Source organism: Artibeus jamaicensis, unplaced genomic scaffold (assembly GCF_021234435.1).
Source record: "Artibeus jamaicensis isolate MK-2021 breed Jamaican fruit bat unplaced genomic scaffold, CSHL_Jam_final contig_1715, whole genome shotgun sequence".
In the NCBI taxonomy this organism is placed as follows: Eukaryota; Metazoa; Chordata; class Mammalia; order Chiroptera; family Phyllostomidae; genus Artibeus; species Artibeus jamaicensis.
This window is the reverse complement of record NW_026521335.1, coordinates 288,534-424,149: the sequence shown is the minus strand read 5'-3', so window position 1 is coordinate 424,149 and position 135,616 is coordinate 288,534. Positions and strand designations below refer to the sequence as shown.

Here is a 135,616-nt window from a genome sequence, read left to right as displayed (position 1 = left end):
ATCAGAGCTGCTCTCATCGCTCTGCTTGAAGGTTTGAGGAGGTGGAGGGGTATCCAGATGCCTATTTGGATCTTACCTCCTGAACTTTAACGTTTCTATGTAATACAATTTGAAAACCACTGGCCAAGATAATAAAATTTATAATTTTAGAGTTATGGGGAACGAAAAAATTTCATCTGGACTCCCAAAGCAGGTTTACACAACTTTTTAAAACAAACACCTCCCCCCAACATTCTTCTAATGATTCACAATGACAACAGCTAAGTAGACTCTGATTAAGTAAAATTCAATGATTATTACACTTTGTTTTAGCTCAAGATCTCATTCTATTTTTCTGAAGTTACTGACAAGCAAATTTACTGAGATATTCTCTTCTGTTCATCCCAAACCTGATGAAAGCATTGAAGTCTTTTAGGATCCACAGAACTCTTGAAGACAGCACATCAGTTAATATTACCTGCACATAAGAAAATTCTGTGTTCTAAGTGATTTACCCAAGGGACTCACCTAGTTAAAATCATAGCTTATTTCTTTTGACTGAGGTAATAAGACTTTTTTTTTGTTGGGGAGAAATTATTTTATTTTTTCATATACATATTTGAAGATTTTATTTATTTTTAGAGACAGAGGAATGGAGGCAGAAAGGGAGAGAAACATCGATGTGAGACAGAAACATCGATCAGCTACCTCTTGTCATGTACCCCAACCGGCACCCAACTGGCAACCTTTCACTTTGCAGAATGATACCCAACATACTGAGCCACAAGGGTCAGAGCTGAGCAAATAGACTGTTGCTATAAAAACGATAAAAAGAAAGACTGAAGACAAAGAAGATAGAAGAGCAGGAATTTAGAAGTGAAATACAAGACTGGAATTGGGAGTCAACAACATGGCAAAAGCCCAAATTGTCACAGACATCAATGAGGTCCTCTTGAGATTAGGGCTCAGTGCTATAGAGCTGCACTGTCCAATACTGTGGCCATTAGCCACATGTACCACTTACATGTAAATTAATTAAAACTGAAAATTAGCCATGACTGATGTAACTCAATGGGCTGGTCATTGTCGGGAAAACAGAAAGGTTTCCGGTTTGATTCCTAGTCAAGGCACATGCCTAGGGTTGTGGCACCAGGGGGTTGTGGGTGTGTGAGAGGCAACCAATCAGTGTTTCTCTCCCTCTCTTTCTACCTTCCCCTCTTTCTAAAAATAAACAAAATCTTTTTTTAAAAGAATTTTATTTATTTATTTATTTATTTTTGACAAAAGGGAAGGGAAGGAGAAAAAGAGGGAGAGAAACATCAATGTGTCGTTGCCTCTTGCACGGCCCCTGCTGGGGACCTGGCCCATAACCCAGGCATGTGCCCTGACTGGGAATCAAACGAGCAACCCTTTGATCAGCAGTCAACCCACTGAGCCACACTAGCAATGGTTAAAAATAAAATCTTTTTAAAAAAATTGATTAAAATTTAAAATTCAGTCCCTTGGTGGTATTAGTACAAGTCAGTTTTCAAGTGCTTAACATTCACAAGTGGACAGTGGCTCCGGTATAGACAGTGCAGATAAAGATCATGTCCATCATTACACTGTCTATTGGATAATGCTTCTCTGGAGCCTTGAGTGAGTAATCTATATATTACCTGGAGGGTTGAGCTGGGCTGGATGTTCAACAAGATTTGTAATCCCAAAATAATCTTCTCTCTTGGGATTTTGCTCTGTACTAAAATTGGGAGGAAGAAGAGAAAACAGAATGTGGGTAGAGATGATTCCAAGAGGAGTCTCAGAAACACAACGAAAACATCCATTCTTTTTAATGCACTCAAGCACTTTTTAGTATTTGCATATCTATAACATGTAATTATATTACACAAGATTTTCAAGATGAGAATACTGGGTCCCACTAAGGTTGGATAACTCTCCACACCAGTGCAATCTTTTCTCTAGTTTAACACCCCTGATGGATATCGGTCTGTCATTAGCAACAATAATTTCCTAGGACAATGGCTGACAAAGGAAGGGTAAGGAAAAGTCGAGACACACTCTCCTAAAGCCATGTATCAGAATGATAAAGCAGATATAATTAATGCTCTCCAAATGTTTCCCTTTTATTTTTAAATTAGACTTATTGGGGTGACTTTAGTTAACAAGATTATACAGGTTTCAAGTGTACATCTCAAGTGTACACAAGATCTGCACACTGTGTACTGTGTCCCCACCACCTAAAGGCAAATGCTCTGTCACCAGATATTTGGCGCCCTTTACCCTTTTCCAAGCATTTCTTATATGCTTTACTTACCATTCTCTCTCCTATCAACTAAGAATCCTTGTTCTATTCTAGAACTAGATCTTCAAGAAACAGAAACACCTATTTTAAGTAACAAAAAAATGTAAGAAAATCTGCTAAAAACAAATAACAATAACAAAAGCAAATGATTTACAGATTTGCTCTTTTACATTATTTGTGTCCATTCCTCCTACATAACCCCAAAACACTAAAAATAACCCATACAACATATTCTTTATAAGTATATGAGCTTGTATACAGTTACCTATTTCTCTTGGATTTTAAAAGTTTACTTAATGCATCACTATCACCTCTCCCATTATAACTCTAGTCTTATTAAAATAAATTAACTCACAGGTCGAAGCCATTGGGGATGATATAAGAGTCCCACCACTCAATTTCAGGAATATCCCCTTCCTTTAACTCCTTCTTAGGGGCAATGAGGGCCAGCCTCGTCGAAGCATGGATGCCTGTTTTTCGAGCTGCCTGTGAGATCTCTGCCTGCAGCTTTTCCAGCTGAGCCTAAAGACAAGATAAACCAAGACAAGAAGATAAATTGGAGTTACAGAAAGCACGTAAGTAGTAGAATCCAAAATTTTAAAATACTCCCTTGTTCAACTCTTTACAACTAATGGAACTAGTTCGTAATTTCTGAAAGCTTAGGGGAAAAGCCATTCTACTTTATTTTATCCCTTACTTAGTTGATTTACATACATCCCACCCTCATTACCACCTCTTCACCCCACAGTGCCTGCAACAAACATGCACAAATGAAACTTTATAAAAACCTCATTCTGAGAGGATGAAACAAGAAGGCAAAAGTCACTGATTATAGTCAGTTCAACTCTCTAGGTCTGTGGACTGTCTACAGTAAATGTTACCACCAGTATCGCTATCCTCAAGTCACCCAAAGGATGCTTAATTGTTTCCTTCCACTGTTAATTGGATGTGAAGAATTTTTAAATTCAATTTTATTTCCACCTAAGTTGAATGTAATTCAGAAGGTAAATGAGCTAAAAATCAAGTCTCATTGCCTAAAACACAGAGAACTGAGTTGAAAGTACTTTAGGACTGTATTCAACTTCCTTTGTTACCTTCCTAACTTCTTTGAAGTTCTAAGTTATATTCTACGCCAGATACCTTTGTCCGTAATCGTTGGGCAATCTTCTCAAATTTGCCCTTGTCATGGAATTTAAAAGTGCGTCTCTGTCGCTGGGAAGGGGCAATTGAAACTCGGGGGTCAAAATAGGTATTGGATTCCATGTCTTCTGATGGCTTTTCTTTAAGCTGTTGCTTGAATTGTTCTCTCTTTACAGCACGAATATTGGCCTTCAAAGTAGGCATGCGGTGTGTCAGCTCAATCTCCTTGCCTGTTGCATCTACAGTGCGACCCTGCTCGTCGAGAATCAGTGGTGTAGGTTTAGTTTGATCTTTTAACTCCACCTTCCTGAAAAATAGCCCATAAAGAAATAAACTGCATGTGGAACAATAAGGCAAACAGAAAATAAAATAAATCAAACCCAACTATGATAGGATGATGCTCAACCAAGTGAGCCACACTGGCCAGGGCCTCACCTAATGGGCTTCAATGGATATAACTGAGCAAAAACCAGGAGACCTGATTCTACTCCTAGCTTCAGTATTAGATGAATAACCTTAACCTCAGTCCTACCAATTATAAAAAGATTATAAATTCTGCGCCCTGGTTGGTGTAGCTCAGTGGATTGAGCGCAGGCCTCAGAACCAGACAATCAAGGTTCGATTCCCAGTCAGGGCACACGCCTGGGTTGCAGGCCGGTTCCCTGCAGGCCACTTCCCAGCAGGGGATGCACAAAAGTCAACCATACATTGATGTTTCTCTCCTTCTCTCCTTCCTTTCCCCTCTAAAGATAAAAAAATAAATAAAAATCTTAAAAAAAAAAAAAGAATACATTAAATTGGTATTTATTCAGCATACGTAAGAAATAGGTATCTGTAACAAATGATTCAGGTTCCTTGGCAGAAAAGGATCCACAACATTCAAAGAAGCCCTGGCTGGGTATCTCAGTTTGTTAGAGCCTCATCCTGATACATCAAGGTGGCAGGTTTGATTCCCAGTCAGGGCACATGAATGCATAAAGAAGTGGAACAAACTGATGCTTCTCTCTCTCTCCCCATCACCTTCTTCTCTTTCTAAAACTAATTTTTAAAAAATTGTACTCACTTAAACAAAAATCCCTCAAAGGCATTTATAGCTTCTCAAGCTTTAAGATACTCACGGGGGAGCAATGCCCATGGCATGAAGATTGGCCAGGCCCACCATGTTGGCATTGCCAATGAGCCCTGGTTTTAGTGCCAGCTGGGCTTGGATGCGGGCTTGCAGTTCAGCTGCTTTCCTTGCCTTCTCAATGGCATCATTCATAAAAGTGGCGGCCTGGGAGGGCTGAATGGTGTTGCCAATAGGAAGTCGCTCTGGTTGGGAGGAAGAAGGAGTCTTTGGCTATGAGACAGTGAAAAAGAAATCAGAATTAGATGGATCAGGCAGGCAGGCAGGCAGACACACTCACATACACAGAGCAGCAGACTGTGGAAGGGTGCGTGCAGTCGCTTCTGGACTCTCATTCGAAAGTATGGCAAGAAGTTCTGTGATAAAGATTATTCTTTTCAGAGTAATCTGGGTACAATACCTGAGGTGTGGGGGGACTGATGAAGCTCAGTTGTTTTTTCCTCTCCTCAATTTGTCGTGTTGCTGCCTCCATCATCTGTTTGATCTGTTCTCAGGGGTGGGGGAGAGTTGAAAAATTATTAAGGTCTTTTCTGTTTCTCCCGTACAGGTTCCTACATCCAAAAAGCTTTCAGGTCTAGAGGGCTAAAAACTTTTGAATGATATCATATTCTCCCTGTATCATCAGCTAGAAAATTAAGTAAAGATAAACCTACACAGCTAATACTGGAATTTTTCAACCCATTTTTCCCAAGGCAGAATTGGCATGTTAGGTAGTAACACAGCTTGATGACTAAGACTCTGGAGTCAGAGAAACCTGAGTTTAAATCTTAACTCTGACACTTAATGCCTGTGTGACCTTGGACATCATATTTAATCTTTCAAATTCCAAGAGTCTAAAAGGGGTAAAAATAGGTTAGTACCTACCTAACCAGGGCTATTGTGAGCATTTAAACAACTCATGCAAAATTCCTAAAAGAGCCCATACAAATCATGCCTATAAAAAAAATGTTATTGCCCTGGCTGGCGTAGCTCAGTGGATTGAGTGCAGGCCTGCAAACCACACGATTGCAGTTTGATTCCCAGTCAGGTCACATGCCTGGGTTGCAGGCCAGCTCCCAGCAGGGGACTCATGAGAGGCAACCATACATTGATATTTCTCTCCTTCTTTCCTTCCCTTCCCTTCTAAAGATAAATAAATAAAATCTTAAAAAAAAAAGTTATTGATCCCTGAATCCCTAGTTTGGATAACAAGAGGCAATAAAAGATCTCCTTCATAGTCTCTATAAACCCCTTCTTCTGTCCAGAGAAGTTCAGGGTGATAAACTTTGAGGAGAAGATCAAATAACTCTTCTCAAATTTTCCCAGAAAACTGGCGTCAAGGGGCTCCAAAATATTTTTAAAATTTATTTTTAACACTTTTTGAGTAGGTGATATATTGATATATAGTTCAAAATGTTAAAAGTACAAAAGGATATATTGTGAATTCTTCCACCTCATTCTCCACTGAAAAATTAGTTATCGGTTCCTCTCCTTTCAGAAATATAAGCAAACCCTTTCACCCAACCATATATATGTATTTTTCTACTCCCCTGCAAGAAACTTTAAATGATACAAGCAATAGTTACTGCTTATGTGGTAGCAAAATTATTTTAAACAGAGCCCATTTTTTTAACAAGATTTTATTTATTTTTGGAGAGGGGAAGGGAGAAAGAAAGGGAGAGAAACATCAACATGTGGTTGCCTCTTCACGTGCCCCCACTGGGGACCTGGCCCACAACCCAGGCATGTGCCCTGGCTGGGAATTGAACCAGTGACCCTTTGGTTTGCAGGCCGGAGCTCAGTCCACTGAGCCACACCAGCCAGGGCCTAAACAGAGCCCATTTTTATAAAAACCAGATAATTCCTATACAGAAAATGCAAAGTCAACTTGAAATTATTTAAGTGGATTATACCTTCTCTGCACTATGTTTGGAAATTCTCCTCTAGCATGAAGCTGAGTTCTGATTATTTCAATAATTTTCTCAATGACCCAAAGAGGTATATAACTGGGCAAATAAAGTATGTAACACACCTTGCTTGCCACATAATTGGTACTCAGTAAATGCCATTTCATTAACCTTCAACTGGAATACTCCTGATTAACCCAAGGAATGATGAAACATGAAACAGGAAACAAAAGTTCCCCAGTCCTAAACAATAATTCACAGAGGTCACAATAAAAAGAACAAGCATCTCTTGCTTCTTCAACTCACAAAATCATTATTTCCAGTTCTTAATTACTAACCTGGAGTTTAGTCAGCATGCCAGGGCTCTCTGAAGGAGGCCCAGGAATCACTTCTGGTTCCTCTTCCACCTCCTCAAAACGTGGAATCCGTCGCTTCTTTACTCCTGATGATTCCTTTGAGATCTCAGAGTCATCACCAAAAACCTCCTAAGGGAACCCAAGATGAAAGAAGAGTTGTATCCCTGCCCATGGGAGAAGAGAAGAATCATCCTAGTTCCTATCAGCATTCTGTGGCATTTCCCAGAGTCTCCTAGACCCTCCACCAAATGGACCGTCTCACCCAACTTCATCATTCTCCCACTCCAGTCAAGCAAATATCATCCCCATGTCCTTATAAATGTGCCCATTTCACAGTCTTTGCAATGCTACTGCCCGCATGTGTAATGATCTCCCTCAACTTTTCCACAACCCCTATTCTACATCCTGCTTAAAACTCACCTCCTCCAGGAAGTTTTCCTCATTAATAATCTCATCCCACTCTGATCAAACTGTTGTTTCGCCTCCTCTTAGCACTTAATAGTTTGGTTCATACTATGTAAAATAAATTGTTTGCCAAGTGTTAAGTCTTTCAATGTTAGTACTTTCTCCCAACTAGATTCTAAGCTCTTCCAGGACAGGGGCTTTCTCTTTCTTATTCAGTATTCCCCAATAATACTTTGTTCTTATCAAACAATGGGAACTCAAATATGCTGACTAATTTGCAAGGTGAATTTAACAGGACCAAGAATGGCCAACTGGAAGGGACAATGGGAAAAAGCAAATGTACACACCGGTGGTAGGCTTTGGGTGACATCCCCTCTTCACTAGGAGGGCTCGTGTTTTGCAAGGACATATCCTCGGCCAGGGGTGAGCGCTTCCTGGAACTCCTACAGTTCAAGAAAAAGGACTCTCCCATAATATATTGTGTGGGTTGGGGACTTGAATGGACCAAAATGGGACCCATATCCCAAGGCTATCTAGATCCCTCCTTCAAGAAACCATTTTTTACTTATCCCACCCGCTCTAGTCACTTCATTCACAGCATGCCCTGCCCTAACTCATCTTCACTCTACAGATCTGTGTATAATGTGGATTGAGCATTCCCCTTTAAACATAACAAAATTCAACAAAAGTTTATACTCAACCCTAAAATTTACATGAAATTGCTATTCAGATTTTTTAACTTGTGACTATATTTTGTTGTGTCCCCCCACCCCAACCCTTAAATTGCAAATTCTTTTAAGGCAAGGACTAGCTCTCGTTCCTCTGACCACCCTCCGAACACAAAGAACACACGAATATCTATTTTTCTTGGTTCCACAGCCTGGCCAGGGAACAAGTAGACATTGCTTATTCACTCTTTGTGCCTCAGGAGAAGCAATAGGATAGTCAAGGTATCAAAAGTACTTTGGAAGGTTTGTTGGGAGTCATAGGAAAGTTTTGTGTTTTTTTTTTTTAAGAGAGAGAGAGAGAAACAAAGAGAAGAGATATAGAGAGATCAGCTATGATACTACAAATACTCAGAGACCATGACCAATCAGCAATCACAGAATAAAAAGTGAAATAGGTAAGGGAATAACAATGGTCCATTTAAGTACTCTACTTATAGGGCCTGATGACCAGCAATATGATATATAGAAAAATGGTAGGCTCTCCAGACATATACTAAACAGTAACTGTTACTAAGTATCCACCTGCAAGTCCGCTGCAGAGAAACCTCTATGAAGGAGAAACAATGAGGTCTACAGCTCAGACAGCAGTGGATTCCCACTTTGAAACAATCTATTAGGTATCAAGTAAATCAAAGCATGAAATCTTAGATCAATCTGTAGGCAGTAGTAAAAGGGTGGGGGTGGGGAGGGAGACATAGAGAAACATGAGAACCAAAACTCCTAATTGTATAGGGAAAAAAAAAAAGCTATCAGTTATTTCCTTGGAATATTTCTATCCATGAATTTAGGTAGCTCATTACCCTAAATTGGTGATAATGCGAATTCATTTCACCCCCTTTGCTTTAGGTCTAAGTACCTCTCCTGATTATTAGGTGTTCTAATAGTGTCTATCAAAGTGTGAGCCAGGTAAGCTCAGCAACTTTGTTACCATTCAAAATACTCCCGAGTTTACCAGATAGTTAACTGTAACCTACCTTTAGTTCTCGTTTTCTGCTCCTGTCACTGCTAGACTTGGAATGTCTAGAACTTCGGCCTTCCTCCACAGCCTCAAAAAGTTTGTCCACAAATCGGAGAGTAGAATCATCAAGAAAAGGTTTCAAATGATCTGACAGGAAAAAAAGAGGTGGTAGGGTTGAAAAGGTAAGAGTACTTTAGTCCAATAGCAAGCATAAAACAAACACCAACACTGGAAATTTATCCCTGAAAGGAGGGAAATGTTTTCTTCAGTTTTTTGTAGGATTCCCATAAATTTTCTTACATTGAATGACTTTACTCTAAGGTGAAAAATAGAGTTATGATTTTTCAGAGTAGTAGTATTCTAGCCAGAGCAAACTCTGGGATTAAAAATCTCCCTAACTCTTCCCAAATAACACAATGTAGGAGATGACTATTAAAAAAATCTGGCCATGGCTGGTATAGCTCAGTGGATTAAGTACAGGTCTGCGAACCAGGGGATCGCAGTTTGATTCCCAGTCAGGGCACATGCCTGGGTTGCAGGCTGGTTCCCTGCAGGCCAGTTCCCAGCAGGGGATGCATGACAGGCAACCATACCCTGTTGTTTCTCTCCCTCTCTCCTTCCCCTCTAAAGATAAATAAATAAAACCTTTAAAAAAAATTTAAAAAATTTAAAAGTCTATCTCCCTCAATTTTTTCATGTATAACAACTTCTATATGTTCAGATGTCAACTTGAATCTGAATGTACTCATCTTACTTTAACACATTTCCTAAAGGAAATTCAACTTAGGTAATAGTACAATGGTCAAAGGAAGTCAGTATGAAATTCAAAATGTCATAAAAATAAAAAATTAAAGAGCAAAGTTAGTTATCTGAGGTAGTTCCATTATAATGCAAGAAAAACTAAAATGTGGCCTGGCCCTTCTGGGAAAGTTCAAAGCAATGCTTGGGGCCATCCTATATGGTAAATCAAAAGATTCAGAAAGGTACATACCAGCTGCCTTCTTCTTGTCCATGCCCTTCCCCACACAGTTCAGTGCTGCTGTGACCACTGTGGGCTCTGAGAAGCCCAGTACCCTCTTCACTGTCTTTTCTACCCATGGTTTTAGCTCATCCAGCTCCCTCTTAGACAGTGCCATTTTTCAGGAAAGGGTAGCTCAACAGGATTCAACACTGCACCTAAAAAGGAATCAGGAAAGACTCAAGTTAGAGGACAGGAAGAGATCCAAGTGGTTAGTACATCAGGAATGTCTTTCCCACTCCTGTACTCAATCCTTAGGCAAGTTCTCCCACTTTATTTCAAGTTAAATTCTTTCCTTAAAACCCATATTCACAGCAAAAAGAACTACATTACACTTGATTTTTAACCCTAACTCAGTAGCAGTAGGTCAATGAAATCTGTGGAACAAATCAACCAACCCCAGGAATAATCTAGTCTGAGAAATGACTTCTAGCTTCTTTCCTGATCCTGTCATATCAACACGGACTGGCAAATGTATAACCTGAAAATGAAATTGAAAAAGTCTACCTAGAGGTCAGCTTTTCTATTCCTACCTCTAAGCAGGCATTCCTTAACTCAATCTTGATCTATAGGTTTCCTTTTAAGGGAAGCAAATAAGGGAGATCAGTTATTCTATATTAAAGCTCATAATCCTTAAGACTGTTCTATCACATTTCTCTGAAGTCACATTTATCCCAGGGAGAATTCTGTACCAGATAAAAGTAATCCCTCAGCTCAGGAAGGAATACTCGAATTTTTGGATGGTCTCTCTCTTTACCTTTAACCTTTATTTTCCTACTTTTAGCTTAGCAGAGAAAACACTATCATAAAGGACTCTCTATAACAAATCCTTAATTTGTCATTTAATATGTTAGTATAATTCTTAAACATTATTCATATTTACATTTTGATCTCCCACCTATATCTCCAAACTCATGAGCATAGAGGAAATTTTATCTCCCTGACTTTCTCCACAATGCCTGAAAATCAATAAACTGCACTGACATCTATTTCCAAGCCAACCTCCGCCCAGCAGTGCCATATATTAGGGTCTGATCAGTGAGTCAGTCTTTCAACATGTTTTAGGGCATCTTTTCTCCTAAAAGAGTCAGTATGAATAATTTCTACATTCTTGGCAGGTTTATCCTTTTTAGGACCTGTTGCTAAAAAGTGTATTTAATTTTGGAATAACCACCTGAGGCTAATACAGTCATGAAACTAAGAGTGAAAGATCCTATGTCTCCATGACACATCCCATGAACGGTTCTATAGTGACTCTATCCACTCATCATGAGACAGCAGTATAATCTATCAATCCCTACATATTTAATGTGCACTGCCCAAAAGAAGCATACTCAGGTCCCACAGAGTGAAGAAAGAGCTCACACTGAACAGTTGCAACACTAAGCTCTACTGTTTAGCAGCCTTTGGGCAAGTGATTACTCTGTGTGCCTCAGTTTACTTATCTTACAAAATGAGGACAACTGCCATACCTACACTGTACTCAATTCATTCGGGTAAATATACTGTGTAATTACTAAGTGTCAAGCAGCATGCTGGGGGCTGAGGATACATACAACAGTGAACAAAACACACAAGAATCCTTGCTTTAACAAGGCTTATATTACTGTAGAATTAAGTCACAGGCAAGAAAATGTAAGCAATTTGAAAATCCAAAGCAGTAAGTGAGGTACTGCTCTATTAGATAAAATGTGTGTTCAGACACTATACTAACAGATGTATTCAAGTTCAACTCAATGTTCCATAAGATAATGTGCACATTAAACAAGCGATGGGCAAAAATCAAAGTTTCACACAGTAACCAGCTTTGTCACTAACCAAATGTTGAACAATAACTGCGTGGGGCGAGTGTGTATGTTATGGTGTGGACAGGAAGGCAGCATGATCTCTGAATGAGCAAGTAGCAGAATCCAATCTTGCGAATTTCCTTACTCCCTGCGCTTCCTCCCTGCAACCAGAGTTACCTCCCTGAAGCCCCACTTCTTCTCTTTTTGTCCTTTCTGCCTCTCCGACCGGCCTGTACCTCACCTTGTTCTATTCAAACTCCTCATCTGTGTGCTCGTCTCCCCACCCCGTCCCCTTCCCGCCCCCGCCCTTTCCTCTCAATAATCTCATTCCAACCCGTTTTCCCGTGGAACCTTATTCTCTTAGCTGCCTTCTCACTGCACCTTCCCGCTTCCGTCCTCCTCTTGGACTGAACCCTAGCCCCAGGGGCCCAAACCCGAGGACACCCTCTCTGGGCCCGGGGCCACTACTCACCTCACAAACTTCAGCCCCTGAGACGGAGCCCGAACGTTACACCGGAACCGGAAACCTTCTCACTGCCCTACGGCCTGCCGTCGCTACCGCCACGGCCGCCGCCGCTTCCACGCTGCTGTCCTCCGACACGTGACGGGGGAGGGCCGCGCCGCTCGGCGGACTCGCGCAGCCTCAGTAGCCGCCTTCTTGGCGGCGGGGCGCATGCGTGGTGCAGGGCTAAAGTTGCACCACACGTGTTCCCGCCAGCTTCGATTTCCCCAACTAAATCCACTAAGTGGATTACTGCAAAGTACTTGTGGCATGAAGCAGAAATTAGGCTGCTTGCAGTGTGGAGAATAAGTGCGCTAAAGTTACACTAGAACTAAAAGCGAAGCTGAACGCGGTCTTTCTGGTGGAAACTCAACCCTCTGAAACAGTGGACAGCACCAGCATTAGTCACGTCTCCTTAACCTCTCCCCTTGGTTAAATTAACAGTGCCAAAGACCAATCGCCCAGAAAAAAGACGACTATAGGACTCTGAAGATAGCAGCGCCTCCTGCCTCGGCTTTTATTGTTTCATTCATTAATTGATGAAACATATTTATGGACTGCCTGCTAGCATGTGCCAGGAATCCACTGAGAGTCAATGTTGCTTAATGATTAAGAGCACAGGACTTCAAAAGTCCGCCTAGCTTAGTTTCATACTCCAGTTCTCATTCGTATTCCTACTCATTAGGCAAATTATTTAAGTCCTCTATTTCCTCACCTGTTTAAAAAAAATCCATCTCATTGGACTGCTGTGAGAACAAAGTGACAGTAATGTGCTTAAAATAGTGCTGCTCAGAGTACAATAAAACTACATGATATATAAGATGTCCAATTGCCCACATAAATGTATAGTAGACATGTCTATTATAGATACTTTATATATCACACCTACTATATAGACATAAGATAATTTACACAATTTACTAAACTCGATTCTATACCCCCCCCCCAAAGAAAACCCCAAATAATCCAGCTCCCAATACAGTCTTCCTCATTCTAAGTTAATGGCAACTCTATTCTTACAGTTATGCAGGCCAGTAATCTTGGAGTCATCCTGGACTCCTCTGTTCCATTGGCCCTTCTTTCAAAATATATACAGAAACCCTTCTGCTTCTCACCACCTCCACTTATATCACTTTCATGCTTGGATTATTTTAGAAGTCTCCTAAACACTTTCTCTTGCTTCCACTTTGTCCCCTTTCAGTCTCATCACATAAACAAAAGTAAGTTATCTAGTACTAGTAGACACACACTATAGTGATCACGTTAACACATTAGAAAGGGCAAATGACTCCCCTGCTCAAAACCATCCTCTTTGGCTTTTTATATCACTAAGTAAAATTATCTCCAAGATGTACACTACTCCATTGCCTCTGTAATCTCTACTGCTATTCTTCACTCATTCATCTCTAGAATCCTGATCCCTTGTTTTTCCTTGGACATGCAAAGAATAATGCTAAGCTCAAGGCCTTTGCACTTATTGCTTTCTGCCTACATAGCTTTTCATCTGGATATCTACATGGCTTGGTCCCTCATCTCCTTCAGATTTTTGTTCAGATGTAACTGCAGTGATGCCTTCCCTGACCACCCTATTTAAGTCTGAAGACTGTTTGGCACTCTTGATTCCTCCAATGTTTGTTTGTTTCATAGTTTTTATTACCACCTGCTGTACTAGATAATTTACTTATTATATTTACTGCAAATTATCTGGCTCCCTCTGCTATAATGTAAATTCCTTAAAGGCAGGAATCATTGTCATTAATATATCTTAAGTGTCTGCAATAGCATTTGGCATAGTTAAATAAACATTTGTTGAATTAAAGAATGAATCTCAGCCCTGGCTGGTATAGCTCAGTGGACTGAGCACGGGCCTGCAAACCAAAAGATGGCGGTTCGATTCCCTGTCAGGGCACGTGCCTGGGTTGCAGGCCAGTTCCCAGCAGGGGATGCACCAGAAGCAACCATACATTGATATTTCTCTCCTTCTCTCCTTCCCTTCCCTTCTAAAGATAAATAAATAAAATTTTAAAAAAGGAATGAATCTCTTTTTGCAGTGAATCTTATGGGCCTTGGAACCTGCTGAAGTCTCGTTTTTACCTAAAGTGTGGAAATTCTTTATGGGCAGGAGACATGTCATGTTGTCTTTATACATCCAGGACCTAGGACAGTGTCAGACATAGTAAAAGCTCAATAAATGGTAACTGAGTAAGACTTTCCAGAACTGTTTTCCTAATTCTACAAATAAGCCTGTATTTTTCTCTTCCTTCAAAATGAGGCTCTAAACCTTATCTGACCCTTTAAACTAGTGATTTTGAAAAACCTGTGTGTGGGCAAAGTATAGTTTGGGATAAGCATATCCAACATTATGATATAATTTCATAGATAGGAAATTACAAATATTCCATTATATCAGATTACACATTACAGAAACTTAGTTTCCAAGATGTCTTTTTATTTTTTAGAGAAGTTATTAGAATTTCCCAAGGAGCACACAATTTTTGCATATGAAGATTGGTTTTTAAGAAGTTTGAGAAATACATGCCAAAACCACCTCTCCTAATCATTGTGCAGTAAACATGATAGAATAAAGCCTGACTTTGAGGAACAAATTGAGGGGGCTTGAATATGGTACTCAAGTTGTTCATGCCTTAGTTTCCTCATGGTATCTACAACACCTAACATCAACGGCTCTTTTAATATTCACTCCAAAGAGTCTGTTGAATGGGACAGTGAGTTACAACTCTGCAAAGTTGCAAACTTTTTTGTTTCAGTGCTTTTAACCATCTGTCTTCAGTTCCCCAGAGGAAAATGTTTTTCTAGGAGCTGATTTTATTTCCAATGTTCAGAATAGGGTGAGTTTAAGTGCTTAGTCTACCAGTTCTTACCAGTGATTCCTTCAATTAATTAATTTTTGAGGTTGTTTCCACAGTTATAAAATGAGAAGAATCTCTACTTCAAGAGTGTTGTAAGGATTAAATGTTAAACATTTATTGTGTCACTGGGATAAAGAGAAACATATAGACCAACAGAATAGAATTGAGAGCCCAGAAATAAGCCTCACATATATGGCCAGTTGATTACTGACAAGGGTGCCAAGGCCATTCAATAGGGAAAGGACAGCATGTTCAAAGAATGGTGCAGGGAAAGTGGATATCCACATGCAAAAGAATGAAATTGGATCTGTTTTGCACACACACACACACACACACACACACAAATTAATGTGAATTAGATCAACAACCTAAACTTAAGTGCAAAAACTATAAAACCCTTACGAGAAAACATAGAGGAAAATCTTGATGACATTGAATTTGGCAATAATTTCTTGGCTATAACACCAAAAGCAGAAGCAACAGAAGAAAAATGAGATAAATTGGATTCATCAAAATTTAAAACTTTTGTGTATCAAAGGACACCATCAAAGAGTAAAAAGTCAATCCACAGAGTGGAAGAAAATATTTCAGAGTCATATATCTGGTAGAGGATTACTATCCAGAATATGTTTTTAAAACCCCCACAAAGCTCTTATAGCTCAACAGCAAAAACCAACCCAATTCAGAAGGATAATAGGCCAAGTATTTAAACACATATTTCTCCAAGAAGATATACAAATACAGCCAATAAATACTTAAAAAGATGCTTAACACCATCAGTCACCAGGGAAATGCAAATCAAGACCATAAAAAATACTTCACACACATTAGGATAGCTACTATTAAAAAGCCACAACAGAACATAAAAGAGTGCCCTGGCTGGCGTAGCTCAGTGGATTGAGTGCGGGCCTGCGAACCAGAGTATTGCGGTTCAATTCCCAGTCAGGGCACATGCCTGGGTTGCAGGCCAGTTCCCAGCAGGGGATGCATGAGAGGCAACCATACATTGATATTCTCTCCCTCTCTTTCTCCTTCCCTTCCCCTCTCTCGAAAAATAAATAAATAAAACATTTTTAAAAAAGAACATAAAAGAGTTAGTGAGGATGTGGAAAAACTGCAACTAACACTGTTAGTTGGAATGTAAAATGGTGCAGCTGCTATGGGAACACAGTGCGGTAGTTTGTCAAAAAAGTAAACACAGAATTACCATATGATCCAGCAATTCTCCTTCTGGGTTTAAACCTGGAAGAATTGAAAGAAGGGTCTCAAAGAGATACATCTATGTTCAGAGCAGCATTATTCACCGTAGATAAAAGGTGGAAATAAATGAAGTGTCCACTGATAGATGAATAAGTAAACGAAATGTAGGATATATACATGACAGAATATTATTCAGTCATTCAAAGGAATGAATTTCTGATACATGCCACAACATGGATAAGCCTTGAAAATATGTTAAGTAAAATAAGCCAGACAGAAAAGGGCAAATAGCATATGATTCCACATATGTGAGGTATCTAGAATAGACAGATAGAGACAGAAGGAATAGAGGCTACCAGGGGCTGCAGAGATGAGGAGTAAAGAATTATTGCTTAATGGTTAGCGTTTGTGTCAGGGGATAAAAAGTTTTGGAAATAGATAGTTGTGATTAGCATGCATCGTTGTGCATGTACTTAATGCTGCTGAATTCTACACTTAAAATTGGTAAGCCCTGACCAGGTATCTCAGTTGGTTAAAGCATTGTCACAATACGCCAAGGTTGCAGGCTGAATCCCTGGTCAGGGCACATACGAGAATCAACCAGTGAATGCGTAAGTGGAACAACAAATCAATGTTTCTCTCTGTCTCTCCTTTCCTCTCTCTCTCTTGAAAAAAAAGAAGTTAAAAATGGTAAATTTCAGGTGTTGTGTGTGTGTGTGTACATATATATTTTTTTATTTAAAAAATGTGGTGCCCGGTGCATAGTAAGACTCAATAGGTCATTGTTAGTGTCATATATTCAGTGAAGAAACACATATTTATTGAGCATATAAGAGCCGGACATTGTACTAAGCACTGGGAATATAATGGTGAGAAAGACAAAGACTCAACCCTGCAGACAACCGCAAATGTGATGGGGGAAGAAAAACAAATAAGAAATAAATCACAACATATTACAGGACTAAACTACTATTGCAGAAGTTAACATATCAAGGTAAACTAAGGACACAAAGAGAATGAACAAAACAAGTATATAAACAAACAAAAGCCCCAAACACTCACAGAGGCAAACAGTTCGTAGCTACCAGAGGGGAAGGGGGTGGAGGAGAGCAAAACAGGCAAAGGGGGTAAACTGTATGGTGATGGATGGAAATTAGACTCCTGGCAGTGAGCATGACGTAGTACATACAGATGGCAAGTTATAATGTTGCACTCCTGAAACTCATGTTATAAGCAAATGTTACCTCAATTTTTAAAAAAAGATGCACAAAAAGAGAGCTGGTGAAGGGATCAGGGAAGGCATCTCAGGGAACATCCAACTGAGTGCAGGTAGGTGTACAGGCAAGGAGAGAAAACGTGCTGTCATCCAGAAATGCATCTGGGGACAAATTACTAGAGAGAAAAGCATGGTTCAATCACGAAGGGCCTTAAAATGCCTTGCTAAGTGATCTGGACTTCATCTTGAAAGCAATAGGAACCAATTACCAACATAAGCAGGAAAGTAAAAAGAGCAAGATTGCAATTTAGAACGATCATTCTGGCCAAAATGTTAAAGGACTGAAGGCAGGCATTACTGGTGCAAAATGGCCACCTGGCTACTGTAGTAATCCAGAAGAGTTTTGTTGGTAGCTGGGACTAGGGTTGTGGCATTTAGTCACTGAGACAGCCAGAAGGGGCTAAATGGATGCTGGTGATGACTGAGGAGAAGGAATCATTAATCAGGTTTCCGGCTGACACACCTGGGGGTTTATCTTGCTACCATTTACTGAGTTCTATGTGTCAGACACTATGCTAATTACTTGACATGCATTAACTCAATCACAAACCTATAGGCACAGTTATACTCATTTTACAGGGCAAACAAGTTTATGTTAAATAATTTGTCAAGAACGTGGCTGAATCAGATTTTTTGGCTAAGTAAAAAACTATGTGTAGGTAGCTGGCACATATGGATGGAAACTCCAACATTCTCCTTTCCCTTCAATTACTTACGTCTACCACACCATGCCGTTATCACTTCATCTCACTAGTATACGGTGAGTTATTATACCTTACATTTTCAGCTAACATTTAGGCAAACTCATTTTGTACTTAGTGCACTTCTGAAAACTTTATTTTTTATCGTTTAAAAGATTTTGTTTGTAAAGAGGGAAAGGGAGGGAGAAAGAGAGGGAGAGAAACATCGATGTGCGAGAGATACATCAATCAGTGGCCTCTCGAGTGCCCCCTACTGGGGACCTGCCCACAACCCAGGCATATGCCCTGACTGGGAATTAAACAGGTGACTTTTCAGTTCCCAGGCCAGCACTCAAGCCACTGAGCCATAACAGCCGGGACACACTTCCGAAAATTTTAAAGTACAATGTCAAAGTTACTCACAGTCCCAATTTTAAGGGATACCTGTTTCCAGAGCTTACTAAACATTGTAAGATCCTTAAATTGGGATTGGAACAGCCCTGCCAGAGGGAACCCAGTGTACCGCTGAAAGATGTCACAGGTGCACAAGATCAGGGTAGGAGGTGTTGTATCTATCACCCTGCAAGTGTGTGATTAACAAACCACCTCTCCAAAACCTAGTGCAGAGATAAAAAGATTAAGGCAATTCCTACTTGTCCTATGACCAAAAGTTATTTTCTGGCTTCCCAGGCCAAGGGAGTGAAAGGTCTTTCTTCCTACCATAATAGGACAAGCTGATTAGAACTTCAGCCGGCCAGTCAGTTAACCCTCTTTACACTTGAGGCCTCTCTGATTGGCTGCTAAAGCCCATCATTGTTCACTGATATGGGGGGCATGGACCACGATCAGGACTCGAAACTAAGACAAGCAGGCGGTAATTTCAGACCAAATTACATTCTAGATCTTAGCCACACCTTAGCGTTTGGGAGGGAGCACAGAAGCAGCTTTAAACTCAGAGGAATACTGGCAAGTACGGACGTGGTTCTACCACCACAAACATACCCTGCCATCCTGCAGTGGCCAGGCCTTCATGCTGCAGCAAATGCAACTGGCAGATGACACTGTGGTATGGATCAAAATCACAGAAAAATGATGTATTAAAAACTAAATTCAGAGACTGGAAGGTGATTCAGAAGTATCAAAGTCTAATTTGTTAACTTTTTAAAACGAAGTTGTACAAAGGTGACAAAGTCGAAGACTATCTGTATGTAAAGTTTCTCCAACTACAGAGGAAGTTTCCAGAGGGCCAGGCCCAGAGCTAAACTATCTCTGTGCCATGCGTTCCTCAGCATACGGCTGCCAAATGGAAGACAGATAATCAAGCTCTGAGAGGCAGGGAACAGTGGTTCCAGAATATCTTCTGGCAGGCCTGCTTCATCAGTTAAGTGTGGTATTTGCGAAGGGGAGGATAGATAAAGACAAAATTAAGGCCAGTCATCTGAAGCCATGCTACTACACCACAAGGGGGCGATGTTTGCACACTAGCAATCTTGAGAGGTAGGGGGTTTGGCAGTCCCCTCTGTTGACTTCCTTTTCAAAGGGCAAGCCCAAAGGGCTGCAGCCTGGTTGAGGTGAGCTGGCGGCTTCTGCCCACCCACTGCGTTCTCCTACAGTGGTTGACACCAACTCTCCTGTATCAACAGCATGGCTGGGGGGGGGGGGGGGACGACAATCCAAGAGGAAATACATAAACAGGAGAGGAAGCAGAGCAGCTGGCCTTCCCAGGGGTCAGATGCCCCCAGTTATTAATCACAGACCCAGAAGCGCCTGTTGAGGGCTAGTGGTGGGACCTCCACCTGGAATCTCTTTTGAATAGGACATGGCATCCGAGTCACCCGAAGAGCTTGTTAAACTGTATTACTGGGTTCCAATCCCAAATTCCAATTCAGAAGGTCTCAAGTACTATCCTTGAATCTGCATTTCCAAAAATTTCGCAGGTTATGCGGACACTGCAGATCGAAAATCACACTTGGAGAACTGCTGCTGTAGGTATTGCTGGCTCTGTGCCCTTCTAGTTCTCAACACTACCCTATTCCCTTTTCTACCATCCCCCCCTCAGCCTCCTTCAGAACTGAAGGAATGAGGGAAAACAGGAATGAATGTTAAGAGTTGTGTTAAGGATCCCTTTGGGCAAGGATCCCAGCACTCTATAGTCTGCTTGATGGGTAGGTTCAGAAGCAGAATTTAGTCCAAACACATACATCTTTCCCTTCCTTCATTTACCTAACAGTGGGGGGGTGGTTCGGGAAAGGGTTAACAGATGCTTTTCCAATGGTAAAATCTTGCTTTGTGTTTCATAAAAACTGGGTAGGAAATGGTAAATACATTCCACTACCATTTTAGAAAATTTCCTCATTTCTCCTAGACTACTTAAAAAAATTTATTATAGCAAAATATACATAAAACAGGGGTGTCAAACTCATTTTCCCCGGGGGCCACATCAGCCTCGCAGTTGCCTTCAACAGGCCGAATGTATAAATGTTACTTCTCCTTGCCCTAAACGAGGGGCAAGGAGCTTGGCACTGCTTCTGTGCAGAAACAAGGTGCAGGGCTGGATAAACAAGGTGGAGGCCGGATTCGGCCCACAGGCCTTGTGTTTGCCACGTGCGACATAAAATCTACTGTTTAACCATCTGAGTGTACAACTCAGCGGCATTATACATTCACACTGTTATGCAACCACCACCTGTCTCTGGAAGTGTTCGTCTTCCCAAATTCAAGCTCTGTCCCCACTAATCAGCAATTCTTCATTGTCCCCTCCCAGCCAGCCCTTGGCAACCACCATTCTACTCCTAGACCACTTTTGATTCAGTTTCTCTTTCACTTAATGAAAGAGGGGGTCCACTGCTGACCAGTAGGATTGTTTCTACAAACACAAGCCTTCTTATAAATATGTGATTGCATTTATTGCAAGAAATGTCAAGAGAAAATGGGGTTGCAGAAAGAAAGACTTGGAGACACGATGGGATAGTGGTTTTCCTACTGGGCCCACTACCCACAGGCCTCAGCAGCCCTGCCACGGATCCGGCCGATTCCTTCGCATCAGGAAGTTGATCTTTCGAGTCATTTCCATGTTGTAGATCCTCCGGCAGGTTTCATAGCTTTCCCTCTGTCGGCGGCGGCAGGGCTTCTCGTAGTACCGGCGCCGCTTGATGTCCTCAATGAGCCCATCCATGGTGAGGATTCTGTATGAAGGCAGGTAATGAAGTTAGAAGCTTGGGCTCATTATTATTCCTTTCCAATTTTATAGATGACCAGAAGTCAACTGACCAAGCAACTGATGTGAAGTGGTGGCAATATCGCATTAATTGCCTACTTATAGAGGCCCCAAATAAGAATTTGGGGGAGTAAAGAGCAATTAAATGAGTGGTCCTTGCTCTTGGGGAATTTATAGTCGAGGCCGTGTTCTCAACCTTTTCTCTCCCACAGCATGCCTGAGGGATACGACAGTCCCGTAAGAACAGTGGCTACCTGTGGCAGTGATTCTCAACCAAGGGGTCAATTCAGAGTCTCCACACAGGGCGAGTCATTGTAGTAGCAATAAAAGAAAATCAGTGAGAGTGATTCTTACTTGATGCTTAGTGGAAAATACAGTTCCATGATTACTGTGTTTAAAAACTGATATAGCTGAAGTCAGTAGGTCTGAGAAATCTCTGGATCTACTCAATACAGGCAAAGAAGAGACCCTCATCACATCTGTGACACAAAAGGGAACACTAAAGTAACAGCCTCACCCATCATTTTCCCATGTTCCACATGCTCCCACCCACTACTCTGCTGACCGGTCCCTGAACATGCTCTAACACCAAGTCTTTACTCACGCTGCCCCCAAAGGTGCCTAGAATGCCACCTTTGCCTCCCAGCCACCAGCTTTCTGGTGGAAATTTTCATCTTTTTCATGCCAAACCCAGATGTTACCTCTCCATAAAGCCTTCTCATCTTCTTTAATTAAAGGAAACCATTTACTTTATTGTAGACCCACTCAGCAATTATTTCACTCTGCTCTTCCGTTACTTACGCAAACATTTCCCTCATTAGACTGAAAATCCCCAAAGGCAGAAACCACATTTTATGAATCTTTAAGTGTCCATAAAGCTGAGCTCAATCTGTTTTTTTTCTGCCTCCCTAACCCCCTGCCAGTTCCTTGCAATCCAGCTTCTTCTGTGGGTTTATAACACACCTAACTCAAACTCACCTCTTTGCTTTGTTTTGTTTTTAGGATTTTACTTATATTTTAGAGAGCGGAGAAGAGAGTGAGAAAGAGAGGGAGAGAAATAGCAATGTGTGAGAGAAACATTGATTGCCTCTCAAATGCCCCCAGCCACAGACCTGGCCCACAACTCAGGCATGTACCCTGACTGGGAATCAAACTGGTGACCTTTCAGTTTGCAGGTTGACTCTCAGTCCACTGAGCCACACCAGCCAGGGCTCATCTCTTTGTTTTTACTGAGCCAGGAAGACATGGGGGCTTATTTCATAATTGATCTAATCCCTGGACTCCTGAGAGCTCTGGCTCCAATCTGTAATTTGTCGCTCCTTCTCAACCCACCATCAGCTGACCCTGGGGAGACTGGAGGCACCTGCTGCTGCTGCCCTCCATTCCTGGCATTGTTTACATGGCCCCATTCCTGCTTTCCCTGCCCTTTCATTACATGTGACAAGTCACAAACACAAATGGAAATAAGGAGGTTGAGACGCGGCTATTATAATTGGAAGAAGGGCACACAGGAAGAAGTTATATAGAGAAACCACTAGCTACTTCTGCCCAGTAGGAACCCTATTTATTGCTTCTATGTTATAATACAAAGCCCAAGATAACAACAACAGATTGAACATGAACTTGAAAGGATTTGAGCTTTGGGTAAATTACAAATGTGAACAGACACGGGAACCACTGTGCCTATAGGATCTCTCCCAACCTCTTGCTGCTTAATATTGAGAATGATTTGTAGGCTACTAGAGAATCGTATTTGTATAAATCAGTTTGTCCAGGTTTTAGTGGCAGAGAAATGAGAGTCTAGGGAATTGCCGTGAACTACCAGAAGCAGGAGAAGCAGGTGATTTGGGTTCTGTTGGAAACACTGTCATACCCAGAAGTCCATGTGGACCCAACACTAGTCTTACAACAGACAAGTCACTAAAGACCAAAAGATTCAATATTTGGCCCATAAAGGATCTCCTTTGTTGGCTTTCTTCCTCAATTTACCCTTAAATATCGGCACCCCTTCAGATTCTGACTATAAACCATTTCGTTTCTAGTTATTTGTGATTTTCTTACCCTCTGCCAGTGAGCCTCAACCATGATGCACAATGCACCCACCCCACACGTGGTTTTTAAAAGGTACTGATGCCTAGGCCCCATTCCTCAGATTCAGACTGACCGACTCATCAAGAGTAGGATCATGCACTGGAAATGTTGTAAAAGACCTCCAATAATTCTAATGTAGAGCCACATTTGAGAACCGATCTGGCACTCCTAAATCTCTATCTCTAACCCCAATCTTAACTGAGAGGTAGATTATTTCCAAATGCCAAAAAAGCATATTAATTATCAACCCCTAAAATCTATCCTTGCTCCTCTATACTCTGTTAATGGTATCACTGGTTACTCAAGTTAAAAATCTCAGTATGTTCCTGGACTAGGAGTTCTTCTTTACCTCCTACATCCACAGGTACTAAATCCTATAAATTCTGCATCTTGAAATAGTTTAGATCTTGTCCTTTTTTCCTTTCCTATGGCCACAGTTCTAATTATGGTCTTTATCATCTTGTACTTCGAGTCAACTGGTCATTTAATCAAAAAGTATTTATTAAATCCCAACTCTGGAGACCACATACTATGTTAAATGCTAAAGAGAGAAAAACTTAGACATGGATCCCTACCTGAGGTCTAGCAGAGAAGACAATTATACAAGAACTACAAGAGGGTGGTAAGTGCAAAGGTAAGGGATACACTGCCACAGCAGCACACCGGAGAACCACTTAAACTGGACTTGAGGATGAGAAGGTAGTTGTGAAGGCTTCCTAAACTTATGTGAGTTGTGAAGGGTTAAGTAGGTTGCCCTATTTCCATTCTCCTTCCTTACACCAATTATTGTCCTAAAACATAAACTGGATCGTGTCACTCTGATGCTAAAAAATCTTTTCCAATATACAAAATAGTCTAAGCCAGTGGTTCCTAATCTTGCCTGCACATTACAGTCACCTGGGGATCTTTTAAAAACTCCACCCCCTAGTCCACCCTCCAGATAAATTCAATCACAAGAGGAGAGAAACACAGTGATTCCAATGTGCAGACAGATCTGAGAATCACGAGTGTAAACCTGAAGCCCTAAGCAATTGAGCTGCACCCCATCTTCACCTTTAATAAGTTGCCCTGCAAAGCCTATGCCCTAGTCACACTGACCCGGGTGCCGTTCTCCAAGCACACTGTGTATCTACTTTTTACCTTTGCTCAAGGTGTTCTCTTTATCTGCAATATCACTCCTTTGTTTTTCTGTTTTATGAAATCCTATTTATACTTCAAAGGCCCAAATCAGTAGTTATGTCTATAAACTGCTCTAGGTGAAATTCATCACTCCTTCCCTCTGTGCCAAAGCACAGTGGTTCTTAATCATTATCATGCAGCAAAGGAAGACTTGTTAAAACACAGACTGCTGGGCCACCCCCAGTTTCTGATTCCACAGGTCTCGGGTGGAGCCCAGCAGTGGGCATTTCTAACAAGCTCCAAGGTGCCGCTGACAGTCCCAGGAGAACCAATGCCGTAGCACACTGTGAAGGTCTCTTTTAAAGTATTAATCAGACAATATACATTTAACCATGTTTTTGTTTCCATCTCCTTTACTGGGCTGTGTGCTTCTTAAGGTTAGAGATTAAGCCTTCCCTAGTAAATATATGACAAAAATGAATCCTCTAGGTGACTGACAAATGCCCGCAGCTCAAGGGATTCAGTGACTTTATAACAGACAACATTCTTGGGAATATTGGCTCAGAAAGCTTCAATACTACCTTTAATAAGATGGCACATTCGATTTTAGATAGGGTTTTTCACATCCATGATCCTAATTGCAATCCTTATGAAACTGATCAAGCAGGTAATGTCATCTATTTACAGATTAGAAAACTGAAATTCAGAGAGGCTGACCTGCCCAAGACCACAAAACGGAGCTAGAAGTAGAAATCAGGACTTTTGCTACTGTGCTTCACAATGGTATTCTGCTCCTCAAACAAAACCCACTGAGGTTCAGAAGACAAATTACAGCAGTGCCGTGGGCAAAGCAGACAATGAGGGAGAAAAGAGCTGAGTGAGTTTCCTCAAACTCCTTAACCAGAGGAAAGAGATGGAAGCCGAGAGGACATGGCACAGTCAGGAGAAGGACAGATGCAGACATCTAAGCATTTACTTCTCTCTAGACTTCTTTCACTGCTGTTCAATAAAATCCACTTTTTGGTCTAGACACTATGTACTAGAGGGGGAAAAAAACAGGAAAAAGTCCCTAAAAGAAAAAAACTGGATATGTATTATAAAAAGGACAAGGAGACTGACTGAATTTGAGAATAGACCATAAAATGAACACAGCCCCCCTGGACATGACTTCACCTGAGAAGGGAGTCCTCCTGGAACAACAAAGACAATTTGAAAGCAGGATGAAGAAAACTGCAAAGGGAGGAGGGACTTTAGACACATGCTCAGGTATCCTACTGGAGTTTCAAAAGGGGTTTGAAACAGGAGTGATCATCTTACCAGTAAGCGTTTGTGTAGTGAGGCAAAAAAACAAGGTAAGAAAGAAGTAACAGAAGAATAAAAGAATGGAGGAAGGGAAAGAATGAAAAGATCGGATACCCCCAAGGTAATTGTGGGGCTGCTAATGGTGTTCCCTGGATGGTTCTAACTAGTTCCTACACACAGACCAAATAAATTCCAAGATTCCAGGAGGTGGGGATTCCCTCCCCTACTCTGCACTTTCTAGTTATCCTACAAAGTAGCACAGATTATCTTCAAATGCTCCACAGTTCCTACCGTAGAGGCATCTACTCAGGTCTAATAAAAAGGATATAGGAAGAGCTTTGTAGAACCCACGAAGTAAAAGGAGAAGATGTTAATTAGTGATGTTTCTGCTTCCAAAGGTAGTTCAAGGACTGGAAGACCACGAGCTTTAGCGTAAACAGATCAGCCTTGAGTTCAGGTGCCTGGCAACATAACACTGAAGGAGAAATCAGCTGCCAGTTTCAGTGAAATTTAACAGATTATGTAAAAGGAGCCGGGGGAGGTTGGAGGTGGCAGACTCACATGTCAGTGTAGCTAGCCTATGTTAGGACCAGAGGCTCACCTACCAGAAATAAAAGGGGTCATTCAGGCACGCATCCAGTGTGCTTGTCTTTCCTTGCTTGGGGCCAGCCAATCATGCAGGGCTTCCTAGCAACCCTCACTCTCTATCTCCTCATCCCAGGGCACCAATCAGGGCCCTTGCTTATATAACAAACATTCTACAGTGATCTCACTGGGCAGACACATAGGCTGATGCCTTTGTAAGACTGCCTCTGCCGGCCAAACATGCCAAAGTTTTAACCACCTCTCTCTCCTCTCATTTACTCTCTATCTACTGTTGTAATTAGACCTCAGAATGTATAACTTATTTTTAAACTACCAACTATCAGAAAGCTGAGAGAGAGATAAGGAGAAGCCTAGTGTATAACAGATATATACAGAAAAGGTGGCCAAAGAGAGGACGTTAGGAACAAGCCGAGAAAAACAAGTGAAGAACGCACCAGAAAATGTTGTGTCTGACAGAAGATGGGGGCACCAGAACCAGCTCGTCCATATATCTGCATGTGTAAAAGTCCTTGCCTAGAAAATTATTCTAAGAGCAAAATCATATATATTAAAATACCACTTTATTTCCTGAGGCTAAAATACAACTTATGGGGCTATATATGTATCTAATACTCCAAGATAAAAAGGAATAGAAATGTAGCTTCCTAAAATCTAAATCAACAAAGTAACTGTCCTCCCCATAGACAGTAAAGATCACTGCCACTATACTTATCCAAAGCCGGCTCCTTTCAACCTTGCAGCCTTTTCCCACTGCTTCCCCTAGATAATCCCAGCCACAAAGTTGGACTTTTCCAAATGCATAAGGAAGCCTAAAAGAGATCATCATACCCCAGGGCCTAAGTCTCTGAGGCCTCGATCTTTTCATTTATTTTTCTGTCTAACCACTCCACTTCTTCCTGATTAAATTTCATTTTAAGCATTGTAAACTGATTTTCCCCAAACCTATTACTACACTGGTGTTTTAAACCCTGAAGTGAAGAAAAAGTAATGCCACGTTTCTTAAGATACCTGACACAGTGCTAAGGGTACTTACTATGGAGAGACAAAAGTCCCTGAATAAATTTGATGCATCTACCTGGAACACCAATTTTCACTTGAGTGGGGGTGAGGGTGTTAACCCTAAAAGAGATGTAATGGCAACAAATTTTTTAAAATTTACCTAAAATTTTATTTAAAAAAGACAGGGAAACAGACATAGAGAGAGAGAAAGAGAGGGAGAGAGGGAGAGAGAGAGAGAGGCAGGCTTCAAATACTTTCCCTGTTGTTTGCATATCGGAGATACTGCAGATTTGGTTCCAGACCACTGCAAATAAAGCAAGCATCGCAATAAAGGCAGTTATAATCTTTTTGCTAGTGGAGAGGGGGGGGTCTCCCATCATTTGTTTAAAAAAAAAATACCACCCATAAATAAATAAAGTGAAGTGCAATAAAACAAGGTATGTCTGTGGTTCCTTCACCCTCTGCTATTAAGGATACTTCAGTGGAAAGGTTTGACAAACACTAAAGTAAAAGACTGACAGAGATAAGAGGAACATTCACATCCATTAAGTAAATATTTACTGAGAGCTTTCTATGTACCAGACACTTGGAGTAATGCAAGGATATACAAATGAAAAAGCCCTGGAGTCAATCCTTAAGAAGCCTATCATAATCCTGGCAGATTTGGGCATTAAAAAAAAATGCTGCTGGTCAGATACTGCCATCCAGAGACTAATTTAGTTTGAGGTTGGGCCCTGGCAGTGAGAATTTTTTAAAAGGGTTCCCAGGTTATTCTAACTGGCAGCCCGGGTTGAAAACCACGTGGTGTCACAGTGACCAGTCTCCTGCTGTTTCTGACTACAACGGACCCTTAAAAGAAGTATAGGGCTGCTGTGTCACTAAAAGAATAAAGGACAAAAGAAAAAAATTTAGAGATATTTGGAAAGGGCCTAAGAACAAGGTCTGAAATAGGGTCAGGTTAGATGGCAAAAGGCATCCAAATCTTCACCTCCCCTCATTCATTCATTCATTCATTCATTCATTCATTCATTCATCCTTCACCTACCACCCACCTGGGATCAGAAAAGACTTAGATAAAAAAGAAAACAGAAAAAGCAAAACCATGTCACCCCTCCAGACAGAAAAGTAGAAATACATTGTTTTCCAGGTTTTAAATTGTTTAAGTGGAATTGGGGGATGAGAAAGCAGTGCATACAGAGGAAATACATACTGTTATTTTAAAATGAGATTAGCAACAGAATAAATAGGAGGAGCCTCAGCTGAAAAGTTATCACTGTCTATTAAAAAAGCCATTCAATACCAACAGCAAACTAAATCCTCATGGCAAAATAAAGCTTAATTATTTTCTAATTTTCTCATCTCTAGGCCACCTTGAGCATAACCCAATTGACCAAGGAAGACAGAGAAAAACTGCTACAGCGAACTCTCAATCTCTCAAAATAAACAAATTGTCCACAAAGCAAAACCAAAAAGGTAAAAACTTCTTTAAAATAGCTTCCAAATTATGGTAATAGCTAACACATAATCCCTATTATGTGGCAAGCACTGTTCTAAGCACTTTAATTACAACAAATGAATCCTCACATCAACCCTATGAGGGTACTACAGAGTTCCACTTTACAGATGAAAAAAGCGAGGCAGAGAGACATTAAGTAGCTCACCACAGATCACGGAGCTAGCAAGCAGCAGAGCTGGGATCTGAACCAGGCAGTCGGCTTCAGGGTCTGTGCTCTTAACCTCGTTTATGTGAAAAAACTATTTTCAGGCTGTGGCTTGGCCAAAGGTATTAAAGTTGTAGCTACCTTCTTGATTTTAAGAAATGGTGTGATAAGTACAATAACACTGCAACACAAATTGTTTCTGGCTTTTGTCAAAGTAACTAATTTCCTAAAAACAAACTTGCTTTTGCGTTATTTGCACTTTAGGAATAGAGGATGTGAAGGATGCTACAGTTGAGACTTTGAAATCTGTTTTACCATAAGTAACAGCTCCCCTTTGGCATTCCTCAATAATACAAACATCTCAATCATCCTGACTAGAAGGCCCACCAAAATATACCACACAGAAAAGGACTTACAGAGAGAAGTCAGAAAAAAAGGTGGAGTAAACTGTAAGACTTTTCCTCCAAATTTAGCATTTCATCTCATTAGCTAATAATTCACTACAGAGTCTGTAAGACATTCATTCTGTGCTTTCAATTATGGGCAGAAAAGGTTGTAAGGTCATGAGACATTACAACCCTTTCAAAGACATGCCACTAGAAGGAATGAAATAGGAGAGGTGGGAATGAGCAGTAATAGAAAAAAATGAAAGGGGGCATCTCACCACTGGGTGGGTGGGTAACTGATTATTTTCACTTTCAACATAAATGGTAATGCAGAGGGCACAGCTTCTGCAAGAGGATATGACTGGCACACACAGACACCGAATGAGGAAATGGGGCTGACTAAACATCAAATCATTTTAAAAGACACACAAACCATCATGAGCCAGCAACTGCTTTTCACTTATTCGGCTCCTGACAACATCTTTGCCCTCATGTACTGTGGTTTTCTGCCATCCAGCCAATCACACCAAGAACTCGTTGCTTTGCTAAGAACTAGGTTCTATTGGAGAATAACTGCCATAGGTATCTCCATTTCCAGAGAAACTACTAAATAAACTCATAACACAGAGCAAAGAACACGGTACTAGAAATATGTGTTTTAGCCCTGGCTGGTGTAGCTCAGTGGACTGAGCATGGGCCTGCAAACCAGAGGATCGAGGTTCAATTCCCAGTCAGGGCACATGCCTGGGTTATAGGCCAGTTCCCACTGCAGGACAGTTACCAGCAGGGGACGCATGAAAGGCAACCATACATTGACATTTCTCTTCCTCTCTCCTTCCCTTCCCCTCTAAAGATAAATAAAATAAAAATAAAAATAAAAAAAAGAAATATGTGTTTTACACTCCTCTTCATCATTCAATAATTGTGTGACCAAGAAATATAATTTTACCTTCCTAGACCTCCCTTACTTGTGAAATAAGGCCACCACCTTACTGGCCTTAAGGTAGAGGGCCACCTCATATAATCTCTTAAAATCTATTTCATCATTTCTTTGATAATTCAACTCAACAAGCATTTGTTTCTCCAAGCTCTGCTTCATGAGGAGAGAGAAAATCATGAATGAGGCATGCTTAAGAAACAAGAGTGCTAAGGCATTCTTCAGCAGGATCATTCAAATCTCTTATAGCATTCAGAACGCTTCAATACAGCGCCTCCACTCCAGGTGATAAGTACACCTCCATCTCTACGTTTCTGCTTATGAAGTAACTTTCCTCTAAACCTATAATGCTTCTCATCTCTTGCTTGCTTCTCCAGGATTCCAAATATGAAATCATCTTTTCCATTAGGTTTGTCCCACACCAATCCCTCTGTCTGCTTTCTATGCATCTTATACTACATTCCTGCTTCCTTGGCAGCCTTATAACTTGATTTTCCCTTTGGCTCTATTTGAGGTCTTGGATAGAATTCAGATTCATCATCATAGGAATGACTGCTGATGAATAAGCTTCACACAGTTAGGTTTCTGAGGAGAACTTCATTTCGAAGACAGTAAATTGAGGGGCTGAGAAGTTTCAAGACTATGCACACCTGGGCTGGCACTGGTTAGACCAATGTACAGCAGGAAAGGGGAGAGAACCACCGCACTTCTCAAGTGAGTTGACTGAGCATGATTCTGGTCCCTTAAGTTACCTGTTTAGGGTCCTGTATGCACCATCCACGTTCCCTTCCTGCACCATCACAGTCCTGGCAATGAACTTCAGATGTTTTGCCATGACTTGGAATTAAGTCTTCACTCCGTAGGACCTAAAGGATGATGGAGAAATGTAAAAGAAAATAGAGAACAGGTCAACAAAACAAAACACACAACAGAATACACACTCTACCGCATGGCTCATTCAGTGTCTGGATATGCAACGTGCTCAATAAGACAGGGACACGTGCAAGTTCTCATAGCCTTCACATCACACACGAATCGTTATCAGGATTCCCTCGTTCTTTTTGCCCATGCGAGCTCTACCACAGGGAAGCAAAGAGGTGGCAGCAGGCAGTCACCACGGGGACTGACGTGGCCGAGCACGAGAGGATCCGGACGCGCCGCAGAGCCCCCCCTTCCCCCATGACCTTTCACAGCTCCAGGAGGGTTGGGGTGGGAGTTGGAAACCGAGTCTTTCTCCATCTTTAGAAAAGGGGACAACTGCTCGCAAACGTGCCCTCCCACTGTACCGGCCTTCCTTTCCCCACCCCCTGCATCCGTTCCTCACCAGGCGCCCGCCCGACTCTGCCAGCGCCAAGCTTGCACGCAACCGGAAGCGGAAATACGTAATCCTCACGCCATGCACAGAAACCAATGCTGAAAGGTGGGGGAGGCACCTACGCGGAAACCATGGCAACGTTCTTTCTGTCTCGGGTTGGCAGCCTCTCCAGCCGTCCCCACTAGATCTCCCCCAGACTCTACACATGACAAAGCAAAATACTCGTTACCTTAAATCCCCTGCGAACAACTTCCTCGCCTTCTGAGGGGGTCGATGTCCTAAGGCTCCTGAGATCAGCCCAATTTTGTATCCTTTAATCCTACTAAGTCTTTAATAGATATTTAAGCCATTTTTTGTTTTTTTTGGAAGGAAAATGAAAGAAATAGGCTAGGCTCCCTGAGAATGCTTCCTGTTTTCTCGTCACAAAGAACACTGATTCTTTGAGGTCTGCTCTCCGGATGAAAAACAGCGTCACACCCCTCATCTGTCTAAAAACTAAGGAAAAGAAGCAAAATGAACATACCATGAGTTTCCTATAACATCATCTTTCAGCTGCGTCACTAAATAAAGAACTGGGAAACACCTGCAGGGTTTAAAATGGAAGACTCCTTTGTGTCATTTGCCTTCTAGTGAGACCTAGAGAAATAATTCTTTTTTTGGTCACTATGGAAACAGCTTTCCTTTTATTCTTATGTCACTTCTACATATCCATTTATGGTTATTCACATAAGTTCAGATCCAGTGGCTACTGGAAAATAGTAAGGAACGACTCAAAAGAAGAAAGCAGTTCCCAACCAGGTACTTGTGCAATAAGGTTCTTTGAGTACCTTCTCTAAAGCAGGCGAGTGGCAGGCATCTTCATCAGTTTTACTAATTACTTCAGAGTAAGCCAGGCTCAAAATACCATAATAGAGCTAGACTGGGATATCTTTATGCTTAGCATCGAAGTCTTATTGAATGCCTGCTCTGTACCAGGTACTGTTGATACCATCCAGGGCCTCTTGGACCATCAAAAGACAATATGTAGACATAAAAGATAAATGCAAAATAAGTTATATAGGCTACAGCATAATGTGGTGAAAAAGCACTGGATTAGTAGTCAGGAGATCTGGAGTCTATCCAAATTCTGATTTCAGGCATATGACATCGAACAAGTCACTTAAACCAGTAGTCTGCAAATTACTGCCCACAGGTCAAGTCCAACTCCACCAGTGTTTTTGTAAATAAACTTTATTGGGATACAGCTGTGTCCATTTGTTTGTATATTATGTATGGCTGCTTTGGGCTATAGTGGCAGAGTTGGATAGTTGCAACAGAGACGCGTGGACCACAATGCCTAAAATATTTACTATCTGAGTTTTGCTGATCCCTGACTTAAACTACCAGTCTATTTCCTAATCTGTAAAATGGAGCTAATATCTGCTCTCAATCACACAAATTTTGCCATGGGACTCAGATTGGATAAAAATACCTTGAAATAAAGGAGGGGAAAAGTAATATTTTTGTGGGTCTACTATATACCATACCTTGTACTAGTTCTTTTATGTACATGATCGCATTTTACAGGCCAAAGACTGAGCCCACGTGTACCATGTTCAATGGAGAGAATAACTGGAAGAAGAACTTGAGTTAGAGAACAGCAGAGTTTAGTTGACAGAGCAAGGAAAGACTGGGCAAAGTGAACAGCATGAACATAAGTGCAGAGGCAAAAAGCCTTATCATTTCAGGGACAAATAAGAAAACTGGAACAGAGGGATCATGCAGGGGAGCAGAGGGAGAAATAGGGATCTCAACTGAAGATTTTGGACTTTCATCTCCAAGCACTGGTGAGCCATTAGATTTGAATAGGGAAGAACATGCATAGCACTGCTCTAGGAAAATTTATCTGGTTATCAGTGAGAAGGGAATCAGGGTAAGGAAAACTAGTCAAAGTTCAGACTGGAGAGGCAGCAATGGAATGAATGTGAAGAAATGAATTTTAAGAGATACAGAATAAAAAGGATTTGGTGCCGAATGATACCAAATTTTAAGCCTAATTATCTGGAAAAATTATGGTACCATAGATGGCATTAACTGAAGAAAAAGAGAATGTAAAAAGGCAGAACAGAACACCTTTAAAAGAAAGATGATAATTTTGACTGGCGAGCACCGAAAAAAAGCTCCAGACTATAAACCAACCGGTTCTGTACCACACACCGTGTTCTTGCACAAGACACCTAAGTTTCCTCATCTATAAAATGAAAGAGTAGGATCAGATACAAATGGTACCTCTTGGCTCTAAAATGCTGAAATTTTCAGTAAGTTTTAAGTGTTAGTAATATGTAAATAGAACCCTCCAGCAGGAATGTAGACATTCGGTATATCATCTGGGGGGAAAGATTGTGACAGGAGAAGTTTTTGCAGACTTCTAAAATTGAGGCAATAATTAAAGCCATGAAAGAAGATGACGACTTTAGGTGAAAAAAAAATGTCAGAGAAAAAAAGTCAACATATGAGCCTAAGGGCACACCCACACTCTGGAGTGGGCAGAAGTGAGGCCATTATGAGTTTACAAAGTTGTTGCCAGGCAGGTAAGAGGAGAACGAGGCTAGCTCACGGTCATGGGATCCAAGGGAGGACAGTTTCAGTGCGCAGCGTCAGGAGTGTCAAGTGATACAGACGGCACAAAGAACATCATCTTTGTAAAGGCGCTCTGGACCTCGCTATTCATTGGGTGGTAGTTACACTGTAATACTTTGATTTTGTGCGCTCATTAGTGACTTAGGAAAGTGTAGTAGAGAGCAAGTGGAGGGTAGGCTGCGGGAGGTTAAGGACTGAGGGGTAAAAAGGAGTCAGAAAGAGTACGATTAGGCTACTCTGTCGAGAATTCTGGAGAAAAAAATAAGAGAGGGCAGCCCTGGCTGGTGTAGCTCAGTGGATTGAGCACGGGCCTGCGAACCATAGGATCGCAGTTCAATTCCCAGTCAGGGCACATGCCTGAGTTGCAGGCCAGTTCCCAGCAGGGGATGGATGAGAGGCAACCATACATTGATAGTTCTCTCCCTCTCTCCTTTCCTTCCCTTCCCCTCTAAACATAAATTAAAAATAAATTAAAAAAAGAGAGGGCAACCAGGCGCAAGAGAGGCTTTCAAGAAAGGCATGGATTAAATAAATAAAAAATAATTCGATGATAAATTGAAGTTACAAGAGGAGGGGTGTGATATAGCAGAAGTGAGTGTAACCAAATGGAGAGGTTTGCTTTTGCCTTAAAAGGGGGTCATGTTCTCTGAAATCAAAGGTGAGAACAGAGAACTTGAAACACAGGGGAAAGAGATCTAACTAGCTGTGAGAAACATGCTTGTTAGCCAAGAAACAATAAAATGAGTGCATAGCCTCATATACTGCCAAGACTTACAATGGGGGAGGACTTACAATGGGGGAGGATATGGTTTTGGTGGAAAGTGAGACAGACCACAGAGTATTGAGACAGACCACAAAGAGTATTATATGGAAAGGAATAGGCTTAATTTTTACCACCTGGTAACAGTGGGTAGGTACCCTTCCTTACTCCAAGGTACAGGGGTGGGCAACAGTAGGCTGAAACTTGTTTGTAATAAATAATGTAATAATAAATATAGTAATACAGTAACAATTTAGTAGCTGCAGCTTTTTGATTAAGGATAAAGCTGAGTGTGTGAGGGAACTCCCCATTCTAACTGTTCTAGGGCACCCCTTCCTCTTCAAAACTGGCAACCACAGTGCCTGTTCTGGCTCTTGGGTCTCACCTCTGGCAGCAGATTATAGATGCACTTACCTACAAACATCAAAAGTTCCCATTAAGGTTAAGAGCTATCATGAAGCAGAAGAACCTGCTAGTCTGGGCCAGCTGGATGACTACACCAGTGAGACACATAGGGAAACGTGCTAGTCTTGGAGCCTAAATGACAAAAACAAGGCCAACTGTGAGCCCTGTAACTGTCTCAAGGGTGTTTCCTAGGAAGACAGCAGCAGAGTCCCTCTTCCTCTCCCACAGGACTCCTGTTGTCCCATCCAGACTTCTAACTTGGTGGAGCCCAATTTCACAAACCTTCCCACCCCCTTTCTTCTTTTCTACAGTCTAGAGGATAAATGTTAGTATTTGAAACAGAAAGTTTCAATTTCCCCCCAACCAGCAAACTGTTTAAGTATAAAACTTCTTTAATCAGAAAGGATTTCTCTTCCCTTAACACAAATGCACACATTAAAAGTAAAATACACACACATACATATGGACATATATTTATACAAATTAGAAACCACAGTCTTAAGTCCCAGACTAGGGGTTGAGAGGATGCACATCAGGAGCAACTGGAGGATGGCTTCTCATCTCCTCTAGGTGTCCCACAGTTCTCTCTCTGGCCATGCTGGGTGGATCATGAGGGGACAGGGTACGGCTCCAGTCTGATGGCAGAGTTACTGGTAAGCTGTGGCAACGAGGTCCCTCTCCAGATAGTTTCTTAGGATAACTGGGGATGCCGGGAGTTGCTGTAGTAGGTGGAACTGGAGTGGTCGGGGCTGAGTGGGTGAAGGGCTGCTCTCTTTGCTGGAGGAAAAGGATGACACCAATGCTGGTTCCGGTACCTGAAGGACCATGGCTAAAGGAGATGGCACCTGGGGAACTAAGAGGAGGGTTGCAAATTGGAGTGGTGTGGATCCAAGTGAGGTTCATAGGTGGCAGTTCAGTGAGATGCCAAGGCTGCTTTGGTTTCAATACCAAGTGTCCTAGCTGCATCTGGTCCATCTTTTCCATGGGACGTGCAGGAGAGGGAGCAGCTGGATAACTGTTGTGGCTTGAAAAATGCTAGGGAGGGGAAGAAAAAAGAAAAGAAATTATGAGAAAGCTTTCAGATTAACTACCCATTGCATGAACCTTTGCTTTCCTTGGGAACTCAGTTTGCAAAGAAAACATACTTTGTTTTGTGCAACAGATAATTTCCTACCAGATCGTAAGTAAAAGTTTTAGTAACCAAATTATACTTTCATTTATTCAACAAATACTTGAAGGCCCACTATGTACCACATGCTATATTGAGTACTGGATATTAAGACATATATAAAACAAAACAGTCCCATGGGTTCTTACTACTTATCATTCATCTTAGAATTTAATTGAAATCATTTTCTAATTTCTGTATTTTAAATTCAATTGCCTATGTCAAGTGCCTTATAAAGTATAAATTAATATGCAGGCAAGATCCCGATGCTTATTTTTTTAATTTTATTTCTTAATTACAGTTTATATTCAATACTGTTTTGTACTAGGTCCGGGTATACAGCATAGTGGTTAGACAATCCTACTTTACAAAGTATCCCCCCCTGTATTTCCAGTACCCACCTGGTACTATACATTAACTACTACAATATTATTGACTATATTCCCTACACTGTACTTTACATTCCCATGCCTAGTTCATAACTACCAACATGTACATCTTAATCCCTTTATGTTTTTTCCATCCAGTCCTCCAACCCTCTCCCCTTTGGCAACCATCAGTCAGTTCTCTGTATCTATGAGCCTATTTCTGTTTTATTTGCTCATTTATTTTGTTCTTCAGAATCCACATATAAGTGAAATCATATTGTATGTGTCTTTCTTTGACTGACTTATTTTACTTAGCATAATACTCTATAGGTCCACCTATGTTGTCACAAATGGTAAGGTTTCATTCTATTCTTCCTGCTTATTTTTAATCATTATTTAAAATAAAAAAATAGCCTTGGCTGGTGTAGCTCAGTGGATGGAGCACGGGCCTGTGAACCAAAAGATTGCGGTTCGATTCCCCGTCAGGGCACATGCCTGGGTTGCAGGCCAGTTCCCAGCAGGGGCCAGTTCCCAGCAGGGGATGCACCAGAAGCAACTATACATTGATAATTCTCTCCTTTCCTTCCCTTCTAAAGATAAATTTTTAAAAAATTAAAAATAAAGTAAATAAATAGATTTTAGAAAGGAAGGGAGAGAGTGACAGAAACATCAATCTGTTGTTCCACTTACCTATGCATTCATTGGTTGATTCTTGCATGTGCCCTGCCTGGGAAGCAACCTTGCCATTGCTCCTCCTGCTCTAGTTTTTTTAAACCATTAATTTAAAAAAATTTATTTGTGTGAGAGAGACAGAAACCCTGATCTGTTGTTCCACTTACTCAGGCATTCACTGAATGTGCCCTGACTGGGGATTGAACCAGCAATCCTTTGTGTAGTGGGATGTTGCTCCAATCACCTTAGCCACCTGGCCAGGGTTCCTGCTTATTTTTAAATCAATTATTCTCAGAGTGGTTACTATGTTGATTGAAAACAAGGAATGTCTATTATCTATAGGAAACTATCTCCTCCCTATCATTTGAGTGCCCCCTAAATACCCTATTATTTGAAGACCTGGAAAATAGGTCACTCTCATACTAGGTCTAAGCTCTATCCAACACTCCCCTATGGCTGCCTCACAGCTGTCCTCCTCGGTAGCAGGAACATATTTCTTACTTCTGATGACCAGACCATAAACCCATGCTTCCAGAGGGTCTGATACAAGGATACTTGGGCAGTAGTAAAAAGGAGAAGGAAAACATTTTAGGAGCAGCAGAGGAGAAAGAATCTGCAGAAGGAAGCTGAGGCATTTTCCTGTATGAATTACTTGGCCAGGTAAAAAGATTCTCTCTATGCAGGAAGCAGGTAAGCTGCCACATGGAATTCTTTGTAGTAATAGAGAAAAAAAAAAAAAAAAGTCTAGGAATCAAGACAATAAAGGAAGTTTCATCTTTCCCTTCCCTGAAAAGAAACTTGTTGAAAAAAATGAAAAGACCCAGAAGGAAATGGAAGAGGGAGCCCATTTCTAAATGTATACTTCATTTCCTTGGTTGTTCTCCCACCTCTTCCTCACGTTTACAAGTTCTTACCTTGGTCAGCTGGTGCCTGCTACGATGCCGTGATGACTTCTGGGCAGCTATGTGAGGAAACCAAGTCTTTAACATTCCTTCTACCTGCAGCAGGGTTCCCAGATAACGCTCTCTGTGGAAAAAGACATTAAAAAAATTAAGTGTGAAAAAAGCAACATGACAGGATTGAAGCTATCTCATTTTTTATGAATTACCGAGGAAAGAACCCAGAGAACTTACCCCATCTGTGGCTTCTGCAAAACACCTACGATACGCTGGATCCTGTCCATTGCCACACTCTGCTGAAAACTGCTCAAACCTGGGTTCAGGAAGTAAGAAAGAGATCAAATATTGAAATTCAGAAATTTATTCAGATACAGGACAGAACGAGGTTAAAATGGATTCACCCCCCCAAAATTAAGTCACAGAAGAAAAAAAAGGAATAATTCAGAATCCAAAGACTTGAGAAATACACATTAAAAACATATTTTGAGATAGAGTAAAACCTAATTAGATGAACGCAACTAATCAAATGATTACCTCTTTCAAAGCGACCCATCTTCAGTCCATTCAGTAGGTTTGTGAGAGGACGTATGAATCCCTGGAGCTCTTTACACTGTAGGAAAACAGGTCAAAGGCTATGAGACGACCAAGCATTGCCCACACTGGTACTGATTTTTCTTGCAGCTCCAAATCTGGGAGCCAATACTATTCTCACAGGGTCCTTATCCATCAGCAGGGTGCCTAGTGTCTTCTTTTCTCAGCTTTCTCTTACCTTCTGAGCAAAGAGCAGGTCCCCTTCTGTGGTACAACCATGGATGTTTAGACTGGTCTCCAGTTCACGATCTCTTGATCTTTTGACCCCAGATCCCGCCATAGGAGAAGCCAAGCCCCGCTGTTCAGAGGGCGATGCTGTAAGTTGATTACTGGAAACCTTGGGTCGTTGCCTGCAGCGAATAGGACCCGGGCTGGGCCGAGAACCTCCCCTCTGCCCAACAGTGTCTGGCCTGGGGCCATGGGCCCCTTTTTCATTCCCTTCGTTATCGGAGGGGAAGCCAAAGTCACTGATCCCTGGTGAGGTGGAAAAAGAGGAAGGGAGCGAGGAGGAAGAATAGGAAGAAACGCTAGATGGAGAATCCATAGGTGCAGAAGCAGGGGCTGGAGAGCAGCTCCCGGAGTACCCAAAGATCGGACCTGCAACTGAAGAGCAAAGCGAAGGAGTTGGAAACCAGCATCTGAGAATCAGGAAATGAACTGGGAGACTGGGGTACACAGTACGGGATAATCATATCTCTTCCCTCCCTCCCCGAAATTACCGGTCTCAGACAAAATAGACAAGCCATCTCCCCCGCCTCCATTAGGAACCAGGACTGCCTCTCTCGTGTCCGCAAAGTAGCTCTTAGCCTGACAGACTTCCGTTCCTTCTTCCCTCGCTTCAGAGTAAATACCTGACTTAACACTTGCCCAGCCTGGTCCATTGTTCACCTGATCCCGCAGCGAGCCTCTCTACCTGAGGTCGCGCCACCGGCGAGCACCGGAGATCTCGGGCACCGGAACCCATCTAGTGAGTCTCCAGGAACCGCCTTCCAAAAAGACCCCTGGCCACCCGCACCCTCCCAACACACATCGCCTCTTCCCAGTCTTTCCAATTAGGATCCCTGCTCCGTACCCTCTTGGGTCCCTCTGCCACCTGATACGATCACCCCGAATACCAAGAGATTCCTAAACCCACTCTCTCCGGGGCTGATCCCGCGCACACCGTAGCGTGTCCTTCGGTTTTCCTCACCTGTGTCGGTCGTCTCAGCGCAGGCTGTCTCCAGCTCCTCACACTCTACGGGTCTTAGCTCTCCACCTCCGCCTCTCCGCCAGTGGGTCCCGCCCCTTCCCCCTCCCAAACACGTGCAGCTGTGCACGTGCCTTCCCCTGCGTACACAGACCTCGCACCCTCATTGGTCATCTAGCCGGTGGCACGTGACTGTAGTTGCTGAAGCTCATATCCCATTTGCTACAGCATATAGGGGCTCGACCAATAGAGAGGCATTCAGGTGACGATTGGCTGGAAGGGGAGCATTCCGTGCTCCGCCCCTACATGCGGCTGGCGGAGAGGACCCGGTGATGAGAAAAGGAGGAGGATGGAAAAAGAGTGGAAAAGTGGGGGGGGGGAGGGCGGAACTCGTGACCTTAAATAGGATGGTGGTGCGCCGGAAGCGCTTGGCTTTAGTGTGCAGACTGGTGTGGTACCTGAGGCGTCAGCCTCGCGATATGGGACTACTGACTCCTTACAAGCGTACCTCTCTGTCCTTTTGAGCGCCTCTGTTCACGGGTGCAGCACGTGGAACCCTCAGCGACTTGCGTCTGGAACGTATGTTAGAATGGAGGCGTGCTACTGTGTATCCTCACCCTTCTCAGCGGCCCAGCCCTCGTGATTTCCTGGTCTCTGTTTCACCATACTCTCCTCTTTCTCCTACGACTTGGGTGCCTCCTGCCCAGCTGGGTGAGGAGGGTGGGGACTGCCGCCGAGAACACCGCGTCCTCTCCAGGGCTCCCGCTGGGGCGGCTCCTTCAGCCCTTTCCTTACATAACCCGCCGTGCACGTTACCAGCTCAGATGCCAGGCCGCCACGACTCTAGAGGTCAAAGCAGAACTAGATTGTTCCAGACTCTTCCACCCGGGCTTCTCAGGCTCTGCGACTTGAATTCTGTGTAAAGGAACAGCGTGGGGGAGGTCCCTGATCTTGTAGGTTATGTGTTTGTCCATCTTCGGTTTCATTTGTTCCCTCGAGAGATTTGAAAGATTTTGAAGGCGGGAAGGTGACAAGTTCGGAGTTTTACTGTTCGCTGCCCCTTGCTATATTGAAACGGTACAGTGAAGAGAAAAGGTGATGGGGCTCAAGGACTGTAGGCTGATTGAAGCTGTGACATAGAAGAAACCGCAAGGGGGCAGCCCAGTTCTGATTAGGGTCTCGAGGATAGCGAAAATACATACATACATACATGCATACATACATACATACATATCCTTGCCTGTCCTAATTACTAACTGGAAAAGGCACATTGTTTGGGGGGTGGGGGTGGAGGAGTGTGTGAATTTTTAGAATCTAGTTTTTGATATTTTACATGTCTAACAATGTGCTTATTTTATAAAAAGAAAAAAGGGTTCTGAATAAATTTCAACGTTCTCCAAACACTATTTTAACATCATATATAATAAAATAAAGCAATAGTTAGAGGGAAGTATGGGCTGTGAATAAACCTGTTTTCTGTGGGTGCTGTTCTCCATTCTTCCAAAAATTTCAGGTTCTGATAACTCCCTCTAATACTGTTGCCACATAACCCCCTTTCTTAATCTACACATCCCACCCCCATATCGTCCTGCTCTCCTAATGTTACCGCTTTAAAACAGACCCTCGTGCAGGAGTAGAGCGTAACCAAATTATTTCATTTATTTATTTCATCATCCAATTTCCTCTTCCCATCTTCCCATTTGAAGAGTCATAGCAGCCTTCTTTCTCCTAAGACAGCAAAGGAAGGGGAAAAAAACAACCACCACCAGGTTCAGGGGACTCAGGAAACCCCTCTGTGCCCTCCACCTCTGTGAAGACTCCCCAGATTTCATGTTCTGAGCTAGCTTTCTCTATGACATCTGGAAGAGGTGGCCCCTCCTTTTTGCACCCCCTTTTCTGCTAATTCTCTAAATTGCCTCTTTGTTATTTAGAATCCCAGCTTAAATTCTTTCCTTATGATGCAGGTTTCTATTCCCCCCTCCTTTCTCCCAACCACCTATCCCCTACATTACAGAACTGCCACCCCTTGTGCCTCTGAACTTTGCCTCCAGACCGCCAGGTTATGGGGCCCCTCCCATTTTGCCCTCTGGCACTTGCCATGCCTCAAACGGCCATCAGGCTGGAACTACCTTTAGTTCCTAAAGGCAGACTGGGAACCTGAAGAGGTTTCTTCTCCATTCCACCTGCTTCTGCTCTAGGAGGTCCTGAAATTTCCCCCAGTTCAGAAAAAGTAATGACTCTTATTACTAAAGTCTTTGCCTTGACAGTTCCTAAGGTTGATAAGATTTTTCTAAACGTGACCCCTCTTCTTTTAAGCATCTGAGAACTGACTAGGCTGGAAACACTAGCCAGAGATGATGGTAAAAACTTTCACGGACTCCCCCAAGGCCAATGGCTGTACTCTCACCTTCTACATGAAATACATCCACCCCTGAAGGAGGGCCCAGGGCAGGAGGAGGGAAGCAGGACTCTGCAGACTGGATACAGCATGGTTCATATCTGGACTCTGCTAAAACACAGATGGCACCCCACAGTAGGACCCCATCATTCTTCCTACTACCCCTTCCCCCTCTGGAAAGATAGCCATCTTTATACTAATCTTTGTCTTCCTTTCCTCTGAGTGTAAAGAAAGGCCAATCTCCCTGCCCATCACTATAAATAATCCTTCCTTCTGAGACGTTCAGCCATTCCGGGCCATACTAGGGAGGTCCAACTCAATTCAATATGTATCTTTTATTTAAGTGCTGGTCACTGTGCTATATGAAGACATATCTGCTACTCGAGGAATTTACAATATAAAGGGAACCTACTATATACTTTAAAATATTTGTCCTTGTTGTCCATCATCAGTTTGCCATTCCTACCAACTCCTCCCATCTGCATTCAACTATGTTCATGCTGCACTTTGATCCTGTTGCTTTTTTTTTTATCGCCAGATTTCACAAATGGTTGGTCTATACTCTTCCTCCACTTCTTTACAATGTACTCCCCAATTCCACAAAATGCTAGCTTTTGCAACCACTCCAAAACTGCTTTTTGGGGGGTTATGAATAACCTCCTTCTCCTTGGTCTCTTGGCTTTTCATTGCAGATTAAACTTTCTCTTCTGGACTCTGTAATACAAACTGGACTATCTGCATTTCCTTGGCTGATTTCTCTTTCTCCTTCTACAGGCACAAGCCTTGGCCTCTTGCTCATCTGTGTGTACTGGCTCTGCTGAGCTCACGTACTTTTGTAACTTTCTACTTAGAACTGCAGTCCTGGTCTCATTCTGCTACAGTCTGGATGGCCAATACCAAATTTATAATCACTTCTAAACTACTCTGACCTCCCACTTCTTGGTCAATCATTTCCCCAGATATCCATGTTTAAAATTTATAAGTTATTTTAACTCTCTCCCCGTTTAGTGCTCATATGAAATTATCACTGAAACAAGGTGTTTCTTTTTCAAAATATTTCTTATTTTTTCCTTCTCCATTCAAAATGCCACTGCCCTAGTCCAGGCCTTTAATGGATTGTCTTGAGAATGATGCACATCTCAAGAATCTCTCTTTACTCCATTGCATCCTGCATACAATCATACCAACATTTTCCTAAAATACTGCTTTCATTGTGTCTTTACCACTCAGAAGAACTTACAAGGCTCCCTATTTCTCAGAAGTCCAAACTTGAGCCTGGCACTTCAGATTGTCTATAATTTTGCCATATCTTCCCATATGTGAAATTACCAAGCAAATATTAAGAGTCTTGTAATTTTTTCTTAATTTCTCACTGTTCTTTTCCACATACCCTCTCCTTCAATCATAGCTCATCCACAAAACATGCCATGCTTGTTCTATCCCCGTCAATGCACCTCTTTCATTCTTGGAATAACTATTCTTCTTCCTGATTGTTTTCATCCTTTTATAATGTACCACCAATCAAAAGCTCGCTTATTCTTCAAAGTGTATCTCAAGCACAATCACCTTCTAAAAGTCTTCCAGGCAATTCCTATACCGATTTCTCTTCTTCCACTGCCTAAAGCACTTCTCTATGTTGTATGCTCTCAAATTTGTTTGTAATCTAACATTGTTACAAACTTTTTCATTTTGTTCTAACTGTTTCATAAGTGTAAACTTGAGTTTTATAAATACTTTGAGGGCAATGATAACATCATAGATTTGTTTTTCATTAGCAGCAGCTTCCTTAGCTGCTTTAGGCATGGGTTACATACACGTAGGGTACAGGCATTACATATTGAACTGAAATTTAACTGCACCAAATATTCTCAGGGTTTGGGATACAGGGTTAGTATTAACTCTCAGTGAAAGAAATGATAGCCGAGCTGAGATGATTGCCTGCATTGCAATACTAGACATTTGGTTCCCCTACCCACCAAAGCTCAGTATTCCAATCCTTCCTCTGCTCCATGTCACCAGCCCTGGGATCTGTCCAGGATAAGGAATGTCTCACCTCCCTCCAACCTTATCCCCAATTAACTCACTGGTTTCGTTGTTACTGGTTCCGTTGTCATTGGTTCCGTTGTCATTGGTTCTGTTGTCATTGGTCCTGTTGTCATTGGTTCCATTGTCACTGGTTTCACTGTTGGCCTCTGATGGTCTGTGTGTTCTGTTTCACGACTTATGGTAGTCTCTTCTACTCTCGTTACTTCTGTATCCAACCTGTTCTACCCTCAGTAGGATTAGGAAACAAAGAGTTACCATTGTTTCCATCCAACATCCTCATAGATTCTCTAGAGTTCTTCTCTCCTTCGCCTCTCCTCCCATCCCTCCTGCCTTATCTCACATTTGCATGGATTGTGTACCCATCCCATTCACCAGTTCCTTGACTCAAGGACTACCCCTCCCTCTCAGAGTCTTAACCTACTGGGTTCTGACTTCATTCTTTTCCCCAGCTGTGATAACTGGTCTGTTTTATGCCCACTACCCAGTTTCACTTTACCTAACTCATTAAATTTTTTTTTAAATTTATTGATTTTAGAGAAAAAGTGGAAAAGAGGGAGCTGGTTGAGGAGAGAGAGAGCGAGAGAGATTGAAACATGGATTTATTGTTTCACTCATTGATGCATTCATTGGTTGATTCTTGTATGTCCCCTGACTGGGGATTGAACCTGAAACCTTGTGTATTGAGACAACACTCTAACCAACTGAGATACCCCGCCAGGGCCCCATATCATTTTCATTTCTACTAGTAGTTTACATTTCAACATTGCCCTGTTCCTTTTTAACTGTAAACCTATTCTCTTCTTCGTAGATATCACTCACCAGCCTGTCCTCTGACTCAAATAGGGAGTAATCAACAGTGAAATTTGCAACAATGTCATCTGGGGAGGAGAAAATAATTAGTAATAACTAAAAAGAAAGGTAGCACTATATCTAGAAATTAGAAAAGGAAGAAATTGCTCAGAACACTTCAACTTGCTCAAGTTGTAAAATTTAATGGTATAATCTAATTCTAATGAACTTTAATGTGGAAAAATATTTGTGAATGCATATGCATTTATATTTTCAATCTAATATGTAAAATAACTTACAAATTTGAAAATTTTCAAATTGTTTCAACCAGTTTCCAAAGAACTGAAAATTGCTAGCTTTAGAAATAACATCATGAGCCTTAAGAGTCTTTACTCATAGCCAACTTTCTCTCTGACCCAGTTCCTCTATTGTAAAGGGGAAGGCAAAGTCTTAGAATTACCCCCAACCTCTCTCCATCCTGCTAAGGGACAGAGCCTTATACATACTCACCATAATTGGGGGTGATTGTGTAATAATAGACCACCTGATAATAATCATCCTCTTCCAGTCCTTCTTCATCCTCATAGGTTTGTCCTATGGGGACAAGGACTAGAAGTCAAGGGGCATTGGAACTTCTTAGCAACAAAAGGACATCTGAGGTTGATCTCAGCTCTATTGATTTCCTTTCTCCCTGCCTCACTTCCAAGGGTCAGACTTTCTTTCTATCTCTGCACCTCTAGATGCTTCTCAATCTTCTGGGCTCCATATCTGTAATGAGGCTTGTTACTCTATGCCCTTTCAATGCAGGAACTCCCAGAACAGGAAATAGGTCCCTTCACATACTGTAAACCCAACACAATAACTAAACCTAAAAAAGATAGGAAGTGTCCTTGGCTGGTGTGGCTCAGTGAATGGGATAAACCACAAGGCACACCCTGCAAACCACAAGGCACAAGCCTGGATTGCAGGCCAGGTCCCCAATTGGGAATGTGTGAAAGGCAGCAGATCTTGATTGTTTATCTCCCTCCCTTCCCCCTCCCAAAAAATAAATAAGTAAATCTTTATTTAAAAAAAAAATAAAGGTAAGGTAGGAAGCAGAGAGAGAGGGAGAGATCAGAAATTAAGAACACCAAACCTACTATTTGGTATGCTCCAGACTGTACTGTATTTATGACAGTTCTTCTCTTATCAGGGACTCTCACAAACAATGAACACACACACCATTAAGCTTTGGATTTGTGTTTTAGTTCCAGTTTCACTGCTAACTAGCAGAATAACTCCAAACAATCCATTTAACATCTGTTGGTTTTTTTTTTTTTAATGAGTCAGCTGGACTAAATGACCCATCTGTGTTCGTTTTTCTTCCTTCCCCCAACTGAAAATATATGGCTTTGACATAACTGAGTCAGTACTGTAGGCCTCCTGCTAAAGCACTTCCCTAACACTTTGAAGGCTCTCCCTTAACCACAAGGAGTGACATAAGAACCTGGAGGAAAAGGAAACAATAAGAGCATCTGTCAGACTTCCAGCCAAAATGGAGGTGTAGGTGGATACGCTTTGCTTCCTCACACAACCAAAAGAAGGACAACAAACTTAAAAACAAAAAAACAACCAGCACTGCCCAAAGCGCCAGAAAATCAAACTGTATAAAAGTCTGACAACCAAGGAGTTAAAGAAGAAACATCCATCCAGACTGGTGGGAGGGGCGGACCTGTATCCTCAGCCCAGGCAGAGAGCACATGTGGCAAGACCTCATACTAGGCAGGTGAGGTGGCAGCAAGCGGCCTGGGCAGTTATTCACATGCAGATAAAACAGGAAGAACAACTGGGAAGGGAGAGTGACCATGCAACCCAGGTTGTATTTCTCCAGCATGGAGAAATACAGCCTCAAAACCTCTGGCTGTAAACTTTTGTGGGAGTTGCAGTGGTGGGAGAAACTCCCAGTCTCACAGGAGAGTTCATTGGATAGATCCATGGGGTCCTAGAATATACACAACCCACCCACATGGGAATCAGTACCAGAAGGGCCCAATTTGCTTGTGGGTGGTGGGGGAAGTGGCTGAAAAGGAGGGTAAGAGCTGAGCGTGTGGCATTGTTCCCTTTCTGACCCCTTCCCCACATACAGCACTATAACACAGCCAAGTCGGTTGCCCCAACCTGGTAAATACCTAAGGCTCCACCCCTTACAATGTTACAGGTGCACCAAGACAAAGAAATATGGCCCAAATGAAAGAACAGATAAAAACTCCAGAAAAAGAACTAAGTGACGAGGAGGTAGCCAACCTATCAGATGCACAGGTCAAAACACTGAAAATCAGGATGCTCACAGAAATGATCAAGTACGAACAGAAAATGGAGGAAGTAAAGGTTATGCAAAGTGAAATGAAGAAAAATATGCAGGGAACCACCAGAGAGGGGAAGGAAACCAGGACTCAAATCAATCATTTGGGGCAGAGGAAAGAAATAAACATCCAACTGGATCAAAATGAAGAAACAAGAATTCAAAAAAAAAATGAGGAGAGACTTAAGAACCTCCGGGACAACTTTAAATGTTCCAAAGTCTGAATCACAGGGGTGTCATAAGGAGAAGAGGAAGAGCAAGAAATTGAAAACTCATTTGAAAATATAATGAAAAAGAATTTCCCAAATCTGGCAAAGGAAATAGACTTTCAGAAAGTCCAGGAAGCTCAGAGAGTCCTAAAGAAGTTGGTCCCAAGGAAGCACATACCAAGGCACATCATAATTACATTACCCAAGATTAAAAATAAGTAGAGAATCTTAGAATCAGCAAGAGAAAAGAAGACAGTTACCTACGAAGGAGTTCCCATAAGACTGTCAGCTGATTTCTCAAAAGAAACCTTGCAGGTAACAAGGGGCTGGAAAGAAGTATTCAAAGTCATGAAAGACAATGACCTACATCCAAGATTGCTCTATCCAGCAAAGCAATCTTGGATGGGCAGATAAAGTGCTTCCAAGATAAGGTAAAGATAAAGGAGTTCATCATCACCAAGCCCTTATTATAGGAAATGTTAAAGGGACTTACCGGAGAAAAAGAAGATCAGAAACTATGAAGAGTAAAATGACAACAAACTCACAACTATCAAGAACTGAAACTAAAAAACAAAAAGTAACAAAGCAAACAACTAGAAATGGAACAGAATCACAGAATGGAGATCACATAGAGGGTTATCAGTGGGGAGGGGATGTGGAGAGAATGGGGGAAAAGGTGCAGGAAATAAGAAGAATAATTGGTAGGCAGAAAACTGACAAGGGGAGGTGAAGAACAGTATAGGAAATGGAGAAGCCAAAGAACTTACATGTACAACCCATGTACATGAACTGAGGGTGGGGGGATACTGGTGGGAGGCAGGTGTGCAGGGCAGAGGAAGAGAAAGGGGAGAAAAAATGGGACAACTGTAATAACATAGTAAATAAAATACCCTTTTAAAAAAAGCACCTGGCCCACTGGGGACAAAAGAGGGAAGGAGCCAAGCTACTTTTCAGGCTCCGTTCCTGAAGGCACCCAGTTCTTCACTCCTCTGAACGTCACCCTAACTTATATCTCTTTACTAATATAAGATTTTTTTCTCCAACATTCTGGGAAAGAAGACACACGGGTTTCTCTCACTAGTTTCAGACTGCCTCACGTTCACAGTCCACTTCTCTTCTTTCACTCACGCATTGGTGCCTCTCATTTCGTTCAGCTCCGTGGTGATGCAGAGCTGTTAGGAGCTCCCCGGTTCTGGAGCTCCATCCCCATCAGCTGTCTCTTCTTTGACAGAACTCTGCTTTCCTCCCTCTTTCCTAGCTCTATTTCCCAGATTCCCCTCCATCCCTGCACTGGACTGTAGCACAGATGAGAATGTTATCACTCCTCATTGAATTGTACCTCTCACCCTCTCCTCATTTTCTTTTCTCCCACTCTCTTTATGGCAGAAGACCTGGCCCTAAAACTTGGAGAGAAGTGAACTTACCCAGGATCAGTGGCACAGCAAGGATAGCTACAAAGAGGACATGCATTCTGGATACTGCACTATTACTGTGAAAGTAAAAAGGAAATTACAGCGTTTTCCACCAAATTTACCCCGCCTCTGGCCCGCCTCCAGCCCGCCTCCGGCCTACGTCTGGCCCTCCTCCAAAGCAGAGAAGAACTGCAGCACTCTTTTCTCAGAGGGTGGAATTCCTCTCCCGCTTGTTAACTGACCAGATCATCAGTTACTATTGGTCTTGTCCTCAGGGATAGCTGCCCATATTAAGAGAGGCAAAGTGGGTTTCAATGGGAACGTGTTCGTTGAGCTCCCCCAGCTTAGATTAGATCCATTTGGGATTCCTGCTGCCACTAAGTAAAACAACAAAACAACCCCCACCCCCACTACTGAGAAGCTTCTCTTAGTAAGCCCTCTCCCTGCTCTCCTTCCCTCCCTCTCGGTCCTCACAAATGTTCACCTTCCCTCTCACTGTCCCATCTCCATCCACAGTTGCTCTTCTCTCTGAGGCTTAATCACAATCTTTCTTTCTTTCTCTCTTGATTTTATTTATTTATATTTAGAGTGAGGGGAAGGGAGGAAGAAAGAGGGGGAGAGAAACATGGATTGCTTCAAACTGGGACAGAACCTACAACCCAAGCATGTGTCTTGACCTGGAATAGAACTGGTGACCTTTGGCTCTGCGGGATGATGCCCAATCCACTGAGCCACGCTAGTCAGGGTGCAATCTCTTCATAGTTAACATGTTCTGAGAAGGAAATGAGCATTTTCTAGACCAAAAATAGTCCCTCTTTTCTGCTTGTGTTGGACTGCGAAGTATGGGAGCAATGTCAACATCATCATTGTCTGATTCTGAAAGCACCTGCTACATTGTTTTTGATCAAAATCTCTCAGCCAAAGCCAGTTATTTCCTCTCTGGTAAGTATTGACCTCACCTCACCTCTTTCTCAACTTTCTGAATACAGGATGAAAGAAGAAAGCAGACAGTCTCCCTGCTGCAGGTGCCACGCTGCTTCCACTTCCAGTTACTTGGAGGATCCCCTTCTTTCCAGCCTACAGAAGTAGAGTCATCTTATCCTTTTCCCTGCTTTTATATCTCCCACTTATGTTGAATGTGATTCAGAAACACACTAGGCACAAAGTGCTAGGATAACTCTGATAGGCAATTCAGGATTCACAGGCAAGAGAATAAGAAAAGAATATGGTGTGTGTGTGTGTGTGTGTGTGTGTGTGTGTGTGTGTATGTGTTTTCAGCGAGTTATCTTTCCCCTTCAGGAAGTATCTTTCCACTTAAGGAAGTATCTTTTCCCTGAAGGAAATATCTTTCAACATCTGTGAGCCAGGCACTGTGCAAGTCTCTGGAACCACCCATGAACAAGATAGGTTTGGTGCCGTCAGGAGGTGCCATGGTAACAGCTCAAAGGAGATGGAAGAGTTGTCTCACCCCGTCTCTTCTCCTAATTTGGCTCAGAAGCAAGACACACTAGAATCTTTGAGCACTGGCCAGGATGCTCCCACCCTCTCAACAACACTGGGAGAGGACTTGCTTCGTGACTTTCCATGTAAATCTAAACAATCTATTCTTTTAGTTCTTTTACAGAATTTCCTGAAAAAAAAAAAGTAAAATACTTTTGTGGATATGTATGCATTAAAACATAAATAATTTCCAGGAAGGAAAGGAAGACTCGTTCTCTTTGAACAACTTCTGCATTTTTTTGGTACTTTGATTACTACTCTCTTAAAAACAGTATTCCAGATTTCCTCACTTTCCCATTCTGATACTTTTGCCTAAACATCCTCACTAAGGACTAATCCCACCCCCATACAAAAGAAGGTACAATTCCCTCCTCTCCTAGACTTTCTTTCATTCTAATATGTAAGCCTTACCCTTTCCCCTAGCCTGAGAAAAAGACACCACTGAGCTTCATTTCAGGAAAGAGGAAGTATGACCTAAAAGGAACTGGTGGGGGGGTCATTTTCCTTCAACCCTACCGTTCTAATTGCTTCTTACAACTTTAACTCTGAATCACCTCTAACCTCCTTCCTAATACTGCTCTCCACGATTCTCTTTTTTCTCTCTGATTCTCTTGTCATTACAGATGAAGGCTTCTTTAGTGATATACTACACTGTATTGCATGATTCCTATACTAGCCCATTCAAAGAGCTCCTGCTTTTAAGTCTAACCTTCATCTCTCAGGCAGTAGCTCTAGCCCATTTCCTCTCATTCAAGTAAAAACAATACCCGTGCCTGTCTCTCTGCAACGTCTATCCTGTGCTTTCTTCGCATTTGTCTTTTAGGTTGCAACAGGATCTTCCCCCCTGTGCAGCAATTGAAGCTGAGATAGGATTGCTACCACCCTTCTAGTCACAAGCATGTGTTTGTGATACAGTTTTTCCTATAAGTCAGCTGGGCAACTGCTCGGCTGGCTGCCTGCTGAGCAGCCTGGTACCAAGGAAGAGATGAGAGTCACACACAGTAACTATGCTGTTCCCTCAGCTTTCATTGAATGCAGGTTCATTCAAAGTAGAACATCGATATATATTAATACCCTACTCACACTCTAATAATGTAAGAGAAATATAACATACATGCACAGATCAATCAATGGGGAATAATGAACCCAAGTCCCAGTCTCAGTCTGGAGGTCTGGGGTATAGCACATTGGGCAAAGGAGTCATCAGCGTCTGGCAAGGAAGCATCTCTGGAGCAGGTGGGCAGCAGGGCAGGTGAAGTCCTCAGTCCAGCAGGGCAGATGCCAAGGGAGGTCAGTGTGGTATGGAGCAACCCTCTGGTGTGTGGAGCTCAGCTGTCTCAGCAGTGGTCTAGGACTTGCCTCAGTTATATCTTGATAGTATGTACTCATCCCACTGGTATGTACTCATCCTTCTGGGGTTTTTTGATAAATGTCTTGGCACCCCTAATGCCAAGTGGGAAATTCGCCCAGGAGCCTAGGGGCAATACATGGCTGTTCTGCTTGATACCCCTGCTGGCAAGTGTGAAATTGCCCCAGCAGCTTATCTATGAGTGGTCCCACTCTGCAGACACAGCCACTGTGACCATGTGTGCAGATACCTTCGGTGTGTTTCCTTGCTAGAGTTGCCTGCTCTGACCATGTGGGCAGCTATGTCTCCTTGCCAGATGTCTTCACTCTGACTTAGGTAATTTTCCTCTTGAACCAAAGTGTCATGGCTAACAGGCATTTTAGTTGACAAAAGTGACTCCACTTTGTTTTATACACTTTATGCTATCTTAATCAGTCTTATGCCATTTTGGTCCTCTCTTCACACTTCTCCACAAAATAACGAAAGGAAAGCACGGCCAAGGCCTAACCGAACTCAGGAACCCATGCGGAGCCCTGGACGAGTGCTGGACAATTCCCTTGGGCCCCCTAGAGCCACGCCCAGCGCCGAGGTTGAGGAATACAAGGGTAGGAGGACTACAACTTCCAACGGGCCGAGCATCCCCGCCCCGTCTCCGCAGCTCCGCCCCCCCACTCTCCATTGGCCCTCGGGATGGAGGTGGGGAATTAGATGGGAGGTGGCCACAGGGCTGCCGCCGGCGTTTGTACCCTCCTCGGCTTCCGTAGAGGAAGTCGCGCGGACTTGTATTTGAGGTTTTGGTGCTCCCCCCCCTTCCCCTTCCCCGGGGTTCGGGGGTGACATTGCACCGCGCCCCTTACGGGGTCGCGTCGCCACCCCACGCGGACTCTCCAGCTGGCGCGCTCCTCCGATCTGCCTCCCCTGGCCAGGCCTCCACCCCGCCCCCAGCTGCCAAGCAATGGGGGCCGCAGTGTTTTTCGGATGCACTTTTGTCGCTTTCGGCCCGGCCTTTGCGCTTTTCTTGATCACTGTGGCCGGGGATCCGCTTCGTGTCATCATCCTGGTCGCAGGGTAAGTAGGGGTCGGGGAGACTTAGGAGGGCACCGAAGAGAGGAATCCGGAAGGGACTGGAGGAACTGGGGCAATCCTGGGAGCCTGAGTTGGAGAGACAAGTCGGAGGTGAAGATTGGAAAGGGTTGAGTCAGTCAGGGGTTTGGGTGATTTCCCATATTCCGAGGTTGGTTTCCGCCTTCCAGGGATCGCACAGATTCCTTCTATACTTCTTCCGGCGACGTCAGAGGAGGCCCAAGGCCAAGACTCGGGAGGGGGCCCCAAAGGAGGATCCAGGAATGGATACCTCGCTCTACTATGTTCAGACATTCTGTCATTGCTCTGCAGACTCTTGAGTCAATTTATGCCGTATCCCCTGTGTCCGGAACCCTATAGATTCCCTTGGTGGAAACATATCTTATCTGCTCCATGTCTCCCTGACCATCCGGAAGTTTAACTTCCACTTTTCATGCTTCAGCCTTGGTTGATTCCTCTCCTTGATTTCTCCGGCTGCCTCTACCTTTGCCTAACTGCCCCTGTTTTTCCTCAGGGCATTTTTCTGGTTGGTCTCTCTGCTCTTGGCCTCTGTGGTCTGGTTCATCTTGGTCCATGTAACCGACCCGTCAGATGCCCAACTCCAGTATGGCCTCCTGATTTTTGGTGCTGCGGTCTCCGTCCTTCTACAAGAGGTGTTCCGCTTTGCCTACTACAAGCTGCTTAAGTAAGAAGATGGATGTTCCGGAGGGGAGAGAATTGCGCTATGAGAAGTGGGGCAGCCCCTGGGTGGTGGTTTGGAAAAGGAGGCACTAAGGGAGGATGTTAGAGGGAAAGGAGTATTCCTGCTTTCCCTCATGTTTCCCCCACCCCACCTCACCCCACCTCACCCCAGGAAGGCAGATGAGGGGTTAGCATCGCTGAGTGAGGACGGAAGATCACCCATCTCCATCCGCCAGATGGCCTATGGTGAGCCAAGGGAGAGGGACTGGAGGAGGGTGTTGGACACCTGCCTCTCCCAGGGAAGTCTGTAAACATCCACGTATTCTAAGCGGCTACTTGTTTCCTTCATATCTGACTTCCGAGGAGAGGTGGTCTGGAGGGAGAGTAGGTGTGGGGGAACTGTGGCTGGGAACGGGGAGGAATCATTGGTAATCAGGCTATAGTGATCTCTGACATTGATGAGACCCTCCCTCCCCCCAGTTTCTGGTCTTTCCTTCGGTATCATCAGTGGTGTCTTCTCTGTTATCAATATTTTGGCCGATGCACTTGGGCCAGGTGTGGTTGGGATCCATGGAGATTCACCCTATTACTTCCTGACCTCAGGTAAGACCCACTTTCTATTTTCCCTTCATGCCCTACTCATCCCTGGCCCTGATCTTATTTATTGGCCTTCCCTGGGAGATTTCTGTGGCTCAGTATCTTAGGAGGCTGGGAGAAGACAGGGATGTATCTCTTCCCCATCTCCCTTCCTGCAGCTTTTCTGACAGCAGCCATCATCCTGCTCCATACCTTTTGGGGAGTTGTGTTCTTTGATGCCTGTGAGAGGAGACGGTACTGGACTTTGGGCCTGGTGGTTGGGAGTCACCTACTGACATCAGGACTGGTGAGTCCTGGGATGGGGGCCTGAGTCAAAAAAGAATTTAATGGTGAGTTGGATGGAGGGGAAATATATCTCCACTTCTAAACATTTAAGACCTACTGTGGGAGAAGGTAGAAAGGTGAGTCTTTAGAGGTCTCTCAGTCACCTCAGCATCAATTACGTAACCTTCTGTGGGGATGGTCTGAGAAGGAGTTTGAATGGATTGGTCAAACTGTAATGCAGATGGCCTGAGGTAAGCAAGAGTGGCAGACACTTCTGAGGAAGCTGAAAATCAGACGTCCCTTTAACCTCAATCTGTTGGCGCTCTGAAGGGAAGGCCTGGGGGATTTGAGCGAGAAAGCTGGGGGAGGTGTGGGTCAGAGGCACAGAGGGCGTGGGGATTAGGCAGAAGGAGAATCTAACTTCTTTTCTACTGTTATTCCCAACCCCAGACATTCCTGAACCCATGGTACGAGGCCAGCCTGCTGCCCATCTATGCAGTCACTGTGTCCATGGGGCTCTGGGCCTTCATTACAGCTGGAGGGTCCCTCCGAAGTATCCAGCGCAGCCTCTCGTGTAAGGACTGACTACTTGGACTGATCACCTGACAGATCCCACCTGTGTGCCCACTGCCCATGACTGAGCCCAGCCCCAGCCAGGGTCCATTGTTCACCATTCTCTGTCTCCTCGTCGGTCTGTCCCACCACCTTCAGGGTTTTGCTTTGTCCACCGGTGACCTTTAGGCTTTACCAGGAGCAGCCTGGGTTCAGCCAGTCAGTGACTGGTGGGTTTGCATCTGCACTTATCCCCACCATCTGGGGACCCCCTTGTTATCCAGGACCTTCCATGTGTCAGTGCTCTGCTTTCGCCCTGCCCAAGACTCACCTCCCTTCCCCTCTGCAGGCCGACGGCAGGAGGACAGTCAGGTGATGGTGTATTCTGCCCTGCGCATCCCACCCGAGGATTGAGGGAACCTGGGGGGGGACCCCTGTGCCTGGGGTGCTCCCTGATCTCCTCGCTCTGTATTTCTCCATCTCCAGTTCTGGACAGTGCAGGTTGCCAAGAAAAGGGGCCTAGCTTAGCCATTGCCATGAAGATGAAATTAATGGAGGCTCAAGGGGAGATGCGCTCTGAGTTTCCCAGTATCCCTTCCCTGGACTGGACATCTTGGTTTTTTTCTCAGGTCTGAGGGGAACCATTTTTGGTGTGATAAAGATCCAAAACTGCCTTTTTCTTTTCTTTTCTTCCCCTCTTTTCTTTGAGAAGAGGAGGGAGGAGGTATGTTGGACTTCTAACCTCCTCGGACTATTTTTCCACTCCTCAAATTGCCCCTTATGCTTGGGCTCCTATCTGCCCCGCCTTCCCCAGTGTCCTGGGCCTGGAGAGGAAGGAAGTGCATGTTTGGGAACTGGTATAACTGGAACTAATGTTTTAACCTCCTTGACCACCAGCATCCCTCCTCTCCCCAAGGTGAAGTGGAGGGTGCTGCGGTGCGCTGGCCCGCTCCAGAGCTGCAGTGCCACTGGAGGAGTCAGCCTACCGTGACGTCACAGGGAAGGAGGGCAGATTTTTTTCTAGTTTTTAATTGGGAGTGTGTGTGGGGGGTGAGGTGGGAGGTTTTCTATAAACTGTATCATTTTCTGCTGAGGATGGCGTGTCCCATCCTTTTATTCAAGGTGATTGTGATTTTGACTAATAAAAAGGACTTTATAATTGTAGAGGAATGTGCCTTTTAAGGAAAGGTATAACATGTTAGTGGAGATTTCTGTCCTCATGTCTCTTAGCCAAACTTCTTCCTAATTTGGTACCTCTGATCCCTTCCTAGCTGAAGTTTGGTGCAAGGGCAGAAACCTGGGCTGGTGCTGTAACATGTCAGAAACTCGGGGTTAAGCATTTTTCAGGGTCCCCCCTTCCAGGGTTGGGGTAAAAGAAGTTACTCACCCATGTTGCTTCTTCCCTATGCTTTGCCCACCTCTGTCCCCTGAGGGACTAAGGAACTCTCCGACTCTCAAAAGCCCCACAGGTAAAGCCAGATGTGGGTCAGAGACTTAATTTCCAAATATATTGAGCAAAAATACAACCCCCCCCTCAAAGAAACAACCCTTTTTCCTGAGGGGATATTGCCCATATCTAGGCAAAGGGACAGAAAGGAGAGGGGGTGGGGGACTTTGGGGAGCACCCCCAACGTCCCCTACAATTAAGCACAGTCTGCGTTACCGACGGAGGGGCATCTGGCGATCTCCCATGTGTTTTGAGAGACTGAAGCCTCGGCTGTTCTTGCTTGAATGAGAACCCGTCCATGATTGGAGGAAGGAGGGGTGTCTGCCTGCTACTTCTACAGTATTTGTGGCCAGTCTCTGCACCCCGTTCTGGAAGCTCCCTGACAGGTGTGATGGGAAGGCATCTGTGATGTCCCAGGGGGAGTCTATGCCTCAGTGACTGGTGCCGAGGTGAAGACCACGCTCTTCTGGTTTCCCAACACCTTCTTCCTGGAAGGGGGAGAGGTTCGTGGATATGACTGTGCCATTCTAGGCGAGACAGCCAAGAAGTGGGATAGAATGGTTTTCAGGAGAAAAGGGACTAGAAGCATGGGAAGCAGCCTCACCGAATCTTCCTAGCGATGAGATAAACAACCAGCAGAAGGCAGAGACAGCCAACCAAGATCCCCACTCCCAGGCTCAGCATTTCACCTGGGAGAGCGAGATGGAAGGTGTCAGCCTAGGACTAACGAACCTAGATATTGAGCCCTTCCCTTGCTCGCTGAGGAGCTCCCCTGCCGGTCCCCGCAAACTTGGGTAGGGTTGTCTTACCTGTGGTATATGCGGATTCCGCTGTAAGGGAAGAAAACTTGGGTCAGTGGCTCTTTAGAACCCCATCCCAGCTGGGAGCAGCACACTGTGCCTCTATACCTGGGGGAAGTCACCTGGCTACTTGGGGTTGGGGAGTGGGTCCCAGTCCCCGTGAGTCCTGGAAACCCTTACCCTCCCTCTTAGCTTTCTTTTCCTTCCCAGGAGCTCTGCAGTTCCTGCTCTTGAGACCCCCAGTCTCCCATCTCCTTTTCGGAGCTTTGAATGTAACTACCTTGGATGAAAGAAGCAAAGACCGTTCGCTGATTGAGAGGCTGGGGGGCTCGGAAGTTCTGCACCAGATGCTTAGAGGGCTCTTCTACTGTAGAGAACAATGTCTCCTGAAGCTTTTCCAGCTGGAAGAGAAGTGTCACTCAGGAGTGGGAAAGGGTCTGGGGTTACAGCCATGTCTCTGCTGCCTCACCTCTCCACTGCTCACCTGTTCCCTTGAAATCTGGGCCCTTCGACTGAAGACTGTCCAGAGCACACTCTGGTAGCAGGGGGGCGTGGTGAGCGAGCCATTGTAGCGGAAGAAGTGTACCAGCACTGGGGGGAGCAGCTCTCTCACGTTGAAGGGAGGCACCGAGGTGTTCTGATCTAGGGGAGAGTAGACCAGGATCACCTTCTCTCCATTGCACCCTAGCTTACTTAGGGCTCTCAGAGGCGAAACTTCTGGACACTAACTTACTCTCTCATCCCAGACCTCTTAGTCTTTTTTTTTTTTTGAAATTTCCCTGGTGTCTGTTCTGACTTTGTCCCAAGATTTTTAGGGCTCACCTTTATATCTGATTTCATGCAAGTGACTCAGAATGTGTTCATAAGCTGGATTCTTCATCTCACCCACCTGGAAGGGAAGGAAAGGGAGGAAGTTTGGCATGAGTCGTGTTTGGAGTAAGACATTCATGTAGAGAATAAATGGTCAGTGGTTGCTGACTCGCCATGGGAGGGAGAGCAATAACAGACATGGGTAGAATGGGACTGAAGGAGGCAGAGGGAGTGAAGTGAAGAGAGGCCTTGGGGGAAGTGGGTACCACTGACCTCAATGAGGATGCCCAAGACAGCCAGGCCCTGAGGCATCTGAGCAGCCTCACTCAAGCTGTTATAGGTATCAGAATCATAATGCACGATGTGGAGCTGAGGGGAAAGGTCATGGAAGCATTTAATGTTTCTCCACTCCCCCACCCCCACCCCCAGCACGCCCTAAATCTGGGTTGGCGTGATCTTTTAAGTATGACTTTTCCCAGTGTCCGGATCCTTTCCCCTGGCACCCACCATGCCTGTCACTGTGCCCCAGACTGAACTTTGCTCCCTGGTACCTCTGCAGCGCTGGCTTCACTGTTGATCTGGTGCTCTGACCCCTTCGGGGATCCTTTCTGACCCCAGTGCAGGTGGAGCTGGGCAGCTACATATTTCCGGGGAAGTCCCTCCAGATGCAGGGTAGGGGGCAGAGAGAGTTGCACTGTGAGGAAAAAAGCAAGCCAGGGTTGGTGGAGGAAAATGGACACATCCCTACCCCTGGGATGCCACCGATTCTTGGGAGACTTGGCTGGCCTTTTCCACTTCTTCCCACAGGCCACTGCTTTCCTAGCACATTTTTCTCAGTGAAGATCAAGTCAGCACTGTTACATTAATCCACCATAGAGCTTGGTCATAGACATTGAGTTCCCACTCTTGGCTACTGGAGCCTCATCCCCATCCTCACACCTCCAGATTTATAGAATTCAGAAGTTCAGAGAATGTTTCTTCCCCCTGACCTGTAAGGTTGCAACTGAAGCTCTCACCTCCTTGGAGCCTGGGCATTTTACCTGTGTGGCCATTGTTGCGCAGCTCCAAAGGCCTGGTTCCAGGCTGGTCGTATCCATGGGGCTGCAGAGGGAGCAACTCCGGGTCAAAAGTCACACTGTCTGTCTGGATATTGATGGGGGACTGGGCATTGCGTCCACACTCAGGGTAAGAAGCTGGCCAATGGTGTTGACCATGTGGGCCTGGTGGGGGTTACCACAGACATTTGTCCTGCCCTCCAGCCCCAGCCACCCTTCAGCAATCCCCCACCAAGCTAAACATCTGTGTGGAAGAGGAGAAATGAATTTTCCTTCCACCCCACTAGAGACCCCAGTTGTGTACGGCTGGGTGAGGTGGGAGTCCCTGCTGGAACTGATGCTTCAGTTCCCTCCAGCTCCCCCAAGGCAGTGATGATTCCCCAGCTTTCCTGGTAGATGGGGGATGCTGACTTTTACTTGTAGTTTGAGGACAAGAAAGCTGAATGAGAAGAGGGGCTAGATAGGATGCCTGCATACCCAGCCAGGGCAGGTTAGAGCAGAGCGGGAAAACTGGGGAATAAAATGATCCTAGAGAGGTAGGTCCCAGTGGGGCCTCCACCAAGTGGCCTTGGAATCCAGATCTGCTGACTTTCCTTCTGCTTTTTGCCCTCACCCTGGACCTTGTATTGACTCAAATTCGGTCAAATTATTTGTCAGAAGTTCAAAGGAATTGAGTCCCATCTCCATCAGGATCACCAACAATCCTGCCAGCCTCTTCCTCACTGCTGATCTCAAGTTCTGTCCCAATTTCAGATTCAGGTAGGGGGCAGAATTGATTAGAATAGAAAGAGCAGGGCAGTGAACTGGCAGCTAAATTCATGGTTCATTTTCCCTACCCAATTTCCTCTCCACTCCAACTCCCTCATCCCACAAACTGAGGATACAACTGGCTTTTCTGCTGAGTCAGGAGGTGTGGGATTTGATGGTTAGAACAGGGTCTAGGAGTTACATATGCAAAGTCTAGGGCGTGGGAAGGTGGAGGAGAAAAGGAGCTGGGGGCAAGAAGCTAAAGGAAACCATACGACATAAATCTTCCTGCCAGGTGAAGAGGTCCCAGTGTGAAAAGGGTGTAGGTAGGCGTTGGGTTCAGCTCTCACCCTCATATGTCCAGTGCTGACCTGCAAAGCAGAGTAATTTGAGTTACAGCCAGCGCAGCCTGGGGCAGGGCCCTCCCTTGGGCAATCTGTACCGCTCCACCTCCTGCGCCGCGCCCCGCCCCGCTCGGCTCTTTCTCCTCCCTCCACTCCACCACTTTCCGAAGGAAGCCCTGAAACTGGACACCTCGGTAGAAAGGTCGGGGGTCTATTTAAAAATCACCAGCCTGGCTGTGCTTGTACTTGCTGCGCAAAGGGGGAGGAGAAATGAAAAGAGATAAAGCCTGGAGACTAAAATTAACCCGGATCCAAGGGTGCAGTCCGCCCAGCCCTCACTTTCCTCCAGTCTGTGCCAAGGCGATCCAACGCTTGGGAGGTTGGGGTGAGGTGAGGGTGTGCGCAGGGGCTTGGAGGAGACAGATGGACGAGGGAGGGGAAACGGTTTCAGAGTGGGGGGCCGTGTTAATGAGGGCAGAAGGGCGATTATTCCTTTGCTTTGAAGCATTGCAGGAATCAAGGCACTGAGTCGGAAATGAGCATTTCACTTCCTCCTTGTAGTCCCAGTAAGTCTAAGGGAAAATGCCCCATCACCATGAGCCTCTGCTCCCTAGATTCCCAGATGGCTAGGGAAGGCGGGAGTCAGGCCAGGGTCCACTCTGCGTTGAGGGTGGTGGGTGGACACAAGCAGCCAGGCTGGCAGGGCCAGGATGAAAGTGGAGCATTGTGTGTGGAAGAGAGAGCTGCCAGCTGGGTCACATGCCAGGCTCTCCTGCAGGCCCATCTGGGGCTGAGGGACAGGGGTCTGCTGGCTCAGCCCTCCCTCAGGGCCAGACTGCTTCCAGGTTTACTCAAACTGCTAGAAACTTTGGAGAAAAATCCTAAATTCCTTCCTGTCTCCCTCTCCTATTCCCTTAAATTTCTCAGACTTCCAAGATATCACTGATCTCAATCTTGGGCTCTTCCACTAGCCCAGGGATTTTCAACCCTTTTCATCTCATGGCACACTAGACTAATTACTGAAATTCTGTGCTGCACCAAAAACTACAATTTTTGCCGATCTGACGACAAATAGGTATAATTTTGATTAGTTCACACTGATGGCTATTGTTATTTGGCTATTGTCTTTATTTATTTGATGATCTAAGGGAAAAGAGGTCCATGCTCCTGAATAAATAGTCAGGTGTTGCATATTTTAATGTGTTTTGCGGCTCACCGGTTGAAAGTCGCTGCACTAGCCCATCCCTTGGTTCAGACAACAGTGAAAAGCAGCCCAAGGAGGGCTGGAGGCAGCCTCTCGTTCACCAGGGCAGTGGGACATCCCAATGACTTGAATCCCTGCTCTGTGCAGGGACCACTTTGCTCCCCGACCCCACCAAACCCTCGGCACAGTACTTCTACATCTGTTCTTGGGGACTCTTTTTTCTATTCTTTTCTTTTTCCTCAGATGCAGTTTGCAGCTCTGTTTGGTTCCCCCATCCTCTCTGCATCCCACTTCTGCTCTCTAGACAACCCCCTTCACCCTGTTCTTCCCACAAATCTTAATTACACACCTACTGTGTGCTGGATACTGCTCAAGGCACGGGAACCACAAAAATGATGGATGGGGTCCTGGGAATGCTCCAGAACCACCTCAGCCTGTTCTCCCAAGAGTCCTTCCTCATCTCCTGGGAGCTCCTGAAAGTCCCTTGTAAACTGTAGAGGGTCCAACAATGTTGACTATTATTGCTACTGCTTGCAGAGAAAAACTGGGAAATTAGTCATTCCATAGACTCACAGGGAACCTTGGCCCTGATGGGGATCAGGGTCTGAGTCAGGCCAGCGGCAGCGGGTGCGCGTCTCTCTGCCATCAGTCCTTATTGTCTCACTCCATGGCTCTTTGGCTCCCTAATTGGAGGAGTTAGTAAATAAAGAAGGCCAGGAGCGCTGCCCGGGACTAGAGCTGTGGGGGGAAAGAGCTCTGGAGAGGGTCTGTAGCTTGCACAGAGATTCTGGAGTGTGTGTACGCATCCTGGCACCCCTCGCCCCCCCAAGCTTTCTCTCATACTCACTAACTTCAGGGCTGGAAAGGCAAAGGGAAGAGAAGAAAAGTGGTCTCTTTAGCACCCCTCTGCTTTTCTATCCCCTAGGCTTCCTTTTACCCTCCACCCCCTACCTTAAGCTTGCATAACATCATGTGGATATCAGCACAGACACACAGACATTCAGATGAACCTACCCCCGAATGCAGCCATGATCCAAATCACCTCTAGCAGGAGCATGAGGAGCGTCATGGTATCCTCCGAAGGAGAACAAGGTACTGGGATTTTGGAGACTAGAGGGTTGGGTCAGAGAGGGAGAGAGAGAGAGAGAGAATCTTGAAGTTCAATGTATTTATCTCTTTTTCCGCTTGCTGTCTTCTTGTCTCTGTGCACTTCTAGGCAGTGGGTTTTCAGTAGGGTGCTGTGGGTTTCAGGGTCCCCAGGACAAATCTTGCTGCTTTCTTTCTTTTATCTCCCTTTGCAGTCTTCACTCTACTTGCTGGCCAGAGACTTCACAATTGCCTCCTGCTTTTAAGGTGGCTCTGGACGGGTGTACGTGGGGAGGGGGGGCTGCCTGGGTTGCAGGCCAACAGCTCCTTAAATAGCCAATTAGGTATGCAGGATGGCCCTGCTCTGAGCCCCAGCTCGCAGCGGGCTTCACGGGAGCCTTGGCCCAGGCTCAGGAGCCCAGCTGGGGTGAGCTCTTCCTTCCTTCGCGTTCCACACAGACACTGTTCAGACTGGTGTCCTCTGAGGTGGGGGGTGGGGGAGCAGGGAAGTAAGGCTTTGGGGTCCAGTCCAGCCTGCTCAGGGACACCGGGTTCTCATTCCCCGGCAGCCTCCTCCGAGGAACAAGTCCCCCCGGTGGTGTGGGGCAGGTGGTGGGGGGACCTGTTCCCAGTGTCCTGCAGAATTTGAGCTGCCCTGGGATAGGAAGAGCCCAGAGTTAGGAGACGGTAATAAGCAGGAGTTGGGAGAGTCAGGGTAGGAAGTCAGGGACTAAAACCTGGGTTGTGGAAAATAAAGGAGAAGCGAGGCGAAGAGAACTTGTCTGGAGCGCCTGTCACCACTCCCTTCCCACGGTGAGGCCTAGGTCCACGTGCCTGTGTGGCCTTGGTGGGGGGATGGTTTTGTTTGTTGTATAAAGCCCATTTGTGTGTCCAGCGGGGGAGGGGCTGCAGCAGCACCATGGAGAGACAGCGGCTCCAACTGCCAGACCCAACCACCTCCCTCCCCAGGGAGTCCAGATCTAGGGCGGCTTTTGTCACTGCAAAGGACACTAACCCCTGGCAGGGAGGCCAGGACTGGAGGAGAGGTGGGGAAACCTAAGAACAATCACTACCATCATAAAAAAAAAAAAAGGCGGGCTCCACAGAAAGAGAGGGGAGGGAGCAGAGAGAGAGAGAGACTGACCATGTGATCCAATTGGAAGAGGGGCCCAGGGTCTTCCCTCTGGCCCAACAAAGGGCTGGGCAGGACGTGTGGGACTGAGTGAAACCTGCCACCAGGCAGCTGGGCTTTGTCTGGAATGTGGGCTGCTGCTTGCTCCCCCACGGGACTGGAAATCCCGATCGGAATGTACATCCTAAGTCCCTCATTAGAGAATGTGAAACCCACAGATAATTCCAACCAGACCTCGAAATCTCTTTCTCCTCCATACCCTTCACCAGTCACCAACCAGGAGGATGCTCCCTGTTTGAGCTCCCTCTGCCCTCCTTGCCCCTGCTAAGTAGCAAAGAACAGCCAAAACAAAGGGAGCAGAGACTGAATAAGGGAGAGGGGTGACAGCCAAATGCATGTGCAGGATCATCATCGCCCGAGGAGGCAGGAGCCCACCATGCCTTCCTGTGACTGATCTGCAAAGCAAAGCTACTTTGCAGGTGTCATTTCCTTTTTAATTCTCGTCACGCTTTGAATTAGTGTTCCCTTACAGGAAAGTTTTTAAAATTTATTTTTATTTTTTATCCCTACCTGAGGACACACCTATTGACTTTAGAGAGAGGGGAAGGCAGAGAAGAGAGAGGGAGAGAACTATCGTTTGGTTGCCTCTAGTACAAACCTGACCAGGGACAACTGCAACCTTGGTATGTGCCCCAACCAGGAATGGAACCCGTGACCAATCAGTTTACTGGGTGACACTCCAACCAACTGAGCCACACCGACCAGAGCCTTTAGAGGAAAGTTTTGCTTCGAGGTTCCCCCAAAGTCTCCACCCATCTCATCTAAGAAGAATAAATGGTAAAGGGTAAATTAGACTTCCTTGGATGAGGATAGTTATCACAGAGCAAAAGTAAAAAAAACAAACAAACAAGAGAAAAGAAAGCAGAGACATCCTGTGCACGGTACAAAAGCAAGAGCCTGAAGAGAATGACCTCAGTTCCAAGAGAGAGCCTGGGGCTGTGATTCAACCTCTCCAGGCAGGTGGTGCGTCTTGCCAGGCGCCACCTCCTGGTCGTCTGTGAACTTTCTAATTTTAAAACTGTAAATGTAAAATGTTTTGTATGTGATTCCTTCTGGTAAGTGCTTCACCGCTGGTGGGCTTTGAGACTTTTGTCTACACAATTGAACACTGTTCCGCAAAGAGGTGTTAGCCCCAACTCAGCACTTCCCCACTTCCGGGCGCACAGCCCCTCTAGGCCCTCGTGCTTCCCCAAAGAACAAAGGCGCTGGTTTCTAGGAGAGAAGGGAGACAAAGCACCGTCCTCTAGAGACTTGCCTTTATTTTGACCGTTGGCTCTACTCTAGATCTTTCTGGTGTCACCAGGCTGATACGTGTCAACAGGAGCATTATATATTTTAAAAAAAGAAAAAAGAAAGAAAGTCCCCTCCTCTTTCTCGGCCCCCATTCTCCCCTTAGTTGGAACTCAAACTCTGGCACCTTTGTTTTAATTCCCACTTCTCCCTCTCCAGCCCGTGCCTCACTTGGGGTTTGGCCAAAACCCTATAGAAACCAAGGCAATCCACTGCCTTCTGGCGCCATCTCCTGTCCTTTCAAAGGTAGTGAAATGTGAACCGGCCAAAATCAAAGGTCCCTTTAAAAAAGGATATTTAAACTCATTAAATATCCCAGATAGCCTAAAACACCTTACAGGAAACCACCAGGTTCTCTGAGTTTGTATGGGGAATACATGCATTCACTGAGGAAGGGAAACGGATCAAAAGGAAAGAAGAACGGTCAATACAGGAACTTACTCAAGCAGCACAAGTGATAACTAATTGCTCAGAAGAGAGAATCAACGAGGAGACAGAATTAGATGGAATATGACTTCCTAGAAGTGCAAGGAACTTTGTTCCATGAAGTAATATAGACCCAGAGATAGTCTAACTTGATAGATAATCATATGCATTATCACACACCTGTCTTCTAGCACAATGGTACTGAAGCCCCTTAAATGAACACAAAAGCTTCCAAGAATTAAAGGCCCCTGAGGGAGGGGGCGGCCAGTTCCCATTGCAGGACTGGTGCAGTATGAGACTCCGGTAGACAGAGGACAGGTAAGAATTTGTGGTCTGAAATATTGTAACTTTAACTTATTAAAAAGGAGTAATTTTGTGTCATGTGTTGATTCCGTGCCCAGAACACTGCCTGGTACATAAATATTTGCTGACTGAATGAATGAATCTAGTCATTGGGACATGTATTGACTTTCTTTCTACCTTTGGTATTTTGCAGAATTTTAAACCAGAAGGGTCATCAGGCATCATTCCAACTTCCTTGTTTACCTTGTAAAGACTGAGTTTTGAGGGATTTAGAGGATTTTCCCAGGGTTTGCGACAGAGTTGCTAAGCTGAACCAGAGAAAGTACACAGGTGCCACCACACTGTCTCCTGCCCAGCGCTTCTCAAACGTCACTGTGCATCAGAGTCATCTGGAAAGCGTGTTAAGATACTGATTTCTGGGGCTTTCCCATCCACAGTCTCCGATTTCTGGGTATGTCCAGGGATTTGTATTTTTAACAGGCTGCGAGGTGAAGCTAAGGCTACTGATCTGCGGGACTACACAAGAAAAAAAGCCTTACACCAACTGGAGAAGCAGAGGCAGTCAGGGCCTTGCCATTCTCTGTAGGGATTCTAGCCATCTGGAACTGTTCATTGCAATCACTTTTGTAGAGGTTAGTAACAGTGTTTTTGTTAGTTACAAACATACGTGGAGTACTTCTAGGTGCCAGGTGCCATGACAGACCCAGAAATGAAAAATGGACAAGACATCCTCCCTGCCCTCAGGAACTTGACAGTCTCTTAGCGATGCAGACCCTTCTCCAGTTACTGGAATAGAACGGCGAGAAGTTCTAGACAGCGGCAGACAAAGCGTTTACCGAACCAAGGCAGGTAGACAATTAGTAGTGAGATTTTCTTTACCTAATGTTGGCAATCTTTCCATAGGATGGGAGCATAACCAGGCTCTGTAGCTATATGTGAGAACATAAAAAGTTGCCACTCCAGAGGAAGGCAGACTCATGCTTCATTGTCTCTGAGAGTGACACCAAACAGATTTGACATCAAAACAGGATTCTCCTTAATATAGTTAATAAACTGCCTCCTTTGCAAAGAGGAAGGAAAAAGGGTATCACGGTGTCCTGGAATTGTAATTACTTGTTCTACCTGCTCAGCTGGCCACGCCCTCCTACCTGTCTTCTCCCTTTCCTTCTTATTCTCTACCATTCATCCAACTCAAATGATGGTTGTTTACGAACTCAAGCAAAAGCCACCAACACTCCTACCATTAACCTTTGACAGTTTAAAATTTTAAAGAAAAAAAATTTTAAACTTTATGTCTGAATCACTATAGGGATAAGAATTAGAGCATACACCAAAATCTTGTGACAATGGGTAGCTTATTACCAGTTTAAATCATTTCCAAAATAGTAAGTCTGTTCTCGAATTAGATTGTGACAAATGATTTGGATTTCTCTGAAACCTTATTCATTGACATTTTCCTCTCAAAATATCTATACATGTTTTCAAAAGGATATGAGTCTTTTTTAATGTATTGTATTACTTTATTTTGTGTTATCTTATTTTGTTTTCTTAATGTTTTTTAATGTATTTTATTGATTATGCTATTGCAGTTGTCCCATTTCACTCCCTTCATTCCCCTCCACCCCGCACACCTCTCCCACCTACATTCCCCTCTTTAGTTCATGTCCATGTGTCGTAAGTTCTTTAGCTTCTACATTTCCTATACTAGTCTTGCCCCCCATCTATTTTCTACCTACCATCTATGCTACTTATTCTCTATAACTTTTCCCCCTCTCTCCCCCTCCCACTTGCTTGTTGCTAACCTTCCATGTGATCTCCATTTCTGTGGTTCTGTTGCTATTCTAGTTGTTTGCTTAGTTTATTTTTGTTTTTGTTTTAGGTGAGGTTGTTAATTGTGAGTTTGCTGTCATTTTACTATACATGTTTTTTATCTTCTTTTTCTTAGATAAGTCCCTTTAACATTTCATAAAATAAGGGCTTGGTGATGATGAACTCCTTGAACTTGACCTTACCTGAGAAGCACTTTATCTGTCCTTCTATTCTAAATGAAAGCTTTGCTGGATAGAGCAACTTTAGATGTCGGTCTTTGGATTTCATGACTTGGAATACTTCTTTCCAGCCCCTTCTTGCCTGTAAGTTCTCGTTTGAGAAATCAGCTGACAGTCTGATGGGAACTCCTTTGTAGGTGACTGTCTCTTTATCTCTTGCTGCTTCTAGGATTCTTTCCTTCATTTTAATCTTGGCTAATGTAATTATGATGTGCCTTGGTGTGTTCCTCCTTGGGCCCAACTTCTTTGGGACTCTCTGAGCTCCCTGGACTTCCTGGAATTCTATTTGCTTTGCCAGATTGGGGAAGTTCTCCTTTATTATTTGTTCAAATAAGTTTTCCACTCATGGCTGTTCCTCTTCCCCTTCTGGTACCCCTATAATTTGGATGTTGGGACGTTTAAAGATGTCCTGAAGATTCCTAAGCCTCTCCTCATTTTTTTGAATTCTTGTTTCTTCATTCTTTTCTGTTTGGTTGTTTCTTTCTTCCTTCTGGTCCACTCCTCTGAGTCCCAGTTTTCTTTCCATCACTATTGGTTCCCTGTGCATTTTGCTTCATTTCACTTAGTGTAGCCTTCATTTTTTCATCTAATTTGTGACCAAATTCAACCAATTCTGTGAGCATCCTGATCACCAGTGCTTTGAACTGTGCATCTGATAGGTTGGCTATCTGTTCATTGCTTAGTTGTACTTGCTATGGAGCTTTGATCTGTTCTTCGGTTTGGGTCATTTTTTTTGTCTTGATGTGCCTGTTACGTATGAGGAGCAGAGCCTTAGGTGTTCACCAGGGTGGGGTAACCCAGTTGCTGGGTTATGACACTGTATGTGGGGGCAGGTCCAAGAGGGAACTATGCTTCCTCCGCTCTCTCTCATATTTCAGTCCCTTCCACTGCTTCTCCCAAGCAAACTGGGCCTTTCTGGTGCTGATTCCCTTGTTGGTGGGCTTGTATACTTTCTAGGACCCTGTGGGTCTCTTCAACAAACTTTCCTGTGAGGCTGGGAGTCTCTCCCTGTGCCTCAACCCCCACAGGTGTTTTCAATCTGTGTTTTGAAGCTTTATTTCCTGGTGCTAGGACCCTGGGTTGTGCAGTCTGTCTCATTCCCCAATAATGCCTGGTTTATCTGCACACAAATGTGAGACCACCCAGTCAGCCAGCTGCCTTGCGCGCAGTGCCTGGCTTCATAATCGCAACCTTGCTGGGTCTGCCAGCCACCGCCTTGGTGCCCAGGGTCCGCCCATTGCCATCTTGCATGCCCAGGGTGCCTTGCACACCTGGTGCCACTGCTTTTTGTACCTCGACCCCTCTCCGCCCAGCAGCCCAACTCCACCCTGCCTACTGGTCTGGTTGAATGTGTCTATTTTATCTCCTTGGTTGTCCAACTTCCATACAGTTCAATTTTCTCTCAGTACTGGTTGTTATTTGGTTTATAAATTGTTGTTGTCCTTATTTTGGTTGTGCGAAGAGGCACAGTGTCTTTACCTACACCTCCATCTTGGCAGGAATTCCAGGATATGAGCCTTGAAAGGTAAAGTGATGTGGCTGAGGTCACATAGAAATATTAATAGAACAGAGAATCAGTCTCTGACCAACCCCTCACCCAAAACATGTTAAAATACTTAAAAAACAACTTCTAAAGAAAATAAAGGGTATTTCTGGCTCAGTTAATTCCCTGTAGTAGTTGAGGAGGTGTTGCTCTGAGGAGGAAATCCAAATACAAAAACTAATAAACCTTTCTTTTAAGTTTCAAGTCATTTCTAAGGCAATATCTGCAAAAGTGAAATGCAATTATTAATGAGCTCATGGACCCTGCATTCTCCCCACTGTTCTAACCTAGAACTTGCTTGTCGTTTCACCTATCACATACATTTTATTTAACTGGCACCATCACAGATTGGTTAAAAATCCACACATTTGGGGAAGAATTGATCTTTTTGTGCCTTTTAAAAAACAATAAAAAGGAGCCCTGGCTGGTGTGGCTCAATGGATTGAGTACCGCCTGCCATCCTAAGGGTCGTTGGTTCGATTCCCAGTCAGGGCATAAGCCTGGGTTGTGGGCCAGGTCCCCCATAAGGGGCACATGAGAGGTAACTGCCCATTAATGTTTCCCTTTATTTCTCCCTCCTTTCCCTTCTGTCTAAAGAAAAATAATAATTAAAAAAAACTAATAAAAAGGAAACAGTTCTTGGAATTGGCTCCAGAACTGTCAGTAACTTCAGATTTTGGTGATGGCTTGTCACTTCTCCTCTTACTGATGATTTTTAACTTATAGAAGTAATACCTGATTAATTTAGGGCAACTAGAAGATTTAAAAAAATTACATCACTCAAAGTTTTCACAAATAAAGATAACCACTGTTAACATTCTGACATCTTACAAACTTTTTTCTATAAAGCTACATCTAAATGCGTATATTTTGTGTGTATAAGTGTGTTTTTTACAAAAATAGAACCATAGATGGTAGGTTTCTAACCTTCCATGTGATCTCCATTTCTGTGGCTCTACTCCTGATCTAGCTGTCCTCTTAGTTTGCTTTTGTTTTAGGTGTGGTTGTTAATAACTGTGAGTTTGCTGTCCTTTTACTGTTCATATTTTTTATCTTCTCTTTCTTAAATAAGTCCCTTTAACATTTCATAAAATAAGGGCTTGGTGATAATAAACTCCTTGAACTTGACCTTACCTGAGAAGCACTTTATCTGTCCTTCTATTCTAAATGAAAGCTTTGCTGGATAGAGCAACTTTGGATGTCGGTCTTTGGATTTCATGACTTGGAATACTTCTTTCCAGCCCCTTCTTGCCTGGAAGTTCTCTTTTGAGAAATCAGCTGACAGTCTGATGGGAACTCCTTTGTAGGTAACTGTCCCCTTATCTCTTGCTGCTTCTAGGATTCTTTCCTTCATTTTAATCTTGGCTAATTTAATTATGATGTGCCCTTGGTGTGTTCCTTCTTGGGTCCAACTTCTTTGGGACTCTCTGAGCTCCCTGGACTTCCTGGAATTCTATTTGCTTTGCCAGATTGGGGAAGTTCTCCTTTATTATTTGTTCAAATAAGTTTTCCACTCATGGCTGTTCCTCTTCCCCTTCTGGTACCCCTATAATTTGGATGTTGGGACGTTTAAAGATGTCCTGAAGATTCCTAAGCCTCTCCTCATTTTTTTGAATTCTTGTTTCTTCATTGTTTTCTGTTTGGTAATTTTTCTCTTCCTTCTGGTCCACTCCCTTGATTTGAGTCCCAGTTTTCTTTCCATCACTATTGGTTTCCTGTGCATTTCCCTTCATTTCAATTAGTTTAGCCTTCTTTTGTTCCTCTAATTTGTGACTAAAATCAACCAGTTTTGTGAGCATCTTGGTCACCAGTGTTTTGAATTGTGCATCTGATAGGTTGGCTATCTCTTGGTCACTTAAAAGCGTTGGCTCTGGGGCTTTGATCTGTTCTTCTTGAGCCATAATGTTTTGGTCTGTTTGCACCTGTTATGTATGAGGGGTGGAACCTTAGATGTTCACCAAGGTGGGGCAACCCAGGTTGCTGGGTTGTAATGCTATATGTGGGCGCGGGGTCAGAGAGGGGCAATGGCATTTGTTTCTCTCTCTTGGATTTTGGTCTTCTCTGCTGCTTCCCGCAACCAAACTGGGTCTCTCAGGTGTGTGGGCGTGTGCACCCTCCAGGACCCTGTGGGTTTCTCCAACAAACTCTTGGTGAGCCTGGGAGCTTCTCCTGGCACCTGGACCCTGAAAGTTTTACCAGTTGGTGCTTTTTGGCTTTAATTCCTGTCACTGGGGCCCTAGCCTGTGCGGTCTGTCTCACTGCTCGCTCCTTCACCTGGTTTATCTGCACTTGAATGTCTGACTGTCATCAGCCAGCTGCCTTGCGCCCTCACTGGGTCTGCCTGTTGCCACCCCACATCTGGGATCTCCCAACCGCCTGCGCTCCTAGGTCGGTCTGGCTGCTTTTTCCTGCGCAACCCTGCTCTGCCAGCCGCTGACTCCACCCCTCTTACCGGTCTGGATGAATGGTTTGCTGTTGTTGGATTTCCGTACAGTTAAATTTTGTGTTTTGGTTGCATTTTTGTTACTAAAACTTTGTTGTCTTTAAACTTGGTTGTGCGAGGAGGTACAGTATTTCCACCTATGCCTCCATCTTGGCCAGAAGTCCAGTTAGAATATTCTTGTTCATATATATTTGCACACTTGTCCAATTATTTCTTAGAAGTAGAATTGCAAGAGGGTATATAACTTAAAAAACTTTTTATTGAAAAAAGTTGAAATTCTTCCTTGTTTTAAAAATCAAGTTTATGTAGGTATAATTTACATACAGTAAAATTCACCCTTTTTTGTGTACATTTCTATGAGTTTTGAAACATGTGTACAGTCATGTAACCACCATCATAATCTGAATGTAGAATGGCTCATCACCCCCACCGCATGCTCCCTACCATAATTCCATCGTGCCTCTTCCTAGTCAGCTTCTCTGTCCACACTTATCCTTTGGTCATGACTGAGCTGTTTTCTGACCCTGTAATTTTGTCTTTTCCAGATGTTTTATGTATTATATTATACATACAATATGTGTGTTTTTGAGTCTGGCTTTTTTCAGTTCACATTAATTCATGTTGTTATATATCAAAATTGATTTCCTTTTGTTACAGAGTTTTTACATTATATACATTTACCACAGTTTATATGTCTACTTATTAGTTGAAGAGCATGTGGGTTATTTTTAGTTTTTGGCAGCCATGAATAAAACCAGCATAAACCTTTTACAGGTTTTTGAATGGACTTATGTTTTTGTTGATCTGGAGTAAATAAATACCTAGTAGGTGGGTTGTGCGGTGAGTGTTTGCCTTTGTGACACTGTTTTTCAGAGCGGTCATGTGCTTTTCATTTCCATCAGCATGAGAGCTCCAGTATCTCCAACATTTGATAATGATAGTTACAAAAAAAGAAGAAGGAAAAAGGGAAGAAAGAAGAAAAAGAAAAAAAGACCCATTCTAATAGGCATGTAGTGAAACTCCCTTTTGGTTTCAATTTGGGGTGTGCCCCTTTTTAGAATTTTTGCTACATATATTGCCATGTTGTCCTCCGTAAACATTATACCCCTTCAGTGGTATACACATGAGCTGTAAGTCTTCTTTCTTTGGAGAGATAAACAGAGGACCCTACAATTGGCATTTATGACAAGGCAAAAATTCAGTATTTTTCTCTCCTTTGTGACCTTTTAGTTATCACACAGAAATATCAATAAAATTAACTTGTTTCATGGTTAAATTTCCATACAATAAATCTCACCTTCTCATGGATTTTTAAGTATAAAATGAGAGATATGTTCATTTGGAGGAAATTATGGCTTAAAGATATGTAAATCTTATATTAATGAATATAGTAAGCTGTGTAAAGACACATAAAAAGAGAATCTTAAACACAGCAAGGGAAAAGATGAGGGTTACAAAGGAGTTCCCTTAGACTATCAGGGGATTTCTTAAAAGAAACTGTACAGGCAACAAGGGGCTGGAAAGAAGTATTCAAAGTCATGAAAGGCAAGGACCTACACCCAAGATTGCTGTATCCAGCAAAGCTATTATTTACAATATGAGGGCATATAAAGTGCTTTCCAGACAAGGTAAAGCTAAAGGAGTTCATCATCACCAAGCCTTATCATATGAAGTGCTAAAAAGACTTATGTAATAAAAAGAAGATAAAAAATATGAATAGTAAAATGACAACAAACTAACAACTATCAACAACTGAAACTTAAAATAAAATAAAACAGAAATGAACTAAGCAAACAACTAGAACAGGAACAGAATAACAGAAATGGAGATCATATGTAGGGTTATCAGCGAGGAGGGGAGAAGGGGAAGAATGGGGGAAAAGGTACAGGGAATAAGAAACATAATTGGTAGGTTCAAAACAGACAGGGGGAGGTTAAGAACAGAATAGGAAATGGAAAAGCCAAAGAACTTGTATGTACAACCCATGGGCATGAACTAAGGGGCGGGGGATACTGGAGGGAATGGAGGTACCAGGCGGAGGTGGATAAAGGGGAGAAAAAATGGTACAACTAATAGCATAATCAATAAAATATACTTAAAAATGAAAAACCGTCTTTTATTTTTATGGAATTTTTGGTGACATTGGTTAAAAAAATTATATAGGTTTCAAGGGTACAGTTCTATAATATGTCACCTATATATTGTATTGTGTTCACCAAAAGTCAATTGTCCTCCTGTCACCATTTATCAACTCACCTTACCCTCCTCTACTCCCTGCCCCCCTCTACCTCTGGTAATCCCCATACTGCTTTCTGTGTCTATGAGTTTTCTATAATCTCTTCACTTTTCCACAACTATAATCTATAGTTGTGGAAATCTATAGATTTCTATAATCTCTTCCCTGCCCCACAACTCCCCTCCCCTCTGACTCTGTTAGTGTGTTCTCAGTATCTATAAGTCCATTTCTATTTTGTTTGCTAGTTTACTTAGAGTTCAGATATAAGTGAAATCATGTGGTAATTGTGTTTCTCTCACTGACTTATTTCACTTAGAATAATACTCTCCAGGTCCATCTATTCTGTCACAAAAGGTAAGATTTCCTTTTTTTTTACTGGTATTATTCAACTGTATAAATGTACCACAGCTTTTTTTTATCTACTCATCTACTGATGGGCACGTAAGCGGCTTCCAGATCTTGGTTGTTGTAAATAATGCTACAATAAACATTGGGGTGTATCCCTGACCAGTGTGGCTCAGTTGGTTGGGCATCTCAAGTGAAAGGTCACCAGTTCGGTCACCAGTTCGGCTCTTAGTCAGGGCACATGACTAGGTTGCAGGTTGCCCAGTTGGGATGCTTTTGATTGATGTTTCTCTCTCACACAATGTTTCTCTCCTCCTCTTTCTCCCTCCCCCCCTCTCTCTAAAAATAAATAAATAAATAATGTCATTAAAAAATAAATAAACATAGGGTGGCATATATTTGTTCGAATTAGTGTTTTGGGTTTCTTGGATATATTTCCAGAAGTGGAATTGCTGGGCCATAAGGCAGTTCCATATTTAATTTTTTGCACCAGTCTACATTCCCATCGACACTGCATGAGGGTTTCCTTTTCTACACATCTTAGCCAACACTTGATTTATTAATGATACTCATTCTGACAGGTGTGAGGTGATGTCTCATTGTGGTTTTAATTTGCATTTCTCTGACACTTAGTGACATTGACCATCTTTTCATATGTTTCCTATCTGTTCTCTTTGGAGAAGCATCTATTCAGGTCCTTTGCCCATTTTTTCCCATTTTTTAATTGAATTGTTTGTTTTTTATAAGATTTTATTTATTTATTTTGAGAGAGGTGAAAAGAAGGAGAAGGAGGGTGAGAAGCATCAATTGGTTGCCTCTTGAACACCTCCAACTGGGGATCTGGCCTGCAGCCCAGGCATGTGCTCTGACTGGGAATCGAACTACTGACCTTTTGGTCTGTAGGCCAGCACTCAAGCCACTGAACCATACCAGCCATGGCAGATTGTTTGTGTGTTTTTGATATTCTTTATAAATTTTGGATATTAACTCCTTATCAGATGTTTCATGGGTGAATATGTTCTCTCATTCAGGGGGTTGTCTTTTCATTTTGTTGGTGGTTTCCTTTGCTGTGCAAAACCTTTTTAGTTTTACGTAGTGCCATTTGTCTATTTTATTTTTTGTTTTCCTTGCCTAAGGAGATGTACCTAAAAAAATATTGCTGTGAGAAATGTCCGAGATTTTACTGCCTATGGTTTTTCTTCTAGGATTTTTATAGTTTGAGACTTAATTCATTTCGAGTTTATTCTTGTGTATGATGTAAGAAGGTAATATAATTTAATTTTTATACATAACTGTTCAATTTTCCCAACACTGTTTATTGAATAAACTTTTATCCCACTATATGTTTTTGCCTCCTTTGTCACCTATTAATTGACCATAAAGGTGTGTGCTTATCTGTGGGTTCTCTATTCTGTTCCATTGATCTATATATCTGTTTTCATGCCAGTTACCTGCTGTTTTGATAAGTATGGCCTTGTAGTATTGTCTGATATTAGTTAGCATGATTCCTCCAATTTTGTTCTTTCTTCTTAAGACTGCTGTGGCTGTTTGGAGTGTTTTGTGGTTCCATATATATTTTTGGAACACTTGTTCTAGTTCTGTGAAATACGTCATTGGTATCTTGATAGGAATTGTGTTGAATGTACAGATTGCTTTAGGTAGTATGGACATTTCAATGATATTAATTCTTCTTATCCATGAACATGGTATAAACTTCTACTTATCTGTATCTTCTTCCCTGTGATTAATTTTCTGAGTAGAGGTCTTTTATATCTTTGGTTAAATTTATTCCTAGGTTTTTTTTTTAATATGTTTTATTTATCTTTAGAGGGGAAGGGAAGGAGAGAAAGAGAAACATCAATGTATAGTTGCCTCTCATGCGTCCCCTGCTGGGAACTGGCCTGCAACCCAGGCATGTGCCCTGACTGGGAACCGAACTGCCATCCTTTGGTTCGCAGGCCCACGCTCAGTCCACTGAACTACACCAGTCAGGGCTTTTTTTTTATGCAGTTGTAAATGGAATTATTTTCTTAGTTTGCATTCTGATAGTTCATTACTGGTGTGTAAAAATGCAATTGATTTTTTGGATATTCATTTTGTATCCTGCTACTTTACTGAATTTATTTATCAATTCTAGTGGTTTTTGGTGGAATCTTTAGCATTCTCTGTATACACAATATCATGTCATCTGCAAATAACAACAGTTTTGCTTCTTCCTTTCCAATTTGGAGACGCTTTTTTTTTCTGTCTGATTGCTGTGGCTAGGACTTCCAATACTATGTTAAATAAGAGTGGTGAAAGTGGACATCCCTGATTTATTCTCGATCTTAACGAGAACACTTTTAGTTTTTTCCTGTTGAATATGATGTTGGCTGTGGGTTTGTCCTATATGACCTTTATTATGTTGAAATATGCTCCTTCTATTCCCACTTTCTTAAGAGTTTTTATCATCAGTGGGTGCTGGTTTTATCAAATGTTTTTTTTCTACGTCTGTTGGTATAACCATGTGATTTTTATCCTTTATTTTGTTTATGTGGTGTATCATGTTTATTGATTTGTGGATATTGTACCCCACTTTGGCTGTCTTCTTGTGTTTGTTTCTATGTATTAGGTAGATCTGTTCTGCCTACCAGTCTTATAGGGAGGTATTATGTAGTAGGTGTCCAGTAGGACCCAACAGAGCAGTATCCTTGACCACTGAGCTGTGTGCTCCAGGAATGTCCCATGTGCGGAATGTCCCATGTGAGGTCTCCTGTTGTAATTGAATCTTGGTTGCTATTGGACCAATTGTATGTGGGAAGGACTCTCAGGCTGGCTGACTATGAGGATCAACCCCAGCCACAGTGTGTGAGCTGCTGGTGTTGTACAGAAGGTGGATTTCACCTCGGCAGTCTGGTACCTGCTGAGATCTCTCTTTGGATATACCACTTGTGATGCTAATTAGAGCCTGCTCTGATGCCTGAAGCTGGCTACTTAGTTGTGTCTGATCTGGGGCTTCTTGGGAAGAACTCTAGTGCAAGTCAATGTTAGATGCTGCTTGTGGCTGGCCCTGGTCAACCTGTTTGGAGCTAAAAAGTGATCCAAAGTTTGTGGCTGCTTTTGCTAGGCTTTGGTATATGTGGGAAGGACCAACCTGCACCACAAGGCCAGTTTCCACCAGCACCAAGCCAGGGGCAGGTCAGCAAGAGGCCCAAAGCACCTAGAGATCTGCCTCCACTGCTGGCTGCCTGTTAGGCTCAGTCACTGAAAGAGCCTCTGTTGGTACTGGAATTGCATGAGGTAGATTCTCAGTGAGTCCTCAGGTAGGGGCAAGTGGTGTTCACCAGACTGATACAGGTTCAAACTCAGTGCCTGTGCTGAGTCTGAGGCCACTCAGCAGAAGTCCTAAGGTACACCAAGTCTAGTTGTCCCCTTCTGGGATCCTGCATACCTTTATGGTGGGGCAGGGTCTCTGGGAATTGTCAGGGTGAGGCCAGCAGAGTTTATCAGGCCCAGTATTTTGGTATGTGAAAGGAAGGCTCTGCATGGGTCAGCTTTGCAAGGGAAAAATAGCCCCTGCCCTAGAACCACACAACTTAGTCTGTCCCAGATTCTTCTGGGAGCTAGATCTCAGTAGGGTTGGGGCTGCCTAGAGTTGGGATGGTGGGGCTTCTGGGAGACTGGAGACTGGAGCTAATGGATCTCTGGTGAGAGGGAAGAACCAGTCAGGTTCACAGGAAAGTGGGGGGAATGGCCACCACCCCAAAGCCACACAACTCAGTCACTGATACCCCCTGAATCTGCCCAGACCTCTACACCCCAGGTCAGGCAGATGACTCCTCAGCAGGGTGCAAGCTTTGCAGAATGGAGCTATTGCATTCCCCCAGGCTGATGCCATAAGGAGGGTAGTGCTCTACCCAAGAAAGATTACATCTGAGGTATGGCATAATGACAGTGCAGGAATCCTAGTGGCTGTCCCTTTAGCTCTTTCCTTAGAGCCACAAACCCCAGACTCTCCTTACATGACTCCATTCTGCTCTGCTGGAGCCTAGGGTGAGTGGCTGTGAGTGAGATTTTATTGGTTGGCCCCTTAGGAGGGTGTCTGTGTCTCTAGAAGACTCCTGTGTCTCTGACAAAAGAATCCCCACTGATTTTCATAACCACCTATTATGTGGGCACCTCTTTCTGGTTTTGGTGCTCTGGGCTGAGGAGTCTGGTGTGGGGTTGAGACCTCTTGTTCCTCAGGGGGCACCTTTGCAGCTGAGATATCCTTCTGGAATCTCAGCTGCCTCTAATGGGAGAGGAGCCAAGCCCTTTTCAGGTCTTTGTCCTTCTTACCAGTTTCATTATGGCTTCTTCTGTAAATCCTTCCTTATAAGACTCCTGTTCTGCTAGTCTTCAGTTGATTATTCAGGTTGATTCTATATTTTTGTTGTAATTCCAGTTTGGTCCTGGGAGGTGATGAGTATCCTTCTACCTACTCTGGTACTATCTTGAATCTCTTCCTCATATTATTTTTTAAATAAAAAATTTTGTATATTCTCTTTTTCTAAAATTCCTGTTAATTATATTTTGAATTTTCTGGGTTGATTTCTAATATCTTTAACTTTTTTTCTTCTCTTTTCCATCTTTTTGCATTTTGTTCTACTTTCAGGAGATTTCCTCAGTTCAATTTGTCACTCCTTATATTGGATTAAATTCTGCATTCATATTTTTAATTTTCATAAGATCTTTCTTCTATAAATATTCTTTTTATGGAATTATTTTCTTTTATCTTAATGAATGCATTATCTTTTATGATATTAAGTTAGGCTTTCTTTTAAAAATTGTCTTCTGCTTCCTGCCCCATCTCTGTTTCCTCTTAGTTCTTTTTAAAATTTTTAATTATCATTATTATTTAAAAGTTATTTTGAATAATAACTTTTAATTAAACATTTTTAATTTTTATTATTATTTAAAAGTTATTGGTTTTGGGTGTACAGCTTAGTGGTCCTCTAAGTTCTTTTTTTTTTCCGGTTTTCTTTTTTTTTTTGGTTCTGCTTCTATATGAAAGACCTCTCTAAAATATTTGGTGATCCTTACCTATCCATTCACATTTAAGAGTGGAGCACTTAAAAGATGTGATCATGTGTGGAAGCTCGTTGACTGATAGATTGCACAGTGAGGGAATGGAAGAGGTATCTGGCCAGTTTATACCATTTTGTCAATATTTCTGGACTTGTTCCCTAGACTAGTCCATTTTTTAGAGAGGAAGCCTCTAACTTTTTACCTGAAGATACAACCAATTGCAAGGTTAATGGAGGAAAGAATGGGGCTGGTTTGGGAGAGCTCTCACTGTTTGCAATGTAGATTTTTTTCACTTTTTCTGCCAGTTTTCATCATACCTAATCCGGCCTTAGTTATGCCTGGTGTCTCTGAGTTTAGACTACTTTATTTGATCTCTGGTGTGTCAGAGTTGGGAAGGGACTTACTTAGCTGCTTTCAATATAATCTTCAATCAGTATGATCCTCTGTTTTAGCCCCACCCTCACTCTCATTGGCAAGGGTTCTTCATGCTTCTGTATTCATAATCCTCATGGGCTTCTACAGTGTAAATCAGTTTGTCTTTCAATCTCCTACAAGCAGTTAAGTTTTAACTTTTCTCCTCTCTGCTAAGAAAATTACCTCTAGTCTATTGGTATCTCCTATGAGGATCCAATAATGGCATTCCTTCTTTGTGCAAGGATGCTGAATCAGCAGAGAAGTAGCTAAGCATATCCTCTGTATTACTATTAGATGCTAGGTTGGAGGATGCAGTTTAGTGTGAGAGTCCATGAGTCTGCTCACTGTATCCCAAAATCAAGCAGCCTGGACGGGGGAGACTTCAGTCAGGAGGAGCAAAGACCAATGTGTATTCTGATAGACAAGCTCCTTTTCCTAAGAGTGAGGAGAATGAAGTGGAGTGGACCACAACACTTAAGGTGGATGAATAAAAGGCTGAGAGGGGCCTGGTTATACTAATTGGTCTTTTTCACAAGAAGGAAAACATAAGTAAGGAAGAAGCGTTTCTGATCTACATGGTTCATCAGCTTTATAGATTCCAAAATTTTGTTGAGCTCTCTCATTAGCTGTCTTTCCTTTGCTCAATCTCTTTGTCCTTTTGGGTTTGGATCTGAATTTTTTTAATTGAGACATACTTGATATATAACATCATATTAGTTTTAGGTATACAGCATAATAATTAGATATTGGTATATGTAGCAAAATACTCACTATAATGTCTAGTTAATATCTATCACCACACACAGTTTCAAATTTGGGTTTAGGTCTTATTCTTTCATAGTCATTTTCATAAGATTTGGGAAGAAATGGAAAACAAAGTATATTAAAATTTTCATATTTAACCAGAGGTTTCAAGTTCTTTTTTTAAAAGTAATTTTGTCATGAAAGTTATAAGTTTATTTATTTTTAAATATTCACTCAAGGATATGTTTATTGATTTTATTTTATTTTTAAAAAGATTTTATTTATAGAGGAGAAGGGAGGGAGGAAGAAGGGGAAAGAAACAGCAACGTGTGGTTGCCTCTCTCATGCCCTACACTGGGTACCTGGCCTGCACCCCAGACATGTGCCCTGACTGGGATCAAATTGGCAACCCTTTGGTTGGTAGGCCAGCACTCAGTCCACCACCAGCTGGAGAGCCACACTAGCCAGGGCTGTTTGTTGATTTTAGAGAGAGAGGAAGGGAGAGAAAGAAAGAAAGAGAGAGAGAGATGAATGTGAGAGAGAAACATTAATTTGTTGTCTCCCATACATGCCCAGACCAGGGATGGAACCTGCAACCTAGGTATATGCCCTGACCAGGAATCAAACTTGCAACCTTTTGGTGTATGGGACAATGCTCCAATTGTGGGGGAGCTCCATTCAGCAGAGCTCTTCTGGCTGCAGCAGATGAGACTAAACCTACCAAGACATGATCTGTTTGAGGAGAAAAGGCTGGCCAATTTCTCAGAGGAGAAGGGTCTCGAGCCTCTTTCTCAATGGGCTTTTACTGAGTTTAGTTTGCACAGATATACATAGCTGGCATGTAAAGCTCATCAATCAGTGTCAGACAGTAATGGTCAAAGAAAGGAGATAAGTTTAACAGATAACATTCGAAGGATCATGAGGGCCTTTTCTGAGTTAGGGTCTGCTAGACAGAGTGATGCCAAGTGACCATAAAACCTGGGGAAACAAACTTATTTTGTGCTTGGACCCTAAACATTTAGTATGCATAACTTGAGGACATTCTTAGCAGAGCAGGTTTCACAGGTTTTAATGCATTCTTTCTCAGGTCTGATTGCTCCTAGAAACTGCCATTTCTGCACAGGGCTGCACCCACCCTACTCAGGCTTTGTTTCAGGCCAGAGTCAAGCAGGGGAAGCAAGGCAGCCAAGAGATTAGGAAAGTTTTTATAGATAGAATGAGGACTCAGGCTATGACAAAGTTGAGGGGTGAGGGTCTTTTGTCCCTCCTCCATAATCCCCTAAGTCCTTCCCTGATGGCCTATTTGATGCCTGTCTTAGAGTGTTCCTTCCTGGAGGAATCTTACCCATCATTGACTATCCAGCCATCTTCCAGGGGGCAAGCAGGGTGAAGTAAAGGGGACAGAGGCTTCACCCCTGCCGGGAAGGTAAGTTTTGTCTCCTTAGTGGCTTATGGTCCCAAAGTCCCTTAGTTGTGGGGGGGACCCCTAGCTGTGGGGCCTTTTCTCCTGTTGGTGAGGTTATAGCTCCTGAAACCAGGAAGGACGGTTTTCAATATCTAACCAATTGAGCCACCTGGTTAGGCCAAGGTTACAAATTTCTTTCAAGGCAACTGTTTTTATATCTGTGCTGAGGAACACAATGATGGAATAATTTTTAAAGTGCTAAACCTCTAAATCATTTCTATTTGATATTGCAATATGAATTTTTAGGAGATTTACTCTTCTAATTTTTATGACTTTGGCTAATGTTAGAGCTAGTTTGCACTCTGTTGGCTCATAAAGAGGTGACTCAAATTGGAAAATCTCAATCTAGAATTCTAAATTTTTTGTATATTTTCACAGAATTTCATAGTCACATAGCAATAATCAAAGGTTTACTGTAACGATATTTACACTTCCCTTTTCACCACTTATTTATCCCTATAGAGAAAAGGATTCCAAATTTTTAAAAAAATGGGATTGGAAAAAATCTGGAGAATGTAGGTAGTTTAATCATTTCATAGTATTCATGGCGACAATCAAAACCTTTTCTTAAAAAAATCTGATAAGTCTCCCAGCCAAGATGGAGGCATAGGTAGATACACTGTACCTCCTTGCACAACCAAAAGAACAACAACAAATTTAAAAGCAAAAAACAACCAGAACTGACAGAAAAACCAAACCATATGGAAGTCTGACAACAAAGGAATTAAAGAAGAAACATTCATCCAGACCGATAGGAGAGGCAGAGAGGGGCAGCTGGGCAGAGGAGACTCATAGCAAGGCAGCATCTGGCAGACAGGGTGAGGCAACAGCTGGTAGAGTGGGTGGTCCCACATTTATGTATAGATAAACCAGGAGGAACAACTGGGGGAGTGGGACAGACTGTGCAACCCAGGGATCCAGCTTGGGGAAATAAAGCCTCAAACTTCTGACAGAAAAAACTTGTGGGGGTTAATGTGGCAGGAGAAACTCCCAGCCTCACAGGAGAGTTTGTTGGAGAGACAGACCCACAGGCTCCTAGAACATACACAAACCCACCCACCAGGAATCAGCACCAGAAGGGCCCAATTTGCTTGTGGGTAGTGGCAGGAGTGACTGAAAGACCACTGACAGCTGAACAAGCCACATTATTCCCTCTTGGACCCTTCCCCCATGTACAGTGCCACAATGCAGGTATGTGGTTGCCTCACCCTGCCAGATACCTAATGCTGTACTCCTTACTACACAACTGGCACACCCGGACCAAAAAAATGACCCAAATGAAAGAACAGATCAAAGCTCCAGAATAAATACAACTAAGTGATAAAGAGATAGCCAACCTATCAGATGCCAAATTCAAAACATTGGCAATCAGGGTGCTCACAGAATTGGTCAAGTATGATTGCAAAATAGAGGCAAAAATAAAGGCTATGCAAAGTGAAATAAAGAAAAATGTACAGGGAACCAATAATGATGGGAAGGAAACCGGGACTCAAATCAACGGTTTGGACCAGGAGGAAGAACTAAACATTCAACAAAAACAGAATGAAGAAACAAGAATTCAAAAATATGAGGAGAGGGCTAGGAACCTCCTGGACAACTTTAAACGTTCCAACATCTGAATCATAGGTGTACCAGAAGGAGAAGAGTAAGAGCAAAAAATCAAGAACTTACGTGAAAATATAATGAAGGAGAACTTCCCAAATCTGGCAAAGGAAATGGACTTCCAGGAAATCCAGGAAGCTCAGAGAGTCCCAAAGAAGTTGAACTCAAAGAAGTACACACCAAGTGTAGGGAACCACGTTGTGTGACATCGAAATGTAGCTCAGCACTCCTGAGGAAAACCAGTGGGGAGTGAGTTGCACTCAGGACCAGGCTTAGAGAGGTTTTCCCGTGGGCATCAGGCCTGCATTGTACATAGACTACTATGAGACTTGCCTTTGCTAAAACTCCCTCATCCTGAATTGAGGCACAAGGGCTTACTGTAATTTTCTAAAGTCTGAGTTAAACCTCTCAAGAATGGAGTGTGACCAGTTCAACCACTTTTCCCCTTGGTCTGCAACATCCTTCTCTTTGAAGTAATTAGCAATATTCTTTCCTTTGTTATCTGTAAAAGGTAATCCCCTGCAGTGAACCTGTGCATAGTAAATGAGGACTGCCCCCCATGTAATGTACCCAGAGAAGCAATAAAAGTCTGTTAAGTCCAGGACTGGGCTTCCTGGGCCTCTCACCTTCTCTCTCTCAGAGAGTGGCCATGCTGTCCCTTTTTCTCCATAGCACTTCGGTAGTCCGTGTGTATTTGTTCTCTAGCAGCCACAACATACACAGATCTTGATTGTGGCCAGGATCTGCCACAACCAAGGCACATCATAATTACATTATCCAAGATGAAAGATAAGGAGAATCTTAAAAGGGGAATCTTAAAAGCAGCAAGAGCAAAGGAGACAGTTACCTACAAAGTAGTTCCCATAAGACAATGAGCTGATTTCTTAAAAGAAATCTTGCAGGCAAGAAGGGCCTGAAAAGAAGTATTCAAAGTCATGAAAGGCAAGAACCTCTATCCAAGGTTACTCTATCCATCAAAGCTATCATTTAGAATGAAAGGGCAGAAAAAGTAATTCCCAGATAAGGTCAAGTTAAAGGAGTTCATCATCACCAAACCTTTATTATATGAAATGTTAAAGAAACTTATGTAAGAAAAAGAAGATAAAAAATTATGAACAGTAAAATGAAAACAAAGTCAAAACTATGAACAACTGAACCTAAAAAAAAAAACCCAACAAGATCAAAAACAAACTGAGCAAAAAACTAGAACAGGAACAGATCCACAGAAATGGAGATCACATGGAGGCATATTTTCAATCACCCTCTTATTCAGTCCACTCCTTGCTCCTTTGCTTTCATCCACCTCCTGATTACTTACCCTCACTCTCCTTTCTGCTATTTAAACCCTGCTTCATTACTTCAGCTTAAAACATGTCCTAGTCCATGAGCTTGGCTTTTCTCCTGATCACATTTCATTCTTTCATCCATTTAGCTCCATACACCCATCTATAGCCTGGTGATGTTCTTCTTCATCCAAGATCTTTACAAGCACCTTTCTCTCTCTTCACCAGCCCTGTGGGGAAGAGCGGGAGAATGGGGAAAAAGGTACAAGGAATAAGTAGCATAGATGGTAGGTAGAAAATAGACAGGGGGAGGTTAAGAACTGTATAGAAATGGAGAAGCCAAAGAACTAATATGTATGACCAAATGATTAAGTTTTATTAGTTATCCTGAGGTGTTTGTATCTCAACAGGGACCATACTATCGCATATCTATTTGTGGCATTCTGGGCATCAGTAGGTAGTGATATTTTAGGGAGCAGAACATACTGTGTACACATGACTTAAACAGGATTATAGTGCTTACCTTTGGAAAAAGATCTGAACTTTGATTAGAGGAACTGGCTTTGAAATTTATTGTCACAATTTCTAATCATGGGATCTTGGGTATACACTTGATTTAGTTATCTATTGCTAAGAAATCACCTAAAAACTGCATACTTTTTTAACTGAAGATTTTAGAATTTGGGAAGGGCATGGCAAATGGCTTATCTCTGCTCTACTTGGTGTTGGCATGCTTGACAAGGGCTGGAGAATCCATGATGTCTTCACTCGCCTGGCTGGGGTGTCCAGCAGGGGGACTGGTGCAACTGGGGGCGGTCTGGACTCTCGTCCTTCACAGTTGCTTGCCCTCAAGAGTGTGTTTCTCTACATGGTCTCTCTCTCTCCAGCAGGGTAGTTGAACTTCTCTATTTGAGAACCAGCTCTCGGGACAGCAAAAACAGAAAACACCAGGCCTTTAAGGGGCAGGCGTAGAACTGGTACAGTGTCATTTCTGTTACACTTTATTGGTGAACGCAAAACCTAATCCAAAGTCAAGGGGAGGGGAAGTAGACTCCAACAAGATTCCCTGCCTGGTAGGGTGTTAACCTGGAAGGTTTCCAGGATATTAGCCAATGGGCATGTAGAATTGTTGGTGTAATCTGAGTACTGAATATCTGTCCTGGCCTTAAGGGGAGCAGTAGTAACCTTATTGGATGATTTTCTGGGACAGGATTTCTCAGAGGTATGGGTAGGAATGATTTCTGGTGGTTCCAAATCATTCTGAATTTGAGAGAGAATGCACTGGCATTAGTTGCACTGGCTTAGTTTTATCTTGAGACTGAAAATTAACTAGTTTGGAAAAGAGAAAGGTAAAAAAATTAAGAGGAAGAATAGTATGTAATTACCCTTTGCTCCTACTCTGTCATCTGTTCCACAAGAAGGCATCAACCAAACTATTTCCTAATGGGAGTATGAATTTAAAGTGCCACCTGAGAGTTATTTGAGACCTAATCAATTGCTAAACATGTCTTGAGTGTACACTGTGTGCTCAACACTGCCAGATCCTGTGAGTGGCGCCAGAGAAAGCCACGTTGCTGGCGTGGTTTCTCTCCAGAAAATTCCAATGCCGTCGGGAGCACCAGAACCACATGACATATAGGAGATGTAGCAAGACAAAATGGAATAAATGCTGGATAAATAGAACATTTATTAGGTCCTAAGAAAATCATAGAAGGTAAAATCCTTTTGGCTAAGGTTGAAGGGAAATTCAACCTTAAGGGAATAAGGGAAAGAGCAGAATGATTATCCCCTATACAGAGCAAGAGGACATTGAGGATCAGTCAGAAAAATGTGTTTCAGTTACTAATGCTTCTAAATTGAGAAGCTTAAAGTGATTATGATCATTTTATTATCTATGGTTTCTGTGGAACAGGAGTTTGAGAAGGGCTCAGCTGGGTGGTTCTGACTCAGGATTTCTTAAGTGCTTACAATCAGACAGTGGCTGGAACTGGAAAAGTTGGGGGCTGGAGAAGCTGGGGGCTGGGTGGGTGCCTCTCACCTTCTTCATGTAGGCTCAAGGTTTCTCCACATGATCTCTCCTATAGGTTAATTTGGGCTTCCTCAGAGGGTGGGTACTTGGAGAAGGCTGTCGTCTCATGTTAGCTTCCCCAGGAAGCAGATTCTGAGATGGAAATAGCATTCAGAACATTTATTAGGGAATGATATTGGTCTCAATATCTGTGGAAGGAGAAGGGAGCAGGATTAAGCACTGGGACAAACTGAATGGCAGTGCAGGGGTGCTCTGGAGCTGGGACGAATGACCCTTCAGTTTGTCTAGGTCAGGGCAAAGTGCTGGCTGGGGCATTGAAGGAAGTATAACTTTGGGCAAGGCAAGTTTTCTTCAGGGCTCACAACTGAAGCTCATCTTCCAGTAGTAATTTCAGCACTGGGGGAATAGGCCCTTATTGCCGAAGGAAAACTGGGGAGGTGCATTGCAGCGTTCATCGTTCATCGCAGCCCTCAGAGATCTGTGGCTTTCTGCAGAGGCCCTCCTGTAACGACCTGGCCTTGAGGAAGGGAAATGAATACTCCGACCTCACTCTTCTGTGGAATCCTAATCGCCCACAGACCAAACTCCAGACGTTTTAAAGCACAGAGCAGGATGGAGGAGGGTAAAGAGTGGATCCGAAGGAGCGACAGAAGATGTTCAGCACAGATGATGAGTTTAGTTTTTTGAACATTGAAGACATGAGGAGTTAAGTAATATCATATCTTATTGTTGGATTAAAGGGCATATTTTGAATCACCCTCTTACTCAGTCTACTCCTTGCTCCTTTGCTTTCATCCACCTCCTGATTACTTACCCTCACTCGCCACTCTGCCATTTAAACCCTGTCTCATTACTTCAGCTTAAAACATGTTCTAGTCCATGAGCTTGGCTTTTCTCCTGATCACATTTCATTCTTTCATCCATTTAGCTCCATATACCCATCTACTAGCAGCCTGGTAATGTTCTTCTTCATCCAACTTCTTTACAAGCATCTTTCTTTCTCTTCACCAGCCCTATGGGAAATCTTTTCTCCCCCAGCATCTTATTTATCTTGGCTTCTTGAGTAAGACTGGAAAGAGGTAAGTTTCAAGGTATTGAAGTAATGCCAATAAAAGATGATAAGCGGGTGGGGACGATGGATATGGGGCAAAAAAATCCACTTTGTTTGGTGGATTCCTGTCTATGCTGACTATGGTGTACAGTTTTAAATTTAAATTCTATTTTTTCAATTACAGTTTACATTCAATGTTATATTGTATTAGTTTCAGCTGTATAGCATAGTGGTTAGATAATCACACTTTACAAAATGTTTCCCCAATGTTTCCAGTACCCACCTGACACCATACACAGTGGTTGCAATATTATTGACTATATTCCCTATGCTGTACTTTACACCCCAGGACTATTTTGTAACTGCCGATTTGTACTTCTTAATCCTTTCACCTTTTCCACCTAGTCTCCCAAACCCCTTTCCCTCAGTCAGCCATCACTCAGTCATCTGTGTCTGTGAGTTTGTTTCTGTTTTGTGTGTTCAGGTATCACTCACATGTGGATGACTCCTGAACCTGAACTCTTCCTGAATTCTCTTTGGGATTCCAATCCAGAGTACCAGTCTCTGCAGTAGCTGCTGGGATCTGAACATAGGACTTCTTCCCAAACTGGTACTAAAATGTGCTTTCTGGTTTCTTTTTAACCCTTTTTCCCCCTTCCCTTAGTTTTTAACTCTTCCTTGAACTGTTCCTCAGTCCATTTTGGTTCAGTTTTCATATCATCCTGGCTTCCTTTAGCCTGATTAAAATAAGCAAATAAACAAACTTAACTAAATCTAAGTCCCCCCCCCCCCCAGATGTCATTTTATATGAAAAGCTCTCCCTCTCTGCCTGTTTTCATCTTTCCAAATTTCCCTTTCGGGGAATTCAAAGGAAACACTTAGCAAGGAAAAGACAATCGTCATTTTGTTTTTCTTTAAAGTAGTTAACATGCCAAATACCAAATATTTCCATTTTAAATGTAACCCTAGTTGAAAGTTGCGTCTCTGTGTGGGAGAAGGCGGTGGGATGGTAGAGTGATGAAGCTCTGTTGGGAAACCTCAGTTCTTGAACCTGATACCTTAAAATAACAAACTTAACTCTGAGAGAGGTTGGACTAATTCACCCCTTTCTTCCCTAAACCATACTCAATTTCTTTGGGTATTTATCTTGAGAATTGTGTGGGGGAATGAAAAGGATAGAATTTAAGTAAGAACTAAGAAAAATTAGACTCTCGGGACAAGTTTCAAGAAATTCTTATCCTGATCTTTTCTATCCCGCAAGGACGGACTTTCAAAAGCACATTTTTACCTGCCGATTTCCATGGAAATCAAACCAAAAGGAAATCAAACAAAAGAAGGATGGCAGTACCGTTTCCTTGTGAATTAAATGTCTGGTTTTCATTCGGCCAGCATTGTCTTTCCTACAAGGCCTTAGTGTTTATTACAGCAACAACTATCTTAGTAACAATTCCTGCAGGGCAGTTTAATTTAAAGGTGTCTAACTTACATCCTTCACCCAGCTGCTTTCAAAACTGGTCAGTCCTTCATGGCGGAAGTTAAAATACCATCTTTATCCTGGCTCTGGTTCTGCATCAAAGTCTGACCCTGGCAGGGCAGTGCCACGAAGTCTCGCTTTTCATGTGATGTGCATGTTGCCGTGCACCTTGCCTGCAGAGCCAGGAGCTGTGCTTTAAAACCGCCAGGAGTCGGTTGCCGTGTCTTGAATTGCCAAGTCTCGCAACTTGGGCACGTAAGAAGGATGTTTTCTTTCTCTCTTTAACACTAAAAACGTAAAGAAAGAAAAAAAAAAAACCCTGAACAAACCCTACAGGTATCAAAACCGCCCGAGAACCTAGGGAAAGCGCGCCAACCACACAAAGAAAAGTAGGGGGGCTACTGGGATTCAAAATAATTTCACCGGGACGAACACTGTTCTGGACCTATCGGAGTTAACTGCGCGCTTGGTCGTAGCTAATAGACACAGCATTTCTGGTTCGGGCCCGCCCTCAAGGCTGATAGACATTTGTGCAGCCCAATAGAATATTGCGATGTTAAAGAAGTAGCCAATATATTTGGGAGGTGGGTGGAGTGTAGAACAGGGGGTTGGCAGTGCCGTGTCATGGAGGCTCAGTCTCTCAGCAGCCATTGAAGGGGAAGGAACTGCGGGTGTGTATGTGTGTGTGTGTGCATGTGAGTGCGTGCGGAGTGTGTGGACAAGAAGGTGTTGGCAGCTGAGTCCCAACTCCTTGGACTCCATTTGCTGTTCTTTTCTTTCTTTCTCACACCTATCTGGTGGTGGTGGTGGGCGTTTATATTTGCGTTTCTTTTCATTCATTTCCGAATCTTTTACAATTTGAGGGCTGGGGGTAGTGGAAAAGGCAGGACAGGATAACCGAGCAGAGTAGTAGCAGAAGAGCAGGAGGACATGGAGATGAAGAAGAGGATTAACCTGGAGTTAAGAAACAGAGCCCCGGAGGAGGTGAGATGACTCAGCCCCCTCCCCTTTGCCGTCAGCCCAGTATTCGGAGGATCGTGTTTCGGGGGGCCTCGGTGGGTGTGTGGGGAAGGGTAATGAATTAACCCCCACTTGAGATTGGGGGGGAATATTTAATTTGAAGTTTTAAATCATTAAGATCTTTTACTTAAGATGGCGAAGGGTTTAAGTTTCTGGGGGGGGGGTTTTGTTTGTGCATGGGGGCTAATTCCCTTTCTCCTTTCTTCCAGTCGGGCGTCCTGGCCTTGTGGGGGCGGGAAGCAGGGTGTTGGGGCCGCTCGGCTCCCGGAGTTCCTCCTCCTATAGGCGGGCGGCGTGGGCGCGACCCCCCCAGTCCCATTCGACCCTGCCGCAGCCATCGTTGCCTGAGAAGTTAGTCCAACTTTTCTTCAGTGCTGCCAACTCTTTTTTCTTGGAGTGGGGGGTGCCTCTGGCCTCAAGGCCCCTGGGCGTCCGAGGTCGTAGCGCCGGGCCCGGGCTGGGGTCGCTTGCGCAGCCGGGGACTACCCGCTGCCCGCGGCGCCCACTCGCCCGAGGAAGCGGCGCGCGCCCACCGCGGCAGGCGGAATCTGGGTCAGCGGCTGGCCCTCCGGCCGCGGGTAGGTTTTGGGGATTCGTCGTTGTAATCGGAGGCGGAGAGGGGACTAGAGGAGTAATCCCCCGGCGGTGTAACGATATTCGTCGTGTCTTGTTGTGGTGGCCGCAACTCTGAATTTGATCCCCGGAGGCAGTTTCAGGAAACTCAACAAATGGGTCGTAGGGGGTTTGTGCTTTAAAGATGGGTTCGGCGAAACTAAATGATGTGCGCTCGCTGCTGTCGCCTTAGTTAAAGAGACGGGGTTGGGAGGGGCCACGAGGCAGCTTTGCGGTCAACTTTTGGGGGGGGTCAGACGTGAGACGTTTCCGCCTCCTTTCCGATGGTGCTTCCTCGGCTTCACCCAGCTCTTCTAGTCCCTGGCGGAGGCACCAGGGTAACGCGAGATAGGGGGCGACCCCTTTTTTGCGTAGAGTCCCCGCCCCTAGTGGGGTTTCCCGTCTGGCGGAGCTGTAGGTCGCCAGAGCCCGCCGCGACCAGCGAGGAACCTCACACTTCTGATCGCAGAGGAAAGCGTCTCGAGTCTTGCCAACTACAGCCTCTGAGATAAATCCAAGAATTGGGATATAAGGGATATTTTTTCAGCAGAGGTGGAGGCGATGCCTGTGTATACCAGCATAAAGGATGAGTCGGGTCTCTGGGGGCAGCGTGCGGAGTGGGAACCCAAGATCTTACGTACTTTAAAAAAAAAAGTTTGTTTCCCTGAAATTGGCAGGTGGCAGGGGGTAGGAAACAACCACTATTAGAGAGAACTGGAAGTTTTCTAGAACTTGCTCTTTAGGGGATTCAGAAAAAAAAATCAAATTTACAAAGCACTCAGATGCACATCTTAAGAATGTTTTTTCTGTCTCGGGATGAAAAAGTGGATTTACCGCCCCCCCCTTTCTTTTACTTACTCTATCGTAGTAATTTCCTTTCCAGTTTTGGCAAGTGCCGGATGTTGCCTTTTTGCAGTGTCTCCATCCTCCTCTATGGTGTAATAACGGTCTCTTGTATTTGCATAGTATTTTACAGTTTACAAAGGACTTTTCCTCTTTGCTATTTACTTTACTCCTTCAGACAAACTGGTAAGGTGGGTTAATGGTGGAGTCTCAGGACCGTGCAGTTATTTAGTCGAGTGGGAGAACTGGTTTTCTGACATTAAATCTAGTGGCCCTCTCCTCTGCTCAGCTAGACTAGGAGTCAGAACACTTAGAGTGGAGGCTTAGCTCTACCACGTGCTGTGTGACACCGGGCAAGTCGTTCTCACCCTCTGGTTTGTGGCCTCCTCATCTCTAAACAGATCATGATGCCTTTTCTGCCCACTGACATAATTACATAGAAGTCATTTTCAAATAGAGAAGGTGGCATTCATTGTTGCTAATTTTTTAGCTCTCAAAATACTTCAAACATACTGGCAATAGACAGTCATGGCAGCTTGCTTCCCCCCTATGATTAAGTCCATTTAGGTCCACATGAGAAAACTTTGTTCTACAAATCTGACCTAATAGAGGATCCAGCCACCACCCACCCCATCCCAAGAAGGGGGAGAAGGTCCCCAAAATGCTACCAAAATGGCAGGGAGAAATAACATTTTGTCAAGGATGTATTGTACTGGATGATATTGTTTGGCCTTGATATTAGAAACAAACAACATCCGAAAGCTGGGCTGTCTCAGAAGGAGCTTTCTAACATTTCTTTGTGGAGGTTAACAAGGTACTTTTGAGTTATCGTGGCATTTATTGACCAAAGATAAGGGGGTTTAAATGGGAAAACTGAATAAAACAGCTTCCTTTCTTTACTGTTTTAGAGCAGCTCACTTGCATCCTTTCCCAGGATTCTCGGTGTTCCCTCACTACATAAATATATGGCCTGATGTTGAGAATTCTCATCAGAGTCAGAAACAAGTTTCACATGGGACCTTTATGACAGTTTTTTAAATGTATTAGTGATTTGAAGCAGGCATTAAATTTCGTAGTCCAAGCTTAAATTTAAAAGGTTAGTTGGTGAATTTAATATTCACATTTCCAGAGTGTCAGGACCCCAGGTCTTTTGCTAAAAAGACCCTAAACTAAAGAATCATTCTCATTCTCTCTTACAGGTGACACAGTTAGTCCTTGATAATTGCCATTGTGTCAATGGGGAAATTGAAGGCCTGAATGATACTTTTAAAAAACTAGAGTTTCTGAGTATGGTTAATGTGGAGCTAAGTTCACTGGCCAGGCTTCCCAACTTAAGTAAACTTCGAAAGGTAAGTTGACATTTGGCTTAAGAGCATCATGATTTGACTGCAAACAGCTATTTCTAGTTTTTGGCCAAATGGGATGACCATTGTGCCTTTTAATTAGAGAGTTCTGAGTTTCTAGAGGTAAGCAAAAGGACTATGTAGGATTTTGGAATCAGCTCTAATATTGTTTTGAGAAATTTAAATTTAATAATTAAATCATTTTATAGCATGAGTTTTAACCTAACATCTACCAAATGTTTTTCTCTGAAACAAAAAAATCTAACTATTAAACAACTGGAACCAAACTACATTAGGAGTCATTATACAGACAGTCCCCAGCTTACAGTGGTTTGACTGTCAACTTTTTGACTTTATGATGGTATGAAAGAAATATGCATTCAGTAGAAACTGCACTACAAAGTTTGAATTTTGATCTGGGCCAGTAATTGGCGATACAGTACTATCAGTGGCAATGAGCCGTAGTTCCCAGTGCTGACCGAGATCATGGGGGTAAACAGCTGCTGTTCTACAGTGTATTTATTACTCATGTTAGGTGATTTTACCCAGTGGTAGGCTAATGCAAGTGTTCTGAGTATGTGATAGGCTAGACTAGGCAGTGACGTTTGCTAGGTTAGGTGTATTAAGTGCATTTTTGTCTTGAGATATTTTCACCTTACAGTGGTGGGTTTATCTGGATGTAACTCCATTGTAAGTCGATCATCCATCAGTTCTAATATACTGTTTGGTAGTTGAAGGTGGAACTTGGAAATTAATCACTCGTGACAGTCTTGAAGCCAGAGACAATGACAAATTTTTTTGCCTTCAAATTGATATATTTTAAAGATCTTTGATTTTTGTTCTCACCATTCCTTGTTTTTCTCCCCTGTTGAATATAGTTGGAACTTAGTAACAATAGAATTTCTGGAGGCTTGGAAGTCCTGGCAGAGAAATGTCCTAATCTTACCTACCTCAATCTGAGCGGAAACAAAATCAAAGATATCAGTGCACTAGAAGCTCTGGTAAGTGGAAAGGCTTATCTGGGCTTGCTTATTTTGGTTGTATTTTCTGGGATTTGCATATATATACATATTTTTCAAAAGATTTTATTAATTTATTTTGGAGAGAGGGGGAAGGGAGGAAGAAAGAGAGGGAAACATTAATCGATTGCCTCTGGCATACCCCCAGCTGGGGACCTGGCCCACAACCAGCCATGCGCCCTGAACTGGAATCGAACCATCAGCCTTTTGGTTCACAGGCCGATGCTCAACCCACTGTGCCACACCAGTCAGAACTGTGTGTGTGTGTGTGTGTGTGTGTGTGTGTGTTTTGGCAGTAAAAAAAAATACCGCTCAGTTATTGTCACATATTTTTGTTCATCTAAACATATTCTTGTAAGATACAAGAATATAAATAGGGAGATTATAAGGCATATGAGGGATACCGAACTGGAAGGGAAAAAGTAAAAGGAGATAGGAAGGTACACCTTTTGATTTAATCAGTTTCTCTCAAACGAGACACTGATATTGGAAGACTATTTGAAACACTGAAAAATTTCAGATGGTTTCTAAGTACTAAAAAGGTACATTTTATATTCGTAGTACTTTGAATAACAATTTTCACTGATACTATTTGTCAGAATAAAAGTGGAAATTCATACATACCAGAAATTTTTATCTCTGCTTATTGTGAAAATTATTGATAAATATTTGCCTATATATTTAGACAAATATAATATCAGAGGAAAGGTTATCCTATGTATTTCACTGTTTTGAAACTTCTGAATTTCTTGTATTGTGATCTAGACCAGTGATTTTCAACTGTTTTCATATCATGACACATATATATATACATATATATATATATATATAAACTAGTTACTAAAATTCTGCTGCATACCAAAAGAGATACTTTTTGATGATCTGACAAAATAATAAGTATAATTTTGATTGATTTGCCAAAAAATACTAGTAATTACCTGTTGTTTTGCTCCAAGTGACTTTTTAGAAAAATCAGGTGCTTACACTTGCATATAAGGATTTCTGGTGCGAAGAATTAACCAATCAGATGCAAGCTTATTACGCAACATAACTAATAAGATGCAAGTTTATTATATGACCTATATATTTATAGTTCAAGACAAGGCACTCATACAGGATGGCTATTGTGTTGGCTGTTGTCATTTTTTTAGTTGACAGTTATAGGGGAAAAGAGGTCAGTGTCCCTGATAGTAGTCAGGTGTTGCATGTTTTAAAAATTCTTGCAGCACAGTGTTTGAAAATCACTGATCCAGGTAGCTAAGGCTTTCTTTTCCTTTGGAGTAAAACATTCAGATAAATTTTTTAAATGGCAAGAAATTTATTTTATTATCAACCTCAGGAGGTGAATACCTGGTCTGAAAACTTCTATTATTTTCTTAAATTCTATTCCATTTCCTTCCTTCTTGGTGACTTTTGTTTTAAAATCCTTACCCTTACATGCTCTGACTGGGGATCGAACCCACAACCTTTTGGTGCATGGGAGAACACTCTAATCAACTGAGCCAGCCGGCCAGGGGCTTCTTGATGATTTTTTGAGTTATTTCATTAATTGCTCATTTGTGTCCTGCTATGAGGAAAGGAAAAGGACATGGATGAAGTACAGCTCTGAAAATTGTTGCTTGATTTTTTGAAAAGCTTGTGAAGAGGTTGAAACTGTTGACAGTGAGTCTGACTGTGGATTTAAAGTAAACATGTTCTTGTTATTTCTTATTTATGCATGGATTCTGTCAACAAAGTATACTGGGTGCCTACTATAAGTAAGGCACCGAGCCAGGTGCCAGCGACACAGCAGTGAACTGCAGCAAAGTCCCTGCTTCTGCAGAGTTTGTGTGTCATGCCAGGGCCTCATTAAGAGAATTGGCTGTGCTTGATGTAATAACCTTTCATCATAAAATTCTAAAGATCCAAAAACCATTCTCTTGATCTCAAGTATATATTTTCTGGTTTATGAATTGAAAAGAAATAACATGATATTTTCAATCTTGAATATGTTTTAACTTTTTACTTTGCCAGCAAAATCTTAAAAATTTGAAAAGTCTTGACTTGTTTAACTGTGAGATCACCACCCTGGAAGATTATAGAGAGAATGTTTTTGAAATGCTGCAGCATATCACCTACTTAGATGGATTTGATCAGGAGGATAACGAAGCACCAGACTCGGGAGCAGAGGATGATGAAGGTAACCATTTGTAATATTCATAAATGTGTTGCAATTAGAACCTCACTCTAGTCATGCAAGTTACATTGGACATTTAGGTGGAGAAAAGGAAAGCTGTTAGTAAGACAAGAAACATTTAAAAACCCAGAGCCCTAGTCCTGTATTTCTTCTTTTAGATTTCTGATAGCTTTCAGGGAGTTTAATGATTGTAATATCAGGCTCTGTGAAATTTTATATCTGTATAAATCACCCAGTAAAAGTGGCAATGTATGTTTATTTATTAAGTTTTTTGCAACTTTTAAAACAGTATTTTTTTAAAAGTCCTATTCATCACAGTTTTATCTGTAATAGCCACAAAAAGTACAAACAACCCATTCCATCAATTGATAAATGGAAAAACAAAATGTGATATATCTATACAGTGAAATAATATGCAGCCATAAAAATGAATGAAGTACTGATACCTGAGTGAACCTTGAAAACATTTTACTAAGTTAAAGAAACCAGACACATTCATGTTGAAATGTCCAGAATAGGCAAATTCATAGAGACACAAAGTGGATTAGTGGTTGCCAGGGCAGTGGGGGAGGAGAATGGTGAGTGATTGCTAACGGATTTGGGGTTTCTTTGGGGGTGATGGAAGTGTTCTAGAATTAGGTGATGAATGTATATTTTTGGATAAATGGGTGAGTAATAGATAAGATGACAAAATAGCTGTTATTAGTAATGGCATGTTTTGTTACTATTATTTGAAAAGGATTTGATAGATAAACAATGTAATAAAATGATAGAATGATAGACAAGCAGGTTTTGAAGTGTCCACAAAGTACATGTAATGTTTTGAAGAAAATCTTTACATTGAAAAATTTTTAGCACTTAGAGACCATATTTCTCAAGTAGTAAATATGGATGTTATAAAAGGGACATTTTTAAAAATAAAATCACCCTGAGATACTTTTCATCTTTGGCTTAAGAGTTTGAAGTGATTGGGGCAACGGTTTAAAAGATCATTATTATTATCAAGAAGCATTTGCCCAGTCATTTGTTCATCTCTGAAAATCCTTTTAAAGATGGAGATGAAGATGATGAAGAGGAAGATGAAGCTGGTCCAACTGAGGGATATGGGGAAGAGGAGGAAGAAGAAGAGGAGGAAGAGGATGAAGATGAAGCAGGCTCAGAACTGGGAGAGGGAGAAGAGGAAGTGGGTCTCTCATACTTAATGAGAGAAGAAATTCAGGTGAACAGACCCTTCTTTCATGCAGTGAAAATCAATTATTTAAGAATAGGGCTAAGTGCTATACAAAGTAAGGTGTGTAAAAATCTGAATTTATTTATAACTTGTGGGCTGCATGTGTCTGTCTGCCTGTCATTTTTTCCCCAGTTCAGACTATCTTCGCATAATCACAAACACCTGTTGATTGTACCGCCCAGGTGTCTCTGGCGATACCATCTCTGGCGAAATCCATTCTGCTATCAGAGGCATGGTGGAAACATTTTACAAATGTTTCTGACCCTCAGCTTCTGCATTGAGAAAACCTAGATTATACCTACCTCATAGGATTGTTTTAAGGACTTAACAAAATTAATATGTATGAAGTATCTAGTTGCCAGCATATTCATAGATACTCAGGAAGACTTTTCTTTCCCCTAATTATTTCTTGCTTATGTCTTTGTTGTAGCTTTCTAAATGCCCTCTCTGAATATAGCTTCACCACTAAGGTGTATCCTTCGTGGTGTTTGGCCGTGTAGTGTCCATTCGAATGTGATCCTATCACTGGCCTGCTTGAAACCCTTTCACGTTTTGCCCTGTTGCTACCAAGATACGCAGGGCCCTTCATTATCTAGCCCCTGCTTCCTTCTCTGGCTGTATCTCCCTCAATACCAAATTAAATTGTCACGTGAAGCTATTTCTTGCCTTTCTGTCTGTATATAATGTGAGTATTCTATTAGTAGAGAGAGAAAACAATACATTGTTTACCTGAAATGACTTTGTACCCATGCCCTCTGATGAACTTTCTTTTTTTACGAGGCAAACATAAATATAGTGAAGCATATTAAGTGCACTGATTTTACGTACAAGTCCTTGAAATTTTATATGTGTCTATACTTGTATAACTTACATACAAATCATGCCTCCTGAACTCTTTAAAAACTCAGCTCTGGAGTTGCCTTATTATTGAAGCTTTTTATAATTTTTCATAGATAATCACTCTTTTCGCTGTTACCTTTGAACCTTGATAGGCTTCCAATACCCGTAGACACTTTTGTAAAAACTTGTTTATTTGGCCACTTTCTGCTAGGTGGTGAGAACCTTAAGGGGAGGGAGGGCCATTCATCTATGTGTCTCAGCACCCAGTGTGTCGACTGGGACGTAGTGGGCTCACAGGAATCATCAGTTGACTTGAACAAATGATCTTTCAACTTTTGGGAGTTTAAATATTTTCTCCTAATGTTAAATTATCAAGTTTTGTTTGCATAATTTATAATTTAAAGTAAATTGTGACTTTAAAAATAGTAGCTTACTCAGATTAGAAATTGTTAGTATTCTCATTTGTTTTCCTAATGACTTTTACACTGGTTAGGTAGATGATATCACTGATTAATGATCATTTTTCTCTGATACCATTTTATATATAAAACTAGTGTGGGAAAAGATAGAACTCAAACTTGTTTGGAGCCTTAGTGAGTTAGGAGCTATATAGTCTTGAAGAATAGAACTTCTAAGTCCTATTCATAGAGAAGGGTAGCCTATTCAATTTATATTAGCATACAACTTGAGTATTTTTCCAAGTTTTAATTAGTAAAATAATGAACCAATTGTTTTTGTCTTCAGTTCTTTATTTTCTCTGCCAACAATTCTTTTTAAGTCTATATAGTATTAAGTAATTTAAAAATGACCTTCAACTAATTGCAGATGTTTATGGAATATTGGGAAATATAACTAAAAATGACATGGTCAAGCCCTGGCTGTTGTAGCTCAGTGTATTGAGCGTAGGCCTGCAAACCAGATAATCGTGGTTCGATTCCCAGTCAGGGCACATACCTGGGTTGCAGGCCAGCTCCCAATAGGGGACCCAGGAGAGGCAACAACCATTCATTGATGTTTCTCTCCCTCTCTCCTTCCCTTCCCCTCTAGAGATAAAGAAATAAAATCTTTAAAAAAATAAAAAAAAAATTAAAATGACACGATCAAGTATAGAGCAAAAATCTTTAACATTATACATACAACATTAAGTCAATGTAGTGTGTTGGTAGGAGAGACCAGAAGTTTTCAATTATGATGAGATAATTTGGATGTTTAAAATGAAGTTTTGTTTTTAGAAACTGAGAGCCTTGGGAAGCGTCAGAGACTATTAAATTTAAAAAGAAATAGAAATGGCATTTGATTAGCTACTCTTTGTTTGAGTCTTATTTTTATTTCACCTGCTCTTCAGAGGTAAGGAATTAATATGCATAAAGAAGGACTTCACATAGGTGTAGTATATTGCATCAAAAATGGGGAAGGTGGCTTTAGGAGTACAAATGAGGAAGCATTTTACTTTCCATTAATTAGGAAGCGATCAGGGTCTTTACATAGCAAGTTTCTGGTAGTCTAATAGACGATATTGAAAAAAAAGGGCTTAAAAACATGAATCAATTAATTTAATCATATTGTATTTAAAACAAAATCTACAGAAGTAATTAGCTTTTGAGACTTGGGCTTTTCTAAATCATCAAGGAATTAATGTGATTAGTATTTCAAGTTTTTGTTGTTCTTTTTTTAGGCCATCTCTCTCTCACTTTTTTTAAATTGTTGTTCAAGTACAGTTGTCCCCATTTTCCCCCCACACCAGCCATCCCTCCTCCCTCCCTCAATCCTTCCCTTCTTGGGCTTTGTCCGTGTGTCCTTTATACATGTTCCTGACAACCCTTCCTTTTTTGAGAAATGATATTTAAGTATACTCATTTATCATTCCTTGCAGATTTAAGGTGTTTAAAATGTTTCTTCTCTGTCTTTCTCCTGCCCTCCTTTCCACTCTCTTCTCTACCCGCTTCTCTTCCTTTCTTTGATTTTTTGTCTTTAGTTTAAGGCTAGGAATTCTCCTGGTTTTTATTGAGGTTCCTTTTCCTACTCTTGGCTAACCCGTATGCCTTCTGTTCCTTATAGCTTGGTGGCTCTGGTATGGAATGCTTTATAGTTTTTCTGTTAGCTAAATGCTGGAGAATTAGGTTCCGTTTAGTATTTCTAGACACAAATGGGGCTGTGGATACTGTGAAAAGCTTGGGTTGTCCAAGTTTCCCCTAACTATTTTCCAGTTAAAGTCTTTTTAAGGAGCAATAAACTTTTATGGGATTGGAGGGGAGACCCTAGATTGGTTCCATTTTTTTCAACATATAGTAGAATTCAGCCATTTGGAACATAGCTAAGAATAAGGCAGTAAGTATAAAAGGTCTCTGAGTAACCAAAGTAAAAGTAACAAAAGACGTTTTCTTTGTAGGACAGTATTCAGCTGTTATTCCAGACCTATTTTCTCTTTATATTCAATCCTCTGATAAGTTTGTTGATCTATTTTCTGAATTCATAGCAGAGTAAAATTGAAATAGTAGCCGACTGCAAAAGACAAGGCCTAAAAACTAGGAAAAGAAGCCCTGACTGGTGTAGCTCAGTGGGTTGAGCGCGGGCCTGTGAACCAGAGGATCACGGTTTGATTCCCAGTCAGGGCACATGCCTGGGTTGCAGGCCAGCTCCCAGAAGGGGATGCATTAGAGGCAACCATACATCGATATTTCTCTCTCCCCTTCCCTTCCCCTCTAAAGATAAATAAGTAAAATAAAAAAAAAAACTAGGAGTTGTACCAGGGTAATCTTTAAAAATGGAAAAACCATCCCACATGCTCTGAGGGAATTGGCATATACTAATTAGTATAATGTTCATAATCAAAATGTGGTAATTCAAGAGGGTTTGCAGGGTTTGCGAGGGTTAGGAGAAAATGGTAGAAGGAGATTTGGATCCCAATTGGCTAAAGTACAAAAAATGGTGTTGATGTTTCAAGGCTATGTTTAAATCTTATCTATAGAACAATTCATTCCACAAGAGTTATAGGTCAAGTTTATTGTGATCTTAATCGACATTTGCTGTCTTGATATGTAGATTTTTAGATGCAGAAGCAACTTACAGATTTTTTTAGACAAATACTTTCTTTTATTGATTGGAAAATTGAGGTCCAGAGAAATTGACTTATTCAACACAACTGTATTGGGGCCAGGATTCAGGTAATTCCTACCATAATGTATAAAATCAAAGACACTGTCTTTGAAAGACAGAAGATTCCCTCCCATTATAGTAGCCACTGGGCACATTTGGACATTTAAATGAATTAAAATTCAATAAAATTGTAAATTCAGCTTATTTGCACTGGTCACATTTCAAATGCTCAGTAGTCACGTGCGGCTAGTGGTTACTGGATTGAACAGCACGGAGAGTGGACACTTCCATTGTTGGAGTGTTTTGAACATGCTGGTCTAAAACAACTTGTTTTCATAAAGAAACTAGATTTAGTTGGGTTTTTAAAAAGATTGTGTATATAAGTTACACAGAGGTTATCAGAACACGTAATAACCATAGTTTTTTTTTGCTGTTGTTGGAATGTATTATTATCAAACTAAAAATCTGTGTCGTGGCTCATTTATTCTCAAACCAAATATTTGAATTTCAAGGATGAAGAAGATGATGATGACTATGTTGAAGAAGGGGAAGAAGAAGAAGAGGAAGAAGAGGAAGAAGGTGAGTTATATTAGCCATAAAAATAGTCTAAAATTGCCCTGGCCAGGTGGCTCAGTTGGTTGGAGTGTAGTCCCATACACCAAAAGGTCGTGGGTTCAATTCCTGGTCAGGGCACATACCTAGGTTGCTGGTTCCATCTCTGGTTGGGGTGTTTACAGGAAGCAACTGATCAATGTTTCTCTCTCACACTGATGTTTCTCTCTTTCTCTCTCCCTTCCTGTCTCTAATATCAATGAACATATCCTTAGATGAGGATTAAAAAATACACATTTTAAAATTAAAGTTACAGCTATTCATGGACTTTAAAGAATGAGTCTATAATTCAAAATTACTATTGATCTCTTTGATTTTGGCAACATATCAAAGAGTAGCCTTGAAAGGTATAAAACCTTTTTAAAAGTAATTTTCTCGGAGTATTCATTAAATCCAGTTAAAAAACAGCTTATAACATTTATTGGAGATAATGGATATTTGAGCTCAATTTATTATTTGTTTATGGTCTTACAATTTGGACAATGTGAAGCCTTCTCTAGAAGGGAAGAACAGTTGAACTCAATAATACGCTTTTTAGATTTGCTGTCTGGTAGTCTTTACCTAGGCCTTTCAAAATAAATTAAAAAATTCATTAATAATTCCATTAATATCAAGCCCTTAGGTTCATGATCTGTACTTCATGATTTGGCCACAAGGGTGCATAGCAAGTTGTTATTATTTATGAATTTCTAATGTATTAAGTCTGTTCAATACACTGAAATTGAAAAGAAATTCAGAGAGGAAACTTAACCTCTAATTTTCTTATGCCATTAACTTTTCACTAAGATAGATTTAAAACTTTGTAACTTGACAAATATTTGTTTGCTAAAATTAAGCACTTTATGCTTTTCGTTTCATTCTTCTTTTAGAAGAAGAAGGTCTTCGAGGGGAAAAGCGGAAACGAGATGCTGAAGATGATGGAGAGGAGGAAGATGACTAGATCATTCTAAGACCAGATTTCCTAAATTCCTGGGTGTGCAATAGAGTGATCATATCTTCCTTGTTGCTTCATGTATAATAGCTATCCCTGCAGAAGATAATGTGTAACTTTTTATAGGAAAAGTGTGGTTTTACTATTTTTGCCTTATCATTCCAAATAAGACTTACTAGTCTGTTAATGATCATATTGTATGTAGAGAAGAATTTTCATCGACACCATTGTGAAATTCCTTAGCAGTTTATTTAGAATCTTAATTTTTCTAATACAAGCTCACTGTATTAGTCATTTTTAACCCATAATTAAAACATGATGGCTTTTACACAGGCATAGATGCCGCATTTCATTAATAAGGTTTTAAAGTTATTTATGAATTAACTGAAATCACAGTCAGCTGGAATATGATATAAAAATAGTCTTTTGAATAAGTTCGTTATCTTTTTAGGGGTGACCCAGAGATCTTTAGTTTGAAGGCAATGACTTTTTTTTTGTCTAAGGGCTTTTGGGTACTCATTTGTCACGTGAGTAACTTGGGAAGAGGAGCAGAATAGTAAAGGTTCTATCCAACAATATAGTTACGGCTTTTGGGGAGGCTTCTGGAACCTTTTAAGCCAGGTGACTAATATGATTTTATTTCTGAAGGAAAAATTGCTATAGTAAGTTCAGAGACATGCAGGTAGTGAGCCCTTTGTTCTTCAGGCTGAACAAGGATCATGATATGTTAATGGTTGTTTATTTTGTTTGTTTTTAAGTGTGCATTTTTCATTTTCCTTTTGGCAATTCTTTTATGATCACCTTCCTTTCTTGTTTCACTCTTCTCCCTCTTCTCAAAAGAAAAAAAAAAGGTTGGGAAACATGAATATCCAGGAAAACCTTTGGTCTTATACCTCAACTACCTTTTCAGACCTGTCTCAGTTTTAAACAAGCTAAGTGGAACTGACTATTTCAAAGATATGAATATTATTGTCAATGCAGTTTTATGCAACAGACTGCTTACTGGAAATTTTCTTGGTTGACAAGGTGTATAGACTGTGTAGTAGGGTAAAGAAAGAAAAGAAGCGGAGGGGCTTTTGGAAGCAGCAACAGTGTTCCTCAAAAGTCACAATAACTGCCTGTTGATAATTAATGAGACATTCAAGCCAAAATTTTAAGTTAGCTTCCCAAAGGACTTAGCTACCACTCTGCAAGTATTTCTAATTTTTCTGAATAAAAATTATTTTATTTTTAATTATTCTTTCTATAGTTTTAAAGCATTACCAGATATGGCATTTGATTGGAATATATTAGGCAGTGGGAAAAATATTGGCAACTTTATGTGAAAATTAAGATTTGTTTTCAAATGGATGTCCATTAAAAGTAGAAAAATATTTGGGAAAAGTGCAAGTGTGTGTTTTCTTACATGGCTACTAATTCTAATAGCAGTAGACAGGTACATCTCTCTTTTTGTTGTGGAGGCTCCATGTTCAAGGCTATTGCTTTTTTAATCTTGGCTCTCTAAATTTTCTCCCCCTTTGTGTTGAATATTTGTAAGTTTTTTTAAGTTAGGTCAGCAAATTAATTGAAGTTACACTTTCATATTCGGACACATTTAAATTAGTATAGTACTGCTTTTTTTTTTAGTTAAAAAATGTATGACAGTTTTAAAGTAAAAATTAGTTTTAAAGTAAAAATTTATCCACAAATTAGTTATTTGTGGATAAATTTAAAAAGTTGCACAACTGATTGAAATAAAACTTGGGGTAAGTTTAGTGGGGGGATTCGAATATCCAAGTAGCTATTATTTTACTCTTTTAACAATTGAAATGCTCTGTTTTAGTCCTGAAGATTTCTCATTACACAGTACGCCAGATTACAAAATACTTATTTTTAAAATTAAATCTATATATTCACTTTCTTATCAATCATCTTATTGTGCAATCAAAATTAGATTTCTTTGATTTGAAAACAGCATTTACGAGCCTCCAAATAACTTTTGCAGACCTATTTAGCTTTGTGGGTGATATTTTCATGCAAATAAGTAAGGGTGGGTTTTATATTTTGTAGAAGTTTGGGGTCCTATTTTAATGCTCTTTGTATGGCAGTATGTATATAGTGTGTTAAATTCCTCAAAACTCTCCTTAAAAATCTTTGAAGTTAATACTTTTGTGCAACTGTGTTTTAAATAAAGCCATGACAGTGTTAAACAAAAAATGTGTACTGATTCTTTTTTTTGTTTGTTTGTTTCTGACCCGTTTTTCTCTTGCTGCCGTAAGTTAAAGTTTTTGAAACTGAATTGCTTCAAATTGGAGATTCATTATTAATGATTAATTTCAGTGTATGACATTCAGTTTTGGACACAACCATTGGGGGCATTGAAGATTTTTAAGAATTTTTTGTTTATTTATTTTTAGAGAGGGGAAGGGAGGGAGAAAGAGGGAGAGAGACATCAATGTGTGGTTTCCTCTTCTGTGGCCCACTACTGGAAACCTGGCTGGCAACCCAGGCATGTGCCCCGAGTGCTAATCGAACTAGCGACACTTTGGTTTGCCGCTGGTGCTCAATCCACTGACCTACACCAGATAGGGCAAAGATCTTTTTTTTAAAAAAAACTGAGAAACAGCCCTGGCTGGTGTAGCTCAGTGGATTGAGCACGGGCCTATGGACTAAAGGATTGCAGTTTGATTCCCAGTCACGGCACATGCCTGAGTTGCAGGCCAGTCCCCAGCAGGGGATGCACAACAGGCAGCCATGCATTGATGTTTCTCCCTCCTTCCCTTCCCCTCAAAAGATAGATAAATAAAATCTTTTAATAAACCCCAAAACTGAGAAACAGCTTGAAAGTTAATTCTGGGTTGTGATATGAGACATTACAATTTAAGAGTTTAATTCATGATCTGCCTTATTTTTTTTTTCAAGAAGTAGAGGAAATTCTCCATTTCCTTAATTTTCTTCTTGGAGTTACAAACAGCCATTACTTTTGGTATTTTGGTTTGAAGTAATAACTTTATTACCTACAGTTGAAGTAACTATTATCTGTAGCTAACTAAAGTGATGATAAACTTATTATACATCAGTAGTTTTCTAAAATGAGTCCAAACTCTTTATTCAGAACTGTTATGTAATCTCAATACAAACATAAATAATTCTTCAATGTTTACCTTGAGTAAATCAAACCTGAACCAAACAATGTTTTTTTCTGTTCTCTTAGTTTTCTAGTGATAGTGGCTTTTAAAATGTTTCATTTGTAGGCAACTCTGGAATGTATTTTATCAAGATACAAGTATAATGTTAAGTAATGTTTTTGTGATTGCTTTAATAGTTTAATATTGAGCAGGTATTTTAATTATGCAACTCTGCTTCCTGAGAGATGGAAAATATTGAAGTATATTTCAATTATAGAAATTGTTTATTGGAATTAGTAGGGTTTTTTTTTGTTTACATCTTTAAAAAAATCAGGAGTTGTGACATAAGCAGGGAGCTTGTATAGAGGCAGGGAGCAGATACCCACCCAGAGGTCCTTGTGTCATGGGGAACTCTTGCCCTGACTAAAGATGGCAGGTGAAAGAAGACTGCCTTAAATCTGCCACAGTAAGGCAAGAAGCATTCAAAGTGATGAAAAGCAAGGAACTACAACCAAGATTACTCTATCCAGCAAAGCTATCATTTAGAATGGAAGGGCAGAAAAGTGCTTCCTAGATAAAGTCAAGTTAAAGGTGTTCATCATCACCAAGCCCTTATTATATGAAATGTTAAAGGGACTTATATAAGAAAAAAGATAAAAACTATGATCATTAAAATGACAACAAACACATCTATCAGTAACTGAATCTAAAAAACTAAGCAAACTACTAGAACAGGAACAGAATCACAGAAATGAAGATCATCTGGAGGGTTATCAGCTGGGAGAGGGGAGGGGGAGAATGGATGAAAAGGTGTAGGGATTAAGAAGCATAATTGGTAGGTACAAAAAGACAGGGAGATGTTAAGAACAGTAGAGGAAATGGAGAAGCCAAAGAACTTACATGCATGACCCATGGACATGAACTAAGGGGGGCAGATTGTTGGAGGTTGGGTGAAGGGGGGCAAAGGGGGAAAAACTGGAACAACTGTAACAGCATAATCAATAAAATAGAATAAAGATTTCACTGCCACCACTGCAATTAAAACAGTATTGCCAAATACCAACATGTTACCAATCCAACAGTTAATGCTCAGTCATTATCTTACTTTAACTTCTAGTAAGTAATCCTTTTAGAAAAAATGGTTCATGGGCTCCTGGTTTTGTACTACCGACTGGTTCCTCCTCTGCATTTTTTTTTTCTGGATCTTCTCCCTCAAAATTTCTTTAGAATGTTCCAAGATTCAGTCCTTTGACCTTTTCATTTCTCAGTCGATGCTCCTTTATTCAATGCTGTGATTTTCAATAAAGCTCATGTACTGACAACTCCTAAAATCTTATCTTCAACCTGACCTCCTCCTGCATGCCAGATTCATATACAGGGGTGGGCAAAAATAGGTTTACAGTTGTGATATAAATGATACAATAATAAATACAAGAGTCAACTGTGTTTTGCATACAACTGCAAACCTACTTTTGCACACACCTATACTCACATGCCTACTTCATATCTCCATTTGGATATCTATAGACATCTCAAACTTAACATGTTGAAAAAGAAATAAACTTCTCACAGCTCACGATGAATTCACTGGCAAGGTCTCTCAGCTTAACTCTAAAAATATATCTTAAGTTTTACCACTTGTCACCACTTTCACCGCCATAACCATGGGCATCTTCTCTTCAAGTCTTGAAAGCACTGTCATTTGCTTCCTACTTTTTTATCTTGCCACCCAGTAGCCTATTCTCAGCAGAGAAAAAAAATTCAAAGCCTTTTCCCTCTTGGTTAAAGAAAATGGTAGAACTAAAGTTGCTGGTGGAGGTGTTAGATAATGAAGCAATTCTGTGAGAGATTGTAATTCAAAAATACTTAAGTACTGCTTATTCCTTGTTCTATATTTTAAAAAGAGGCTTTTGAACATAGGACATTTATTCTCCCAATTGCAGAAAATTTCCCCTCTGCTGTTTCTGGGACTGGATAAATCATATTCTGCAGCTGTTCTTAACAATAGCATTCTATTGTGTTCCTTTTTCATGTATTAATCAGCCTAAGATTTGAGAACCTGGCTTGTGTAATTTGTCCCCAGGCCACTACTTGTGTTACTAGTTTATTGGACAGCCCTAACTTCAAGGGGAGCAGGTTATACCACATAATGGATATTACAAAATGAGTTGATCTCCAGGAGAATCTATAAAAAAGACTACATACTGTGAAATACTTTTATTTCATCCAAATCTGAGTACTTTTCTGGTGGTTAGTCCTTGTAGTAGGGTTATCCTATAATATCAATTCTGAATAAGAAAAGAGATACAACTTTAAATTTTACAAGGGTTTACCAATAATTTAAATTTTTGTTGAGGCATCATTTGGGCCTGGTTACTTATGAAATGGACACATCCACATCACTGGTCAATAGTGACACCGATCACTAAATAGGTACCCAATGCTGGTGAAAACAACCTATTCTGGCCACTCAAAAAGTTACTTTGACAATGTAAATACTTCCCTATTTCTCGGATTCTCCTGTTAAATACTCAGACTGCAGCATCTTGTAGAACGCCATGATCTGTGCTCTTCACTTTAGCTGTGACTTTCCCTCAATAGACTTAGTCCACAGATCCAGAATTAACTCACAGAGACCATACTAAGTTTCTCCACTTTGAGGCATTTTTTCTCAGTCTTCTCTTTTGACATGGAGGCACCAGCAACAGGCTCAGTGGAGCTCAACGTCATTTACATCAACAGCTGTGACTGAGGAATATTGGGATTGGTACAAAAATCTGTAAGTGTAATGGAAGCAACAGCAGTTGAACCAACGAAACTTAACCAATGACAGCAGCACCAAGGGAAACTAGCGTCTCCAAGCGAAGCAGCAGTTACCATCACTGCAACTCGCAGAGAAGCCCGTGCAAGTCCAACGTGCTTTTAGCTGTGCACACACTCCCTTCTCTGGTTTTCTGACATTCTGAGTTAAGAATGAGCTCATTTGAACTCATTTTTGCAGGATTGAGGATTTATATTTGTATGAAATAAGTGAAATCTTTCTGAATAGGTTTTCAGGTGAGGGGACTTATTATTTTTTTAACCAAGCTCTCTCTATTGGGATATGTGGTGGGAAATTTCCCTCTTTATTTTTAAAAAGATTTTATCTATCTTTAGAGGAGAAGGGAAGGAGAGAGGGCGAGAAATGTCAATTCATGTTTGCCTCTCCTGCATCCCCTGCTGGGAACTGGCCTGCAACTCAGGCACTTGCACCGACTGGGACTCAAATTGTGATTCTTTGGTTTGCAGGCCTGCGCTCAATCCGCTGGGCTACACGAGCCAGGGCCCTTTCTATTGTTTTGACATATTTGGCTTTTATCCTTTTGCACTATTTTTTTGTATCCCCACTGCCAAGGTTCCTAGGCTGCAGCTGTCAGTGTGGATTAGAACTCTACAATTAAGCCTCATCCATTTTACTTTTACCCCATTTCCTTTTTCATGTCAAGGACTCCAGCCTTAAGATTGAGTTTCTCTAGATCCTTTTTTTCTCCCATACTGCTCTGGGGCAAACCAACCACATCACACAGGTACTCTTATCCTAACATCACTCTTTCAGATTCATGATAGAAGGACTGAAAAGACAGATCGGGAGGTCGTATTTAAATGCTTAAATTGGAATAAAGTGCTCTTCTGGGACTCATCTTTTGAGGTAAATTATGTCCTAGTACTATGGGACATTTGCCTCTTTAAATTTTTACCTTACGCCCTGGCTTGTGTAGCTCAGTGGATTGAGCATGGGCCTGGGAACCACACGATTTCCAGTCAGGGCACATGCCTGGGTTGCAGGCCCGTTCCCTGCAGGCCAGTTCCCAGCAGGGGACGCATGAAAGGCAACCATACATTGATGTTTCTCTCCCTCTCTCCTTCCCCTCTAAAGATAAATAAATAAAATTTAAAAAAAAAAAAAAAAAACAGACCAGTGAATCCAGGAGCTGGTTTATAAAAAAATTTTTTTTTACCTTACTTTTCCAAAATCCTCAACCCCTGAGATATAAAGCACTTTCCCCCCTTTTTAGAGAACTATTTTTACAACGGTGCACTCCAGATTCTGGTCTCAAGCAGGATTTGAACGTCTTGGGAAGACAGCAACAGGACTGCAAATTGGAGAAATGACTATGGAGGAAAAGAAATAGCCCTGACTGTCGGGCCTGAGCTGGGCGTGCAAAGCAAAAGGTCGCCAGTTCCATTCCTGTCAGGGCACAGGCCTGGGCTGCAGGTTCGGTCCCAGCTGGGACGCACAGGGCAGGCAACTGATCAACATCTTTCACTCACATCGATGTTTCTCTTCCCCTTTCTCCCTCCATTCCTCTCTTTGGAAAAAATAAATAAAACCTTTTCAATAAAGAAATAAAAAGCACAACTTGTGCCCGTGCCCCAAATTTTAAACAAATTAACTGTGACCTTGGCCAAATTGTTCAGCTTCTCAGAATGTTTGCTCACTCCACCACCAAGACCGGAAGTCTTCTCGTTTGCCCCTAATTTGATTCGGGGGATAAATAGCAAAAGGTCTGCCGTACCAGGCTCTTACATTCAAAAGAAGAGTCGAAAAGCGGGGAGATTAAAACGAGGTCAGACCTGCGGACAAACGCAGGCTCGCTGACTAGCTCCGCAAGGGCGCTTCCTGAAACGCCTGGGATTGGGCCAGAAAAGCTGCAATCCCGGTCACGTGCTCTCTCCCGGCGCCCTGGTCGGATTACCGAGGGCACGCGGGCGCCCGCAACCCTCAGTCCGCGAGTTGCGCAAGCGCGGGGCGAGAGGGTGGTGTCGCCCCTGGAGGTCTGGCGCCCGAGGTCCGTAGGAGGCGCCCTCTGTCTTCTCGCGGCTTCAGCTGCTCTCAGCCTAGCTAATGCGTGCTCAGATTCGATTGTGAGGACCTGGGGACCTTGTCTTCATTCACTCTTACACGGATTTAGAGCTTCTGTTTTCTTTTTAATTCCAAATATTGCATTGTTCTCTTTCACGTTCAAGAATACCATCCAAATCAGCAACTAGGAGCGGCAGTGTACGTCTTTTCAAGATTAGGTGGAAATGTCACTGGCCTGAGGCCACTTAGCTTTTCCCTCTTGTTTGTCTCGTTTCTGGTTAAGGCTTGTACCTGGGTGACCTTTGTTTATTGTCTGTAGCCTGCTCTTCGTGTTGTTCCTATTGCTTTTCTTAAAGCCAGAATTGTGGGATTGATCTGATTTTCAATCGTCCAGTCAACTCGGTATCCAGGGAAGAATCAATTCCGCAAAATACATAGAGCAACTGAAAAATGACATACAGCTCACATGTAAAATGATAGCTTTAACATATGCAGGATTTCTTTTTTCTCTTTCTTTCATGAAAGAATGGTTTCACTGAGGAAATTTTGTAACGTTTAGCTTGCTAATTTAGGATTATTTTCTTCTTTTAGTTAGGGTAACTGAATTTGTAGTTGGTTAGAAGTGTCTCAAATTATTGAAGAAAAATTGTCATCAAATTACACTTTTTATTGAAATCAGTAACTCACCTTTTAGAGAATATTTGCTTCATTTTGTCTTCAACACTGGACAGGTTTCTATGGAGCTTTGGAAGGTGGAGAAGACAATTGAATTCTTGTATAAACAATTTTTAGAAAAATATTAAAGAATGGGTTCATGTTTCTATAGAATTAGCAAGTGTAAATATTTAATTTCAGTGAAGCTAAGGTCAATAGTTTCTCAGGCATTTTCAATGGCTTTTACAAAAAAGCCACAAAATTAGGTAAAACAAAGGCCATTCTACTTCACTTAAAATAAGAGATGAGAACATACCTGTATTTTAAGAAGCCAAGATTTTTGTTGGATAATGTCATTTTTTTCAGAGAAGGATTTTCCTTTTAACAGAGTAAACGTTTCCAGTTTTTTTCTTCTTATATTGAGGGATTGTGTGTCTTCAGCATTGTTTTGATGCTGCCATAGTATTCAAAAATAATTATTAGCAGGAGAAGTTGATAGTGAATATTTTACAACCTGCAGGACATGAGAAGCTACTCGCTGAGAAAGGGGTTATGCCATCTGGTCTATGTTATGAGGCCAAAGTGTTATACTAATCCTATGATAAACCTCCTTTATTGCGACATCTACTTTTCCCTTCTACCACTATTCTGTATCAGCCTTGAGGCTGCTGTTGGAATTCAGGGACAAGTAAGAGGTCATAAAATGTGAGCCATTGCATAGTGATGAAACATCAATTCTGTGATCTGTTTCTAAGCTTTGTCCTTGAGAGTAAAATACAATGTGCTGCATGGTTATGCGTTTTTACTCCATTATTTTTAGTTCATGAGACTGAAAATAATTTTTACAGGTTTTCCTGCGCACAGTCTTTACAAGCGTTTACAATGAACAGATAAAGAGGAAACAGTGGAGAGGTTATGTACAAATCCTTTTCGAGGTAAGGAGGCCTATTGCTATGATCAAAGCCATAAAGCATGGAAGAACGTTCATTTAATAGACTTTTTTTTTAATAAGACTTTTTAATACCTTTGTTTAAGGCACCTAAGTGCTAGGAAAACAAAGATGAATAATACTCAACTGTATTCCTTGAAGAACACAAGTCTGAACACAAGATTATGAGCCAAGAAAGAAATGAGGGAAGGTAGCCCTGGCTGGTATGGCTCGGTGGATTGAGCACGGGCCTGTGAAGCAAAGGATCACTGTTCGATTCCCAGTCAGGGCACATGCCTGGGTCGCAGGCCAGTTCCCAGTGGGGGACACATGAGAGGCAACCACACATTGATATTTCTCTCCCTCTCTCCTTCCCTTCCCCTCTCTCTGAAAATAAATAAATAAAATATTAAAAAAGAAATGAGGGAAGGTAGACAGCTTGTTCCCGGGAAGCTCGGAGATGCCAGAACCTTGATTTGCTCACTTCAGTGAAGGTCTGATATTCTGCTTAGCAGAGTTTGATTTTGTTAGTGCAAAGTTGATCAATTTCTGATGGACACACTTGTGCCTGTCCAAACCAGCTGCGTCAGTTTATCAGTGTATAGGGAAGTTGTGTATTTACACTAACTGCAGTATTCTTGTTCAAATAGTTTAGATCTGTGCTCTCCAATAGGAATATAATACTATCCATAAGTATGAGCTACAAAAATAATTTAACATTTTCCAGTAGCCATATTAAAAAAAGAAACAGGTAAAATTAATTTCAATGATATATTTTATTTAAACCAAGGTACCCCAAATATTATAATTTCAACATGTAATCAATATAGCATTATTACTGAGGTATCCCCCCTTTTTTTTGTACAAAGTCTTAAAAATCTGGGGTAGTGGATTTTGCACTTACAGCATATCTCAGTTTGGACTATATTTTGAGTACTCATGTGGCTACATGGAAGGCTAGGATATCTCCTTCGGAGAAAGAGGTGAGTGGGAGGGCAGGACTAATCAGAAGGCTCTCTGATGAGCATGGAATCAGAACAGAAGGTGTTAGATGTTCTTGAGGGATATCTTATTGGCCTGGCAAGCGTGATGACCCTACTCTGATCCACAACAGGGTATATCTTTTTAGTGGCTTTAATATTTGTTGTACATGTCTTGTTTCAGAGGTACTAGGTTAATATACTGTCAAATTCTTCTTTTCTTTTGTTTTTAAAAGATTTTATTTATTTTTAGAGAGTTGGGAAGGGAAGGAGAAAGAGAAAGAGAAATGTCAATGTATGATAGCCTCTCATGAACCCTCTGGGGACCTGGCCTACAACCCAGGCACATGCCCTGACTGGGAATTGAACCTATGACACTTTGGTTTGCAGGCCGGTGCTTAATCCACTGAACCACATCATCCAGGGCAAATTTCTTTTAATTCTATGTAAACCACTCTCTTCTATTAATATACTTTATTCAAACAGGTTTAAAAAACATTTTTAAACTTTCTTTCATGGGTTAATACTTTCTAATCTGGCTAATTTTATTCATAATGTATCATTAAAATGAATGTATATATGTATAAACGTTGATTTTAGAAAGACAGGAAGAGGGAAAGAGAGACCAACTGATTTATTGTTCTACTTATTCATCATGCATTTACTAGTTGATTATTTTTTTAAATATTTTATTTATTTATTTTTAGAGAGAGGAGAAGGGAAGGAGAAAGAGGAGAGAAAAATCAGTGTTTGGTTGCCTTTCATAAGCCCCCCACTGGGGACCTGGCCCACAACTCTGGCATGTGTCCCTACCGGGAATCTAACCGGCAACCTTCCCGTCTGCAGGCCTGCCCTTAATCCGCTGAGCCACATCAGCCAGGGCCATTAGTTGATTCTTTTATGTGCCCGACCAGGGATCTAACCTTGGCATACTGGGACAGTGCTCTAACTGACTGAGCTACCCGGCCATGGCCTAAAAAAAAAGAATATATATTTATTTTAAATGTATCTTAAGAATATAAATTATAACCATATTGCTAACATTTGGGAAAAATAGAGCAAATAAAAATTGCCACAATACATTAATTGCTAATTATAGTGCATTTTTTATTTAGTTGGAATCATAGTACATAAAGGAATTTTCCCGTCTCATTAGAATTTCAAAGGAAATGGTATTTAAAAACAAATAGAATTTAAAAGGAAATAGAATTTTCCTCTGTGCAGGTGGGATAATTTACCCAATGTCTTTCTATATTTATTTCTCCTTTTTTTTTTTTGGTATAAATAACACTGTAGTGCACAACTCAACACTGTTACTGCTTTCTCATATCTTATGACAGTTCCTTAGAATAAATTCCCAGAAATGGAATTTTTAGGTTAAAGCATATTAATATTTCTATGACATTTTTTAAAAGATTGTATTTATTTACTTTTGGAGAGAGAGGGAGAAAAACATCGATTAGCTGCCTCTTGTACATCCAACCAGAGACAGAATCCCTAACCCAGGCATGCGCCCTGATTGAGAATTGAACCGGTGACCTTTCACTCAGTGGAATGACACTCAACCAACTGAGCCACACAGGCCAGGGATATGACTCTTAATTGCCAAATTATTTTCCAGAAAGATTTTTAATAAACTGTCATTGATGATGAGAGCAATAGTTTTTACTTTATTTGTCTTTATAATGGTTACATATTATCTTTTTTTAAAACATTTACTTATTTAATAGGCTATCCATTCATTTAGTCATTAAATATTTATTGAGCATTTATGCTCCAGGCAATGCTCTAAGCACTGAGGAACACAGCAGTTAATAAAACATAGATTAACATTCACGCCCTCATAGATACTCCTGGGTGAAACAACCCAAAAAACTAAGTAATTAAATAAAATGTATGCCCCAAAAGAAAAAAAATAAGGCGGGAGGGGGAATATGAAGTATCATTGGTATGAACATTTTAGAGTAGCTGGTAAAAGTCTCATTGAGTAGGTGACAAAATTTTAAAGAATACTTTAAAATTTAAATCACAAACCTACAGAAAACTTGCTAGTGGCAAAAACACCTTTCTCCTGAACCATTTGAGATTTAGTTACCCATGTCATATCTCACCTCCTCAAATACTTTAGTGTGTCTTTCCTAGAACCAAAGACATTCTTCTACATAACCAAAATGTAACCATCACAGTAAGGGTATTCACATTGATACATTAATACTATCTTATCATCACACCCCAATCAAATTTTGCCGATTGTCTCAGCAACATTCTTTATAGCTCAAGGACCCAGTTCTGCATCATGGGTTGTTGCATTTGGTTATCATGTTTCTTTAGTCCCCTTCAGTCTGAACTAGTTTTTCAGTGTTCATTCAACTTTTTTGATCTTGACACTTTTGACAATTTCAGGCCACTTATTTTGTAGAATATCCCTGAATTTAAGTTTATTTGCTCTTTCCTTGTGATTAGACTTAGGGTTATGCATATTTTTTTAATTTTTATTTTATTGATTATGCCATTACAGTTGTTCTATTCCCCCCGTTCATTCCCCTCCACCCTGCACCCCCCACCCCTACCATTCCCCCCCTTTGGTTTATGACCATGTGTCTCAAGTTCTTTGGATTCTATATTTCCCATACTATTCTTGCCCTCCCCCTATCTATTTTCTACCTACCATCTATTCTACTTATTTTCCGTACCTTCTTCCCCCTTGTCCTCCCACTCCCCTGTTGCTAACCCTCCATGAGATCTTCATTTCTATGGTTCTGCTCCTGATCTAGCTGTCCTTTTAGCTTGCTTTTTTTTAGATGTGGTTCTTAGTAACTGTGAGTTTGCTGTCCTTTCACTGTTCATATTTTTTATCTTCTTTTTCTTACCTAAATCCCTTTAATATTTCATACAATAAGGGCTTGGTGATGATGAACTCCTTGAATTTGATCTTATCTGAGAAGCACTTTATCTGCCCTTCCATTCTAAATGAAAGTTTTGCTGGATAGAGCAATCTTGGTTGTAGGTCTTTGGATTTCATGACTTGGAATACCTCTTTCCAGCCCCTTCTTGCCTGTAAGGTCTCTTTTGAGAAATCAGCTGACAGTCTGATGGGAACTCCTTTGTAGGTGACTGTCCCCTTAGCTCTTGCTGCTTCTAGGATTCTCTCTTTCATTTTAATCTTGGCTAATGTAATTATGATGTGCCTTGGTGTGTTTCTTCTTGGGTCCAACTTCTTTGGGACTCTCTGAGCTTCTTGGACTTCCTGGAAGTCTATTGCCTTTGCCAGATTGGGGAAGTTCTCCTTTATTATTTCTTCAAATAAGTTTTCCACTAGTGGCTGTTCCTTTCCCCCTTCTGGTACCCCTGTAATTCGGATGTTGGAGCATTTAAAGATGTCCTGGAGGTTCCTAAGCCTCTCCTCATTTTTCTGAATTCTTGTTTCTTCAATCTTTTCTGTTTGGTCATTTTTTTCCTCCTTCTGGTCCACTCCTTTTATTTGAGTCCCAGTTTCCTTCCCATCACTATTGGTTCCCTGTGCGATTTGCTTCATTTCACTTAGGGTAGCCTTCAATTTTTTCATCTAATTTGTGACTAAAAACCAGTTTTGTGAGCATCCTGATCACCAGTGTTTTGAACTGTGCATGTGAAAGTTTTGCTATTTCTTGGTCACTTAGAGTTATGGGCTCTGTGGCTTTGAAATCTTCTTGAGCCATTTTTGGTCTGTTCGTGTCCATTAAGTATGAGGAGCGGAGCCTTAGGGGCGGGGCGGGGCCTCCAGGGCGGGGTTGCTGGGTTGTGACCTATATGTGGGGGCGGGGTCAGACTGGGGAAATGGCGTCCCCCTCTCTTGCTTCCCCCGCGGATAAGGAGCGAAACCTTGGGTGTTCACCGGGGCTGGCTCGCTCAGGTCGCTGAATTGTGATGCTGTATGTGGGGGCGGGGTCAGAGCCAGGAAATGGCAGTCCTCTCTGCTGCCTCCGGTTGCTGGGATCCGCTAGGCCCTGTCTCACTGCCCACTCCCTCGCCGGTCTATCTGCGCAGGAATGCGCCAGCACAGTCAACCCGCTGCCCTTCACCCTCGCTGGATCCGTCGGTCGCTCACTGGGTCTGCCCTTTGCAACCCCACACCTGGGATCCTAGCACCTGAGTCCGTCTGACCAAGTTTTCCTGTGCAACCCTGCTCCACCAGCTGCTGGTTTCGCCCCTCTTACCGGTCAGGCTGAAGCGTTCATTGTTACCGGACTTCCGAAAAGTTCAATTTTCTGTGTTCTGGCTGTGTTTTCTGTTGTTAATATTTTGTTGTCTCTAGACTTGGTTGTATGCGAAAGCACAGCATCTCCACCCATGCCTCCATCTTGGCGGAAGTCAGGGTTATGCATTTTTGACTGGAAAATCACAGAAGTGATGCTGTGTTCTTTATAAATTGTATTTAAAATTTTTCCATTACAGTTGCCATTCAATATTAGTGATGCTGTGTTCTTGTTGCATCTTATCAGGTGGCAAATAATTCTTCTTTGTCTCATTTGGAGTAGTGTTTACTTTGACTGCTTGATGTAGATGGTATCTTTCAAGCTTCTCCAGGGCAAACTTGGTTGTCTTCTCTTTGTAATTATGTATATGCTTGACCACATTCCTCAGAAAACTTTCAGTTTGCTTGTTTATATCTATGAGCTCATGGTTCCCTATTTTAGTCACTGAGTTAGTATCCTTATTTTGGTGTTCAAATCGTTCTCAGATTTTCCCACTGGGACCCTTTCAGAATAAGTTCCTGTGTTCTTTCCACAGGCCCAGCACTTCCTTGCTTTCTGGCATGCCAGGACACTCTGGCTTATCTTGTGTTTTCCTGCCCCAGCTCTGGAATCAGCCATTTCTCCAAGGAGCCCTTGAGATGGATGCTACGTGCTCTCGTTGCTATTGGAGTGTGGCTCCTCCCAGACCCTTTCAATGAACAGAGAATACAGGGTGAGGCAAAAGTAGGTTCACAGTGGCTTGTATGGAAAAAGACATGCAGGTTATGATTACTACAGTAGCTTTATTAACTCTGTGTTTTATGTACTCACAACTGTGAACCTACTTTTGCTCCATCCTGTGTGTATACGTGTTTACATATGCATATATGCAAACAATGTACACATATATTTTTCATATGTACATTAAAAACTATTTTTCACAGTTTATCAAGTTCAGCTCTCTCCTACAATCACTTAATTTGTTGTTATAACATTTGCTAAAAAAGTCAGTTTTCTGCTAACAGGTCACATCAAAATGGCATTGTTAACTTTACCATTTTTGTCTTTTGGGGTCAGATTCTATTTTCTGAATCAAATTTCAACTTGTTTAATAGCCATTGTGGTTGGACGACTGGAGTTATTTTGTTCCTTGTGTTTTGATAGGTAGCCATTGCCACCCACTTAAATCCACATGTCACGTCCATTGAATTCATCTTGCAGTGCTAGAGGGGATGCTTCTCATTGTGGTGTTTTAGACCTTCTGGTTTTAATCTTGGGACATATTATTTACTTGAGGTAAATAGCAAGTATATTTTAGTGAAAACATGAGAATTAATAGCACCTGGAGAAAGAGAGAACATGTTTTAAAAACACAAACATGATAATATGAGACATAATTATTCAACTGCTGAAACTCAGACTTAACGGGATATTAAAAGTCCTAAAAGATTAATTAAATATTCTTGTATTAGCCTCCTATTGCTGCTGTTACAAGTTACCACAAATTTAGTTACTTAAAACAATACAAATTAATTTTCTCATAGTCCTGGAGGTCAGGAGTCTGGAATGAGTCTTAGGCTACTAAAATCAAAGTGTCTTAGGGCTGTGTTCCTTCTGGAGGCTCTAGTGGGGAATTCATTCCTTTCCTCTTTTCGGCTTCTAGCCACTGCCCACATCCCTGAACTTAGAGCCCTGTACTTCAAAACCCGCATTGTACTGTTCCGACCTGCTTCTGCCCTCATGTCTCCAAGTACCCTTCTTCCTCTTTTATTTATAAAGACACTTGTGACGGCATTGGGCCCAGCCAGATAATCCATGATGACCTTCTCCTCTCAAAATCCTTAATCTAATCATACCCACAAAATCCCTTTTGCTGCATACGGTAACATTTTCACAGGGTATGGGGGTTAGAACATGGGCTTCTGGGGGAGGGGTGGGAGGTTGTTCTGTCTATAGTTCCTTTAAGCAAAAGAAATATATATATTTTTTGCTCTCAAAACCTAAGGAAGTATTTTTCTTTGCTGAGGAGTTTAAAGTGCTATGAAATTAGCAATGAATACATAAACTAATTTATAGAATAATTTGCTTTTACAAAAGCTTTTGGATACTCTAAAATAATTGCATATTACAGAATAATTTGAACTTTTTGCATAACTGAAAAAAACCATACAGAATAAACTCTCAAATAATATCACCAGGTCACATACATCTCTCCTCTCTGTTCAGATTGATATCTTTCCAAATTTTGTTTTCCTGTAGCTTTTTACTTTGATCTGAGTCATTGTAACTTTTCTGTGTTACAGTTTTAAATATACTTTCTATTTCAGGGGTCAAACCCGTGGCCCATGGGCCACATGTGGCCCAGGATGGCTGTCAATGCGGCCCAACACAAAACTGTAAATTTACTTAAAACATTATAAGAGGTTTTTGTGATTACATGTGTCAATGTATTTATTTTTATTTTTTATTTTTTAATGCCTTTACTTATTTTTAGAGAGAAGGCGAGGGAAGGAGAAAGAGAAGGAGAGAAACATTAATGTGTGGTTGTCTTTCATGCATCCCCTCCTGGGGACCTTGGCCTGCAACCCAGGCATGTGCCCTGACTGGGAATTGAACTGGTGACCCTTTGGTTCACAGTCCTGTGCTCAATCTGCAGAGCCATACCAGCCAGAGCTCAACGTATTGAATGTGTGGCCCAAGACAACTCTTCTTCCACTGTGGTCCAGAGACGGTCACAAGGTTGGACACTCCTCATTTGGATGCCCCTTAAAAGATTAAAGCCTAAAACCTGTTTGTGCCTTGCTTTATTATATGATTGGAAGACCTTATAACCAAATTTAACTAGAGAAGATAGGATGAAACAAATATAAATAGAGTTAGTAAAGCAACAGGCCCTCAGAAGAAGTCAGGCAGTGATCACAAACTGCTCTGTGCAGCTAAAATAGATTTCCATTCCGAGGTTCGGCTGGTAAGAGTGTGATGACTGTGTAGCTGTAATATTTTCAATTGCACTAAGTAAAATATTAGTTCTGAATGAGTTAGTAAAAAGTAATGTGTCTTAAATTATATAAGTGAGTTAAAGTTGTTTATTTGTTCTTATTTCTTATTTATTTCTTTAGAGAAACCAGTTAAGTCAGTGAGAAATTTGATGAGAGGAGAAAGTTACATTCAGTGCCAGTCCAAGTGACTTTTAAAACATTTTGAAATATCTAGTCCTCGGTCATTCGTAGGCTTTACAATTTATAGAATCAGGATTTATAAGCATAATGTGTTTATACAAGGAATAATCATTCATAGCAGATCTGAATAAACTCTCCTAATGTAACTTTCTAAAATCCAGATTTGAAACTTTTTCTGATTCTTTATAAAACTTCATATCATGTTTACAATCAATACAGATTCTTGGTGGCTGGTCTTGTCCATGCTAACCCTCTGAATTGTGCGAGAATACAGTGCACTTACTCACTTTTCCTATCATATTACCTGTATTCTGCTAGAAGGGCAAGGTCTTTTTTTTAAGCACTTTGAAAGGGAGTGAACAGACCTAAGAAGTAAAACTGGAACAGAAAGTTAGAGATATAAAGAGTTTCCCACTAGCCAGGACTTTGGGAAGGGCGAAGGGCTGAAAGTCTTAACTTCCTATTTTTTGTTTTTCATGCACCAATGAAATTCTGAAAGGAGAATCTCACTCAAAGGAATTAGTCTAAAGAATAATTTTTGGCTTATAATTTTTAGGACTAATGTGAATGTCTGGATTAGCTTTAGACTAATATAGTGATTCTCAGCCAGGGCAACTTTGCTGTCCAGGGGCCATCTAGCAATTCCTGGGTACTTTCTTTGGTTGGTTTGTTTGGCACAACTGGGGCCGGCAGGGCAGGGGGCGGGGAGGGGGGCTCTACTGGCTTTAGTGGGTGGAGGGCAAGGAGGCTGCTGACCATCCAGCAGTGCACAGGACAGTCCTCACAACAGTCTGATTAGTGATCCAAAATATCAGTAGGGTGAAGTTGAAAAATCTTGGGTCAATAGAATGTTATATATTTATTTATATTGTTATTCTTTTACATTGGGCCCAATTTTCCCCTGTTGCTCTCCCTGCCCTGCCCACCCTGTTCTCCAGACCCTCCTCACCCTGTTCTCCAGATCCATGGCTCATACCTGTTACTTGACTGGATGCTTCAAATTCTTTCTCCTCTATCCTCTTTCCCCTGTCCCTTGGGTCACGGCCAGTCTGTTTCTTGTTTCCATGGCTCTGGTTCTACTTTGCTTGTTTATTTGTTTTGTTCACTAGGTTCCACTTACAGGTGAGATCATGTGATATTTGTCTTTTGCCACCTGGCTTATTTCACTTAGCATAATGCTGTCCAGTTCCGTCCATGCTGTCATGAAGGTAGGAGTTCCCTCTTTCTTTCTGCTGCATAGTATTCCATTCTGTAAATGCACCACAATTTTTTGATCCACTCATTTACTGATGGGTGGATTAATATTATTTAATTTTTGACAGGGTTTCTGAGACATGATGTCAGATAGCGTTTGAAATTTTTATTATAAAAGACTTCTGGACAAGATGGAGGTGTAGGTACATACTCTTTGCCTCCTCCTGCAACTGTAGAAAGAATTACAAGCAGATCTTAAAAACAAATAACACCCAGAACTGTCAGAAAATTGAGCTTTATGGAATTCCAAAAACCAAGGCTTTAAAGAAGCCACGTTCATCCAGGTAGGTAGGAGGGGCAGAGTCACGGAGATGGGGCAGAGAGGCAGTGTGGTTTTGAGAGGCAACTGTGGCAGTGGTGGCAGAATAGATTGCCCTACATTCATGTGTAATAGATAAAAATTGGGAGGGGTACCTTGGGAGCAAGCAGTCCCAGCCCCAGGCCAAACCACACAGCCCAGGATTCCAGCACCGGAAAAATAAACCCTCATTACCTCTGGCTGTAAACTGCCAGATTTTTGCTGCTTAAAGGGTCTACACGAACTGAGAACTTACATAAACTACACAGCAGCAGCTGGAATGGTGCCAGTCACACACAGGAGGTGGGTGAAGTGACTGGAATCAGGGTGAGTGCCGAGCAGGCCTCCAGAAGCTGGGCAGTGGCACTGTCTCCTCTCTGAGCACCCCCCGCCCCCCCGCCCTGCCACACACACAGAGTCACAAAGCAGTGAAGTGGGTTGCCTTACCCTGGAGATTACCTAAGGAGATTACAATTTATAGGTGCCTTTTCTACATAGGCCATGCTACTAAGACAGGGAGTCAAAGCAGCTCTATCTAATACACAGAAACAAACACAGGAAGGATGCCAAATTGAGGGGGCAAAGAAGCATGGCCCAAATGAAAGAACAGCACAATATCCCAGAAAAAGAACTAAATGAAACAGAGATAACCAACCAATTACATGCAGAGTTCAAAATAGTGGTGATCAGGATGTTCAGGAAACTCATTGAGTATGGTCACAAAATAAAGGAAGAAATGGAAGATACACTAAGTAAAATAAAGAAAACTATACAGGGAAATAACAGTGAAGGGAAGGAAGCCAGGATTCAAATCAATGATTTGGAACAAAAGGAAGAAATAAACATTCAACCAGAACAGAAAGAGGAAACAAGAATTTAAAAAAAAAACGAGGATAGGCTTAGGAACCTCTGGGACAACTTTAAATATTCCGATATCCAAATCACAGGGGTACCAGAAGGAGAGGAGGAAGAGCAAAAAATTGAAAACTTACTTGAAGGAATAATGAAGGAAAAGTCCCCGATTTGGCAAAGGAAATAGACATATGAGTCTAGGAAGCACAGAGTCACAAACAAGTTGGACCCAAAGAGGAACACACCAAGACACATAATTAAAATGCCAAAGGTTAAAGATAAAGACAGAATCTTAAAAGCAGCAAAAGAAAAGCAGAGAGTGACGTACAAAGGTGTTTCATTAGACTATCAGCTGATTTTCAAAGGAAACTTTGCAGGCAAGAAGGGACTGGCAAGGAATGTTCAAAGTCATGAAAGGCAAGGACCTACATCTAAGGTTACTCTACACAGCAAAGCTGTCATTTAGAATGGAATGGCAGATAAAGTTCTTCCCAGACAAGGTAAAGCTAAAAGAATTCATCGCCACCAAGCCATTACTTCATGAAATGTTAAAGGGACTTATCTAAGAAAAAGGAGATCAAAACTACAAACATTAAAATGACAACAAACTCACAAGTACCAACAACTGAATCTAAAAATCAAAAACAAACTAAGCAAACAACCAGAACAGGAACAGAATCATAGGCATGGAAATCATTTGGAGGGTTATCAGCTGGGAGGGGGAAGAGGGAGTTAAGGAGGAAAGGTACAGGGACTAAGAAGCATAAATGGTAGGTCCAAAATAGACAGGGGAATGTTAAGACTAGTATAGGAAATGGAGAAGCCAAAAAACTTTGCACGACTCATAGACATGAACTAAGAGTGGGGGATTCTGCAGAGAGGGAGGTATCAGGCAGAGGGAGACAAATGAGGAAATACTGGGGGCAACTGTAATAGCATAATCAAATATACTAAAAATATAAAAAATAGAAATCATAGTTAAAATGTTTTTATTAAAGTATAAGCACTAGAGGGCAGTCCCTGCCCAACAGATGAAACTGATGTCACTTTACTTGGGTGGTCTTAGAAGTTAAAAAGGAGCTTGTGATTTAGTTAACTTGAAGCTAAGGCACTGCAGGAGACCCTTAAGAGACTATTTAAGTAACACTAAATCAAAAGATAGTTTTATTGATAACTGTCTCTGAAGTCAGTAAAAGTGAGCGAGCAGGGCTTTTTCTTTTCTTTTTATAATAATGACTTGTGATCTTTTGCCAGAGGAAGGGGAGAATTCACGCTAGGTTTTCACACAGAGAAACACTCACGTCATTGCCACTTAGGCTTCTATTTGCTCTGTGAAGCAGGTGTTGGAAAGTCGCTATTCCTGGGGCGGTCGCTGTGATGCCGCAGAGGCTGCGTCTGGAACAGGGGAGCTTAGAGCAGCCGGGCAAAGCTGACGGGATTATTAGATAGGTTTAGAGTCTGACTCAGCCCTTTAATTCTCTGAAACAGAGAAACAATGAGTTTATTGCACAGAGATATTTACATTAGCTATTTCGAGAATGCAGTACAATTTTCTGTTTTCTTCTAAGGATCAGTCCAGTTTTTAAAAATGAAACAATTTTTTTCTTTTTTGTATGAGACATCCAGTCTCAAGCCTACATTTTTGGGTATTTTAATAATAAATAATAAAAATTGAGCCCCATTCCCCCAAACGGGATAAATCATTTGCTAAACTCGCATTAGCCCTACAAAATCTTTTTTATTTATTATTAAATATCTAAGGTGTCCAACATGGTATAAAGAACGAATATCTCTGAACCTGCCGTTCAGCTTTAAAAAAAATCCAGTTGCAGCCCTTCCTGCGCGCTTCTCCAATTCCCTCCCTCTTTCCTGCCTCCCGCCCTGCCGTCATGCCTGGGGAAATGAGTTTGATGTCTAATATTCCTGTATATTTGCTCATGCTTTTATTATACACATGTTAAACATATACAGTAATATATAATTTTTGCATATTTTAAAACTTTCTATAAATGGCATGTAACTGTTCTGTAATTTGTGTTTTCCCTTCAACATAATGTTTGTAAAATTTGTTCAGGGTGATAACAAGGTGTTCCAGTTATGCCAACATTTACTTATCATCTTCCTATTATAGATATTTAGGTTGTTTCCAATTATTTGCTAATACAAATCATAATGTTATGTTGGTTCCCATATATCAGCTGCTTTTGTGCATGTGGAAGAGTTCTCTGGGGCAGGAATCAGCAGACTATGGCCTGGCCCGTACGCTTTCCACCTGTTATTGCCGGTGGCTGTTTTCAGGCCTCATGTGTAGCTGCAAGAGAGACTGGACAGCCTGTAAAGACTGAAGTGTTCCCTGCCTGACCCTTCACCCACCAGAAGTGTTTACTGGGCCCTGCTCTAGCGTAGAAGTGCAGTATAGAATGGCCACGGTGCACATATTCATTTTTGCTATATTGTCAAATAAAACTAAGTTTTAAAAAAGTACAAAAGCCTATAATTTGTTGCATCATATTGTATATTTTCTAAAACTTTTAAAAAATATGAAAAGAATGCTCTTAATCTTACTCTTTCATTTGGTTTAAACAATGAGCATGAGCACATCTCCACTGTAGCATCTTTGCCCCGCACTGAGGGTGGGTGTTAATTGCTGGGGTGGTGCAGAATACAGACTAAGATTGTCTTTCTTTTGAGAGGGTGCTGGGAATGGGAGAAGACCCAGAAAATAATGGGCTGGTACCATCTTTAAACTTACTTTTAAAGTCTCTTTTAACCATCCAAGAATAAGTCATCTAAAATGATCCAAGCAGTTCAGATGGACTTTACTGGTCACTGGCTTTACTGCCCTCCGTGAGAATGCTAACTGCAGGAAGACGCAATTTTTGCCCACACTTGTAGCAGATGTTCAAGAAATACTTGTTAGTTGAATAAATGTATATATAGAACACAATCCATCTGAATGAAAGCTTGAAATTCATTGGACTACAGTCCTTGAATATTTATAATATGTCACTTAATAGTAAACAATACTGTATTTGGAATTAGGCAAGATATTCCCCATTTTCATCTAGGAATTTTACACCTAGTTTGTGATACTGCTGTCCATGGTCAGTGACAATGATAATGAAAATAGGTTGTGCTACTGATTAAGGGCTGGGCACAGTCCTAAGTTTATTCCATGTATGCACTCGTTTAACCTGTATGATAACTCAGTGAGGTTGGTATCACAATCATCATCATCTCCATTTTTACCAGTGAGAGTTTAAGAAACTTCTTAAGGTCATAAACCTAGTATGTGGAAAGCATAGTTATGAACCTGAACAGTTTAGAAGAATTTTGTGTAAGCCTGGAAGGAGGAATCTCTGAAGTCCTGTAGTTTCCAACCCTTTAAGTCAAGCTATGTATTAGGAAGATAACGTGAGCTGCTTAAAAAAATAATAAAATTTCTAGTAATGTTTTTAGAAATTGGTGAAATTAATTTTAATAATATATTTTACCTTATATATATTATGATTTAAAATGTAACCAATATAAAATTATTAAAAACATTTTACATTATTTTTTTTATCATACTAAGTCTTTTAAATGGGGTATGTATTTTATACTCAGCATATCTGAATCTGCAGGAGGTACATTTCAAGTGCTTAATAGCCCCATATTTCCTATGTATCACTGTAGCTATTTATTTATTATTAATTAAAAAATATATTTAATTGTTGATGCTATTACAGTTGTCTCAGTTACTACCTCTTTGCCCCCCTCCACCCAGTACCCCACTTCTCTCCAGCAATCTCTCCCTTTAGTTCATGTCTGTGGGTCATGCATATAAGTTGTTTGGCTTCTCCATTTTCTATACTATTCTTAACACTCTCTCTGTCTATTTTGGACCTACTAATTATGCTTCTTAATCCCTGTACCTTTCCTCCCAATCTCCCCCTTTCCCCTCCCAGCTGATAACCCTCCAAATGATTTCCATACCTATGATTCTGTTCCTTTTCTGGTTGTTTGCTTAGTTTGTTTTTGATTTTTAGGTTCCATTGTTGGTACTTGTGAGTTTGTTGTCATTTTAATGTTTGTAGTTTTGATCTTCTTTTTCTTAGATAAGTCCCTTTAACATTTCATGAAGTAATGGCTTAGTGGTGATGAGTTCTTTTAGCTTTACCTTGTCTGGGAAGAACTTTATCTGCCATTCCATTCTGAATGACAGCTTTGCTGTGTAGAGTAACCTTAGATGTAGGTCCTTGCCTTTCATGACTTTGAACATTCCTTGCCAGTCCCTTCTTGCCTGCAAAGTTTCCTTTGAAAGTCAGCTGATAGTCTTATGAAACACCTTTGTACGTCACTCTCTGCTTTTCTTTTGCTGCTTTTAAGATTCTGTCTTTAACCTTTGGCATTTTAATTATGTGTCTTGGTGTGTTCCTCTTTGGGTCCAACTTGTTTGTGATTCTGTGCTTCCCAGACTCATATGTCAATTTCCTTTGCCAAATCGGGGGACTTTTCCTTCATTATTCTTTCAAATAAGTTTTCAGATTTTGCTCTTCCTCCCCTCCTTCTGGTACCCCTGTGATTTGGGTGTTGGAATGTTTAAAGTTGTTCCAGAAGTTCCTAAGCCTATCCTCACTTTTTTTTTAAACTCTTGTTTCCTCTTTCTGTTCTGGTTGAATGTTTATTTCTTCCTTTTGTTCCAAATCATTGATTTGAATTCTGGCTTCCTTCCCTTCACTGTTATTTCCCTGTATAGTTTTCTTTATTTCACTTAGTGTATCTTTCATTTCTTCCTTTATTTTGTGACCATACTCAATGAGTTTTCTGAACATCCTGATCACTGCTATTTTGAACTCTGCATGTAATTGGTTGGTTATCTCTGTTTCATTTAGTTCTTTTTCTGGGATATTGTTTTATTCTGTCACTCGGATCATATTTCTTTGCACCCTCAATTTGGCATCCTTCCTGTGTTTGTTTCTGTGTATTAGGTTGAGCTGCTTCAACTACCTGTCTTAGAAAAGGCACCTGTAAATTTCCAGGGTGGGGCAAACCACTTCATTGCTTTCTTGCTCTGTGTTGAGAGAGGGCTCAGAGAGGAGACAGTGCCACTGCCTGGCTTCTGGGGCCTGCCCAGCACTCACGCTGTTTCTAATCACTTCACTCACTCCCTGGGTGTAACTGGCGCCCTTCCAGTTGTTACTCTGGTTCTGAATCCCAGAGTCAGTGGGCTTGCATATATTCTGAGACCATGTGCACCCTGTAATTGGAGTTTCCCGATTGTCTGGCATTTCTTCTGCTGCCCCAACCCCCACTGATTTTAGAGCCAGAAGTTATGGGAATTTGTCTTCCCGTCTCTGGAACCCTGGGCTGTGCAGTCTGGGGCTGGGATTACTCCTTCCTCAGGTATTACTCCTGAGTTTTATCTACCACACCTGAATGTAGGAACACCTGATCTGCTGCTACTGCTGCCTCTCCGTACCACACTGTCTCCTGGCCTCTCCACCGATCTCCACATCTCTGTTCCTCCTACTCATCTGGGTGAATGTGGCTTCTAAATCCTTGGTTGTTGGACTTCAGTACAGTTTGATTTTCTGACGGTTCTGGTTATTATTTGTTTTGAGGATTAGTTGTAATTTCTCTGTGGTTGTGCAAAGAGGTGAAATCTGTCTACCTACACCTCTGTCTTGATGGGAAGTCTCCACCACTGTAGCTATTTAAACTAAGCTACTTAGCGGTTAGCAGAAGAGGGAATCTAAACCTTGAAGGTACATAAATTGCCCAAAGTCATGCAGTTAGTTGGGTGGTTCACCGATATAGTTAACAATCTTATGGTTTTGGAGGTGTTGGGAGAGGTGCCAGGGTTGATGGTAAACGAAAGTCTCTAGAACCAGGGAAGAGCCTTAGAAACACAGGGGTAATATGAAATCCCCTAGAACCACTACATAGGCCTCAAATGATCTGATTTTAATTGCCAAGACATTATTTGTTCACATTCTAAATCGAAGTTCATTTAGTCATCAGGCATTTATTTGTTTAACATGGCGAGAGGAGTTACTGTCTTTTGCTGTGTATACTGTGCACCTTTTTGCCCAAATTTTTGAGGGAAAAATAAGGATGCTCCTTATGCATGGGTAGTACCTGAAATACCTTGTATCTGTTCTTGTGTTTTGTTTGTTACATAAAAGTTTTTGTACCATGATATGTTAAAAAATAAATGCTAAAATTCCTTTGTAATACAAAAAGAAGTATCTAAATGTAAGTAAATACAAAATTGAATGAAAAAATTAAAAGGAAAGGTCTTTTTCTTGAAAGTTTGGGCCAGAAACATGGGTGTGCATTATATATGTCAAAATGTGGCGTGTACCGTATGTAGTAATTACATACAATATACCCTTGTCACACCTCAGGGCAGTGAAAGGTTCTGGTGTCAATTGTATTTGATTATTTCACTAGCCACACTGTCTAGTTACTAGTCCTTTACCAGTTAGAGAAACAATAGTAACCAAGAAGTTCTGATTATGTGCAGAAGGATGGGGAGTGGGGAGGTAGGTTTACTACAAAAAAAAAATGTGATTTTGGCTCTCAATAAACTGGAAATCTAGTGAGAAAGTAGTGTTAGTAGAGAGATTTAGTATAAACTTTAAACTATAACCCTAAAGTGCTAAATTCCCAAAGTGCTTAAATTCGTGCTTCTAGAAATGCAGAAATGGAGAAAGAGTTTATCTGGCATCCTGAGTTAAAATAAATTAATCTAGCTCTTTCAAAAACAACTTTATTTAATCCTAGCAGCCATGCTGGCATTGTTTACACACTCTAAAGTCAGTAAGCTTTAAATTTAAGTTTAATCTAATTTTTTTTCTGTTATAGAAAGGACCCTTTGAAAAACTGGGAAATATGAAAAAAAATTATTCAAAATCTAGAAGACAACTATTTCTGTATATTTCCTTCCAATTCTTTTACATGCATTTAAAATATAAGTGATCATGGAATATAATTGTTTATTTCCTTTTTCTTAAAAAATTATAAGCATTTTAAAAAATGTTCATAAATATCATTTAAGGCCCTGGCTCAGCTGGATAGAGCATTCTCCCGATACACCAAGGTTTTAGGTTTGATCCTCTCGGTAAGGGCACATACAAGAATCAACCAATGAGTGCATAAATGAGTAGAACAACAAAGCAATGTTTTTCTTTCTTTCTCTCTCTTTCTCAAAGACAATCAATAAGCAAAAAAAATTATTTAAAGTGCCTACATGACAGTAGTGTGATATATCATCATTTTTTCAGCCATCACCCATGGTTAGACATTTATTTCATTTTCTCATATTTGATGCTTCAGTGACCGTTTTTGTAAACAAGCTCTTTTTCATATTCAGGATTACTTTCCTTAAGGACAATTCCTGGAAATGGAGCTGCCAATCTGAAGAGAACAAACATTTTGTAAGGTGCCTGCCATGTTTCAGCAAATGGCTTCCAGAAGGGTTGCCCCCTCTTGCGCCCGCGAGAGCGCCCGGTCCATGGCAGGTGTCAGTGTTGAGGCAGTCCTGCTTGTTTTCATTTGCTAAGTTGGAGACAAAAATGTTACTTTTTTATTTTAACATCAATTCTTTGATTACTCTTATTAAGTATTAACATTTCCTCATATTTATATAGTTATTCCTTATTTATGTGTTATTTTTCATTTTCCTCAGGTTTTTCTTACCAGTTTGAGTTCGTAATGTATTAAATCATAATTTAAAAAAATGAACAGTGTTGATCATTCTTTTAAAATAATATCCCTTTAAACACTTTCATTATGTAAGATTTTTTTTTGTATTATTTGACGAAAACCTTTAGATTTAGTTCCAGTCCTTCTTAGGCAGTCTTTTGAACTTTCTTATGCTGTTAACGGATGTGGGCTCAAGTGGTAAAACTGCTTATATTGAGCAATTATTATTATTATTTTCATCCTCATCAGAGGACATTTTTCACTGCATTTAGAGAGAGAAGGGGGAGAGAGACAGACAGACAGACAGACAGAGACAGAAACAAGCATCGATTGCTTGCCTCCCATATGCGCCCTGACCAGGGATCGAACCTGCATCTTTTCGGTGTATGGGACTGTGCTCCATCCAACTAAGCCACATTGTCCCGGGCATTAAGCAATTATTTTGAGAAATGCAACTACAAAGATAAATTTTTCTGTAAATTGTATATAGGCTATACCAATGTGAAATAAAAACATGCTTTTGGAAAAAAAATGCTTTGGGGAATATTTACTGCTTTGGATTATCTGCTCCAACCGTTTTTCTATAGGATGCCAGTAGAATTGACTGTATGTGAAAAGATTTTTAAAAATTATTTTATTTAGCCCTGGCTGGGTTGCTTAATTGGTTGGAGCATGGTCTCATACACAAAATAGTTGTGGGTTCAATTCCCCGTCCAGGCACATACCTAGGTTGTGGGTCTGATCCCTGATCAGCAGCAACTGATTGCTATTCCTCTCGCTCCCTCTCTCTCGCTCTGAAATCAATGAAAATGTATCCTTTGGTGAGGATTTTTTAAAAATACTGTATTGAGGTGAAATTCACACATGAAAAGATTTTTACATTCAGATTTTGGAAAGCTAAGTATTTTGACTTGGAGAGGATGAATGGGCTATGCACCCTTATTTTTGTACCCCCAAACCCGAAGAGTGCCTTACTGTGAATTCTCAATGCTCAGGACTGACCTTTTCTCTTCTTTTCTTTTTTAAACTAGTACTGGTTTCCACGGGCTGCAAACTTTTCTTGAGTAGCTGAACGCGGAGACTTTTGGGCACTTTTTTATTTCTTCTTTCTTCACAATTTTAAAAGAGGCCTCTTGCTTCCTCTGTTTGTCATTATGTGCAGAATAGAAAATGCAAAACAAGACAGCTGTACAGGAGGTTTTTCTTTTTAAAGAAGTTGATAGACAAATGGCGCAGGGTTCACTGTTCTCGCCAGCTGAGAGCAGCTCCCAGAAAGCGCTCCTTTAAAGGAACAAGCGAAGTACTGTGGACGGCCTGAAAGGGCTCATTGACACACCAGCCGGCAGGCTCTTGTACCACATTGTCTGCTGTGCAGTGCCCTTTGGAAACCAGCTATCGCGATTTCTACACCCCCCAATGTCCCCCAAATTAAAAATTAATCCCCCTGTTATACTGGGTTTTCTAAGTGAAAATCCTTGAAAAGGTGTTTGTTTTTGTGTATCTGTTGCCTTTGGGTGTCAGTCAGTGATGCACCATCTGTTTTAATGGGAACCTGGGGGTCTGGATGGTTCGGCTGAGGCCGTGTCCCCAAATACAAAGTGGTCCAGCATTCATATTTGTTTTCTGAGCTAAAATCTAAGTGCTGCAGCAAAAAGGAGTAGTGGGTGGGGGAAATAAGGCAAATTTGAAGCTGATGACTTAAATCATTACCGATAGTTTCTCAGTTTTCTTGAAGGTTGATCTGGAGAGTTTGAAGTGTATTTTGGGTAACTTTCTAGTGGAACAGGATGTTAAGAGGTACTAGATTTGTAGCAGTGAACCTATAGACTCGTGTAGACTTTGAGAGAGCTCTTCAGGGAAAATACAATCACCTGTGGCATGTTGGTTTGGTAGAGAAGGTCAGGGGCCAGGCAATTTCTGTAACAACAGCTTTCATTTAAGCATTATCAGCGTACCCATTATGTGTCTAGCCTTGACAGAGGATGTAGATGGTGCTCCCAAACTTTGAGGAGCTCAGAGTCACAGCCCCAACGGCTGTAGAAGGTGCTGAGAGGTCAGCAGCCCACCCTTATTCTGACCGGAGCACCAAGGCCCTTAGCAAGGTGACTTGTTCAATATTACTCACTTAGTGGCAGACTGTTGACTGCAGGCTGGATCTCTTTGCTTCCAGTTTGGTGTTTTTCCATTTGACTGTTGTCAGAAGTGCCTTGTAATTGTTAGAGGATGATTCAAGACAATATATAACTAAGTATAAGTTGAATAATCAGTCACAATTGCATGTGGGGAAAGAGTTCATTGCTAACTGGAGTTTCTGGAACTGTGGCAGATTTTGAAGAATGGAAATGGTGTGAATATTATAAAAGAACCAGAAAAACCTGGTCTCTGCTCTGTGTTGTTGGGGACATACATGAACGAATTCATATTCTTCAGTCTGAGTGTGAAGCCTTTAAGTGTGCTTTCTGTTGGACGACGTGCACCCGGGAAATTTGCTTGGTGAATATCAAAATGAGAGCCAGGCAGGGCGTTGGGAGGTTGAGGGGGTGGGAAGGAAAGTGGAGTCCAAGTGGTTCACAGATTTCTGAGTGGGCTTTGAAAGGCCACCACACGTGTGAGGATGAATCTAGATTGCTAGAACTGTGAGCTGTGACAGGGAGGGCCCTCATGGAGGTCTTGAGATAAAGAACTCAAGCCTCCCCGACACCCCTTGGCTGCTAGGCACTAGTTCTTGGTCTCAGTACGTGTGGTATTTGATCTCATCACCCTCTACGCTGATAGGTTTCCTTTCCCTTTTCAGGGGCTTGCTGAAAGCAAAAGTAACACTCTTAACCATCTGCCACTTAAACAAGAGATTCATTACTTTCAAGTGAAGGGATGCTTGTTCCGACAGGAGAAGGGTCTGCATCAGACAGGGAGACCTGTGGCAGTGCATGTACTTTGGTTATGGCTCTGCAGTCAAGTTCAGGAGTTGGGGGTCCTCAAAGAGTAAACAGCAAATGAGAATTAGAGGCGAGAGAGGGCACTAGGAACAGAAAATTCAGTGCATTCGCGGTGTGGCTGGGGTTCAGAGCAGAGGACCAGGCCCTGAGGTATCTGTAGGGGGGGAGGAGCAGGAGGGGAGGCTAAGGAATCCAGAGGGATCTCTAAACCCAGTGAAAGGAAGTAGACGTTAACTCGAGGGCAATGGGGAATGTGCCTGTTGAATTTAAACCTTAGATCCCTCTGACTGCAGTGTGGATGGATCCTGGGGGAGGGAGGATGGAAAACAGTGGAGTCAGTGAAGCGAGACTCCTTATCAGACTGGCAGTAGTCAAAGAGAAGGGTTGATGGCCTGAACCTGTGGGGGCGGAGCCAGGAAGCACAATTTTGGCACTCAGGGTAAACAACTCAAAATTGACCTTCAAAGAACGCTGTAATTCAAGATAAGACTTGCAAATGCGTATAACTGGTGATGTGCCTTCCCATAGCTTTCAATTTAACGAAATATTCCCGGTAACCAGGTGTAATTCTTTGAGTCTATATGTAAATATAGGCTCAAAGTTCTGCATAAACACCCATTACTCTCTCACTTCCACCCTCATCATATGTTCAGTTTAAGGCTTAGGCAAGTGGAAAGAAGTTCTTCTGTCACAAAAATGCCAAGGCGTCCCCATTTATGGGTAAACCTTTCTTGCCACTTAGAAAAATTTATTATATAAATAAAACAATCTCCCCAACTCTAGACTTTTGTCTCCTGG

The 135,616-nt window shown here is 41.8% G+C and overlaps 7 protein-coding genes across 24 annotated transcripts in view; 2 read left to right on the top strand and 5 right to left on the bottom strand.

The window, feature by feature from the left end:
* PRPF3 (pre-mRNA processing factor 3) overlaps nucleotides 1–12,259 on the bottom strand; it is a 21,933-nt gene extending 9,674 nt beyond the window's left edge. Inside the window, exons 1-9 of one of the 4 annotated variants that reach the window (XM_037168171.2) lie at nucleotides 12,158–12,259; nucleotides 9,872–10,056; nucleotides 8,897–9,027; nucleotides 6,772–6,918; nucleotides 4,948–5,031; nucleotides 4,540–4,760; nucleotides 3,422–3,728; nucleotides 2,637–2,803; nucleotides 1,638–1,717 (exon numbers count right to left, since the gene is read on the bottom strand). In XM_037168171.2, coding sequence (XP_037024066.1) covers nucleotides 1,638–1,717; nucleotides 2,637–2,803; nucleotides 3,422–3,728; nucleotides 4,540–4,760; nucleotides 4,948–5,031; nucleotides 6,772–6,918; nucleotides 8,897–9,027; nucleotides 9,872–10,016 — 1,282 coding nt within the window. In that variant the 5' untranslated portion in view covers nucleotides 10,017–10,056; nucleotides 12,158–12,259. Of the gene's footprint in view, nucleotides 1–1,637; nucleotides 1,718–2,636; nucleotides 2,804–3,421; nucleotides 3,729–4,539; nucleotides 4,761–4,947; nucleotides 5,032–6,771; nucleotides 6,954–7,541; nucleotides 7,638–8,896; nucleotides 9,028–9,871; nucleotides 10,057–12,036; nucleotides 12,123–12,157 lie in introns of those variants that run through there. The other 3 variants (XM_053670526.1, XM_037168177.2, XM_037125597.2) reach the window with 3 other exon arrangements.
* An 8,835-nt stretch (nucleotides 12,260–21,094) lies between these two features.
* On the bottom strand, nucleotides 21,095–31,910 carry MRPS21 (mitochondrial ribosomal protein S21). Of its 4 annotated transcripts, none has more exons than XM_037168135.2 (3): nucleotides 31,856–31,910; nucleotides 31,284–31,397; nucleotides 21,095–21,398 (listed from the first exon to the last, which is right to left on the bottom strand). In XM_037168135.2, exons 2-3 carry the CDS (start codon nucleotides 31,364–31,366, stop codon nucleotides 21,218–21,220), a joined length of 264 nt encoding a protein of 87 aa, XP_037024030.1. In that variant the 5' UTR covers nucleotides 31,367–31,397; nucleotides 31,856–31,910; the 3' UTR covers nucleotides 21,095–21,217. The 4 variants fall into 4 exon arrangements, with proteins under 4 accessions (XP_037024030.1, XP_037024044.1, XP_037024052.1 ...); XM_037168149.2 differs by lacking the exon at nucleotides 31,856–31,910 and adding an exon at nucleotides 31,660–31,835; XM_037168157.2 differs by lacking the exon at nucleotides 31,856–31,910 and adding an exon at nucleotides 31,716–31,835.
* Nucleotides 31,911–36,004: 4,094 nt separating this feature from the next.
* CIART (circadian associated repressor of transcription) lies at nucleotides 36,005–42,222 on the bottom strand. 3 transcript variants are annotated; one of them, XM_053670626.1, is made up of 6 exons: nucleotides 42,136–42,222; nucleotides 39,507–41,429; nucleotides 39,272–39,347; nucleotides 38,972–39,050; nucleotides 38,753–38,864; nucleotides 36,005–36,665 (listed from the first exon to the last, which is right to left on the bottom strand). In XM_053670626.1, the coding sequence occupies exons 2-6, from the start codon at nucleotides 39,870–39,872 to the stop codon at nucleotides 36,141–36,143; spliced, it is 1,158 nt and encodes a 385-aa protein (XP_053526601.1). In that variant the 5' UTR covers nucleotides 39,873–41,429; nucleotides 42,136–42,222; the 3' UTR covers nucleotides 36,005–36,140. The 3 variants fall into 3 exon arrangements, with proteins under 3 accessions (XP_053526601.1, XP_037024007.2, XP_053526597.1); XM_037168112.2 differs by lacking the exon at nucleotides 42,136–42,222 and having other exon boundaries at nucleotides 39,507–39,931; nucleotides 40,518–42,048; XM_053670622.1 differs by lacking the exon at nucleotides 42,136–42,222 and having other exon boundaries at nucleotides 39,507–42,048.
* CUNH1orf54 (chromosome unknown C1orf54 homolog) lies at nucleotides 42,149–49,804 on the bottom strand. 3 transcript variants are annotated; one of them, XM_037168124.2, is made up of 6 exons: nucleotides 49,722–49,804; nucleotides 46,258–46,341; nucleotides 45,778–45,836; nucleotides 44,997–45,179; nucleotides 42,922–43,023; nucleotides 42,149–42,242 (listed from the first exon to the last, which is right to left on the bottom strand). In XM_037168124.2, the coding sequence occupies exons 1-5, from the start codon at nucleotides 49,765–49,767 to the stop codon at nucleotides 42,925–42,927; spliced, it is 471 nt and encodes a 156-aa protein (XP_037024019.2). In that variant the 5' UTR covers nucleotides 49,768–49,804; the 3' UTR covers nucleotides 42,149–42,242; nucleotides 42,922–42,924. The 3 variants fall into 3 exon arrangements, with proteins under 3 accessions (XP_037024019.2, XP_053526608.1, XP_053526610.1); XM_053670633.1 differs by having other exon boundaries at nucleotides 46,258–46,356; nucleotides 49,722–49,783; XM_053670635.1 differs by having other exon boundaries at nucleotides 42,922–43,020; nucleotides 46,258–46,356; nucleotides 49,722–49,783.
* Nucleotides 49,805–53,288: 3,484 nt separating this feature from the next.
* On the top strand, nucleotides 53,289–56,898 carry APH1A (aph-1 homolog A, gamma-secretase subunit). The gene is made up of 7 exons (XM_037168045.2): nucleotides 53,289–53,625; nucleotides 54,155–54,325; nucleotides 54,494–54,567; nucleotides 54,802–54,924; nucleotides 55,077–55,204; nucleotides 55,633–55,756; nucleotides 56,084–56,898. Exons 1-7 carry the CDS (start codon nucleotides 53,513–53,515, stop codon nucleotides 56,146–56,148), a joined length of 798 nt encoding a protein of 265 aa, XP_037023940.2. The 5' UTR covers nucleotides 53,289–53,512; the 3' UTR covers nucleotides 56,149–56,898.
* A 329-nt stretch (nucleotides 56,899–57,227) lies between these two features.
* Nucleotides 57,228–63,237, bottom strand: CA14 (carbonic anhydrase 14). 3 transcript variants are annotated; one of them, XM_037168025.2, is made up of 11 exons: nucleotides 63,156–63,237; nucleotides 60,944–60,964; nucleotides 59,832–60,011; nucleotides 59,343–59,485; nucleotides 59,065–59,160; nucleotides 58,804–58,870; nucleotides 58,466–58,623; nucleotides 58,262–58,382; nucleotides 57,991–58,011; nucleotides 57,786–57,870; nucleotides 57,228–57,669 (listed from the first exon to the last, which is right to left on the bottom strand). In XM_037168025.2, the coding sequence occupies exons 1-11, from the start codon at nucleotides 63,208–63,210 to the stop codon at nucleotides 57,606–57,608; spliced, it is 1,011 nt and encodes a 336-aa protein (XP_037023920.2). In that variant the 5' UTR covers nucleotides 63,211–63,237; the 3' UTR covers nucleotides 57,228–57,605. The 3 variants fall into 3 exon arrangements, with proteins under 3 accessions (XP_037023920.2, XP_037023906.2, XP_053526067.1); XM_037168011.2 differs by lacking the exon at nucleotides 63,156–63,237 and adding an exon at nucleotides 62,715–62,802; XM_053670092.1 differs by lacking the exons at nucleotides 59,065–59,160; nucleotides 63,156–63,237 and adding an exon at nucleotides 62,715–62,802.
* On the top strand, nucleotides 63,145–106,073 carry ANP32E (acidic nuclear phosphoprotein 32 family member E). Of its 6 annotated transcripts, XM_037168081.2 has the most exons (8): nucleotides 63,145–63,233; nucleotides 66,632–66,889; nucleotides 93,836–93,985; nucleotides 94,858–94,980; nucleotides 97,012–97,177; nucleotides 98,227–98,393; nucleotides 102,854–102,920; nucleotides 103,823–106,073. In XM_037168081.2, the coding sequence occupies exons 3-8, from the start codon at nucleotides 93,926–93,928 to the stop codon at nucleotides 103,891–103,893; spliced, it is 654 nt and encodes a 217-aa protein (XP_037023976.1). In that variant the 5' UTR covers nucleotides 63,145–63,233; nucleotides 66,632–66,889; nucleotides 93,836–93,925; the 3' UTR covers nucleotides 103,894–106,073. The 6 variants fall into 6 exon arrangements, with proteins under 6 accessions (XP_037023976.1, XP_037023991.1, XP_037023949.1 ...); XM_037168054.2 differs by lacking the exons at nucleotides 63,145–63,233; nucleotides 66,632–66,889 and adding an exon at nucleotides 90,762–91,145; XM_037168089.2 differs by lacking the exons at nucleotides 63,145–63,233; nucleotides 66,632–66,889 and adding an exon at nucleotides 90,785–90,832.
* Nucleotides 106,074–135,616: the final 29,543 nt, after the last annotated feature.

What these genes read in the sequence shown, in the direction of transcription:
- MRPS21 (XM_037168135.2), bottom strand. Translation starts at nt 31,366, where the DNA reads ATGGCAAAACATCTGAAGTTCATTGCCAGGACTGTGATGGTGCAGGAA. An exon ending in GCATACAGGACCCTAAACAG is followed by an intron (nt 21,399 to 31,283) that starts GTAACTTAAGGG and finishes GCCTTCATACAG; the next exon opens with AATCCTCACCATGGATGGGC.
- CA14 (XM_037168011.2), bottom strand. Translation starts at nt 62,787, where the DNA reads ATGGCAGAGAGACGCGCACCCGCTGCCGCTGGCCTGACTCAGACCCTG. An exon ending in TCAGCACTGGACATATGAGG is followed by an intron (nt 60,012 to 60,943) that starts GTGAGAGCTGAA and finishes AACCCCCACCAG; the next exon opens with GCCCACATGGTCAACACCAT. An exon ending in GGAATCCGCATATACCACAG is followed by an intron (nt 57,871 to 57,990) that starts GTAAGACAACCC and finishes TCGCTCTCCCAG; the next exon opens with GTGAAATGCTGAGCCTGGGA.
- CUNH1orf54 (XM_053670633.1), bottom strand. Translation starts at nt 49,767, where the DNA reads ATGCATGTCCTCTTTGTAGCTATCCTTGCTGTGCCACTGATCCTGG. An exon ending in TTGAGTCAGAGGACAGGCTG is followed by an intron (nt 45,180 to 45,777) that starts GTGAGTGATATC and finishes TACTGAGGGTAG; the next exon opens with AACAGGTTGGATACAGAAGT. An exon ending in AACCAGTAACAACGAAACCA is followed by an intron (nt 43,024 to 44,996) that starts GTGAGTTAATTG and finishes TCTGTGTTTTAG; the next exon opens with CAGAGTCCAGATATGAACCA.
- CIART (XM_053670626.1), bottom strand. Translation starts at nt 39,872, where the DNA reads ATGGATTCTCCATCTAGCGTTTCTTCCTATTCTTCCTCCTCGCTCCCT. An exon ending in TTGCAGAAGCCACAGATGGG is followed by an intron (nt 38,865 to 38,971) that starts GTAAGTTCTCTG and finishes CTTTTTCCACAG; the next exon opens with AGAGCGTTATCTGGGAACCC. An exon ending in GCAGGCACCAGCTGACCAAG is followed by an intron (nt 36,666 to 38,752) that starts GTAAGAACTTGT and finishes TCCCCTCCCTAG; the next exon opens with CATTTTTCAAGCCACAACAG.
- ANP32E (XM_037168054.2), top strand. Translation starts at nt 91,092, where the DNA reads ATGGAGATGAAGAAGAGGATTAACCTGGAGTTAAGAAACAGAGCCCCG. An exon ending in TAATGAGAGAAGAAATTCAG is followed by an intron (nt 98,394 to 102,853) that starts GTGAACAGACCC and finishes TTGAATTTCAAG; the next exon opens with GATGAAGAAGATGATGATGA. An exon ending in AGAGGAAGAAGAGGAAGAAG is followed by an intron (nt 102,921 to 103,822) that starts GTGAGTTATATT and finishes TTCTTCTTTTAG; the next exon opens with AAGAAGAAGGTCTTCGAGGG.
- APH1A (XM_037168045.2), top strand. Translation starts at nt 53,513, where the DNA reads ATGGGGGCCGCAGTGTTTTTCGGATGCACTTTTGTCGCTTTCGGCCCG. An exon ending in GTCATCATCCTGGTCGCAGG is followed by an intron (nt 53,626 to 54,154) that starts GTAAGTAGGGGT and finishes GTTTTTCCTCAG; the next exon opens with GGCATTTTTCTGGTTGGTCT. An exon ending in ACCTACTGACATCAGGACTG is followed by an intron (nt 55,205 to 55,632) that starts GTGAGTCCTGGG and finishes TCCCAACCCCAG; the next exon opens with ACATTCCTGAACCCATGGTA.